A 117,927-nucleotide genomic window follows, 5' to 3' on the forward strand; every position below is an offset into this window, starting at 1 on the left:
GTCCTTACTCCGGTAAGCACCACTGGCCACCCCTCCTCCCCCGAGCGTCGTCGGCATCCCCCCTTCCCCTCAAGTGTTGACTGCCCCCAATAGATGGTGTGTGGGCCGGCACTAGCACGATGTGCTAGCCATGTCACCGTGCTGGCACGACATGATTAAAACCTTAATCATGTCGTTCCTGAGGAACCGATGAGCCGGCACATTGTGGCGGCATGGCACGACATGTCGTTCCTGAGGAACCGATGAGCCAGCACATTTTAGCGGCATGGCACGACATGGTTAACTTTTCTAGCCTAATCATATCATGCCCAATCGTGTTGTGATTAGACGGGTTAGGAATTAGGATCATGTAGTGTTGGGCCGCCCATTTGGCAATCTATAAGAAGGAATGGTACGAGGCAGCGATAGCATGGGGGAGCCGGTGATGACATGTCTGTGGACGCGTGTGGACTGAGGAACCCACACTTGCTGACGTGGTCAGTTTTGAAGTATTGGATAGTTTATTGTTGGAAATCTGATGTGAGGTGACATGATTTTGGAGAGACGATTTTTTTGGAAGACTTTTAGAGTTGCTCTTTAACGTGGACAGAAAAAACTTGGAGATGATACAGAAGCCGGTTGGTTGTGTAAGGCCGCCATCGGCTGCGGGTGCAAAGGACAATGGTCCGTGAAGGTCGAATAATGCATGTACGTACAAACATCCGTACCCAATTATAGAGCTGAAGCACTTAATTAACACCTCCTGCAAAACGCGGCGCTGTCCGTATACGCAATCATACAAATGGAGCAACACTGTTCATTATGTTACGTTTCTGCTACTTATAGTGACATGCATGCTCAATTATTGTTAGTGTGACAATGCACAGATCGAGTAGTCTATAACAAGCAGCAGTCAGCAGAAAGGCAGCTCGCCAAGCTCGGTGGATCTAGAGCAGCACAATGACCACCACCGGCGCCGGGAAGGACGACGTCGAGGGCCTGAAGCAGGCAATGGCGGCCGGCGCGGGCATCGCCGACCTCATCCCTTCGCTGCCCCTCGAGACGAGGTGCCAGCCGTTCCTCCTCCGTCAGCTCGGCGGCTTCTGGCTGCCCGAGATGTTCCTTCCCGGGGTCGCCGCCGCGCACGCGCGCTTCAAGCCCAGGCCCGACGACGTCTTCCTCGCCAGCTTCCCCAAGTCCGGCACGACCTGGCTCAAGGCACTCACCTTCGCTACGCTCAACCGGGCCCACCACCCGCCGTCCGACCCTGACCACCCACTCCGGCTCCAAAGCCCCCACGACTGCGTCAGCTTCTTCGAGCTTCCCTTGGCCCTCGCTGCGGCCAGCAGCAACGGCGGCGGCGGAGGGGACAGGGAGGAGGAGGAAGAAGCGTTCGCGGCGCTCCCTTCGCCGCGCGTGCTCGCCACCCACCTGCCCTACCACCTCCTGCCGGAGCGCATCACCGCGGAGAGCTCCGGCTGCCGCGTCGTCTACGTCTGCCGGGACTCCAAGGACGCGTTCGTATCCGCGTGGGTGTTCACCAAGAAGACAGCGGCCGCAAAGGCCGCCGCCGGCGAGGCCCCGCCGCCGCCGCCGTACCCGCTCGAGTCAGCGTTCGAGCTGTTCTGCGACGGCCGCAGCGTCGGCGGCCCGCAGTGGCTGCACGTGCTCGGGTACTGGGAGGCGAGCCTGCGGCGGCCGGACAGGGTGCTCTTCCTTCAGTACGAGGACATGCTCCGGGACCCGGCGAGCAGCGTGAGGAAGCTTGCCGAGTTCTTGCGCTGCCCGTTCTCCGGCGAGGAGGAGGCGGCGGGCGCGGTGGGCGCCGTCGTGGAGCTCTGCAGCCTGGGCAGCCTCCAGGGGTCCAAGGGGAACCGGAGCGGCAAGACGAAGGATATGAGCATCGACAACGGGCTGTTCTTCCGGAAGGGCGAGGCGGGGGACTGGCGCAACCACCTGTCGCCGGAGATGGCGGCGCGGCTGGACCAGATCGTCGGCGAGGCGCTGCAAGGGTCGGGGCTCACGTTGGGTGGCGTCGCCGGCGCCGCGCGCGACGACGACGACGACTCTGCGTGAGCCGCCGGCACGTTTGGCGACATGCAGATGCAAATGCAGGTGACGCTGGAACTGGTATTCACTCGCGTGATTCCTGAGCGTTTTGCTGAGTAAATGGGGGTGCTATGCGCACCTCCAAGGCTCAGAACCAGAATAAGTTTACTCAACATGCATGTATGTGCGAGCGACTTTGTTTTAATCTCATATGCCTATGCCTTGTTAATTCCATCATTGGCTTAAAAACTCAAGCATAAAGAAAACGTCTTCCTTTTCAGTTTTCACCTATGAAAGGATTTGCTCCTAAATCTTATTTGTACTCCATTGTGTCATGGAACACAAACTCCATTGTTAGACCTTTATAATAACAACAAAGGTGGATAATTTAGATGGAAGAGAAGGAGACAGTGAGTGAGGGTCTGAGCTGAGGAACGATAGGACTGCCCAAGGTGACAGTGAGCACAGCCAATTTGCAGAACTAGATTGTGCGGATGATAATGAGAGCCTCGCACTGCCACACTAAAACTTCAGTTTGTTATCGCAGTTTCCGTTACCGAAGCTTCAATAATCCACCCAAAAATGTGGCAGAACAGGAGCTAGAACCGTACCTGAACTTGATAGCAGTTGTCCGAAACGAACAGGAGTTTCTATATATGAAAGCGCCGACCCTCCGCGCCCTCTCAGGCAGCCACGTCGGCTAAAAAAATTTCGCCCGTCCGATCGTGATCCGATGGTTACGGATGAAAGGAAATCTTCCTATTTCAGAGTACTAAATAAAATCTATTTACAAAACTTTTTGTATGGATGGATTACAAATCACGAGACGAAACTAATGAGCATACTTACTTCGTGATTAACTCATAATTAGTGAACGGTTATTGTAGTATCCGATGGTTACGGATGAAAGGAAATCTTCCTATTTCAGAGTACTAAATAAAATCTATTTACAAAACCTTTTGTATGGATGGATTACAAATCACGAGACGAAACTAATGAGCATACTTACTTCATGATCAACTTATAATTAGTGAACGGTTATTGTAGTATCACTGTATGACTACGGATGAAAGGGAATCTTGCTATTTCGGAGTACAAAATAAAATCTATTTACAAAACTTTTTACAGGCCGGGTTGTAAATCACGAGACGAACCTAATAAGCATAGTTAAATCATGATTAAATCATAATTAGTGATCGGTTACTATAGTACCACTGTATGGCTACGGATGAAAGAGAATTTTGATATTTCGGAGTACTAAATAAAATCTATTTACAGACTTTTTGCACGGATGGGTTGTAAATCACGAGACGGGTTGTAAATCACGAGACGAATCATTAGTGAACGATTACTGTAGTACCATTGTATGGCTACGGATAAAAGGAAATCTTACTATTTCGGAGTACTAAATAAAATTTATTTACAAAACCTTTGGTATGGATGGGTTGCAAATCACGAGACGAAACTAATGAGCATACTTACTTCATGATCAACTCATAATTAGTGAACGGTTATTGTAGTATCACTGTATGGCTACGGATGAAAGGGAATCTTGCTATTTCGGAGTACAAAATAAAATCTATTTACAAAACCTTTTACAGGCCGGGTTGTAAATCACGAGACGAACCTAATAAGCATACTTAATTCATGATTAACTCATAATTAGTGATCAGTTACTTTAGTACCACTGTATGGCTACGGATGAAAGAGAATTTTGATATTTCGGAGTACTAAATAAAATCAATTTACAAACTTTTTGCACGGATGGGTTGCAAATCACGAGACGGGTTGTAAATCACGAGACGAATCTAATGAGAATACTTAATTCATGGTTAACTAATAATTAGTAAACGATTACTGTAGTACCATTGTATGGCTACGGATGAAAGGAAAACTTGCTATTTCGGAGTACTAAATAAAATCTATTTACAAAACCTTTTACACGGATGGGTTGTAAATCACGAGACAAACCTAATGAGCATACTTAATTCATGATTAACTCATAATTAGTGAGCGGTTACTGTAGTACCACTGTATGACTACGGATGAAAGGGAATCTTGCTATTTGGGAGTACTAAATAAAATCTATTTACAAAACCTTTTGCACGAATGGGTTGTAAATCACAAGACGAATCTAATGAGCATACTTAATTCATAGTTAACTCATAATTAGTGAACAGTTACTATAGTATCACTGTTGCAGATCATAGATTAAGTAGCTCGTTAGATTCGTCTCGCGATTTACAACCTATCCGTGTAAAAAGTTTTGTAAATAGATTTTATTTAGTATTCCATGCCTGTGCTCAAATATTCGATGTGACGTTTTTGGGATAAAATTTTTGAATCTAATCACGGCCCTAATTTCTATATGTGAATGCCCCGAAGGTCGGCGCAACGGCAGACTGGCCACGCCAGTAAAAAAAGATTCCTACTATTCGATCCTAAATTGGCAGGGCATGTGATTGGCCGTGCCATCGTTATCTTTGAGGCCTTGAGACACGAATGGTCCACGCGTCAGCTATCCATTCGGTCACTACAAAATATCTGAATCTAGAACTCTCGACCGGTAATTTTGGTGGCCTCCGAATGGGTGTGTGCTCTACTGCAATGACGGCAGTGAAGCTAGGCTGGAGAGCCACGCGGCGAGTTTGGGCGGGCCGCCGGGCACGCCCTCGATGGGTGCGGCGAGTTCATGCCGTCACCGGCGGGCGACCCGGCCTCGCTCCGGTACGCTGCGGTGCCGCAGGTCGGGCGTGATAGCCGCGCATTGCATGGTGAGGAGATGCCCCAGGACCGCTCCCGGCCGCCTTCGACGGCGAGATTGAGACGTCGGATTTCAGCTACTATTTTTTTGCATACTTTGCTTTAAAAATAAATATCATATTTCTATCTATGTATATCCATTTGTCTATACATCTACTACAAATCTCTATATAAACTTATATTGCCAAACGAAAACAAATAAATAAATTACGCGCGCCAAGGCGCGCGCAATGCACTAGTAGGAGGAGAACACCACTGCATCCGTAGTACTAGGATTATTGCTGATTACTCTTTCGGGCTTTCTAGTAATCGCTGATTCACATGGTTTCAGTAACTTTAGGGATCAATTGACAAATGACATAAACTCTGTTCCCTGACGAAACTATAGCAGTCACTGCCTGTATAACCAACACGCGAGAGTTCACTTCAGAGTTCAGCCTTCGCTGGTGGCTGGTGGCTGGTGCTGATTTGTGCTGAGAGAAAAATACCGCTGAGTGTGTTAGAGATAGCTTGTGACGTGTTGATGTGTCAATGTAAATCTTGGGCAAGACGGCATGACAATCCATGGTTGTAGGTTTGTTACTAAAGATAGAGTTTGTAAAAATAAAAACTGTTTTAGGATCCTAGAAACATGGGACTCTCATGCCGTGATCACCGGAGATTGTTGCCTTTTATATGTGCTGCGCCATTGGCGTTATAAATCAACATGTACGGCGCCCCTGGCTATCATCTTGCCAAGCGCTTCCATCATCTGCCCTCTGTATTTTCTATCATGGTATACAGAGCCACAAACACTCAATAGATCCAATTGCCGCCCACCATGTCTTCTTCGACCCTCTCCTCCAACCCTCTCTCGGCCGGCGCTGTGACAGAGAAGCTTACCAGGAGCAATCACTTCATCTGGGAAGCCCAGGTGCTCTCGGCCGTGCGTGGTGCTCGTCTGTACGGCCATCTCACTGGTGCCTCTACGCCGCCGGTGACGGAGATTGAGGACAAAGATGGCAAGAAGGTCTCCAACCCAGCGTTCGAAGAATGGGAGGCACGGGATCAGCAGATCCTTAGCTTCCTTCTCACTTCCGTCTCTCCAGGCATCCTCAGCCACATCGCCAAGACGAAGACGGCGGCTAATGCATGGGCTAAGCTTCAGGCCATGTTTGCCTCACAAACCCGTGCGCGCGCGGTAAATCTGCGCATCTCCCTCGCCAATACCAAGAAAGGTAACTCATCTGCTACCGATTATTTCACCAAGATGAAAGGTCTCAGCGATGAGATGGCGGCTGCGGGACAACCCATCACTGATGACGAGCTGGTTGAGTACATACTCACCGGCTTGTCCGCGGAATACGAGTCCCTAGTTACCTCTCTTGTCACGAGGGTGGAATCAGTGACCATCGACGAGCTGTATTCACAGCTCCTCAACTTCGAGACCAGGATGGATCTGGTCCAAGGCGGCGACCAGAGCTCTGCAAACATGGCCGGCTGTGGAGGAGTCCGTGGGAATAATTGTGGTCGTGGTGGTCTCTATCGTGGACGTGGGCGCGGCCCTACAAATGGTGGGGCTCGTGGTCGCGGTCAAAGGAGCAACCAGCAAGGTGGCGGCTCCAACAACAAGAAGTAGGACAAACTGATCTGTTAGGTGTGCTTCAAGGAGGGGCACACTGCAGCTCGTTGTTGGTACCGCTTCGATGAGGACTTCCTCCCTGAAGAAAAGCATGCAGCAGCGGCAACCGGTTCATACAATATCGACACCAACTGGTACACTGACAGCGGCTCCACTGACCACATCACCAGCGAGTTAGAGAAACTCTCCATGCGTGAGAAGTACAACGGTGGTGATCAGATCCACACCGCAAGCGGTGCAGGTATGGCAATTAAACATGTTGGTCAATCTATTATTGTTACCCTTAGCCGCAATCTCCTGTTAAAAAATGTTCTGCATGTCCCTAAGGCTTCCAAGAATCTTGTTTCAGTTCATTGATTTACTTCTGATAACTCTGCCTACATGGAATTTCACCCCACCTATTTTTTGGTTAAGGATCAGGCAACCAAGAAAACTCTGCTTAAAGGTCGCTGTCATCAGGGGCTATATCCTCTTCCTTCACCAGCAAAACAAGTCCTCACTGCGTCTCGCTCATCCCTGTCTGGGTGGCATAAACGACTAGGACATCCAGCTTCCCCGATTGTTCATCACATCATCCGCAATAATAGCCTTTCATTTGCTTCAGAGTCCAATAATGAGCATGTGTGCGATGCTTGTCAACAAGCAAAGGCACACCAGTTGCCCTATCCTAAGTCAGTGAGTCAATCTAGTGCCCCTTTAGAACTTGTGTTCTCTGATGTGTGGGGTCAAGCTATCAATTCTGTTGGCAGAAAACAATATTATGTTAGTTTTATCGATGATTACAGCAAGTTTACCTCATTAAATATAAGTCTGAAGTCTTTCAGAAATTTCATGATTTTCATAACCTAGTTGAAAGGTTACTTGATCGGAAAATAAAAGCCGTCCAAACTGATTGGGGTGGTGAATATCAAAGGCTTAGCTCTTTTTTTATTAAAATTGGCATCTCGCATCATGTTTCATGTCCTCATGCGCACCAACAAAATGGTGCCACCGAGTGCAAACATCGGCACATCGTTGAAGTTGGTCTAGCTCTTCTATCATGTGCCATTATGCCCCTGAAATTTTGGGACGAAGCGTTCCTCACAGCCACATATCTCATCAATCGCCTTCCTAGTGCAGTTATCAATTTTACTACACCCCTGGAACGTCTCTTTGGTCAAAAACCAGATTACTCCTCCCTACGGACTTTTGGTTGTGCCTGTTGGCCCAATCTTTGCCCATACAATGCCCATAAACTCCAGTTCCGCTCTAAGAGATGCGCCTTTTTGGGTTATAGTAACCTTCACAAGGGGTATAAATGTCTGGACATTGCATCTGGGCGTGTCTATATCTCTAGAGATGTCACATTCGATGAAACAATTTTTCCTTTTGCCGAGATGCATCCCAGGACCTAGTAACATAGCAAGGCACATTCTAGCCAAAAAAACACAGAAAGTTGCTGAGTAGAACTCCTAGAACAATTAAAGCCTATTTATTCTATTCTTTTTCTTTGATTAAAAATCAAACCAAAACTGAAGATGTGTATGTAACAAAACTTGTATATCTTGTAACATGGATTCCAAAATATTTAGATTTGTATTTTTCTGATTATTATATGAATTTCTATGCATTTTCAAAGTTCATAGCAAAATTTAGAAAAACCTAACTAGACCTTACAAACTAGTCCCTGGTTTCTTGCGCTGAGACCCCTGGGATTCTAAAACAAATTGCAACGAGGCCCTTGGCCGGAGGTAGGAGAAAGGGCGGGTGGGGCCGGCCGGTTTCCGGCGGTTTCTCTCGCCGGCGGCGAGGGGAATGGGGTGGAGGAGCAAGAGAGGACCGAGCTCTACACGATGGTGGTCTTCTTGGGGCTCAGGGTGGCCGGATTGGGGGTTCCCCGCGGAGCAGTTGCTCCGGTGGCGACGGCCAGCGGCGGAGGCGGCGATCTGGTGAGGTAGAAGCGGCGTGGAGTGGTTGGGGAGCTTCACCGCGACATGAGGGAGCTATTGGTGGGGTCGATTTAGGGCGGGAAAAGGCGGAGGAGGGGGCTCGACGGTGAGCTCAGAGGGAGGCGGCGGCGTTCTGGGGTTTCCAGGCAGGGAATTGGCGAGAGAGTGAGTGGAACAGAAAGAGAGGGTTCCTCTGGTGCCGAGGCACGCGCGAGGAAGGGAACTGGGGCTCTGTCCCGAGCTCTCGACGGTGACAGCGAGGTGGCGGCCGCGCAGATGGCCGGGGTGGCGTGGCGAAGGGAGGGGAGATCCAGCGCGAGGGAAGGAGGGCGGCGTGGAGTCTGGGTGCGACGCGTGGGAGACCACGACAAACAGGAGGTGGCCTGCGGCCCTCCACGGTGGCGGGCGGCGCCGCTCTGCGCCGGCGACAGAAAGAAACAGAGAAGCAGAGAGGTGGGAGATGAAGTCTGGACTGATTTGCAATTTCCAAAAAGTTTAGGGGTCATACTGTAAAATAAAAATAACTCATAAACTAGGGCTCAAATGAAAAAGTGCCCAACATGAAAGTTGTTCAACTTTTCAAGATCTACAACTTTGATGTTGTGCAAAAATTGATTTGACCAAAAGTTGACAAGTTATTTTGAAAACATAGGAAGGATTTTGAATTTAAAGGACTTTTTTTTCCAAAGCAAATTCAGTTTAATTTCAAACTAAAAAGCAAAATTTTCTACCATGTAATGATTACACTGAATTAAAAAAAAACACTCCACAAAGGCAATATTTGCTCTCCCTATTCAAATAAAAATATAGAAAGGACCTTACATTAAATCATAATTACACAAATGGGCCTGGTATTTTTAAAATAGGTTTTTACTCGAGCAATTTTACACATGAAGTACAAAAAATAAATATTATTCTACTATGCAGACACTTAGCGTATCACAACGGTTCAGTCCGTACCGATGGGCCGCACTTGGAGGGTTTCGCCCGCATTTTGTGGGACGCCCTTCGCTCTTCGGGCTACGCGACTCCACCGACCTACGAGGGGTCGGAGTTCCTGCAGCTCGGAGCACCCCGCTGCCGTGTTCGGGTGACCGTGCCACCTCACCCCGACCACCCGGAGTGGCAGGACCTGAGCACGGAGGTCTTGAGCGTTCGCTTGCTCGAGACGTTCGAGACCGCTGCCTTGAGCGTGCTGAACGCTTTTTGCGATCAGCACCCGTCGAGGTGTTCTTGACGCCGTTGGGACTGCTGCGGACCGTGGACCCCGAGGACCCCGAGTGGCGGGAGCGCATGGGGAACATGGCAGCGATCCTCACTGTGCGGACGCCACTGGACGCCCTCCAGGCGTTGACGCAGTATTTGGGCGCACTGTACCGTCTCCAGGCTCTTCACAGTGTAGCCGTTACCGACCTGGGCGTGCTTCTGCACCACATCTACTGGGTGTTGAGCGAGCGCACTGCTCACCTGCGCGCTATCTCCGTTGGGTACTTGGAGATGGAGGCGGACCTCGCTCAGACAAGAGGGTCACTGAGTTGAGACGGAGATGATTCGCTTCTCCGAAAGTAGGCTCGCTACCATCGAATGAGTCGGAGATGATTCGTTCCCCCGAGGATAGGCTCGCTACCCTTGAGCGAGGCGGAGGAGCGGTCGAGGGCCTCGGCGGGGAGCCCTCGAGCGAGGCGGAGATCACCCCGTGGGTCCGAAGAGGGTGCGGATGAGCCGCACTGCATACGTGGGCCGCGTGTTGGGTTTTTTTTGAGTCCTTTTCTTTCTTCCAAATTAGAAGGAGACTGTAGGTCTTCGTGGGCCCGGTTGCCCAGCATGTGTTTGTGTTTTTAGGGCGATTTTAGTCCCCTGATTAAGGTGCACCTAATCATAGTACACGACAAATATAAAAAAATACTCTTTCAAAAATTTTACGACAGACAACTAAACAGGGCCTTGATATTCCGGCAGATCTCTATCTCCGCGGCCAATGCAAAGCTGTCACCGTCGATCGATGGATACCTTCATCTTTTGTTCGATCCAATCCTTGTTGCTGGGCCGCCGGCGGTGGAGTAAAATCGATGGACGGCGCAGACGCGGTTTTTTTATTTTTATATTTTTTATTTCTGTTTTTTATAAAAATATATTTTCGATTTGGAAATATATTTCCGCCCCCAGATCAGCAGCCGGTATATTTTTGTAAATTTTCAAATTGAAAATATATTTTTGCAAAAAACGGAAATAAAAAATATAAAAATAAAAAAACCGCCGGCGCAGACAGCCGAGATGATGGGTGGCTATTATAGGCTATAGCCTAGCAGCACCACTCGCACAGTCGCGCGGGCCGGGCGGGCCCCATGTAGATGTAGCGCGCACAGGCTGCTGCTTGCCTCGCCGGAACGTCATTGGATTGGATAGGATAGGAGGCCAAGGGCAGCAGGCAGGCTCCATCATGGTCTTAATCATCATATCGCCTCTGATGAGCCTTGATGAGGCCGGCAAAGGAAAACCAACCTCTTGTGGTCAATGATTTTACGCCTCATGAATCCGCCTAGGACGTACCGCATGAATCAAATGACTGCTTCTGTCTCTCCATGGGAAAGCAACGAAATAGTCCCTCGAAGAAAATAAAGAGCGAAAATAATTTTGCCAAAGGACGGATACAGCGTCCATAGATTTTGTTTTTTTTTCCACACAGAACAAGTCAGTGGATGACGATGACGATGGACCGCTGAAAATACTCACCCTCTAAACCTTCCTTTATGGCCGCAGCCCCGTCTTGTGCGACGAACTTGCAAGATGTGGGCCATTTTGCTATGGCAAGAAACTATTAGCGGCCCGCTTGGTGTTGGATTGAATGCAGCAGCGAAAGGCTGGAAGCAGCCCAGCCCAAACCTAGCTTTCTCTCTCGACGGTTCATCCATCCATTGGAAGCCTGGCAGAATGCATGACATCTTTTTTTTCACGTTCAGCAGCTGGGATGTCGGGTACTTCCACTATATCGCCTCTTTTTTTTTCCTGGCCCCGGTGATTACATTTACATGTCTTTTTACGTGGCAACAATGTAGGACTAAAGAAAAAAAAAGAATGGAAAGACTAAAGAAAACTGCTAGGAGAGCATGCATGTGGACAAAGCGCGAGTTTGTTAACCCATGCTTATGGATCGTCATCCTCTGTAATGCACGTACGTTTGGTAGTATACACATCAGTTCGGGGGGGGACATGTGAAGAAAGGCAGCAAATCTGTGTGTCGAAACTCCAAACACGGAGGAGGCAAAAAGCAGCCACTATACCATACCATATTACCATACCATACATGCCGAGAATATTAAAAAAAAAACGGGCGCCAGCAGAGCAGTTGATGCCGAGAATCCACGCGCGGACACGAGGCGCAAAAACAAACCCGCTCGATCGGACCACCTCAGGAACCGATGATTCCTTTTGTTTATTTTCTTTTCGCTGTCTATCCCTCTGCCTTCCGCGGAGGTCAGCTGAGAGAGAGAGAGAGAGGCTGAGGCGGCGAGGTCACGAGCAAGGATGCGCCGTGGCGCCGCCGGGATGGCACGCCGCGGTGCTGCCGCTTTCCACCGGTTCCTGCCTGCCATCCCCGCGCCGCGCCCATGTGTGCCCCCGACGACGGACGATCCCGCGGTCTCCCGCGCGCCCTACACCTCTGACGACTGACCTCCTCCTCTGACGACTCCGTCAGAATCGGTATCGGTATCGGTATCCCCCGGGCAGCTTTCCCGTACCCTTTTGTTTTCCCTCCTCCCATCCACGCACGCCTGGAGGAGGGGCATCTGCGCGCGCCGCTCACCGGATGAGGGGGAAAAGAAAAGGATCGGAGCGGCCGCGCGTCGAACGCCACGCGGAAAGTGTGAGATCTTTTGCGTACGCGCCCGGCGAGGGTGATCCGCTCCACTCCACTCCACCACGCCGGCGACTCATCGCAGTACTCGGCGAATCTGGAATCATCCTGCTTCATCCACATGCGCAATAAATTAGAAAGCTCGTTTACCAATATACCATTATCCATTGAAAACATAGACGTCACTATAAAAAATCTACAAGTCTATATTGGAGTAGATCGATAACACGAGATTTTCATTGCTAGGTTCATTAGGAAAATATATATACTCCCAAAATATATCACACTGTGGTAACATATTTTTACCGTCAAAATGGTACCGTAGGACCCTCCAGCAGTAGTGTACAGTATTTTTATTTTTTTATAGGAAGGAGGAGGAATCTGCTGAGGTGTCACCTCGGTAGCACAGGCAGGCCCGGCAGCGGCAGGCATGCTTGTCCTTGATCCATCCGCGGCGGGCGAGGTACAGTGCATCCTTCTCGTTCCCATCCTCTTTACAGTCACCAACAAATCCTTATCAAATCTGCCGTACGAGATTCTGTTGGTGACCCTGATGATTTGGTCTACACTTGTGCTGTGTTTAGTTCCAAAATTTCACAATCCAAACTTCACTATTTACCTATTACATCGAATTTTTTATCTCGTACATGGAGCATTAAATATAAGTAAATAAAAAAATTAATTGCATAGTTTTGATGTACACGACGAGACGAATCTTTTAAGCTAACTCCTAGTTAGGTCATGGTAGAATAACAATTAACACAAACAAACGAAAAGTATTACAGTATGCTAAAATATCCGATGTAACTTTTTTTTACCACTATTTTACTTTACGGATCTAAACACAGCCTTAAGCGTACTAGCCTGATAATTCTGCTGCCGAATTTTGCATCCTTCCTGTGCCAGGCACCTCTCGCTGCTGCAGTGGACGCCGTGGAATTTTCAGAGTCACGGACGGAGGAGACCCTGCATGTCTGTCCTCTGCATTCTGCTGGTGATGATGGATCAGGGCCGGGGCTTTAACTTTCGGGTTGGATTTGTTTTTAATCCGATGGGATGTATCATCAAGATACTCCGATTTGTTAATAAATATACTGCAGATCACGTGCTTATGGAGTTCATATCCGTAGTACTAATCCGTGGTGGAGCAAGTTGACTCTGCTCACCATTTAACAAAAAGAAAACAAACAACTTAAATACTGTGGGAAAATCACGTCGTCCTGAGAGAGCTACAGCGATAGCTGTTTCGCTTTCCCCGGGAAAAAGAGAAGAAAAACAAAAGCCGACTGCTGATCCTGACGAGGTCCCGTTGCTTGCTTGGTCGCCGGGGAGGAAAGACGCATCGTTGTCAGGCGAGATAAGATCGACGGAGCGATGGACATCGTCGACTCGGCCGGATCGTATCGTCGCAACTCTTTTCTTCTCATCTCCCCCGTCTCGATCAGCCGAAACGAATCCGGTCTCGGTTCTTGGATGGTCACGTCGCCAGATCTTAATTTGCCAGTTTTTAAATGCTTCCCGCTACGATTCGGTGCGTGCTGTATGTATCCGTCCGTATCTTCCATCAGCGAAAGCTAAAGCATGTTTACTCCACCTCCACAGTCCGGATCAGAGCTGGTGGTGCAGGAGATACTCCTAAGCAGACAAGAAAGAAAAGCCAGTGCCACCGGTAAGATTATCCCTAGTTTCTAATTGCGCGCCCCTTTTGAAAACTAAGGGCCAGTTTCAACACGATCTCTCACATAACTAACGTCCACGGGCGGATATATGTATTATTAAAATTGAGTGGTAGTAGTACTACTGTCATTGTTGGAGGCAGTTTGACAACGTCAGCATCAAGGAACGGTTTTAGACTAGTCCAACCCTCAAAAGTCAAACCAACATGACTGCTAAAACATTTTCTTCCTCATAATTTTGTTTCATACTGTAGCTCGAGGCGCTTAGGCTTTAGGCCCTTTAGTTCAAAAAAAAATCCTACAGTATCCGTCACATTGAATCTTTAGACACATGCATGGAACATTAAATACAGTTAAAAAAACTAATTATACCATATAACTGTTTCATACGAGATGAATCTTTTAAGACTAATTAGTCCATAATTGGACATTAATTATCAAATAACAACAAAATGTACTACAATACCAAAACCTAAACTTTTTCGCGAACTAAACACAACCTTAACAGAAAACTCCATCCATCTATATGATAGCTAAAGAAACATCAAACACTCTGTTCGGTTGGTCGTGGTTGGTGGCTGGAGCTGATTTACTGTGAGAGAAAATACTGCTAGCTTGCTAGTGATAGGTGTTGATTTAGTGTAAAAAAACACTGTTGCTAGTTGCTAGCAGAACAAAGTGAAAGTCATCAGATGACGTTTACGGTTTACTCTATCTACTCTCTGACTGCACTGTGCATGCTTCAGATTTTACCTTTGTGTTTTTTTGCTCCCCCATAGACCCTCTGACACTGATGCGCGCAATTAAATAACGGGGGGAAATAAGTGCCAGTGGAGGCCGGAGAATCTTAGTCCAAAATGTGACGGGGATTAGTGGTGACCCCCGACTTTTTAAGGTTCTTGATAACACACACACACATTCCCCCGCCATCGTCTTCGAACAAAGCAAATCTTTTCATTTGCCGGGTGGAAAAAAGTCCCCTTTTAGGCTTTGACGAATAATTTTGTTTTGCGGACAGCCTCTGAAGAATATAGTAATGATAGGTAGAGTCAACGATGATATGTTAATTATTTCGTTCTCGATTGATAATCCTAGGTAGGGCTGGACAAAAAAATTCGTAACTCGCTAGCTCGCTCGACTCGCTCGTTAATGGCTCGGCTCGATCTCGACTCGTTTTATAATGAGCCAGCTCGTTTTATAACAAGCCAGCTCGATTTATATCGAGGCAGCTCGAGCTGGCTCGCGAGCTGCTCGCGAGCCATAACGAGCCAAATTAACATCTCTCGATAGCTCGTCTCAGTCCAATTCTGAAATTGTGGACTTATCATCATGTGTAAATTGTGTAATTATAGATCAATTGTTGGATGAATTTATGTTCTCTAGTATTAAAATTATAAGTACTTTGTGTTTATTGCTCACTTGCTTTTATAATCTCTATATACTGTGTTTTTATGATTTGGCTCGCGAGCCAAACGAGCTAGCTCGAACTTTTTAGCGAGCCGAGCCGAGCCAGTGTGCTAACAAGCCGAGCTGGCCCTATATCCAGCCTTAATCCGGATTAGGGCCGGCGGCTCAATGAAGCAGTCGAGGAAGACAAAACTCGTCTCCTCCAGCTCGTGCCATTAAGCATCTGCAAGAATATAGCTACATCACACTCTTCATATTCTCATTTAGCTAAAATTCACTCTTCATCTATAAACTCCAATAACTAGTCAATCACTCTTCATGTTCGTCATCCTCGAGCTCGTTGGGCCGGTGGGAAGCGCCCCCGTCCTAGAGCAGAATCGCGCTGGCAGGGGAGGAGCAGGGAGCACGGTCCTGCGCGGGAGGAGGAGGATGGCGAGTGCCGCCGCTCGGCAAAGATAGCTAGTGCGGGGAGTGGGATACTGAGCCGAGTGAGATAGAAAGATTGTTGGATCCGATTGTCACCTTATTTTTGGTATTTTTACCTATCCAACTCATTTTGCATAGGCCGTCGGAGTTGCTCGTAAGTATCAATCAACTCGAAGAGCTGAATTTATCAAAAAAAAAACACGAAGAGCTGAAAGCGATCTCGCCCATCTATTTCCGGGTACGCTGGAGAAAGCAGGTGAAGCAAGGTCAGGATCAGGACTCATGACGTCGACGTGCTTTGCTTGGCGTCGTCGGGTCAGAGTCGACGGTGGGCTGGAGCTGGGATTGGAATGGTGTGAGAGGAAAATACTGTTGGACTGGTCGGAGCTGGAGCTGGAACTGGCGGCTAGAATGGTGTGAGAGGAAAATACTGTTGGGCTGAAGTTGGAGCTGGCTGCCGAACGCAGTGATTCCCTTCCCCTCCGCTGCGCTGCGGGCCCCACCTGCAGGAGGAGAAGATACTACTCCTACGGCCCCACCGTACACTTGTATAGAGAGGGAGGGAGGGAGGGAGAGAGACGAGGGGCCAGCACATGACAGGAGAAAGTACGCTGCTCCAAGGTAGGAACAGAACGGAACGGAACGATTTTTGGAGAGAGAGAAAGAGTTGAGTTGGCGCGGGGTGACGTCAGCGGATCTCGCCCCGGGATCCTGGCGGGCCCCGCCCATGAGGTGACGGCGACCGGGCGAGAGGTGCCCGCCGCTCCCCTTTTGCTTGGAACACCACGCCTCGCTTTGCGTTTGCGTCCCCTGCGGTTAAAGAATTGACCGGGAGCAGAAACCAATTCGACGGTGGTGATCCACTCGTGTGGGCCTCGCGGCTTTGGTCGCATTATACTGTGATCCAAATTTATTGTATATAAAAAAAAGAAAAAACCGACTTCCGACATAGCGAAATGGAGGCCCGTCGCCGGGAGGCTTGGGCCAGAGCGGAGCGGAGGCCCATTGTGAAGGCCCACGCCAAGGACGCCTGGAGGGGGGTACGGGAGGGCGGAGGTACGGGGGGCTCCGCCCTCGTGGTACGGTTCATATTTTAGGGTTTACTTCTCAATTTATTATTTCTCTTATAAGCCGCCGTTAGGCATTGTAAAACACTCACCCGATATAGCGAAGATTTGCTGACTGACGTCTTGGTTTTTCCTTTCGCATTGAAATGGTTTTCCATGTTAAATCCTAATGTCTCCTATAATTTGATTTTATTGTTCTTTGCCGTTTCTTCGCCGTCATTTATAACAACAGGCAATTTAAATGTTCCCTTTGCTGCAACCTCGATACTACGAAATTCAATGCATTGCTATTTTGGCGCTGTATGTATCAGGCTTGCTCTTTTCCTTGGGTGACCACCCATCGGCCATTCGCACGGCACGAATCTCAACGATCAGCAAGCTACCGGACAGTGGCGGAGGTAGCACGGGGGACAAGGGGGGCTGAATCAATGGAGTTGTTAATTTATATGAAGATTTAATGATGATTTAATGTTTTTGCTACAGTATTTTAAGTGTGATTAGTTGTTTTAGGGGGCTGGAGCCCCCAGCCCCCCTGTGCATCCGCCGCTGGACGGCAACATCCATGACTCCATGAGCATAAATTGCAACAAGAGAATCGAAAGGGCCGGGGTGGGTAAAGACTGGAGCTAGAAAGCAACGGCGAGCAAGCAAGCAACTGTGGGAGGAGAGGAGAGGAGAGGAGAGCTGGCAGGAGGTAGCGAGGGGAGACCAGGGTTTAATTAACCAACCAGTCCGGTCAAACCGGCGGGGTCCGGTACCGGTATACTGGGCCGGTTTGGCCGGAAACCGGTAGAAACCGGTTAAATTCAAATTTGAATTCAAAAAACTCAGTTCAACCGGTTCGTATCGGTATACCGGCCGGTTTGACCGGTTTGAATTCAAATCCAAATTTAAAATCGCATGTATAATCGGTTTGGAACGGTATACCGGCCGGTTTGACCGGTTTACCAAGTGGGTCTTAATGGGTCGTCTCATTTTTTCCTTTTTTTTGGTTTAACTTTAAATGCCCGAAAAGTATGTTAAACGAACGAATTTTTCAGAAAATTTGACACCATTAGATTCGTCGCACCTTGAAGTATTTTTAGGAATTTTTTTTGACAATTTTGCATTTTTTAAATTCAAATTCAAATTTTGAATTTATGCCGGTTTAGTCAAACCGGACAGCTTACCACCGGTTTTGTAAACCCTGGCGGAGACACAGCCCATCCATCCCTTCCCTCTCTCTCTCTCCTCCCTCTTGCTTGCCATCCGCGCCAAAGCCAAGAACCAACTCATCGGAGGCAGAGACCACAGGCAGGGAAAAGGCAACGAGGGGGGGAGGAGAAATCATGGAGCCGATTTGCTGTGGAGATTCGGCCGCGTGATCCGGTCGGATCTTGCTTTCCTGGGGGGCGACGGTGCCATGGTGGCCGCCTCCTATATCCTTCTCCGCGCTGCTTCTGCTTCCCCCGAGATGCCGCATTAGCCACCACTAAGCAGCGAGCGCCCCGTTCCCAGCGGCCGCAAGGAAGAGACCCACCCGGGAAGCAGGAACAGCCGTTCCGCGGCCATGACGGTGGTCGATGCCGAGTCGCGGTTCCACGTCCTCGCGGTGGATGACAGCCTCATCGACAGGAAGCTCATCGAGATGCTTCTCAAGAACTCGTCCTACCAAGGTGAGCGATCTCCTCAACCAAGGACCGAATGCGAGGGAGGAAATGTTTCTGTTCCTTCTTCTCGCCGACTTTTTTTTTTCTCTCATCTCCTTTTCAATTGCGTCCTTGTTCAGTGACCACCGTCGATTCCGGGAGCAAGGCCTTGGAGCTGCTGGGATTGAGGGACGAGGCTGCCGAGTCATCATCGCCTTCCTCCTCCTCCTCCTCCCCTGACCACCAGGTAATCAATCTCCTGTTTGGTGGATTGGTCTCTCTCTGTTCTGGTCCTGTCTGTGACCAAGCAATCACGTGTCTGCCTGCCTCACTCTTGCTGCAGGAGATTGATGTGAACCTGATCATCACTGACTACTGCATGCCGGGCATGACAGGGTATGATCTGCTGAGGAGGGTGAAGGTGAGATTCGCTCACGGCCTTAAATTCTTTTCCCGGCCGTGTTCGGGCCTTCACAAATTAATCATGGTCCACACCCGAGTAAAATTCTCTTCTTTACTTGCCGACTTTGGAATCCAGGGGTCCTCCTCATTGAAGGACATTCCTGTGGTGATCATGTCCTCTGAGAACGTGCCTGCCCGGATCAACAGGTGACCTTCTCTCCCTTATCCCCGTCCTGTTTTCATCTACTAGTACTAGTTCATAGAATCAGTATGTACAAGTACCAGATGAAAATGATTGTCTTTATTTTTGTTTTGCTGTTCTGGCCTCCTGCCTGGTTCTGAACTGATTAGCAGTGTAGTAGTACATGGTACTCCATATCATGGTGAACCAAAGGGTGGGGGTAATCTAGGAGGCACAAGGAATATAATGCCATCATGCCAGATTACCAGTTTTGCCTAAAAGAGTAGTAGAATGCCTGAGGCTGAGGGTTATTTAATCTAGTGCTAGCAAAAAGGCTTCTTCAGGCGTTGGGATTGATTTCTTAACTAGTTGGAGCACTTAAAAGATTTGCAACTTTCACCTCTGAATTTTGTGCCTTGTGTTAGTTAAAGCTAAGCTGGCTAGTCTGTTAGTAGGTCTAAAGCTTCCAAACAAATAAATATTCCTGCAAAAGCCTGCTTTTCTTTTGCTAATACTAGTACTACAGCTCATCCCTCTGTTGGCTGTAACATTACTGCCTACCTAAAAATGCGAATTTCCGCAAAATTCCAATGAGAACGATTTAAACAAAGCTGATAGGTGGTAGATAGCAAGCCAAATGTAGAAGATTTGATCTTTTTCAGATAAGAACAAAAGAGGGGTATAGTAGTGTGATTTGATGGGACAAAGGAAGGGAAAAGTCCAGGAATTCCCCAGAACAGCTCCCACGACGTTGCTGTGCAATGGAAGGGTGGGATTGGAGGGGCAACGAGGGCGTGTTTAGTTGGTGAAATTTTTTGGATTTTGGAATTGTAGCACTTTCGTTGTTATTTGACAATTAATGTCTAATTATAGATTAATTAGGTTTAAAAAATTCGTCACATCATTTACAGCTAAACTGTGCAATTAGTTATTTTTTAAACTATATTTAATGCTCTATGCATGCGTCCAAAAATTGGATATGACAGGCAAAATTTTTGGGAACTAAACATGACCTGAATGCGCTGTGTTTTCATGCATAGATCGCATATCTTGGTGACAGCGATGTAAAGCATAGGAAAGGTTCCTCTCAGTGCCTTGCTGTGGGGGGCCAAGATCTCTCGAAATCTTTCAGACAAACACATCCTGGACGGACTTATTGCAAAAAGTTATTATATATATTTCATTATTTTTCGAGTTCTAGTATTCATATTTTTGTGGTCACTGTCCGGTGGTCAAAATTTCTGGGCAAATAGAAGCACGATCATGCTCCTAGTCAAAAGGGCTCTGAAATTCAAGAGACCGGATCTTTTCCTTGTGGTGGCAAAGATCTCTAACATGTCTGTTCTGTCCTTGGAGTGATGTGATCACTCGTCTCTGAGAGGAGAAACCAAATGGGGGCTGGGGCATGAAGAGGATTTTTGTTTCCGCCCTTCCACGCAATCTGTTTGCGCTAACGATTGGACTGCGTGGCCAAAAATTTCAGGTGCTTGGAAGATGGCGCAGAGGAGTTCTTCCTGAAACCCGTCAAGCTCGCCGACATGAAGAAGCTCAAGTCTCATCTCCTGAAGAAGAAACAGCCCAAGAAGTGTCAGCCGCAGATCCAGCCAGAGCCCGAGCAGCGGCTGGAGGCACCGCCACAGCCACAGCCACGGCCGGCGCACAAGCCGGAGGAAGCCGTGGCAGAAGTGATCGCTGATGGAACGACGACGACAGCCATCAGCGACTGCAACGCCAGCAACAAGAGGAAGGCGGCGGCCATGGAGCAGCAGGAGGGGCTGACGTCGCCGGAGAGCACCAAGCCAAGGCTGTCCAATAACAGCCTGGCAGTGGAGACCTGAAATAGCAACCGAATTGATCAGCCAGAACCCCCTACTAAGAAATTCTTCTTTTGCTGTTTTTTTTTGTGGAGGCTAATCATGGGATGGATGGGTCACTAGCTCCTTGGGAGGGGGTTTTAGCTCGAAGTGAAAAACAATTACGGCATATACTTATATAGTAGCTTCTTCGGCCTACAAATTTTGTTGTGATCAGGAACACCCTTGTGTGTTCGTTAGAAAGATGAAGGGAAAAAAAAGGGAAGTTGTAGATAAAGGCAGCTCCTTTGGGTTGCTCTTGTTTAGGCTAATTTTAGCTTGGTGACGGCTTATTATGCCACTGACTGGCTCAAAGGCTGTGTGATGTGTTTTGCAGAGGTCGATGGATCAATCGGTTAATGTGGCTCATTTCTGATAAAAACTGTTGTGGGACACCTATTGTTCTGATTGAGTACATCTTTGCTGCTGCCACTGCTTACGGCTGAGCTGATGAAGGAAGAAAAGCACTGGCCTAGGGGACCAGGGTGTGTACGAGATGACCCATCCAGCTTGACGGTGGAGACAAACAATCAACGAGTAGTGGTCCACACGGATCTGACATCTGTCCACTCAAAAACAAGGTTTCTGTGACGGACAGATCTCCGTTCAGACGCGCCAGGACGGATCTCTCTGTCCCGCTCGGTTGAATGAACTAGTAGACATGAAGACCGTTACATAGGACTGGAAGGTAACAGTAAGAAATGCTGTTGATTTACAGTAGATGATTGATTGGATTTTGATAACTAACATGAATAATGTTTCGTACGTGTGCCATACTGGCATGGCATTGGAGTATTGTCAGCATGGAAGCAACTACCGGTGGCTGGGCGGGAATAGGGCAGGATCCAGCAGGATCATCCCGGATGGAATAAGCTACTAATATCGGGAGATCTCTCTGATCGCACTGCACTGCACCGGCCGAGAGCTAATTCAATTCCAGTGGAAGCCCATGTGCGCACGCATGGTGAGGATGCGGTTGCATTTGGGGTTCAAGTTGCACTGCAAAATATAAATATTGCTGGGCATGTGGTCCGCTCCCACCCTCGCTTTGCTGCTATGGCTCGCCATGACCATGACATGACAGCTTTGAGCCTTGCTTTGCCTCCTAATTGGCCTCGCGTTGCCGCGGGAGGAGATTTTGCAGGCAGGCAGGCTGCCAACTGCTTCCGAGATTTGGCGTCTCGTTTTCGCGCTTTTTTTTTTCTGCTGCGACTACTAGCTCCTCTCAGCTCCTTTGGGCTGGCGACCGGACAACGGGGGATTCTGGGCAACGGAAATAATTTGTGCGCGTAATGCTTCTGGGCCAGTAGTATTCGGACCTTTCAAACTGTCTGGGGCTCTTTTTTTGCCGTTTTTATTTTTACAATGCACTTTTCTTTTAGTATAAGAGCTAGTATAATAACATGTTGTAAGCATGCTGAATGCTGAGATGGAGGAAGAAGAAAGAGGAGAAGCGGCATGTAAGATTACATGCTGGCTTGGACACCGGAATCAAAAAATTTTGTAACAAAGATAAGTTGACCATTGTGTTAATGTGCTAGATTTTTATTTTTGTCAACCGCACTCTTGGGCTGTACCTTGTGCACACAACAGAAGGCCCATGCTCCTTGGGCCGCGATGGTCCAGGCCCATCTCCGTCCGACCATGTAGCTGTAGCTCTCACAGAGGAACAGACACTTGTCTCACTCATCATCAGTTGTAGTCCTGATCCACATCGTCGGAGCCGGAGACGGAGAGGATTCACTCGCCGATCGCTTCCTTGCTGCTGCGCCGCCGTCTTCTCTTCTGTCGCTCCGGTACGTATCCCTTGGTCGCGGTTTCCCTCTCGCTTCCTCTCCTCGACCCCAGCCCGCACCCCGCCCCCCCCTGTGCGGCTGTGCCCGCCCCTGTCCGCCTGCTCGCTGCTCTCGGCCGCCGTCTTCCGCCCGCGCCCACACCCCGTTTCCTCAGCCGCGGACCCCGGTTACTTACTGTAGCACTCGCCGCTTGTCTTCTTCCATCGCAGCAGGTATCGAACCTCCCAGCGCTGGCTTCTACTTTTCGGTTTGCTGTTGGATTAAGGATCCATCTGTTTGTACAATCATCCTCTTCGCCTCGATCGGGGGGACAAGGACGGGAGATTGGTTTTCAAGTTGGAATCCTATTCCTTGGGGAGAGAGGGCTGCGTCAACGACGAGATTGAAGGGCACACCCGCACGGGGCTGCGGCTCTGTGGGGGCTCTAAATTGCAGCCTTCTCAAGTGCCATACCTATACAGTTCTGCAATTCTTATGAGTTGGTCGTTTCATGTTTTTTTCAGGACATGTGTCTGTAGCAGTTCATTTGAGGGAGTTGGTACCCTTGTGCGTCCATTATGGCATTAGCTTCTGCCAATGCCATCTTTCCTCCCTCAAACCTTTCATATAAAGCTTGGGAGGACCCATCATTCTTCAAGTGGAGAAAGCGGGAAGCGCATGTGCCATTGCGCTCACAGGATACGCTGGAAGGTAGAATCCAAGTCAATCAATCCTTCTGTAGCGGAGTTAATCTTGCAACGGTAATTGCTCTCATTATTCCCAACCGTTTGATTGCTTTGCTTTCTTTTCTTTCCTATTGATAGGAGCCCTCAAGTATTGGCATGAGCGAAGGAATGTGAACTATCTCAATGCTGACACTGCTGTCTGGAATGATGATGCGGTTCGCAGTGCTCTAGAAAGTGCTGCTCTTTGGTCCAAGGGCTTACCCTATACTAAATCTCTAAGTGGACACTGGAAATTTCTTCTGGCCCCTTCAGCAGAAAGTGTTCCAGAGAAATTCTATGATACTCATTTTGATGATTCGAATTGGGAAGCTTTGCCAGGCATGGTGCTACAACTTGGCTTGCCTTTTCAGCATGCTTTTTAGTAGAGAAAGTGCTTGTTGATTATCATGTTCTTGTACACATTTGAAATTTACTCTGAAGTGAAAGCTAACTTGCTTGCAGTACCCTCAAATTGGCAAATGCATGGGTTTGACCGCCCAATCTACACCAATATCACGTATCCTTTCCCAATAAATCCACCATTTGTGCCCACTGATAATCCCACTGGCTGTTACAGGACAGTTTTTCACATCCCAAAAGAGTGGAAAGGTATGTTTTTTTCACATAATATTTTGTAATATTCTTATTCTGTACTGCACACGTGATAGGTTGGTGATAGTCCCTATTTTTGTATCCTCACTTTTCCAAATTCTATATTGCATTTCAACTAACATAAATAGGCTTAACACTATGAATTTTTAGATAAGGTCAATATATCCTCAAGGAAGTTAGTTTCATTTTTTGCCAGTTATGGTTCCAATGACCTTGCTAAGATAAATATTTGTTTACTTTGAGGGGATATCTGGTCCATTAACTTGAAAAGAATTCTGACAGTGGCAGGCTTGTTGTCAAGTTCCGTGTCTAGGATTTACATGTTTCTGCGGTTCTTGAGGAGTTTATGGCTTGGCATGGTTATTGCTTAGCTTGCTATCTCCTTGGACGTGCTGTTTTGTGTTGGTTACACTGACACATATTTCTCTTTTTATTTTGTTTGCTATGTTATTTTTATTTTCCTTTCTTCGAGATGCATAACACTATTGTCTCTCATATTTACAATTCTGAGTTGATTATGAATTCTGATAGGTCGGAGGATCTTGCTGCACTTTGAAGCTGTTGATTCCGCGTTTTTTGCTTGGGTAAATGGGGTGCCAATTGGGTACAGGTATGGAAAAAATGAAATTCATCGAATTGTTTTCCTTGTACTCCATCTTAATCTGTAATCTACAGTATAAATGATTTATGAAGCTAAAAAACATAGGCAAAATGAACTCCTTGTTCACTTATTTACTGCTAATGGATCCTGTGAAGCCTGTTATTTTTATTACTGTTTGAATCTGACTCATATTTTGCATTTTGCCCTTAATCATTTCTAAATAGTAAATACAAGATAATCTGGCAGCGCAAACTGTTTATTTTGTGGGATCCAACAAATTTATGTTTCATGTTATACATATAGGTCTTGTCAGCAATCTAGTTCAAAATAACATCTTTCATATTCTATTTGTACAAGTGGAGACACTTCCCAACCTTATAATTATGTTTTTCTGTTTTGTTCTCTTAATGCTAGATGAATTAAATTCTGTTTTCTTTGCGAACATAGCATTAACAATGGTACCACAAGTTGGACATCAAATTCTTGACATGTATGTTGCACTGCCATTTTTCTATTTTGTTAATCTATTTCCCTTCTAAAAGAAATTATTCATGTTCCATCGAAATTTTGGGTTAAGCAGTGCCAAAATTTGTTATGATGAGTGTATTTTGCCTATGATTTAGGTGTATTAGGCTGCTGGCTACCAGCTGTTTGCATTTTTGACTATGGAGTGCTAGTCTAGATGATAGAAATATTTGGCTACGGATGCTTTTGAGAGCAGAAGATCATTGAAGTTTTTTTAGTTGTGCAGAATGTGTTATTATAATTCTCTTAACTGAGCTGACCTATTTTTGTTATTATAGATATTATATATCTGTAATGATTATTTTGTTTAAGTGTTGGCTTGATGTGTCATTGCAGCCAGGACAGCAGACTTCCTGCTGAGTTTGAAGTTACAGATTGCTGCCATCCTTGTGATTCAGACAAGGAAAATGTTCTTGCTGTTCAAGTTATGAGGTGGAGTGATGGCTCTTATCTTGAAGATCAGGACCACTGGTGGTTATCTGGTATTCACAGGGACGTTCTACTACTATCAAAGCCACAGGTTACTCCTTGAATCTTACTTAAATGATATTAAATTAATTTGTTGCTGTTATTTTTACAACTTTTTAAAAAATATATGGGATATTAAGCTTCAATTTGTTTCAATATGACCCTGTTTAAAGCAGGGTTAATAATCCCGACCGGTCCGGTCAAACCGCCGCCCTCCGGTAGCGGTTTACCGGACCGGTTTGACCGGAAACCGGTGGAAACCGGTTGAATTCAAATCCAAATTCAAAATCGCATGTGTAATCGGTTTGGACCGGTATACCGGCTGGTTTGACCGGTTTGAATTCAAATCCAAATTCAAAATCGCATGTGTAACCGGTTTGGAACGGTATACCGGCCGGTTTGACCGGTTTACCGGCCGGTTTGACCGGTTTACCAAGTGGGCCTTAATGGGCCGTCTCATTTTTTTCCTTTTCTTTTTTGGTTTATCTTTAAATGCCCGAAAAGTATGTTAAACGAACGAATTTTTGAGAAAATTTGACACCATTAGATTCGTTGCACCTTGAAGTATTTTTATGAATTTTTTGGGATTTTTTCATTTTTTTTGAAACCGGCCCAAACCGGAACTGGGCCAGACCGGTTTGACCGGTAACCGGTCAAACCGGACCGGTTCCCACCGGTTTTGTAAACCCTGGTTTAAACTTGAATAGGTGCCCATGTCATGAGTTTGTCAAAGTATGGCACATTAACTCATCCATTACTCCTGTAAGCCATTTCTTGCTAGCAACGCACACAATATCACCTATGTCTGTAAAACTAAGGTAGACATCATCTGAGTTTGTTGCTCATTATTCCACTGGCATCATACTGGTAGTAGGTCACACTAAGCTTGAACTTTTCTCGGAGCCAATAACTGCGAGTTAGCTATCAAACTCTTGATGTACTTTGCATTGACATTTTCTATTTGTTTTATCTATTTCGCTTAAAGATATTATTCATGTTCTACCGAAATTTGTTTAATAAGTGCTAAAATTTTCTGTGCAGATTTTTATTACAGATTACTTCTTCAAAGCAACCATGGATGAGAATTTCAGTTTAGCTGATATTGAGGTAATTCTGGTCCCCATCTTGGCAGGGTTATCAGGTTATGCAAATTGCGCAGGAATTCATTGATTTGATTCTTGATGCACCATTCTTGATGTAACCTCAAAGATTTATTGCAGTTTTAAATTATATATGTTGTGGGGATTTTTAGGGGTACCCACAGCCGGGTGGCGGAGCGCACCCGCCTATTCCCTGTGAGGGAGTACTCGGGGAAGTACTAGGCGATGGGGCTGGATCTTCGCTGAGACAAGGACTCAAGAACACTCGATTTAGAGTGGTTCGGGCCGCCGGAGCGTAATACCCTACGTCCACTGGGAGATGTATTGTCTTGGTTGTGTGAATGAACCTATCCTCTGCTGGCCTTGGCTCTTGCCCAGCCTGAGGTTTTCTAGCGGCGCTCCCTCCTTTTATAGATCAAGGGGGAGCGGATACATAGGACGTCGATGCCCCGACAGGTGGGCCCAACGTGAATGCGGCTACAGTGGTAGCGAATCTTTCCTTCGATATGCGTACTGCTGCTCTCCTGTCACAGGGGTCTTCTCTTGTTCCGTCAGCTAGGTGCCCGTTGGAGTAGCGTAGCTTGCGGCGTGGCCTGCTGAGGCTATTATGTAGCGTCATAATGGGTGAAGCCGAGCCGTCGTATCCGACTGTTACGGCAGACTGGCAGACGCGGCATGGGCGGCGCCATCGGCTCCACTGCCTTGGTAATACGCGATCAATAGTGCCCCCTGGTCAGTCAAACGCCTCGGCTTCCACTATATCAAAGTGGATGTCCACCTACTGCAATGAATGCGAAGGTAGGTGGACCTCAATATGGAGACCAAGGACTTCATACACGTGTCGGCCCCGGACCGCCCTGAGGCGGGGCGTCCAAACTTTCCCTTCGAGAGGGGTCCGGTTGCTATCCAGGACCCTATGAGGGGTCCGGGACCCCGCGGGGGTCTGGATTCCTTGGGAGGTCCGGAGCCCTGGCTGCTTGCGCTTGAGCGCCTGTTTTTCCTGGGACACGTGGCGTTCCCAGACCTTCCCCGGCCGCGGAACAGGTCCGGACCTTTGTCGGGAGGACAGGACTTCGGACTGCAGGGGTCCGGCTGTTTGGTTGTAGTCAAGGATGACTACTAAGGCTCTTGCCTAGTCACAGCAAGAGGGGGTACCCCAGTCCTGGGGTACCGACAGTGGCCCCCGGGCCCACCTCGGGAGAGGTATGAACCCGCGGGTGGGGCCACCACCGTGATGTGTTCCGACGCAACTTGATTGCGTTGGTGTGCTCTTGGAGAGAGTGGGCATCCCGGACCCCTGTGGCCGGTATGATTGTTGCCTGGTTTAGGTACTAGAGTGCTCTCCACGGGGCGACGAAGGTGTAGGCTTAGGGTACAGAACCAAGCTAAGCGGCTACACGGACTTCGGATCGCTCAGGGGGTAGCACTACTTCCCGGACCCGGCTTTTGTCGACCGTCTCCGCCGGAGCGGGCCACCGGAGTGGACTTGGAGCGACCGGGGCGAGCGGTCTCCGCCGGAGCGGGCCACCGGAGTGGACTTGGAACGACCGTGGCGAGCGGTCTCCGCCGGAGCGGGCCACCGGAGTGGACTTGGAGCGACCGTGGCGAGCGGTCTCCGCCGGAGCGGGCCACCGGAGTGGACTTGGAGCGACCGTGGCGAGCGGTCTCCGCCGGAGCGGGCCACCGGAGTGGACTTGGAGCGACCGTGGCGAGCGGTCTCCGCCGGAGCGGGCCACCGGAGTGGACTTGGAGCGACCGTGGCGAGCGGTCTCCGCCGGAGCGGGCCACCGGAGTGGACTTGGAACGACCGTGGCGAGCGGTCTCCGCCGGAGCGGGCCACCGGAGTGGACTTGGAGCGACCGTGGCGAGCGGTCTCCGCCGGAGCGGGCCACCGGAGTGGACTTGGAACGACCGTGGCGAGCGGTCTCCGCCGGAGCGGGCCACCGGAGTGGACTTGGAGCGACCGTGGCGAGCGGTCTCCGCCGGAGCGGGCCACCGGAGTGGACTTGGAACGACCGTGGCGAGCGGTCTCCGCCGGAGCGGGCCACCGGAGTGGACTTGGAGCGACCGTGGCTGACAATCCGATGAAGCATGTTACCGGACCTCATAGTAAGGTGCAAAGAAACCAAGCCTTATACTAGAAGAGAGCCCGGGACCTCTAAAGTCAGCAGTCCTGGATACTAGAGTACTTGTAACAGGGTAGTGAAGTACGTAAACTTAGGGTACATTACCAGGCTAAGCCACGCGGAGCTTCTCTACCCCAGGATACAAATACCACTTCTCCAGAGCAGGTCCTTAGGCGTCCGGACCGCCTTCCAGCTAGAAGGGGTGTCTTTACCTGACCACAAGCCAGCAACTTAACTTGGTTTGTTAGCAATAAGGGAAACTCCGGTCAAGAGAAAAGAATAGTTAAACCAAGGCGAATAAATGTAATCAGGGTGGAGCCTAGGCAAAACTGAGGAGGAAAATCTCCTTTATTATTGTGGTTGTCACGGTATACATCGGAGGTCGGGATTACGAGGACGGACCTCCACCGCTCCGGACCGCTTTTGCCTGTTTGTGTGATAGGGCCAGAGGTCGGGTTTACAAGGTCGGACCTTGACCGCTCTGGACACACACGTAGACACCACGCTATTACAAAGGAGAAAATCTCTCATTCCTTTCTTAGGAGTAACCTACGGCTGCATGCTATACAGCGTGTTCTTCTTCGGAGGTGAAGGCGCCCTGAACGTGCCTGAACCGCATCATCCAGCATCACCTCGGGAGCTCGGGGGACCCCTCCTTGCCTAAGAGCTGTCACATGCTTACATGGCATGAGACAAATTCTTTGGCTTTGAATGGAAGAGGCCCCCTCCCCCTGCCGTCGCCGTTGCCGATGGAAACCAGAGCCCTTGCGCAGCAGATGGACCGGTGCGACGCGTGGAGAAGTGCGGTCGTTCGCCGGCTTGTCCTTGGTGCTAGCGCCAGGGGCCCCCGCACGAGGAGGCGGGGTCCTGTCTGCAGCAGCACCGAGCAACGCTGAGGTGGATCTCCGGCGCTGGAGACGGCGGGACGACACGGTCAACTTCCTCCGGGATGGCCGTCGGCTCCAGGCTCCATGTTGAGAGAAAGCCTTGAGCCGACACCATGCCACCGCTGAGGAGGCGTGGCCGTTGCTTGAGAGAAAACCTTGAGTCGACGTAGGAGCAGCGGCGCGCAGCGGCGCCTCCGCTGTGCGCTGCTACGCCGGCTCTGAGGTGTCGCGGTGGCGACACACAGCAGGCGCCGCTGCCGTGCGCCGCCGCACCGAGGGCGTCGGAGTGCCGGTGCCATAGCATGCGGAGTGAGTGTGCCTTCCTTCATCTTCAAGTTCGCCGTTGCAGAGGGAGAACACAGCCTAGAGGCCTGAAGATCCAGCCAACGCCTGTCCTCCCCACGGTCGGCGCCAAAATGTTGTGGGGATTTTTAGGGGTACCCACAGCCGGGTGGCGGAGCGCACCCGCCTATTCCCTGTGAGGGAGTACTCGGGGAAGTACTAGGCGATGGGGCTGGATCTTCGCTGAGACAAGGACTCAAGAACACTCGATTTAGAGTGGTTCGGGCCGCCGGAGCGTAATACCCTACGTCCACTGGGAGATGTATTGTCTTGGTTGTGTGAATGAACCTATCCTCTGCTGGCCTTGGCTCTTGCCCAGCCTGAGGTTTTCTAGCGGCGCTCCCTCCTTTTATAGATCAAGGGGGAGCGGATACATAGGACGTCGATGCCCCGACAGGTGGGCCCAACGTGAATGCGGCTACAGTGGTAGCGAATCTTTCCTTCGATATGCGTACTGCTGCTCTCCTGTCACAGGGGTCTTCTCTTGTTCCGTCAGCTAGGTGCCCGTTGGAGTAGCGTAGCTTGCGGCGTGGCCTGCTGAGGCTATTATGTAGCGTCATAATGGGTGAAGCCGAGCCGTCGTATCCGACTGTTACGGCAGACTGGCAGACGCGGCATGGGCGGCGCCATCGGCTCCACTGCCTTGGTAATACGCGATCAATAGTGCCCCCTGGTCAGTCAAACGCCTCGGCTTCCACTATATCAAAGTGGATGTCCACCTACTGCAATGAATGCGAAGGTAGGTGGACCTCAATATGGAGACCAAGGACTTCATACACGTGTCGGCCCCGGACCGCCCTGAGGCGGGGCGTCCAAACTTTCCCTTCGAGAGGGGTCCGGTTGCTATCCAGGACCCTATGAGGGGTCCGGGACCCCGCGGGGGTCTGGATTCCTTGGGAGGTCCGGAGCCCTGGCTGCTTGCGCTTGAGCGCCTGTTTTTCCTGGGACACGTGGCGTTCCCAGACCTTCCCCGGCCGCGGAACAGGTCCGGACCTTTGTCGGGAGGACAGGACTTCGGACTGCAGGGGTCCGGCTGTTTGGTTGTAGTCAAGGATGACTACTAAGGCTCTTGCCTAGTCACAGCAAGAGGGGGTACCCCAGTCCTGGGGTACCGACAATATATATGATCATTCACTGCAACATTGTCAAATCAATTATTAAATCATCAAAGGACTTGTAAATTGACAAGTATTTAGAATCTTATGTTTCCTTCTGGTCAAACATTACTAGCAGGTACCCCCGTGCTTCGCACGGGGCAGGAAGTCCGAAATATGGCATATAGAATTTCTGAAACAATTGAACCTAAGAACCAAAAGGTTGCTAGAAATATGGAGATCTGAGTCTCTGAGGTACCTCTCATAGAAATTGCAATGAACAGTTCATGAGGAACTTTGCGCAGGCCTCTGATCAGGACAGGCACATAGAAATGTAGACCATTAGAGCAGCTGTTTATTTCCCTATTCACGCAATGAAATAAGCTAGCTGATATGAAATGTTTTAAGATTTAAGAAACTGGATATGTGTCGAAAGCTAATTTACAAATATAACTAAAATTACCAATCCTAAATTGAAATACTCTAAAAAATTTGCAGCCGAGATCTAGTTTTGTTCAGTTAAATCCTGACCTGAAAATGGGAGCCAAGAAGGGCAGTAAAATAGAGAAGTACTTAGATTGTGAGGTATAGCGAAAAGTATGCCAAAATGCATGTATTATAGAAAGGTGTAGGTAATCAATTCAGTCATGCATTTCAGCTAAACCAAGCATATAAGCCAAAATAATCATTTGGAGACAAATGGCAGGATAGACAATATAGACTGTTTAATGTAGACCATTGACCGAGGTTTAGAAGGCCATACCTAGATACATATTAGTTCAGAAGTATTTTCTCAATTACTATACCTATGCAATCAATCAAAGTCTGGAGGGCAGGAGCGAAGACCCATCCAGTGGAGTTCGCAAGCAGGTGGGACATTCCAGCGAAACTAAGCCACAACCTGTGAAACTGGGCAACAACCTGCAAAGCATTGTTAGAGTTACTCAATAAAGTACTGTATCAAGTTTGTTTCAATAAAGTGCGAAAGCATCAGCTGTCCTAGGATAGGAATGTTATCTGGTGTATGAAACATATAACTTATTCCCAAACCATGGCCAATATTCATGTGGTCCAAACTAACACCCTGTGCTCGAATTTAATCATCAAAATTCACTATATGAATTGCAACATCTGTGAATATATGAGCCTAAAAAAATGGAAGCACACTTCAGATGGATGTACGAAGAAAGGAATAGGTATTCTACAAAGTATACAATACGAACTGTATATTACATGAGGATAGCTATATGCAACTATAAATGGTAAAATGTTTGAATTTAAACTGAGCTTGCAAATTGCAACTGATGTGGTCCATGCTATTACATATCTTCAGGATGTACCTCTCCATTCAGTCAAATATGCATCTTAATTTCCAAATAGGCAAATAGCTGTACTCCAACTTACCATTCAGTCAAATATGCATCTTATTTTCGCAATAGCTGTAGTCCAACTTAAAACCTTGTGCTCGAATGTCATGAACATAATTCAGTATAAGAACTACAGCATCTCTGAATATAACCTAAAAAAATGAAAGAACACTTTAGATACATGTACTAAAATACTGGAATTTTAACTGATTTAGGAAATTGCAACTATTGTGGCCCATGCTATTACATATCTTATGGATGTACCTCTCCATTGAGTCAAATACGCATCTTAATTTTGAAATAGTTGTACTCCAGCTTACCATTCAGTCAAATATGCATGCTAATTTCGAAGTAGCTGTACTCCAACTTAAAACCATACGGTCTAATTTCATGAACATAATTAAGCATAAGGACTGCAGCATCTCTGAATACAACAACCTAGAAAATGGAAGAACACTTTAGATACATGGTCTAATTAAAAAGGTTTGTAAGCAAAAAGTAGTACTGCAGCACAGTAGCAGCGGCCATGGAATAGAGGAGGAGAAGAAGAGGGTGAGGGCTCACCAGATCCGGTCGCTGAGCTGAGCTGAGCCAGGGCAACGGAGAGGAAGAGGTGACGCGCCGTGGGCAGACCGGGGTGCCGAGCGGAGCCGCAGCAGGGGCAAAAGAAGAGGCGACCACGCAGGTCCGTGCTGGGGCGGTGGCGCCGTCGGGTGGCCTCGTGCCACCGTCCTAGCGCGGCTGCATGGCCGGGGCAGCCGGCGACCGGCGTCACCCGTGTTGGGGAGGCCACGGCGCGCGTGACTGGCGCAGGGGGGTGGAGCCGCCGACGGAGGCAGGGGAAAGAAAGGGAGGCGGCGGGATCGGGCGGAGTCGTGCACGGAGGAGAGGAAGAAGCTGGGAAGATATTTTGCGGCGCGGATCAGGAGAAGAAAGCAGGAGAAGCCAATGGAGGAGCGCAGGAAGCCGCTGCCGATGGAGTTGGAGCGAGAAGCTGTTTCTGATCGGATCCATTCGAAACGATCTGAGCCATCGGATGGTAAATCGGATGGGCGACATGGAAGAGCGACGTGGCCGGCTGAGGGGCAAGAAGTGGTATACAAAAATAAGGAATATGGTAGATATGCTTATGAAGTTTGGTGCTTGCTTAGCTTTCTTTAGATTCGTATGCCCCACCCTTTCAACATCAAACAACAAGCAACACATTTTCTAGGGCAAATCATTTTTCATTTCCTATTGTTGTTTTCTCATGTGCCAAAATCCAGTTGTTGTAGTTGCTGCTTTTGCATTTGTTAAGGAAATATTTAGTCTGATAGTACTATGCAATTTAGTTCACTTCTAAAGTTGTTTTGTATGTCAGGTTGAGGTGGAAATTGATTCGCACAAGCAAGACCGGGAGCATGTCTCAACTTTGTCTATTGAAGCAGCACTCTATGATAATTGTGGACTATCCGACAGTTTAGATGCTGATCTTTCATCTGCTAATGTGGTCAATTTGAAACCAAAGCCAAAAGCAACTCGAAGGCATTGTCTTGGTTTTCATGGTTACGTTCTTGGTGGAAAAATAGAAAATCCAAAACTCTGGTCTAGTGAACATGTAAGAAATTTAATCCAAGGAAATTCTACTGCCAAAGTACACTCTTACAATTCAACTGCATAAAGCCATGTCTTTTAACTATTGTTCCTCTTCTACCAGCCCAACTTATACACACTTGTTGTTCTCCTTAAAGATGCCAAGGGGAAGCTTATTGAGTGTGAATCATGCCAAGTGGGCATTCGTAATGTGGTCCTGGCACACAAGCAAATGCTTGTCAATGGATGTCCTGTTGTACTAAGAGGTGTCAACAGACATGAGCACCATCCACGCCTTGGGAAGACAAATATAGAAGCATGCATGATCAAGGTTGATATCCTCAGTCATATTGGAGAGCATTTTATCACATCATCTCTCTGGTTTAATTTAATCATCTGCCAAGCTTCAGGTCTTTACAATCTATCTATCTTTGACAGGATCTGATTTTGATGAGGCAAAACAATATTAATGCTGTTAGGAATAGCCATTACCCCCAGCATTCGAGGTGGTATGAGTTATGCGACATCTTTGGTCTTTACGTAATAGATGAAGCCAACATCGAGACACATGGCTTTGATGAAAATAGCAATTTCAAACATCCTACACTAGAACCTATATGGGCAAATGCAATGCTTGATCGTGTTGTTGGCATGGTGGAGAGAGATAAGAATCATGCATGCATTATTGTTTGGTCCCTGGGAAATGAATCTTCTTATGGACCTAATCATGCTTCCATGTCGGGTATAACATTCTTCCTTGCGACAAGTCATTTTTTCCCCTGTCTTCTCATCTGACGATATCATTCTTCTAGGGTGGATTCGTGAAAGGGACCCGACAAGACTCCTCCATTATGAAGGAGGTGGTTCAAGAACATCATCCACAGATATTGTATGCCCCATGTATATGCGTGTCTGGGATATTATTAAGATAGCAAAAGACCCATCTGAAACGAGGCCCCTAATTCTCTGCGAGTATGCTAACTTTGGCCTCACATATTGACTTGTTTCCCTTTGTCTTTTTTTTTTCATATTAGCTGCATGATTAAAGAAAGTTTTTCCTCTCTTTCAAGATACTCGCATGCTATGGGAAACAGTAATGGAAATATTGATGCATATTGGATGGCCATAGACAACACTTTTGGGCTCCAAGGAGGTTTTATATGGGACTGGGTCGACCAGGTTGTGGCTATTTTCCTGCTTGACCTTTGTGTGATTCTAGTGTCTAAGCCTCTCAAGCAGTCAAGCGTCCTTATGTTTCTCACTGGATGGGTTAGCTTATGGCCTATTTCTTTGATTAGTGGATAAAAATTGAGAATTTATCATTATAAACTAACTCTCTTTAACTTTCATCATTGTATAAAAAATTGTCATAAAATGGATCGTTGATGAATTTTCTTTCTCTTCTTATGCCATTGTTTGTTTCTCAGTGCTACCCTTTTCTTTTCAGGGTTTACTTAAGGAGGATTCAGACGGATCCAAATTTTGGGCATATGGTGGCGACTTTGGAGATACTCCAAATGACTCGAACTTTTGCCTCAATGGCATTGTCTGGCCTGATCGGACTATTCACCCAGCTGTTCATGGTAACTGGAAATACTAGGGAAAAATGTTTTGCTTTCTTAATTCTTATCTATCAATTTGCTAAACTAATATATTTGTCTCCAAAGCCACCAGATGCCAAACTTAGTTGACCAAATTTCTGGTTGCAGAAGTTAAATACCTTTACCAGCCTATTAAAATATCAGCAGCAGATAACATGCTTAAGGTAACCTCTGTTTGATATTTTGTAGCCATCAAATCATGTTCTTTTCTGCTTTGTGCATCTAATAGTTCCATCATTATCACACAGATTGAAAATGGACACTTTTTCGAGACAACAGATGCTTTGGACTTCAGTTGGGTTCTTCAAGGAGATGGTTGCATCTTGGGCTCTGGTTCATTGAATGTTCCGACTTTAGCACCGCAGACTAGTCACCTTATCAACATGGAATCGTCACCTTGGTTTTCTCTTTGGACTACTTATGCAGCCAAAGAAGTATTTTTGTCTGTAAATGTGAAACAGAGATACCAAACACAATGGGCTAAAGACGGTCATCTCTTGGCTTCAGCACAACTTTGTTTACCTCAGAAAAATGGCTTTGTTCCCCATGTATGTTTTCTCAGCCTGATTTACTACTCGACTACTATTTTTTTTCTGCATTATCTTACAGCTTAATACCATCTACAGGCAATAGCATTCTCCAGTAGCCCTCTGGCCTGTGAACGCACTGGTGATAGTGTAATCATCAGCAAGAATAATGCATGGGAAATCAAAGTGAACAGTCGACTGGGAACAATAGACAGTTGGAAGGTACGTAGAATGTTCATCGAGACTACAAAATGTGTTGTCCACTTGTATAGTAGGCAATTAACAATAATTCTCCCTCCACTAGTGTATGAAGTTTATGACAAGGTAATTAGTTTAAAACTAAACATTATATACTTAAAAATTGAGGGAGTATATGCCAAAATCTCATCTAGGCAAGGGCTGAAAGCCTTGAAACGAGGTCTTATTGGGTTCTTCTAAACAAAGAGCAGGTGTAAACTGTAAGTCAAGTGGACAGCTAAATCTGTGTCATAGCATGCACTGTAGATATGTAAATAAATTTTTGGTTCATCTCCGTAGTGTCTGATGCGCAAGTGTGTTCACCACTGTGTTGGTTTAGAAAATTTTAAGGGCTTGAATGACAACTAGCTTTACATAAAACAAATCACAACTTATGGTTAAGTTCAAGATTTTATAGGGATACAGAAAACTAGCTAGTCTGAGATTTTGTGAATTGTGATTTAACTCTTGGCAAGATGATTTATGCTTTCATGATTTGTGTTTGTCATATAAACGGCTGCCATGTCCTGCTGCATTCTTTCCTTTTTTTTAATAAAAACATAAATCTGCAATGGGATATCCTCCACACCAGTTTTTTTTCTCTATGCACAGTTCTGAACTTTTTCTAATATCATTGAACTATTTTCACTGCATTCCTTGCCACATCCAACCAACCTTGGATTTTGATCTTCGCTTTCCTGTCTGTCTCCACTTTTATGCCGTTTAAGAAAACTTGGAAGATTCTCGAAAAGGAAAAGGGGTCAAAGTCTGAAACTCATGCTGCTACTGTTAATAACAGGTCAACGGTGTTGAGCTTATGAGCAAGGGGATATTCCCATGCTTTTGGCGCGCACCAACTGACAACGACAAAGGAGGTTTCTACACCAAGCCCTATGTTTCGCGATGGAGAGAAGCCTCCCTGGATAACGTCTCGTTCTACAGCAGCCATTTCTCTGTGAAGGAATTGCTGGACAACACTGTGGAGCTCTCCACCGTCTACTATGGTCTTCCTGGGAACCTACCCAAGCCCGACGATGCTGCTCTTTCACAAGCTCCCGAGTCCACTCTTTTCCAGGTGAACATGCTCTGCCGGATATACGAGTCAGGCGATGTGGTTCTTGAGTACGAGGTAAACCCCAAAGCCGATCTCCCTCCCCTTCCCCGGGTGGGCGTCGTGTTCAACACCGAGAAATCCCTAAGCCATGTGACGTGGTATGGGAGGGGGCCGTTCGAGTGCTACCCCGACCGCAAAGCCGCTGCGCATGTCGGCGTGTACGAGAGCAGCGTGGATGACCTGCACGTGCCGTACATCGCCCCCGTCGAGTGCGGCGGCCGGGCGGACGTCCGGTGGATGGCGCTCCGGAACGCCGATGGCTTGGGCCTCTACGCGTCGGTTCACGGCGAGTCGCCGCCGATGCAGATGAGCGCGAGCTACTACGGCACCGCAGAGCTCGACCAAGCCACCCATGTCCACAAGCTGGTGAAGGGGGATGACATCGAGGTTTGTTTGCTCTTGAGCTCCTGGCACTGATCGTGCTGCGAACCGATCGGAGAGTGATGGTGAAACTGAAATGGCTTGTGTTGTGCAGGTGCATCTTGACCACAAGCACATGGGGCTGGGCGGGGACGACAGCTGGTCGCCGTGCGTGCACGAGCAGTACCTGCTGCCGCCGACCCGCTACGCCTTCTCCATGAGGCTCTGCCCTCTGCTGCCGTCGTCGTCGTGCCATGACATCTACAAGTCTCAGCTCCCCAAGTGAAGTGACCGTGTGATGTGTGGTGGAGCCCGGGGAGGTTCGTGAGAGCGGTTGAATGGAACCAAGTGAAGTAACGAGGAAATAATGCAGAGACGCTTTCGCTCCTGCGGTGGCCACTGGCCAGGATGTTGGGGCTGTTGGCCGTTTGGAAATAAGCAAGGGAGCTAGCTTTCTGACTTGTACATCTTGGATCTGTTACTGGACAATTGATGTGGTACATTATAGTACAACTGCATTGAATCTTTGATTCTGACCGAGTGACCGCTGACGGGATGCCCGAACTTCGGGAGCACCTGCTGTTCGTAACTCTGAAACGAAGACGGCATTCTCAGAACGAGGCACTCACCCACATCCACATATTAGCAAAGTGAGCCGCAAATTTTATTTTAACAAAGTGGTAACATGACAACTACCACAACACGACAAAATGCTTCCATCTGCATAGAGGTTTGCCTTGTGCCTCTCTGCAAGTAGGCAAGGGCAGTTGATACCAAACATCACTAGATTTTTTAGGAGCGTTCTGCTCGAAGGACTACACGATTCACTGGACGTCGTATTCAGATCTGGAAAAACATTTCTTTTCTTTTGAGTTGGATTCCGACATCCCATTTTTTTTCGTTCGATTTCGTTTGATAGCACTGTTGTGTTGTGCTCGTGCTAGTCTTCAGAAAGAACTCGAGGGAAAGAAGATGGTATTGCCCGCGCAGAGCGCCGCTGTCCTCGCTGCGGCCGTTGCCATAGCCGCCGCCGCCGCCGCCGCCTTCCTCCTCCCACCGTCTTCCCGCCTCTCATGTACGCCAGCTTCCTTTGGCGCTTATTATCAGTGGAGCTCGAGATTAACTATCGTCTCTCTCCCCGCGTCGCGTTGCAGGGGCGCAGCGGGGCCGCTTCGCCGACATGATCCTGGCCAACGCCACCATCTACACCGCCGATCCCGCCCGCCCCTTCGCCGGCGCCATGGCCATCCGTGCCGGCCGCGTGCTCCGCGTCGGGGCCTACGAATCCGTCAAGGAGCTCAAGGGTCGCCACACGCACGAGTTGAATCTCAGCGGGAACGTCGTGCTGCCGGGGTTCATCGACTCCCATGTGCACTTCATCGATGGCGGCCTGCAGGTCGTACCACTACCCAATTACCAATTGCCATGGCCTCAAGTTACACTTGGGCATTTGCCAATCCCCAATTGCCATGGCCTACCAGCGAGATTACAGTGTGTTATCACTGCAAATTGTTTCTCAGCGTGTACTGTACTAGCTTGCTGATACTGCTATCTGAATATGCTTCAGTTAGCGAGGGTGCCACTTCGAGGGGTCACAAGCAAAGATGACTTCATAAGCAGAGTCAAGGAAGCTACCAGAGGTGCTTCTCATATTCTTTTTGCTGCTTACAAGCCTGTTATCACAAATTCAGAGCCCACCAGCTGTCTCTGAATCCTGCTACGCCGTGTCTGAATTCCATTAAGCCGCCTGAACAGCCTCTATTGCATGAGTAAAAATCGGTGTAATGATAGTAAATCATGCAATAAGTATGTTGCAGTAGTGCAGATGTGTGTTGGATTAAGACAGGTATGATTGAAGTCAATTAAGAAATGATCACAGTCACTGTAGCAGTAAACTAAATAAGTGAAGATTCTTTGTCAGAGATACACTCTGCTTGTGTTTCTATTTCTTTTTCTATGTTTGAATACATTTCTAAGTGTCAATAGGATGTTCCAACATATTAAATAATTTCCTTCTTTTAACATGTCTAACTGCTTCTGTTTCATGAAATTAATTTGTCAATGTTTCATTTTAGCACTGTCAGAGTTTTGTACCGACTATAAAATACCAACATTTCTAATACTTGTATATTTCTGAACAGATAAGCATCCTGGACAGTGGATTTTAGGAGGAGGTTGGAACAATGATTTTTGGGGAGGTGATTTTCCGGATGCTTCTTGGCTAGACGATATATCACCAGATAATCCAGTGTGTTTTCAAACTCGTGAGTCGAACCTCTTCTGAGAAGCCACAGGGCTACCAGCTGACTTATTTCAATTGCAGGTCTGGCTCTCACGCATGGATGGTCATATGGGCATAGCCAACTCATTAGCTATGAAGATTGCTGGGATTAACAGGAGCACAAATGATCCAATCGGTGGAACTATCATGAGAACAGCAGAAGGAGGTAACACGACTAATTAGCATGGGCCTTCCTTCAGCCCTATACTATTACTACCCCAGTGTTGCTTTGTAAAGTAAATATGGCTCCTTATCGAGCACACAGAAACTATTTTGTTATTGTTACTTCACTTGCTAGTTTTATATAAATTTAATGGGTAGGAATAACCAGACTATCTGACATCTATTGTTATTTGTAGAGCCTACTGGTCTTCTAGTGGATACTGCTATGGTGCTTATGTTTGATGTTATTGAAAAAGTTTCTCCCCATGAAAGAAGGGAGGCGCTTCTTAGAGCAAGTAGGCATGCCCTAATGAGGGGGGTGACTACTGTTGTTGATGTTGGAAGTTACTTCCCTGGAGTCTCAGCTGAGAAAACATGGCAAGATTTTTCAGGTATTCTGTAACACTTTTGCTAGTAACCCTGGGCAACATTTAGAAGGATCCACTTTTGTACTTATTTCATCTACGATCTTCTTTGTACTCCTGAGTCCTGACTTAAGTACTGCTACGACTACAGATGTCTATGAGTGGGCTCACACTATGCAAAAAATGCTGATCAGAGTATGCTTATTCTTCCCAATGCCCACATGGGATCGTGTTTCTGTAAGCTTACATCTTGAATTATGCCAAGCTCTTCTGTGATAATCCTTACTTTACGTGAATATACCTTTGAACATACATATCTTGTCTTTTAGAATCTTATCGGTGAAAATGGTCGATCGCTTAGTCAATGGATCTATCTAGGTGGTGTTAAAGCTTTTCTTGATGGTTCTCTGGGTTCTTCAAGTGCATTGTTCCATGAGGTAAATAGTTTGTCCCTCTTCTACATACCAAGCCACTTAGGTTTTCCACTTTCCTTTTTAAGTTCTTTTGGTAAACTTTGCAGCCTTATGAGGGTGATCCTGGCAATTATGGTCTTCAAGTGACAGATATGGATAGTCTTCTAAATAGAACTTTAGAATCTGACAAATCTGGACTTCAGGTAGACACATTTTCTGTTTGACTTATCCTTCAGTTTAGCTACCATGATTCTAGAAAGTTATAATGTTTTTGTTTTCTTCAGGTTGCAATACATGCAATTGGGGATAAGGCTAACGACATGCTGCTGGATATGGTCGACAAGGTTGTTGATTTGAATGGAGTGAAGGACCGTAGATTTCGGGTGTGTTCTGATAACATACCACAGTGATGTTTTCTTTTCTCTCACTCTGCTTGATAGAGCTTGAACTGAATCTTTTTGCATATGAAATCAGATTGAGCATGCTCAACATCTTGCTCCAGGTGCAGCAAACCGCTTTGGCAAGCAAGGTATCATTGCATCAGTGCAGGTAAACTATTCCATTCCATTGCTATTTTACTTAGAATTCTCTTAAACTGTGCATATATTGGTATCATGCTTTGCGAAGCTGATTGCAATTGCAATCTCCATCTTCTGAAATATATGCCTTACTGTTGACAGCCAGACCATCTATTAGATGATGCCGACTCTGCCGCAAAGAAGATTGGGTTTGACCGCGCCGAGCGAAGTTCCTATACATTTCGGTCACTGTTAACTGGTGGCGCGCAGCTAGCTTTTGGTTCTGACTGGCCTGTACGTAATTCTGCAGACATCTCAGTAACTGAAATATGTTTTTTCAATTACCAGATATATTCATTTACCAGGTACATTGTTCCTGTTTTGCAGGTTTCAGATATCAACCCCATGCAAGCGATTCAAACCGCAATCTCCCGTAAGCCTCCTGGATGGGAGGTCCCCTGGATCCCTGCAGAGCGTTTGTCGCTCGATGAATCGCTGAAAGCGTAAGTCCTTAACTCCTTATGCAGTTTAACGTTCTTTGACGTATACATCTTGCTGCAAATCGCCATTGGATGTCTCTAACTCTGACGAATGAGAACAGGCATACGATATCTGCTGCCTACGCCTGCTTCCTGGACCACGCCGTGGGCAGCCTCTCTCAAGGGAAATACGCCGATTTTGTGGTCCTGCCTTCCACTTCGTGGGACGACTTCGCCGGCGATCTGCCGGCGCACGTCCTGGCCACGTATGTGAGCGGCAAGCTGGCCTACCCGTGAAGCATGCCCAGATCGAGTGGCGCTCGAAAGAATCTTATGAGAAGTTCTTCAGATGCACCTATGCGTTGCGTAATCACCACCATTCTTAATAGAATTTGTAGAATCACCATTGTTTGACAATGCAGTATATGGAGTGTTTTCTGTTCTTTGCCCAATCTTGTCCCTGTTTTTTTTTTCTTCTTTTTTGAAATGTTGTTGGTAGGCTCAACTTGAACCAGCAACTTTTGTTGCGACCTGGCCTAAATAGAAGAGCTAGTGGCAAGAGTAACTTTGAAACGTCTCCAGTGGTAAACACAGGTTGACTGGTGGTTGGAGCGGCACGTGCAACAATATATGAGGACCAAAGAGTTGAAGCAGAAGAGGGTGGTAGAGCTACCAGGTGACCCCACAAACGGACCGCCGGCTTCTGGAAACGCCGGCGGCTGATTGCAACAGCACTCCTTTCTTTTCAAAAATAATAAAAATAAGACGGAATGCGTGTACCTAGACGCTTATAGCTAGCTTAGAAACTTCCATTGACATTGCGGATATAGGAGCAGCGGGAATCGAAATACAAGACTGCAAGCCCACAGTTTAATTAATTAGTGGCATTGAGACGTACTAGAAAATATGGATATGTTCAGTGCACGGAGGGCGGGAGGAGAACAGTCAGCTGGTTCTATTTCCAAGAAGAGGAACAGTCAACAGCAGGAGCAGTAGCCAAGTCTTAGATAAACAACAACGCTGACATGGAGTGCTTGTATTTCGGCTGGAAACAGTGTTCCGATGAAGATTAGTCATCAAATGACATGTGCAACAAGACTGATGAACTTGGGTGTCGACCTTACCTGCGCATTTCAATTTTCAAAGATCGAAATACAAGTTCTTTGTGAGTAGTGTGCCCATAGTGCCAGCTAGGGCAGATGCCATCACTTGGATTTTGATTCCTACTCCCTCCTTCCCCGTTTATAAGGCATGGTGGAACATGATACGGTCTTCTAAACAACACTTTGACCATTTATTTATCATATATTATATCACTTTTGATTATAAACTTATAATCATTGTAAAATATATTTGATTATGAATCCAATCATATGAAATTTGCATTATAAAAATAAAAATTTAATAGTCAAATTATTGGTCAAAGATGACAAAGTTTGAATCTTGATATACGTGTATGCCTTATAAACAGGGAAGGAGGGAGTAAATCCTAAGGGCAATCCCAACCTACGGTCATATCATTACACATATATATACACACCCTGCATCCCCTCTCTCGGAGCCATCGTCTTCCGTCACAACCTGCCGGCTCCTCCGGTTTTCCAAGCTCCTCGATCCTTTCCTCTCTCAGCCTCAGCAGACCATCCATCCATCCATTTGCAAGCAAGCAAGCTCAGTACATGGGCAATGGACTCTCCCTGCCCCCCTGCCTGCACCTGCCGGCGGCGGTGAGGCTGGTGTACTGGGGCGGCCGGGCGAGGCTGCTCGCCGCCGACGCCCGCATCACGGCCGGGGACGTCACGGCCGGGGACGTCGCGGCCGAGCTCCCGCCCCCGGCCTCGGACCACGCCGTCTGCCCCGCCGACGCCTTCTTCGTCAACCTCCCGATCCCCGTCATGTCCCCCGACGAGGAGCTCCTGCCGGGCCGGACCTACTTCGTGCTCCCCGCCTCGCGCTTCCCGTCCGTCAAGGTGCTCACCGCCGCCACGCTCGCCGCGCTGTCGGCCGCGCCCGCGCCCGCGAGCAGGGGGAGGAGCAGGCCGGCGCCGGTGCTGCCCTTGGCGGGGCAGTGCCCGTTCGAGTACGTCAAGGCGGGCGACGGCGGCGCGCCGCTCATCAGGGTCCTGCCGGAGTTCATCGAGAAGGTCATCACCTGCGACGGCGGCGCCCCGGCGCCCAAGACGGCGGCGGAGCTGTGCACCACGCCGGAGCTGAAGCGGCATTACGCGCAGCTGGTGGGGCCGAGGAGACGCCCGTGGGCGCCGAGGCTGGACACCATAGAGGAGGGCAATAGGAGCAGGTGGCTCAGGGCCACCGCCAGAATGCTCCCGATCGATAGCCGCCCACAACTGACGACCAAGATTTCTTTTCGATTCTTTTAGGATATAAAAAATGTGTACATACAGATTAATTCAATGTTAATTGGACGCACATTTTTTGCTTCAACGATCGAGAGCACATTCGGCCTCTCGAGATTGGCATGCAACTCTTTCTGATGGTGATGGAGGCTGACCAAAGGCCATATGATGAGCACCTTTTGATCTCCGTGAATGGATCATGGTGCCTCAACACATCCGCTTTGACCGGGGGCTGCTCGGGGTTGCAGAGCGAGCCCGTCGCAGAAGGCCTACTTGCGATCCACGAGCAGCTCGGCCCCTCTGCCTTCGTCTCGGGCGGCTCTCGCCTCGGATAGCTTCTTGCGCTCCCGTCTCAAGTCTAATCCTCTGGTTGTCTTTCCGACCACCAACGACCGGTGGCTCCCACCACACCGTCCTCTCAATCCGCCACCGCCGTCAGGCCTTCTTACCACTCCCTCCCCTTTCTAAGTTTGGAGGCCACAGGAACCTTGACAATTCCCCTCCCCGAACTCTAGCGGTAAGCTCGCGGAGAAGAAGAACAGGACCACCAAACGGGCGCGTGAACGCATGGGTGAATCATTATTGGGCCTTGAACGCCGCATGAAAAGGCCAGAATTGTCAGAGAATTATTATTGGGCCGTGAACGCGTGGGTGAATTATTATTGTCAAAAATTTGTGCAAAATATCACTTCTTTTGTTGTGGGTTGCTTTATCAATACAAGATTTTCAAGAATGACTTAAATTTGACAATGTTTGTACACATTTTCTGAATAAGACGAGCGGTCAAACTTAGAGTCAAAAAAAATCAAACGAACTATAATTTGAAACGGAGATAGTATATATGATGGACAATATGTACCAGAATGGCTGATGAATTCCGTATATTGAACTCCATGTCATATATGTACTATCCTTTGGTACCTGTAGTGGTGATCTGATGACCTTACTTCAACATGGACATTGTTCCCTGTGTGTCGACAGAAAACACACTTGGACACACACTATATCACGGATGAGTGCATTGGTGCTAGTACTATATATCTCTCTCTCTTAATTAGTATCCAGCAATACTATGGCCCTATTTAGTTGGCAAAAAAAAGTTCCTATAGTATCCATCAAATCGAATCTTCGGACACACGCATGAAGCATTAAATACAATTGAAAAATAACTAATTACACAGTATAACTGATTCATACGAGATGAATCTTTTAAGCCTAATTAATCTATAATTGGACATTAATTGTCAAATAACAATGAAATGTGCTACAATACTAAAATGCAAACTTTTTTGCGAACTACACACACACACACACACACACACACACATATATATATATATATATAGGAGTATATGCTTAATATAATTTAGTCCATTCGTCTAATAACGTATGCATTGTCGACTCCACACGATCCACTACATAACCCACCATTTACAGTCACTCTTAATTAATCAGCGTATACTCATATATAGGATCCAATAATAATACACGCGGTGCAATATATATGTACTAGCTAGCGCGCACTTGAGCTACGCCCCTGCTTTCTTCTTGATAATCCTCTCCAGTTCATCGCAGAATGCTGGGCACTCCTCCTTCATCGTTCTTTGACTTCTCTGTCAGTGAAATTCATTCATCATGGGATGAATATTAATTAATGTTAGTCATGCATCTCCAAGTACAGTCCATGTTAACTTATTATTACCAGATTTATTATACATATATTCGATCTGCCATAGAAAAGTACACTGATAGTAGGTTCGACTTTAGTTTTATTCAAGGTAATTATTTGTGAAATGAACGGTGGACGACTTCCAGCCATTGGTCTAGTACATCATAGCTATTCATATTCAAGACAAATACTTAATATTGTACTCCTGATTTCATATTTTGTTTGAGGAACTACATCACTATCTTGTTTCTCATAATCACATGCTTAATTAGTTCTAAACTTCCACAAGAACCGGCATTTGGTAACTACCATAGTTAATTCACTTTTCTTGGTGATGCGTAATGGACTATCTAATATTCAAATTTTTAGAGTTTCTTCAAGATCTTTCAAGCTTCCATCGGTCCTAGTGAGATCTTCTGGATTGGCTGGGAGGACCAGCTCATAAATCAACTGGTTTAAGTATTGGATTATATCACAAATTAAGTACTGGTTTAGTATATATAAATCTCCAAATCTAAATTCTCTTTGATCCTAGTTGAATCTTTCTGGTGGAGGTGAACTGTTTGCGGCTTGTGAGCTTGTCACTCTTTATCGAACATGTGCTATTTTGAGCCCTATACACCTTTAGCCACATACACTAGATTGGATGGCATGAATGCGCTCTAAAATTTATTTATTTACCGTAACTATGTCATTATACCAAATACAATGGATCTTGTTTCCTCAATCTATATCTGTGAATTTTTATCCACCAATTGTTGGTTCTTCATGTAAAACATTTAATCTGCCTTTCATTGTGATTTTTTTTGTTTGATGCGCATTTATTAACAGTCTTGTTATTGGTATTTGATATTTGCATACCTTTGTGGATAAGTTTCGTTGGACTATAATTTGATTCAATAACTAGTAAGCTAAGTACCATGTTTTCCCCTAACATGTTATATATAAACATCTAAAGGGAAAATAATGGTTTCTCAGCTAATTAACAGATACATTAATATTAATGTGACACACTTAGTTTATAGCTTATCATTTTATTTCAAATAGCTCCAATACAACTGAAACTATATGCTAGTCTCGTGTAATTAAGAGTTTTAGACAGTTAAATTTTGTTGTAACTTATTGATCACTATATAGACTAGCTAGAGCTATACACATTATTATTGACTTATTATTGAGTATATGTCCACTTCTATTGCACGACTAATAATCAAGTTACTCTGAAATCTGGACCCACAATAATCTTTTGGCATATGATATTTAAAACTTCCTTTGTGGATCCAAATTTTGCTCTATACAAGTTTAAAGATAAACTAAAATGTTTTTGAAGCTCCTGTGATCCTGGTTTTCACTATAGATTAAAGGGTTGCACCTTTCTAAGGATTTAAGAGAATCAACATCTTATTAGTTTAGGGTATACACGAAAATGAATAATTCTAGTAAAATTTAGATTTATATGAGGCCTAGATAAAAGCAATGGAACTAAATAGTAAGTACACGTATGCGACTGATGAAATAAATTAAGCTAATTAATTATGAGTTGATCGAAGTGTTAGATTGTAGCATCTAGCAAGCGAAGAATATATATTAATAATCAACTAATTAGAGAATCAAGATCAAATCAACATCGATGAAAGATCAGGTAGCAGCTAGCACCATCTTGAGAAGTAGCCAATGTACCTGAAGATGGAGGCTATAGAATGTCCTGTTGTCGAAGGTGGAGTAAGTTGATGAACTAATCAGGTGAAGGCCTTCGTTCTCCAGCACTTTTATGCACTTGGACAGAGGAAGACTTGTGGCGGCCACATTGCTCTGCAGGCTGACCTGAACCATGATCTCCGTATCGTTGAGGCAGGTAGCAGAAACAATGGGAGTTACAATCTGGCTCGTCTTCAGAACTCCTGGTTTGCAGTTGGCGTTCGTCAGCTCCTTCTTCCTCCTCTCCAGGTTGTCCACCTGCTTCTGCAGCTCGGGGATGTACTTGAGAACTCGGGAGACCGTGGTGGGGATGCTCAGCTTCTTCTGCAGCACGACCGAGAACAACGGAGCACATCATCACCGTCAAAATCTCAGGTCCCTTGGTTACCTTCCATGCGGGAGAGAGCGAGGACTTGTGCAGGGGTTATTACAGTGTGGTCAGCGTCGGGGAGGAGGGAGCGGAGCGAGGAGTAGAGCTCGTTGAGCTGCTTCCGGCGGTCGCGCTCGTACGCGTTGTGGCTGAGCTTCCTGTGGGAGCCGCCGGAGCCTCCGCCCGAGCCATAGCCTCCTGAGGAGGTGGCGTTGGCCGCCGGCGCGGAGAGGTCGTGGATGTCGTCGTCGTCGAGGTCGAGGTCGAGTTCGAGGTCCGGCCACAGCGGCGACGGCAGCTGGCCGCCGGCGGAGAAGATGTCCGCCTCCAGCGACGAGATGCTGCTCGAGAAGGGGTCATCGAACAGCTGGTGCTCCATGCCGCGTGTTGCCAGCCTGCTGATGCCGCTGATGCTCGTGGAGATCTCAGGAGGGATGAAACAGGAAGCCTACGAGATTATTCTTTGGGCACCATGAGATGAGAAGCAGAAGACAGAGGGGGGGAGGGGACCTATAGCTAGCCTAGCTAGTCGAATTTTAGTTGAGAGCTGATTAGCGAGCAATATTAACTCTTGTTGATTGAGTAGCTTGCTTAGCTTAGGCAGTTTCAGAGAGATGACTTGTATTTATATAGGCGCGCAGGCGAGATGGTGGTTGTCAGTGTCACACACGTATTGTACTTATATGACTTGGCTTCATCATAAAGATTACGAATTTAGTGAAACGGTCCATACCGAATCCGGTGAGCCATATTATCGCATGCATGCAGTAAATTTTTTTATCTTTTGCGAAAAATTAAAAGAAGCTATTTTCTAATAATAAGCAAAAGATTTACATATATTATGCTTGCTTGAACGTGGAATAATGGTAAAGAAAAACTCGTTTCCCAATACGGCCCTATTGGAATAGTGTGTAATATAAGGAGGCGGTTATGTTATGTCCAAACTATTTAAGAACTCTTTTTACAGATTAGATTTTTTTGGTACATTTTCTATGAAAAAAATAGGGACAAATTTCCATACAATTGAAAAAAACCCCTCCAAAATCAAGGTGCGGAAAGAGAGGAATTTGAATAATCCATGGTGAACAAGAATTTTACAATAAGTTAGAAAAATCCACCGCGCTTTAATATATATACACTTAGCCGCCCCCTCCTCATTCCAAAAATAAATGCTTTTGTGCTGCATATAATAGAAGCAAGAAATATATATAATGACGTTAGCAAAAAACCGTTTATGTTTCCATTCAGAATTAAGCGCATATAATTAAGTTATATTGCCAATTTTGTCATTATAGTTTTGTATTTTTTTAGAGCATATATGCTAGGACTATATTTGTTTATAATGACATTCCCTTCTATACGTACTCTTGGGCATTCCCCTTCGATTGTACTCTGTGCGTTTGCTCATTGTACTAGCTATGTGCAGTGGTTGTACTATGCACTTGCAGGCTGTGCATTGCAGTACACTTACTCACTGCACATGCAAATTTAATTTAGTATATTATTCCATGTGTTTGCCTAAATGGTGGTCGCGTGTAAGTTATACATGTGATAAATGGATATAACTGAAATTAAATAAGTGTCACACGAATAATGAAGCAAAATGCATCAAGAAAAGTAGATACAACAACAGAGAGAGATTACGTACTCACTTAATTCATTATTACCAGTGTAATGTTAGCGGCGTGCCATGCTGTATATATATGTACTACAGCAATGATGAGTGAATACGGGGCCTCTCTGGCTGTTATAAAAAGAAACAGAGGGTGACCCTTAATAACCTAATTAATGAACAAAGTGCAATTGCTATTAGTGAGGGGGTTTTTCTCGTAAAATATACTAAATGCTTAGAGCAACTCCAAGTCTCTATATCTTTTCTTATTGTTAGGAATATAGATTTTGATAGAAAAATGTCCTCCAACAACTTTTCTAAATGGTTATCTAAATATAGCCATCCTTCATTCCTCATTTCTAGCTAGCCAAAGATAGATAACGGAAATAGCTTTCTAGAGTGTATTTAAGATATAGAAAAATTATTGGACAGTAGAAATATATAGAGAGCAATTTTTATGCAAAAGGCTCTCCAAATGATAATTTAGAGAGTGAAATTTAGAAAGACTCTTGGAGATGCTCTAGAGCATCTCCAAGAGCCTTTCTAAAATCTATTCTCTAAATCATCATTTAGAGAGTCATTTGAATAAAAATCATTTTCTATATCTTTGTACTTTCCAACAGCTCTTCTATGTCTTGTGTCTAGTCTAAAGAGTCATTTTCGCTCTCCATTTTTGGCTAGAGAGAAATCCGAAATATAGCATGTCTATATTTAGATATCCAATTGAAGAGACTATTGGAAGGCATTTTTTCACCAAAAATCTCTATTCTTGTAAACTAGGAAATATATAGAGAGTCTCTTGGAGATGCTCTTATATTATTTTCTTTTACGAACCTATATATGATCTGTAGAAGCGTGTTTCTAGAAGGTGCACGTCTAGGGGTCGGATTTTCCCTTTATTCCCCTCCATGAAGAGAGATGCTGTCACATGTTTATTAGGTGGGTGTGGACAAAAAGAAAGAGCCATATATATACATATCTATGGCACCCCAATATAAATAGTATTTGTTGATGTACTGGTCAATTGAATAAAAGAAATATAGACTCTGCCTTCTGGTCGTATTAATTAGATAGCTCTCGCTCGGTATAGCAATTAGCAAGTGTGTATATATAGCAGTTGGTCGGAGCAAAAGCAAACCTATATGCCAGGTGATCATCTATCTGAAACCAGAAACAGCTTATTAATCTCATGCATCCTCATCAGTTTATGCGTACAGGGTGACAAATTAAACAAGATGGATGCGAGCTTTCATGCCTGCATGTCCTATTACATACTTAAAGTTAATTTGTCTCAAGTCATGCATGGTCACTAATACTAAATAAATAATGAAATGAAATGGACCCAATCAATATACTATATAATGCCGCAATTATTAGTCAATTATATCAGAGCACTGATCAAGCAAAAAGTATGTAGTTTTGTAGGCTGAAGCTACCTCAATCATCATCATCTCTATCCGATCCCAGCCCTATTAGCTGCTTGTACACATGCATACGGTAGATCGAGAGGGAGAGCTAGATACCCTGCACTGCAGGGGGGGTCTAGGCTCAGCCTATGGCTTTTATCTTAATGGTCCGGCGTGATTAGTCTAATCCTCGGTGACGGGGAATGTGAACCACGTAGCGTGTGGGTGTCGACATCCAGGTGACACGCGCGGTGAGCGTGAAGGAACGGGGACGGCGCGTGCCGGCGCGTGCCCGGGAGCCCCGTTTCTCGTGCGAGGAGCGTCTCCCCGAAACACACCTGGCGCCAAGGCGCGCGGCACTTGTGTTTGTGTACTATCTATCACTGCAGAGTGCCACTCCCATTTGCTTCTACTCCTCGAGCTGATGAGCAAGCCCCACCATAACATAGGTACGTTGAAGAACTGAATTGCAGTTGTTTCATTATCATTGTTCTATATGTAGGGGTGATAAAGGACCCAAAATTTTGAACTAGAAAATTTAAGTGCGGGGCCCTAAAAGGGCTGGACTCTAATTTTATACAATTTTAAGCTAAAAAATTTAAGGATTTTTATGGGCTGTAAAGAGACCACCAGGGACATGGCCCATTGCCACCCCTATCTATAGGACGTCTAATCTAATAATTAATCAAAACAAGCAATACATAACTGTACCGAAATAGTAGAAAAAAATATTGTTATGTTCTTTTAATATGTGTTGTGTTATGATGTCGGGTATTGCCCTACAAAATTATTAAAAGAGCATATTATTATACCAGCTCATATGGTTAGGGAGTAAATCGAATAAAATATAGCTTAAAGGTTCTTCATCAGACTTTGGTAATACTTGACTACTTGAGGGAGTAATTCAGAATTTTTTGGAAATTTATTTTTGCAGACATTTAACTAGGTATTTAATAAATAACTTTCCTGTGGTAACCTGTCAACAAAACACAGTACAAACCCGATAATATTCTCATGCTTTATCTAACGAATAAATTTTTTTCTACCTACCCTGATGGGGACGCCTGATGGTCTTCGAATTAGCTCCGGGCCTGAAAGGTGGGTTTAAACCTGCGTCTTCGTATGTGTTGTTGGGTCAGAACCTGGGCCTTGCAGCTTGATGCTAAGCGGGCCTGGCCTGTACGTAGTCGTTGCGACGAGGCGTTTGCAGCCTTGCAGGCCCGTCGGCCTTGGACCTTTTTCATTTTGCGATTCTGGCATTTCTGGTGCGAAACAAAATGCAGATGTTGTCAGTCGCGTTCAAGTTGACCAAAGGAAAGAGAAAAAAATAACAGCTATGGTTCTACTTATTTTCAATTTGATTCGTGTTATAAATCGCAGTTCCCGTACGTACCAAGTGTTTATACTCGATCGAATCCATTGGTTGGCGTGATTGCCTTTGTATTATCATTATTCAGGAAAGAGGCTAATTTTATCATCAACCATTCAACCGGTTGCTTGCTTCTAAAACAAAACCAGACCTGAAGAGAATGATATGATGCAGCGTCACTTTGTTTGAAAACCGGAAGTGCTGTAAGCTGAAGAGAAATGCCAGGTGTGTTCAGGATCACCATTTTCAGATATCTCAAAACTTTTGTTCATTTTGTAATTTGTACAGACGAACAGTTGGGGTTAGAACTCTAGGAAGTAGCTTTCACTTAAACTCTTGCCATCTTACACTCCAATGCCAATGCACAAACTTCACACTCTTATCTGGCTTCACAGAGTTATGTTGTGTTTCTGAAGATTGAACAGAGCGTACTACACTGGTGACTGGCCACGCAAAATTATGTTCCACTTTTACTCTCAAACTTCTCAAGTCTCAACTATATTACAGTATGTGAATCCGTACTTTAGATGATCGAATGAACTAAGTTAACAACATCAATCAATTGACAGGAAAAACCCTAATAATTGTGAAACGGCAGATTATTGCTGTCCCGAATTTACTTTGCAAGTTTTGTTCAGAAGAAAGCTCTGCTTCCGTAGAACACCCTCGCCCCCTCCTTCTTCACCTGCTGCTGCGGCTGGATGTGGATCACCTTGTTGCTGCCAGGCTTCTCCTCCTTCTGGACGACGACACCGTCAAGCTCCAACGGCAGCTGCACCTTGGCCAGCGACTCGCTGAACTGCTGCATGCTCTTCACGTACATCTCCATGATCTGCCGCTGCATAGCGCTCTGCTCGGCCTCCATGTCGATGTCGATGTCCCCCAGCGGCGACTTGAACACGTCGCTGGCCTTGTGCCCGCTGCAGGACGTCGGTGTGTCCGGCGAGCGGCAGGACATGGGCACCGTGGTGGCCTTGTCGGCGTCGGCGACCGGCTTCTCTACCGCCCCGGCGGAAGCAGAGATCACCCTGTCGTCGCTGACCGTGCTGGTCGTCGTCGAGGCGTTCTTGCTGCCGTCTTCCGATGACGCTGCCTTCTCCCCGCGCGGGCTCGTGCTCATCTCGGCGTCCTCCATGGTCTCCGGCGGCCGCGGCGTCTCCCCGAGGCGCAAGAACGGGAGGTACTGCACGGCCATGGCTTGGTTTTCTTGGTCCACCTTAAGGTCATCGAACTGGATCCTTGAGTAGTCAACGGGTGGCACGGGCTCGAGGATGACCACCTCCGATGCGATGGACGACTCGGCGCCGCGCTCCGGTGGCGGGCAGGCGTCGCCGGGGATCCCGGAGTGGAGGGCGAGGGAGAGGCGTATGGTCCCCGCGGGCGAGTGGAAGAGGTCGGTGGACGAGAGCTCGAAGTCCCGGTCGAGGCGCGCGCCGTCGGCGGCCGCGACGGCGGCGAGCGGGACGAGCGCGAAGCCGAGGAGCTGGTCGTCGAGCATCCGCTTAGCGCAGCTGCGCATCCAGACCTCGCACTTGAGCACGTCTACGGCGACCCTCCCGGGCCGGACGCGCAGCGGCGGGAGGCGCTCGTCGAAGCGCGGGCTGGCGCCGCCCGCCGCCGCGACGCGCGTGGAGAGCGCCGGGGCGTGGTCGGGCGCCGAGGTGAGCGCGAACCTGGCGTACACGTCCTGGTCGGCGTAGATGCAGATGTTGTGGATGCCGCGCGCGTGGTGCACGTAGATGTCTAGCAGGCAGGGGACCTCCAGCTCCAGCTCCTGCTCCTGCTCGGCCTGGCTGCTGCTGCTGCTCTCGGCCTCTGCTCCTCCGCCTTCGTCCGGCCGGCGGTACCGCAACCTCGCCGCCGACTCCATCATACACAGGATGCCGTTTCGGATGATCCTGGCCTGGTAATTGAATTGGAGACAGACAGAATGGATCACATGAAAGCTCAACTCAAAGGATTGCAACAGTAGCAGACATGAAGCGTATGAACAGGGCAGCAAGAATGTTCTACTACTCACAGTTAGAGAGATATCTGTTCTGAGGTTGGAAGAAGAAGAAGAAGAAGAAGAGCCAAATGTTGGGTTGGTGCCTTGACGAGAGAGATGCAAGCTAGGCACACACAAAGGTTGTTAGCTTGCAAGAGTAGTGGTAGATGCAGAGGCGGGGTGTGTGGTTTGCACGCGAGGGCATGGCATGGTGGTGGAGTGGCCGGTAGTGGTTGAGCGCAAGAGGAAACCCTTGTGCGTCTGGTTTAGGGCGATGCCTTGCTTCCACACCACCAGGACAGGAGCAGGTCCAGTCCGATGTGTATGGACGTGTCTGTACAAGCATGTCTTTATCTACAGAGACAGATCGGCAGGCAACGCGGGCTCCAGAAGCCTGGGTCGTAACTTGTAGCAGCAAGAAGCACAGGGACATTGTTCCCTTGTTGCTAGGGCCGTGTTTAGTTGACTTCTGTAAAATTTTTGAAATGACGTTATTCTATATTTGAAGTACTAAACATAGACTAATTATAAAAATAATTACAGAATTCATCATTAGATGTTTTTTACTGTAGCATTATTGTAGCAATTTAGTGTCTAATTACAGCTTAATTAGGTTCATTAGATTCGTCTCGCGATTTACAGGCAGCAATTGTAATGTGTTTTTTATTTCGTCTAGATTTAAGTCTCCATGCAATGCATGTGCCGGATTTTTTTTTGAAATTTTGATTTTTGGAACTAAACACGGCTTAGGTTTGCTTGTTGTTGTGTTCTTGCAATTGCAACAGCTGCTGCTGCGCCCTTCCAAAAGTTAGGGGAGGAGTAGGTGACGAAGAAAACTGGGGATGCTCTCTCTGTCTCTGCTCTCTCTCACACACAGAGAGAGACCATCTATCAGAATCAGACCACATGAGAAGATGTTTGGCCTAGGTACGGGAGATTGTGAGAGGAGAGGCCCCCAAGTCCCCAACCACCCACCCCTACCCCTAGTAGCAGGTAGTAGTGCACGCTGCATCTGGGCTACAGCACACACCACCATCAGCTTGAAGGAGCTCTTGTTTTCCTGGCTCCTTGTCCACACGCTCACATCGGCTTCACTATCATCGCCAAGCTAGCTAGCTGCATATATGTGTGTGTGTTTATTTACAAGAGATGCTTCATGGCTGCATGCATTTTTTTTAGAAAAGAGAAATTTTATTGATTTCAAGCACAATACATCAAGACAATGCATCGTCTTGAAATTTTTCCGACCTCTTACTAAAACAACACACAGCCTAAAAAGAGTTTGATATAGATCATGGCTGCATGCATGATAAACAATAATTGAATTCTTATATGATTATATAGCGTCTCTGTTGATGCGAGCGTGGATCGACAGCAGTGTTTATTAAAACGACGACTCGATCAAGATCTTGGAGAATTCAGCAATTAATCATTCATCAGCAGCATATATAATATAGCTGAAAAATAAGGTTGCTGCTGCTGCTGCAAGTAACATCATCCTAGCTATATGATATGATATCAACTTCAGCCTCACACAAAGTTGTTGAGACCCAAAAGTTAGCTTCCTAGGAAAGTATATAGCTAGCTCATATATTCTTTCAGTTGCAGCTAGTAGCATACACGAGAGACTTTTCTAAAATGAGCAACGAACTGGGTCCAAACCATAACCAACCATGCGTGGCAATGGCATGTGGATTTCCACACTGGCCTTCTAGAAGGAAGCTAGTATCACACTAGCACCAGGTCTCTCGTCTTGGTGTGGCAACTTGCTGCCTGGGATCAGCGACCACCAACCATGTCCGGCGGCAGAGCGGCGACGACTCCGGCACAAGGGCCGCACGTAGGCTAGCTGCTGGTCGGTATTGCGATTGAAATTACCACTAAGCTAGCTAGTGCGTGCGTTGAAAGGAAGGGAGGGAGACAGGAACACAAGGACGGACATGCAACTAGGGGCCAGGATTTTCTTGAGGCAAGAATGAAGAAGGGCGAGGCGAGTGGCGTAGAGACCGAGCGGTCGCGTGCTTTTTGTCAACCCGATTGGCTAGCTGGAGCACACTTGGTGATTAAACATGGAAAGGGAAGGGCACCCAACCCACCACCAACCGCCGACGAGAGTCTCAGGAGGAGCATCATCTATATATCGTCCACACCACACACGAACACGATGGAGGTGACAGATTTTTTTTTAAAAAGATCTTATTTATTTAGTGAGTGCGTGGTTGCACATAAAGAAAAAATCAGATAGATGTGGCACATGCATCCACGCTGCCGTCACCGAATTCGTGGTGCTAAACTCTGATGACGCTACAATGCTTTTGCTCTACTCCTTTTCCAGAGAACGACTTTGTGCTTCTTGATTGAACTACCACCAGTCGCTTCTGCCCTCCACCACCATCCCCTGTGATTTCATCAGGTAAAGGTGGCAAGATCGCCTGTGACGCCAACTCGTCACGAGTAAATAAAAGATCTTGTTATTAGAGGACACCATGTGTGTATAAGTACCTGAAAGTTGTGCATACGACACGCTCAAAACAAGGGAGTAAAGCCAAAAAAAATTAGGCCTCCCTTAAACTCATTGGAATCCACCTTTTTGAGATTAATATTTGAACCGCACCGATTCTTTTAGCATGCATCACTGTTTCAGTGTTTTTTTGGGGGACTCACTGTTGCAGTGGTTGGGGGTGGTTCGTTCGCTATAGTCCTTTAGAGCAAACTCCAGTAGGGATACTATATGGGTTGTCATCTCCATATTTGCTCGGTGGGTGTAAAAAATTGATCTCCAGCAGGCCTTCAAATAGGCTATCATTTTGGTAGACCTTTCAAATTACTCCCCCACCCCACCAATTTGGTGGCTCTCTATTTGGGCTGCCAACTATATGCCCTCTATAGAAGCCCAATTTACTCGGTCTGTTGGAGTGGAGGCCCATATTTGGGTGAGTAAAATTTAGAAGTGAGCTTCTAAATAAATATTTGCTCACTCAAATTTAGAAGCTCTTGCTTAGGCCCTGTTTAGTTTTTTTTTTAAAAAAATTCTACAGTATCCGTCATATCGAATAATGTTCGGACACATGCATAAAGCATTAAATGCAGTTGAAAAAATAACTAATTACACAGTCTAACTGATTAGCACGAGATGAATCTTTTAAGTCTAATTAATCCATAATTAAACATTATTTGTCAAATAACAACGAAATGTGCTGCAGTTCCAAAACCAACAACTTTTCACCAATTAAACACACCCTTATTATTATGGGTCCAGTGATGATGAGCTTAGTCACTAGTCGAGCAACTATCATCAACAGGCAAACCTTACAAAGGAGAGCAAGCTAACTATGGACAGAGAGTTTCACAAAAAACAAATATGGGCAGTTAGAGAGGAGCAGTGGCAAAGTGGCAGGTGGTGCCTCCATATAGGCCTTGTTTGGTTCACATAGCACACGATTCCGAAAAGAGAATCTTACATGCATGGAGTACTTAATAAAGTTTATTTGCAAAACCTTTTCAAGGATGGATGTAGCTTTTCGTGACTAATTTAATGACGGTATTTGATCGATGATTGGCTACAGTGATGCTACAATAACCATTCTTTAATCAAGCGGTCCAATATCTTATTAGATTCTTCAGGGTTTTTGGCGCAGGGATTCTGAAGTTAGTTTTTGAAAACTGACTTAATTTAATACCTCTAATTAGCGATCAAAGTTGATACAATTCCTAGCATAACACAAACCAAACAGGACCAGGCTTTGTTTGGTTGGTTCTTGTGTTAGGAATAATAATATTTTAACCGCTACTTATGGTATCAAACAAAGTTAGTTTACAAAATCAACTTCAGAATCCATGTGCTAGGAACTCTAAAGAATCTAATGAAACCTTTGACCGTGTGATTAGAGAATGATTATTATAGCACCACTGTAGTCAATCATCGATTAATTACTGTCATTAGATTCGTCACGAAGAGTTACATCCATCTCTAGAAAGATTTCACAAATAAACTTCATTTAGTACTCTATACATGCGAGATTTTTTTCTCGAGAAATGTGCATGCTAGGTTCGTAGCAGTAACCAAACACGACCTGTGCCGCAGCAATGAGCGACGGTTGATCCTCGGTCGGTACGTACCTGTCACGCTTGTTCACACCACGCCGTGTCCTGCAAGTCCAGCAGAGTTGAAAAGTGATGGGCCGGGTCGCCTTCACAAAGAATCGGGGGTTCGGTTGGATTAGGTCCCAAGCCACTTTGGTCTCCCATGATTTGAGAGCTCAAGGGGGTCCCGTGTCGGTCATTTCTTTTGCAGCGACGAGTGCTTCCAGAAGTCCACACTGACGCTTGCTTAATGATGATGGACTATCACCTTTTGCCAAGTGCCATATGCCCATATCAGAAGCTCCAATGGAGATAGCTCGATCTTCTCGTCGGCACTTTTGCAGCTGTGGAATTCAGGGACTCTTGCATCGAACCCTGCATAAGAATCAACATGCCATTCAGCAAGCGATTCATTGGCAATTGAGCTTCCGAAAGGCTGGCCTTTTGCACCAAGCCTGAAGAAAAGGTACAGCATCCAGGCCTAACTATTCTCACCAAATTAACTCTTGCCGCATGACGACAGTATAAACTAAGACAACTTTCTGCAGACAGTCTTTCACAAAAGGCACAATCAGCAAGCTCCCTATGGTGAATTCAAATCACAGCTTGCAGAGAAGATGCCCTTCCTGGAATATTGTAGCCTCTTGACATCACACTGTCAAAAAAAAAACTTGACCTGCGGGGTGAGACCGCCCCCACGGCATTATTTGAGAGGTAGAATGACTTTCTCACAGCAGGCCAAGAAAACCCCCGAACCCCTGCCCCACCCGTACACGGGGGCCCGTCGCCTTGTGAGTTAGGCCGGGCTCCACAGTGCTTTGGACGTGGGACAAGCGAGGGAGTTTTTTTAACCCCAGAGCTGAAATTCGCCCCCGAGGGGATCGAACCCAGGACCTCTGGGGAGTGCCTCCAGTGATGCTACCACTACGATAGCAGGCCTTTGGCACACTGTCAAATCTTATTGGCAGTTTCTTCTGTCCGATCTTCCATGTATTTTACTTCTGCAAAACCCATACAAATTCTTCCTTTTCTTCTTGTTTTGGAGCAAGAAATTTCCATATATCAACACCGCCACGGGAGTTGCCTTGTATGTCATATTCATGCTGCAGTATGCACCTGCACAAGCAATATAAACAGTTTAATCGAAACCAAAAGGTACATGTCTGGCTTTTGCCCAAAATACTACTTGCCACTTCACGGTAGTATGGCAGGCCACCACACAACAGGAATATAACCAGCTTATGCATAGTGAAAGTTTAATGAGATGGAATTTAATACCTAATGGAGAAAACTAAAGAATTCTGTTATGTCCCCTGCCCATTAACATGAAATTTCACATAACTGTAGTGAATTTTGGGCCATTGAAAAGTACATGTTTCTAAAAATACTACTGAAAACGAACAAATTTGCATGATGCAGAGCCAGCCCAAAAGGCCCAGTCACCCCAACCGATTGCCCATAACACAGAAGTATTATAGAAGGGTGCATCTGATGAACGATATGATGGTAGGCAAAGTCTCATAACTGGGAAAGGTAAAATACAATACTTAGAATGCATAGATGTGATCAAATCTTAAATAATCTGCAAACAGGAGAATATTTCTACAGGGATTTATTACAACTTTCAGGCTGTCCACGATGAATTACAGGTGCCAATCCCAATCATGGTATGTAATAAACAGGAATTATAAACACTTCTTCAGGCAAGCATGGACTGCAATGGTCCTGAGTTGATTCAGTCCTTCTGGAGCCTGAGTGTGAAGGCCTGAAGAGATAAGAGCACTTGCTTCAGCCTCTCTCTGATTTGATCGTCAATCAGATTTCCATCACTATCAAACTTCGGCGGCTGCTGAAATGCTTGGACGAATAGTTCCGGCTTGTTGATGAAATGAAGATCCAAGAACACTCCAACCTGGCGGAGATGGTATTGTGATCTCCCTCCTCCAAAGCCACCTCCTGCACTGACAATCGCAGCAGGTTTGTCTGCCCAACAGTTCTTTCCTCTAGATGCCCAGTCAAGTGCGTTCTTCAGGGGGGCTGCAATTGTAACAAAAACCATGTAAAGCAAGCATACAGCATGTATAGAGATAAATCAGTTTGAGAAGTTTTGCACCATGATATTATGCAATAAAATTGTCTTATACACTATATTACCTAGGCATGATTTCTGCAATGGTCTACTTGTATAATTTTTAGACCAGTTCACCAATGCAATTTATGAAAAATGTCAAAACATTTTAACTCATCATCAGACAATGACGAGGCTCATATCCAAAGACATGACAATGTGGAACCGATATCAATCTACTGCATGGTCAACAGTGCGCACATTGCATACTATCTAGCAAGTGAAATTATAAGAACAGTTATAAAAACTAACTTTTGTTATGTCACAGGCACAAATACAATAATACAGAAGACATTACTACAGAATTCTGCAAACATGCTTTATGTGTCTGATTTATAGGGAAGGACATTGGTGCACAAAATCCTGTATACATCGTGTGTCACAGTCCAAATGAAGACTGCCAAATCGATATATATCCAAGAGGACAATTACATAAGGTGAACAACCAAACAAGCATATAATACTACAGTGTCCTAGATTCACTCATGACTAAGTGATGTTTCAATTGAAATATAGAGTTATTATATCAGTGAAGTTGGACAATGTAGGGATTATTATTCGGCGTCACATAATGGGGAGACAGTGGAATTATTCATTCCAGAACAGTAAAGATAAGCATTACTTTAGATGCTGCTGTAATGAGCATCTTGAACGCTAAACAACTGGAAATGGCTGTATTCACAAGAAGAAGTGAAATGGAAGGGCCATGGTTTGGGGAATGAGTTTCTCTTCTGCTCAGGGGCATAGAGGATGCCAATATAGATACTGAGAGGATTAGAAAGGAGAGTTTCTTGGTAGTATTACAGTAATCTGTGAACTAAACTAAACTGGCATTAAATTCAGCAGAGAGTCTGAAGGAAAGAATATTGAAGTGCTCCTTTTTCTAGACAAGATTTTGTAAGGAAGGAATAAAAGAAAAAAGGCAACACATAATGGAGACATGCTTTTGCTAAAGGGTACCATATAATTGTGTCGTGGGGTTTCTAGGGGTACCCACAGCCGGGTGGCGGAGCGCACCCGCCTATTCCCAGAGAGGGAGTATTCGGGGAAGTACTAGGCGATGGGGCTGAATCTACGCTGAGACAAGGACTCAAGAACACACGGTTTTAGAGTGGTTCGGGCCGCCGGAGCGTAATACCCTACGTCCACTGTGAGATGTATTGTTCTTGGTGGTGTGTATGAACCTATCCTCCGCTGGCCTTGGCTCTTGCTCAGCCTGAGGTTTTCTAGCGGCGTCCCCTCCTTTTATAGATCAAGGGGGAGCGGATACATAGGGCGTTGATGCCCCGACAGGTGGGCCCAACGTGACTGTGGCTACAGTGGTAGCGAATCTTTACTGCTGCTCTCCTGACTCAGGGGGGTCTTTTCTTGTCCCGTCAACTAGGCGCCCGTTTGAGTAGCGTAGCTTGCGGCGTGGCCTGCTGAGGCTATTATGTAGCGTCATAATGGGCGAAGCTGAGCCGTCGTATCCATCTGGTAGACGCAGTATGGGCGGCGCCGGCGGCTCCACTGCCTTGATAATATGCGATCAATAGTATCCCCTGGTCAATGAAACGCCTCAGCTTCTGTCATATCAATGCAGACGTTCACCTACTGCAATAAATGCAATGGTGGGTGAACGTTGGTATGGAAACCCAAACGGCCATGTCTGGCAGACACGTGGCGGCCCCGGACCACCCCGACGCGGGGCGTCGATCTCTTCCCTTAGCGAGGGGCCCGGTTATTATACAGGGGGTCCGGGACCCTGCGGGGGTCCGGTCTCCTCGGGGAGGTCCGGAGCCCCGACTGCTTGCGCACGAGTTCCTGCCTTTTCCGGGACACGTGGTGTCTCCGGACCTTTCCCTACTGAAGATCGGACCAGGCCGCTGCTGGGAGAACAGGACTCCGGACCGCAGGGGTCCGGCTGTTTGGATGTAGTTAAGGATAACTACAAGATCCTTGCCTAGACACAGCAAGAGGGGGTACCCCAGTCCTGGGGTACCGACAGTGGCCCCCGGGCCCACCTCGGGTGAGGTACGAACCCGCAGGTGGGGCCACCATCGTGATGAGCTCCTACGTAAGTTGATTGCGTTGGCATGCTTACGGAGAGAGCGGGCATCCCGGACCCCTGAGGCCGGTATGCCTGTTGCTAGGTTTAGGTACTAGAGTGCTCTCCATGGGGCGACGAAGGTGTAGGCTTTAGGGTACGGAGCCAAGCTAAGCGGCTACACAGACTTCGGATCGCCCAGGGAGCAAGCACTGCTTCCCGGACCTGGCTTTTGTCGACCGTGGCGAGCGGTCTCCGCCGGAGCGGGCCACCGGAGTGGACTTGGAGCGACCGTGGCGAGCGGTCTCCGCCGGAGCGGGCCACCGGAGTGGACTTGGAGCGACCGTGGCGAGCGGTCTCCGCCGGAGCGGGCCACCGGAGTGGACTTAGAGCGACCGTGGCGAGCGGTCTCCGCCGGAGCGGGCCACCGGAGTGGACTTGGAGCGACCGTGGCGAGCGGTCTCCGCCGGAGCGGGCCACCGGAGTGGACTTGGAGCGACCGTGGCGAGCGGTCTCCGCCGGAGCGGGCCACCGGAGTGGACTTGGAGCGACCGTGGCGAGCGGTCTCCGCCGGAGCGGGCCACCGGAGTGGACTTGGGGCGACCGTGGCGAGCGGTCTCCGCCGGAGCGGGCCACCGGAGTGGACTTGGAGCGACCGTTTGCTGACAATCCGATGAAGCATGTTACCGGACCTCATAGTAAGGTGCAAAGAAACCAAGCCTTATACTGGAAGAGAGCCCGGGACCTCTAAAGACAGCAGTCTTGGATACTAGAGTACTTGTAACAGGGTAGTGAAGTACGTAAACTTTAGGGTATATTACCAGGCTAAGCCACGCGGAGCTTCTCTACCCCAGGATACAAATACCACTTCCCCAGAGCAGGTCCCTAGGGGTCCGGACCGCCTTCCAGCTAGAAGGGGTGTCTTCACCTGACCACAAGCCAGCAACTTAACTTGGATTGTTAGCAATAAGGGAAACTCCGGTCAAGAGGAAAGAATAGTTAAACCAAGGCGAATAGATGTAATCAGGGTGGAGCCTAGGTAAAACTTGAAAAAGAAAGTCTCCTTTATTATTGTGGTTGTCACGGTATACATCGGAGGTCGGGATTACGAGGTCGGACCTCCACCACTCCGGACCGCTTTTGCCTGTTTGTGTGATAGGGCCAGTGGTCGGGTTTACAAGGTCGGACCTTGACCGCTCTGGACACACACGTAGACGCCACGCTATTGCAAAGGAGGGACTCTCTTAGTTTTTTCTTAGGAGTAACCTACGGCTGCATGCTATACAGCGTGTTCTTCGGAGGTGAAGGTGCCCTGGACGTGCCTGAACCGCATCATCCAGCATCACTTCGGGAGCTCGGGGGACCCCTTCTTGCCTAAGAGCTGTCACATGCTTACATGGCATGAGACAAATTCTTTGGCTTTGAATGGAAGAGGCCCCCTCCCCCTGCCGTCGCCGTTGCCGATGGAAACCAGAGCGCTTGCGCAGCAGATGGACCGGCGCGACGCGTGGAGAAGTGCGGTCGTTCGCCGGCTTGTCCTTGGTGCTAGCGCCAGGGGCCCCCGCACGAGGAGGCGGGGTCCTGTCTGCAGCAGCGCCGAGCAACGCTGAGGTGGATCTCCGGCGCTGGAGACGGCAGGACGACACGGTCAACTTCCTCCGGGATGGCCGTCGGCTCCAGGCTCCATGTTGAGAGAAAGCCTTGAGTCGACGCCATGCCACCGCAGAGAAGGCGTGGCCGTTGCTTGAGAGAAAACCTTGAGTCGACGTAGGGGCGGCAGCGCGCAGCGGCGCCTCCGCTGCGCGCTGCCACGCCGGCTCAGTGGTGTCGCAGTGGCGACGCACAGCAGGCGTCGCTGCCGTGCGCCGCCGCACCGAGGGCGTTGGAGCGCCGGTGCTATGGCATGTGAAGTGAGTGTGGCGCTGCCTTCCTTCATCTTCTCGCTCGCCATTGCAGAGGATAAACACGGCCCAGAAGCCCGAAAATCCAGCCAACGCCTGTCGTCCCCACGGACGGCGCCAAAATGTCGTGGGGTTTCTAGGGGCACCCACAGCCGGGTGGCGGAGCGCACCCGCCTATTCCCAGAGAGGGAGTATTCGGGGAAGTACTAGGCGATGTGGCTGAATCTACGCTGAGACAAGGACTCAAGAACACACGGTTTTAGAGTGGTTCGGGCCGCCGGAGCGTAATACCCTACGTCCACTGGGAGATGTATTGTTCTTGGTGGTGTGTATGAACCTATCCTCCGCTGGCCTTGGCTCTTGCTCAGCCTGAGGTTTTCTAGCGGCGTCCCCCCCTTTTATAGATCAAGGGGGAGCGGATACATAGGGCGTTGATGCCCCGACAGGTGGGCCCAACGTGACTGTGGCTACAGTGGTAGCGAATCTTTACTGCTGCTCTCCTGACTCAGGGGGGTCTTTTCTTGTCCCGTCAACTAGGCGCCCGTTTGAGTAGCGTAGCTTGCGGCGTGGCCTGCTGAGGCTATTATGTAGCGTCATAATGGGCGAAGCTGAGCCGTCGTATCCATTTGGTAGACGCAGTATGGGCGGCGCCGGCGGCTCCACTGCCTTGGTAATATGCGATCAATAGTATCCCCTGGTCAATGAAACGCCTCAGCTTCTGTCATATCAATGCAGACGTTCACCTACTGCAATAAATGCAATGGTGGGTGAACGTTGGTATGGAAACCCAAACGGCCATGTCTGGCAGACACGTGGCGGCCCCGGACCACCCCGACGCGGGGCGTCGATCTCTTCCCTTAGCGAGGGGCCCGGTTATTATACAGGGGTCCGGGACCCTGCGGGGGTCCGGTCTCCTCGGGGAGGTCCGGAGCCCCGACTGCTTGCGCACGAGTTCCTGCCTTTTCCGGGACACGTGGTGTCTCCGGACCTTTCCCTACTGAAGATCGGACCAGGCCGCTGCTGGGAGAACAGGACTCCGGACCGCAGGGGTCCGGCTGTTTGGATGTAGTTAAGGATAACTACAAGATCCTTGCCTAGACACAGCAAGAGGGGGTACCCCAGTCCTGGGGTACCGACAAATTGTGTCTGTTATTTTTGCCAAATTAGTGCAGGAAATTCCATTACCACTGACTCAGGGTATCTACAACGTGGTCTAATGTCGTGAACCAACCAACCCATTCCAATAATTGAGCACAATGAGAACTGGGAATCAAACCATTCCCGCCCACGCCCATTGTGCACCATGATAACGGCAGATGGAGATGGGAATCTAATTTAGCACCAACGTGATGCACATGAGACATGACGAACTGAACCTCTGAGGTATAGCTGAGTAGTACGTAACCTCTGACATGGTTGCTCAATGAAATGAAATGAAACCAAACCAAAATCCCCCAACTGGAATGAAGTGGAACATCGTCTATGGAATCGCAGTTTTCATGGGGAGAAAAAGAAGAAGAAAAAAAAATACGTCCTGGACGAAATTCGATCGGAGCGGTGGAAGCGGCCGCGAGATCTGAAACTGCAACGAGGACGGGGCTAGAAACGTACTTGAGATGGAGTAGTTGTACTCGGGCGCGGCGAAGAGGAAGCAGTCGGCCTGGGAGACGTTGGCGCGGAAGGCCTCGACGGCGGGCGGGAAGCCGGCGTCGGTCTCGAGGTCGGTGTTGATGATGGGCAGGTCGGAGATGTCGAGGTGGTGGACGCGCAGGCCGGGGATGGAGTCCTCGCACACCTCCGCGGCTGCCGGGTTGGTTGATCCGAAGAAGATGTGGGTGAATGATTGGGATGGGACGAGGAAGACGGTGGGAAGGGAGGCGTACCGGCGCGGAGGAGGCCGCGGTTGAAGGAGGCCTTGCGGAGGGAGCCGCAGATGGCGGCGACGCGGAGGACGGGCTTGACCGCCGCGGCTTCCATGCTCGGAGTAGGAGTCGTCCGTCGAGTCGAGTGTGCTCGCCTGCTCGGGCTCGGGCGGGTGGCTGTGCCTGTGCCTTAGTGCCTGTCTGTGGCTGTGCCCGCCCGCCGAATAAATAGATACGGGGTCACCCAGCCACTCGGCTCGGCTGGAAAGCTCATCAGCCTAGCCGCCGACGGCTGCCAGCTCTCCCCGGTCATGGAATTGGACGATCATTTGACGATCTTGATTGATTCCACATGTTTTTGTGCAAATCATTGTACGATTTCCCTTTTGTATTCATCAGATGGAAATTGCTAGTCAGTCTGTTTATTCTTTTTTTCTTATATAATAAAAGTAGAAGAAGAAAAAAAAGGAGGGACAGGGTCACGCCCACTCGATGATTAAAAGCGCAGAGGGGGCAGCCGGCGGCTCGTCGCCAAAAGCCGTCCCGACGGGGGGGGGACTCCTCCGATGATGAGAGAGAGCGGAATACTTACGAGAGCGTGACGGATGACTTTTGATTTGCTGACCAGTTTTGAAAGCCGCCGGGGACGCTATATGGGCCGGCGGCTGGGCGGCCCAGCCTCCAGCCCATGGATGGCCTTCTCTACCTACGTGGGCCAGCAGCCCTGCACGTCCGCCACAACAGCAGAGAAGGGAGGGAGGTTTGCTAGGTGCTGCGGCCCATTCCATACGGCCTGTCTGCGTTTGGTCTATGGACTCCCGAAACAGATAAACACTCCGTTCGGATGGGCTGCACTGGGTGGGCTCAGCTATTCAGTGGCACAAGTCGAACCGAATATAGGTTGTAGTTGATGAGTAAGCCGCTGGCTTAGCCCTACCGCACTCCCACAGTGGCGGAGGAGGGCCTCGCGGCGGCGGAGGGCATGGTGCGCCGGCGGCGGAAGGCATGGCGGGCCGACGGCGGAGGGCATGGGGCCGAAGCCAACCGCGCTCGCCGACCTCCTACAGCGGCGCCCCCTCCCCTGCCTCCTTGCCGCCGCACCTGGAGCTCACGGTCACCGCAGCGGCGCGGCGGAGCTGGGGCCCCGCGCCTCGCGGCGGCAGGACAAGCGGAGGTGCGTGGCGGTCGGATCCGACTGGAGCGGAGCTCAAGCGCGGCGGCCGGGCGGAGCCGGTGGCGGAGCGACGCGCGCGGCTGCTGGAGGGAGGAGCAGCTACAGGCGTCGCCGGTGTCCGCCCCGAGCTCCCCAAGTGTGCCTTCCTTGACACCTCTTCTCCCTCCCCACCGGCTGCGGCTCGATGAGCTTCGGTGCCCGCGGCCAGATCCGGCAAGAGCAGAGCTCGAGCGCGGCGCAGACGGCGTCCGTGGCCAGCGCGGCTCTCCTCCGCCCCCCTGCCCCTCCATGGCCGGCGCGGCCCATGGCCTCCCTCGTTTGTCTACCTCCCTCGCCGGCTCGCCCTCCTCCGGCTATGCACAGCCACCAGCTCGCCACGGCGGCGGCAGAAGCTCGCACGCGCCGAGCTGAGCTCTGGCGCCGGCGTCCATGGCCGGCTCAGGCTGGCGCGGCTCCGTGCTACCTCCGGGGACGTTTGGCCGGCAGTGGTCCCCCGCACCACATCGTGCGGAAGCGCACATCCGCTTCCTCCCCTGAATTCCCAGTACTTGCGCCCGGACAGTACCATCCAGTAGCGTTTACCGTCCCCCGTTGTGGGGGAAAAATTTTACCTGTTTGTTTGGTTGCGGGATCACTGGGTTGGGTTGTGTTGGGTTGATCCAATCCGAATTTTGGGGACGGAACCAATCCATTCATTATTTGGTTGCACTTTTGATTTTGAGTACGGAGGGAACTCATTCCATATTTAGTTGAAGAAATTGAGAATACAAGTTGGATGGCATGATAACACCATTAGTGAGGGTCCCACTTACAACCAATGGATTCCACCTGTAAAGCTCTCATCTTTTTCTTTTTCTTCTTATTTTTTTCCTCTCACCCTTTTCTTTTTCTTTTTTTTCTCTCCCTTCCCTTTCCTTCTTCCTCAGCCCGAGGGGGGGCGGCCTGCTCGTGCGGCGAGGGAGCGCGTGCGTGCCGTGGCCACTCTGCCGTTGCAGCTCGCGGCGCACGGCAAGGGAGCGCGGCGCTCGCCCATGGTCGCGGCCGCTCGAGCAGGGGTCGTGGGACCCGGCGCGGAGGGAGGAGAGAGGTGCGGCAGAGGAGCCGAGGAGGACGAGCGCTGTCCCGCCGTCCCGCGGGCTCGCCGCCGCTCCGCGAGCCCGAGGCCACCGTCCCGCGGCTGTGAGCTCCGCCCCGCCGAGTCGTGGCTGCTCGCGCGCTGGGGCCGCTCGGCCCGCCCGTGGCAGCAACTCGCGTGCTTGGCCCGCTACTCGCCGCCGCCGTGGCCGCTCCGCTCGCCCGCCGTGGCCCCTTCGCTGGTGGCGCCTGGATCCTGTCGCCGGCGAGGGATGGGGAGGAGCGCCGGCAAGGGTGTGGGAGCGACGGGGAGAGAAAGAGGAATGGGAGGGAGGGGGAGTCACCGAGGGTGAAAAGGGGGAGATGCTGACGTGAGCCAACCTGGTTGGAGCGGCTCCGTTCGTCAGATTTTGAGGGAGGAGTCGAGCCCGCATCTGAGAAGAATATTTTCGTCTGGATCCAACCCTACTCTCCTCATCTCCATCCAAATAGTTATGGGAGCGGGTTCGCTCCATCCCAACCCGCCCCAACCCCAACCAAACACACGGTTATACTAGAGTACCGGGTAGCGAATGGCACCGAGTACCCGGTGCGGACAGACTCACCACGCCTGAGGAATACCGGCGGCAGGTGCTAGTTAACGTACGTATCCTCTTCCTGTGCCGTGCAGAAAACGGAGCACGCGAGACTCATGCTGCAGGCCAGCCTTTTGTCAGTTTCAGCATCTCTGCTCGGTGCCATGCCATGATTCCCGCGGCGACGGATTTTTCCCCGCACCAAGCACAACAGCAGGGACGTTTGACCGGACCAAATTCAGGAGGCCCTGCTGCATGCCTCTGCCTGCATACCATGGCCCCGTTTGTTTTTTATCCCGCTAGTAAATACCATGGCTCCGTTTGTTTTTTATCCCGCTAGTAAATAGTGACATTTTGACCGATTATTACCGAAAACACAATTTTGTACCCGAGTAGAGGTTATCCTAACCGCAAGTCATTTACCGAGATGTGTGTGTTTTTGTCTCATCTTCATGTATAACTCTGTATTCCTTTTTTTATTTGCACGTATCTATCCAGCTGCAGAATAGGCATGCATAAAGGTGCTTTGGTCTATGTGCATGTCAGATGTTGTCAATGCTCTTTAGTCTTATCCCAACGGCAATGTTGCAGGGTGTAACATGATTACTTTACAGCCACATTCAAATTTCAAATGTTTTGATATTTAACCTTTTTTTCTTCATTCGACTGTACGAGACATACCAGACATGAGTGAGTTATTTAACGTATTGATATTTCAAATGGCTACCATATATATTTCCCAGCCGTTGAGTCTGAACACCTAATAAGTATTGTGTTACATATTCTCACATGTATTATGAAGAGAATCCTCTACAGAACCAATTCTTTTTTAAAATGTTTTAATTAATATTTAAATTATACTACTTTGTACAAGCATAAAATTCGTTACATATTCTCATTTGTGATATATATACATCCTTGTATAGACAAACTCTTTAAGAATCAAGTTTATAATACTTCAATTAATATCTAAATTATTTATTATATGCATTCCTCTTATACAACCTCCTACCCAGTACACCCCAGTACCCATTCATACAACCTTGCTAATACTCCATACAACCTTCATACAACCTTGCCACCTAGTACACCCTAGTACCCTCTTCATACAACCTTGCTAATACATTCCTCTCACATTCCTCCTCCACTCCTCCAGGACCTCCACATGCTGAGAGAAGCACAATACACAAATCGGCATATGGCATACGGGTACATATTAGCATATAAACACCGAGAAAGAGTGAAGACATAAAAGGAGAGGAGGTTGCTCGTGGAAGTACCTATCGACTGCTGCTTGCGGAGGAAGTTGTGGATGTGGTACCGATGACCACTGCGGCACGCGCATACCGCCCAACGCTACCCCCAATTGCCGATTGCCCCAGTGTACCTACTATAATTCAGAAATGTTTTTAAAACTCAAGTGTAAAGATAAATATAGAAGAAAGTCAGTACATGTGCACCACTTTATTTAAACATAAAGATTAGCTTGTACTAACACATGAATGCACAAATGAGATTGTATAAGAAGACAGCAATAATGCAATCATTGTCAAAATAAGCTTGTTTCAGGTATTTTCTCTTGAATGATTAAGCAAAAACAAACAATGTGCATGTACCAATATGCACAAATATTGTGAGAATTAAAAATGGGATCTTCAGATCAAAACTCAACTACATTCTGACCAACCTAAGGACCAAAATATTGGTACAGTTGACGAACCTGAGCATGAAGATTGTAGCTGGCTTCGATGGTGAGCGTAGCTAGCACCAAGACGTTGCGTAGGCTCAGCTTCAAGGGAAAGAAAGCGATAGTGTGGTATCTGGCAAGGTGTCACAGCAGCAGGCTGCTGGTTGTTATTCGGATAGCAAACCCTGGTAGTACTACCTCATCCCTCATAGCACACCTGAGCAGCGATATAAACATTGAATTACTAAAAACAACAATAAAAATTCATCTCAAATGAGCAGATTAACTAGTTAAATAACAACATGCCTTAATCATGGTACCACGTGAAGCAGATTAATCATGCCTCAAATGAGCAGATTAACTAGTTAAACAACAGCAATGAAAATTGGAGGCAGAAGAAATTTCTGGAATCAAGTCAAGAATTATGAACAAATATAGATGGCATACCACAGTTTGTCAGTACAATAAAAACTGGATGGATACCATTGGCATCCTTTACAGCCTGGTTATTCTCCAGCAAAGCCTATAGGTAGTTTCAGGTGTTAAATACCATAAGAAAACCTTTAATCATATTGAGCAAATACCATAGGATTGAAAGGAAAAAATAATATATGCAGCTAACTGAACCTCCTGCAGTTCCATCATGCTAGCCAGAGTCTGCTTTGACGAATTCAGCAAGTCCTCATAGGCTTGCTCCATCTGCTTATCATGATTGCAAAACATTGCTTTGGTGGGTTCCTGCAATCATAATCAGAATAAATTTGAGTTTAGAATCCAACCTAGTGACGATCCTGCATCAGAGAGGGAACAGGTACGAAAATCCCAAGAAGATGCCGCAACAAACTGAGAGCGAGACCTGGGGCTGCTAGTTAGAAGTGGAAAACGCCATCTGCAGCAAGAATCTCATCTCCAGGGTCATGTTGCCTGCAGGGAACATAACGCAAAGATAGAAGGAGGAATCTCACCTCCTGCAGGTTTTATTTTAACCCCCTTTACTGCTCGTTTAGTCTGTAGCAAAGATTGCACATGATTTTAACCAGTTGCTAATATTGTGTTGTGTGCATAGATGTAGTTAAGTAGTTTAGAGCAAGGGATCAAACTAATTTGGTGCACCGCTGTATCGACGGCCGGTCCTTTTTCGCCGTCGCGACGCACTGCGCCGCCAATGCCAACATCCTCTCCACGGCCGCCATCCTGAGGTCCACAGCCACCACGGCTTCCTCTCTGCACTTCTGTAGCGCCTGTATCGCATGGCATGGAATGACTGTGAGCATCGCACCTGTGCATCCGGCGGCCGCGCATGGATCTTGCTCGCGCGGCGGGGATGGTGGAGCTTGCACTCACGTGCACGTGGAGGCGGCGGAGCTCGCACTCGCGCGCCTCTCGGGTTGCGTCGGCAGCGGTGAGGCCGCGGGACGGACGCCAGGGCCCGGTGTGCACGACCGCGCGGCCGGCGTCGTCGAGGGCGCGCGCCGCATCCACATCCTTGACCTCGACGCCGCGCACGGCAGCCGCCTCAGCATCTTCGGCCGTTCCACTTCACGCCGCTCCTGCTCGCCTCCGCCGCCACCCACCAGCACGTCCCCAGCGGGAGCACCTCGACCGCTGCTCCGAGCGAGGCCGGGTCTGGAGCTTCACCAGGACGAGGCTGCCGGTGCACCACTTGTTTCGCAGGGGGCGCCGCCGCTGGCTGCTGCTGTGCCTCCCGCCCTCCCCACATCCTGGTCGACGGCCGTGGCTGTGCAGGATGAACGACCCTCGACGGCAAAGCCACCATGGGTCCCTGTCCAGCACCGCCACCGCCGAGAGGCTGCGGACGCCGCGCCAGATCTGGTGCCAACCCATCGAGATCCGCACGCGTCACGCCCAGATCCGCATGGAACTGGCGCCGGCGTGTCGAAGGTCCGCGGGGTTGGAGACTGGCGCCGTCGGTGGCACGCGCAGGCCCCAGTTGAGCCCCGCGTGGACGGCGTGCGCGAAGGGGAGGGCTGGGTCGTTGGGGCGGTACGAGAGGCGGAGCGCCGGGCCCGACACGAAGGCGGTTGAGAGGTCGAAGCGAAGGTCTCGCGGGTCCCTGCTCGCCGCGAGGCCCGACTGGAACGGCAGCCCGAGCACGCCGCCTTGGCCCGCCGGCAGCTTCTGCTCCGCCGGCGCCGGGGCCGGCCTCCGCGCCTTCTTGGGCGCCGGCGGCCTGCGCGGGGGCGGCGAGCACCGGAACCACGTGTCGCTGCAGGCGTCCGCCTCCGCCGCCGCCGCGTACCACTAGGCGGAGTCCCCCGCCGCTGTGGCCCCGGAGTGCGGCAGCTGCGGCTCCTCCGGGGAGGACGAGGACGAGTAGTAGCTCCACTCCCCGAACACCGGCACGTGCCGCCGCCGCCGGATCCGGACTCACCGGCCCTGGATCTGGGCCTCGCCGGTGCGGCCGGTGGGGAGGATGGAGTCCCCACCGACGAAGCTGTACCGTGAGGGAGAGGAGGGGAGGGGATGGGCGACACGAGAGAGTTCAAATGATTTTGAACCACAGTAGAAGTAGAAGGTACCCGATAAAGGGGAGCGTCTGCTACAGAATCAGAACCACAGTAGAAGTAGAAGGTATACGAGAGAGTTCAAATGATTAAATACGTATCTGTTCTCGGCCTGTTCTCGGCCAGACGCTCGTGCAGACGAAGGACAGAAAAAGCTGGTTACCCCTTGATGGTGGCACAAATCTCAAAGGTTCTTTCAACGGTACAGATAACCCCTATCCTGGTACTGCGGTTCTAGAAATCTTCATTCGATTATTACGGTGTCAAACAAAGTCGGTTTATAAAACCAACTCCAGAACCCCCGCGCTAGTGACCTTGAAGAATCTAATGAGGCTTTTGACCGCGCGATTAGAGAATGGTACTGTAGCATCAATGTAGCAAATCATCAATTAATTATCGTCATTAGAAGGTTTTATAAATAGACTTCATTCAGTCCTTCATGCGGAAAAAATTATCTTCCTAGCGCGCATCCAAACAAGGCCCATAGCTGCACGGCACGGGGCCACCGCGGAGCAAGAGCAGGCGGCCGTTGCCTAGCCCAATGCGTCGTCCCCGATTGGACGTCTCGGCACGCATCGATCGTGGCCACCGATGATGGAGTCGTGAGCCGACGTTGCCGATCGCCGCTCCCCCCGAGCGGCCGTACTTGTACAGGGCCGCGTCGTCTTCTTCGTTCCCGGCCGCTTCCCTCTACAAATAGCACACCTTGCTACTGGCGGCGGCGCCTGCTGCTGCTACTGGAGCCAGCCAAGAGTTTGGAACTATTCACACCACTGCACCATCTAAAACTAGGCTCGTGCGCGCGGTTCTTATTGATCCATTCCACGCTATGGCTGACGAGGGTGCGCGGGCGTCCCGCGCGGAGCTGATCGAGCCGGCCGCGGCGCCGGCGGAGCCCGTCTTCGCGAGGAAGCCTCGGGGACGTCCTTCGGGGTCCAAGAACAAGCCCAAGCCGCCGGTGGTGGTGGTGACGGAGAGGGAGAGCGAGGGCACGATGCGGCCCGTGGTGCTGGAGCTCGCGGCGGGCTGCGACGTGGTCGCTGCGGTGGCCGCGTTCGCGCGCCGCCGCCGCGTGGGCGTGTCCGTGCTCTGCGGCCGCGGGGCCGTCGCCGCCGTCCGGCTCCGCCTCGCGACCTCCCCGACCACGGCCACCGCGGTGACGCTGCACGGCCGGTTCGAGGTGATGTCCCTGTCCGGGACCGTGCTGCCGTCCGAGGGGCCGGCCTCGGCGCCGCCGCCGTTCTCGGTGTCGCTGGCGGGGGCGGCCGGGCAGGTCATCGGTGGGACGCTGGCCGGGGAGATGACGGCCGCGGACGGCATCAACAAAGGAATCTGATATTTGAAATTGATAGGAGTCTTTATAAAGTAAATTCATAATAAGTGACAGCATTCAGCATGCACACATGTGGCATCGTGTTTAAAAAGCAAAATTACTTAAAAATAATTGGATTACATCAAATGAACTACTAAAATTATCATAAATAAATTTGGTATGTGCTGCTTCTTAGGGAATTCATTAATTCAAATATCTCCACACGGACACGGGCATGAATCACCGTGACAGCTGCAAGGAAGGAAGATATTGTTGCTGCAAAAGAAAATACTTAAAAGATTGTAAAAAAAAAAAGTTGCTTATGGAGGAGTAAGGGCCCTCATCGGGCTCAACACGTGAGGAACCTAGAAATGGACCCGATCTGCAAGGATGATTTATCAAGTGTGTGTGTGTTTCAAAATTTCAAAATAATAGCGACAACTCACGCTTATAAGCTGATCGCTCATGCCTTGTGTTGGCGATGTGGAACAAAAACCCCACCTTCTGCACGCAACTCGCTAGCATGCACCTAACCAATGCATCCTGCTGCATATATCTTGGGGTCAATCAAAATTCAACCTGCACGGCATGGAATTCTCGAATCCCCTGGATCACTTCGAAAACATCTTATGCAAATATGGCTAGAATACTCAACCTACAAACCTAGAAACTGCTGCACTGTAAAGAAAGGCCTTATAATTCTAATGCTAACTAATAAACTTAGCTTTAAGAGACCAATAGATGAAAAAATAACTTTATTTAGGAGTAGAAGAATACATGAAAATGAAGCAAAAATTTTGAAAATAGAAGAACAAAAGATATTATCCAGCTTGAGCCTCATCTTGGAACCTACCACCAACTAACATTCCATACGAGAGGCTCAGTCAAAGCCTGCCAACGTTTGAATCCAAATGTATGTGCAAAGTAAGTGACCTGCAACTAACGTAGTAAAGCAACATTATCTGTGAGCAGCCTGCTGGTGAAGAATACCCTTCCGAATGAAGTATTACAACAGCCCAAAGAGACGATTCAATGCGATTACGAAGAGACAACAATATTGATTCTTTCATTTAACTTTGGACAAGCCATCCCATCAAACACAATTACAGGATTGTCTAGGCTACCCTTTACACCTTTACAGCTCAGTTTGTTTGTTCAGACGCCTAGCCTGCGGTCATGAACTAAAGGGGATTGCTTGACCACGCACCTCCATCTGGTTGCTCCTCCCCTCCGGCCCTCGTGTCCTTGCTGCCGCCGATCCCGTTTCTCGAGCGTCTTGTTCTGGGATCTTGCAGTGCCTTCTGCTGTTAGAGATGTCAAAATTTTGTAACCAAATTTTGTATCAATAAAGGCAGAAAACAGGAATGTCAAAAATTACAAAGGAGAATGAAACACTGCTAGTGATGTATATCGCATCTGCAATACTTTGATCTTGCTTTAAGTGGATTGTAAAGTCCATGCTTTAGGCATTTAGATAAACTCTCCACAAATGGCCGCAGAAGAAAAAAAAATCACATGTTGCATAAGAGCATACTTGACAGAATCAGATTGCATAAGGACTGCATTGTAGCCATATTGCCTGAACTCGTCAGCTCTACCATGCAAGCATTCTAACTGTGTCCTTGACTGTACCAAAAATAACTTGATATTGGCATATAGTATTATCAGGTAAATCTCTTAGAACAGACATATTGGAGCTCATGTATGGCATTCAGCTTGGTACATACAGCAATAAAAAAGCTGAACTTAATGAATGAAAAAACACCCAAAGGAAAAAACCTCCATTTATATAGAGATAACTTAGCTAAGGTCTTAGTATTTAAACCCATCACTAATACTCTTCCTGGATCAATCACAACCCATCTTTAATTAGTGGAAAATATCAAAGCATTCATTAAATCGAGAAGAGAATAGAATAACCAAATCAAACCTGAAATTAGTCAATCATGTTGTATCAGTGTGGAAACCTGAAATTAGTCCAAAAAAGAACCATGAGCTCCCAATAATTTATGCTAACTTGATTCTGTGATTTACATTGCCCCAAAGTAGAAATATTTTCTTCTCGAGCACCTCAGCCTTCCTTTCCAGATCTTCTTGGAATGGCAGGAAGAACAAACAACCTTCCTCTCCAAATCTTCTTGGAATAGCAGGAAGAGTAAACAGGAGATGAACTTAATGCTGACAATGGCATGCTTGTTAACCCATTATTTATTAGCACAACTCACAGAACCTGCAATGCTCCATACGGTTGTTGCTCTTATCAGCTTGTACTCGTGATGACCACGGCTGAACCTGAAAGCCTCTGAAGGACTGATCAATTAGTTTGTAAATATATTGAAACCTGGAATAGTAGTAGATAATTCTATATCAGCACAATCTTTTGTAAACAATGAGAAGACCTAAATGCATTGGTTCCCACGAGAATCAGTATATCCAAGCAACTTGCCGATGAACATGGTTTCCTTTCAACATTAAGAATGACCATTGCAATTTGTGAATAAAGAAAAGAATCCATTTGTTCATACCTTCTTCTCATAGTAAGCAAAAATATGTATTAGAACATCCCCTGTTTGATGTTAGGCATCGTTATGCCACATATCTGAAAAATACAAATTTCTGTAGGAAAATTTAGGGAAATTGTGAATTTACCAACATTAAGATAGTTTTATTTACCTCAAACTATTTCTCTACTTTAGCCTGCTATTTTTCAATCTTCCTACGGTACTGTGATGGAGGGATCGTTGTCGGCTGGTGTGGCGGCCGCTGCGCGATCCTCCTCGGTGTCAGTGGTGGCCGGCGGCGGCAGAGCAGCAATCTCAGCCGCTGGGTGGTTCTGCCAATGTTACTTTAACAATCACCAAAATAATTCCAATGATTCTGCAACGGGACATTGAAAGTGATAATAATATCATGCCCATGCTAAGCAAATATTTGCTCTTGTTCCTCGTTCCTTATGATAATATGTTAATAATTATCACAGGAAAAAATAGCAGCAGAGTGCCTTTTCAAACAGGCTTATCATGATATGTGGTACAAATTACTTACTGTGGCTTCAGGCTTTTGAATTATAACAGAAAGTGCATCAACAAGCTCCCCCAGATTGTGAGGAGGAATGTTTGTTGCCATTCCAACCTGAAACAGTTTAAACAACCTAAATATCTGACTTAGTAGCAATTGTATAAACTGAATACAAACTCATACCGCAATCCCAGAAGAACCATTCAACAATAGAGATGGAACACGAGCCAGCAGCAGAGATGGCTCCCTCTGTGAGTTATCAAAGTTTGGTATGAAGTCAACCTGTAAAATAACAAAAAGCAGAATGAAACAGATGAGAAAAAAGGAATGCCATGCAACAACAACTCACAAAGAAAGACAATAAGATTTCGAAGTAGCTACCTTTAATACAGAGCACAAGAGATTCGTAGCTGAGGAGGCTGCATGGCATGGTTAAGTTGGTCATCACACGTGCGTAGACGAAGCAAGAGCAAAGCTTCAAGTGATAACCGTGTAATAATACAGTAGGGCACACGTAGTGGTACGCACCTTCAAGTGCTGCAATAGAGGGGTATGTACCAGGTTCTATTAAAGTGATCACCGTGTTTTTGTCAAGTAGTGATTATGCTTAGCGGTGAGCTCACTCTATGCACGACTGATTCACAAGAACATGTGCAGAACAAAAGAAAAGGTAGAAAAATAATATTTGCTTACTTCCTAGCATGCCTCTCCACAATCTATATCAACATATATAGGCACAATCATTTAGTATGATTAGTGAGGCTCCGAACTTCAAGTCGATTGGCACAAGGCTTGTGAATTTGGTAATCTGGACATCGACATCCCCTTTAGCAAAATCAATAGAATCCGAAACAATGTTGGGCTGTGGCTTTTAGGACCTACAGTAATAAAAGCAAAATGAGACTCCATAGTTTGTGATGCGACAGCGTCCAGCGAGGGCCCGGTCAATTACGGGGAAGGTTAATAAGAGCTGCAGCTGTGAGCTAATTTTACATGTACTACTGACTGCCTAGTCTTGACTTTATTTATCCATACAACAAGCAGGCTGCAAGACAACTCTTCTGTTTGTTATTACTCATATAAACAGCTCAACTATAGCAAGACAAAAAAAAATTGGGGGGGAGGGGGGGGATAGCAAGACAAATATTAGGCACATGCAAACTACATGAAATCAGATAATTAGATGTACACGTAAAATTAGCTTACAACTAATTTAAATTCTAGGTTTTCTAATGCAGCTACTTTTAGCTATCAGTCCATCACATTCTGAGTGATCAATAGAAAAAAAAGGAGATCCATATATTTGGCAAGGCACAACATACATTCAGTGAAGAAAGTACAGTACTTAACCAGGGTCATCGATCTTTGCTATCTAACCAAGATCTTCTTCAGAATCTCAAGCACAGAGCAAGATTATATGACCATGAACTTTGGCCCGTTTGGCACAGTGCAAAGAAAATTCCTGCCCATTAGAGGATGGGTGATGACATCAACTACTCTGGTCTAGAGCACGAACCAATGGCCAGCTCACCAGCACATGTCCGCTCCACAATAATCAACAAGAAAACCAAATCAACTACTATGCGACACGTGTGATGACATCAACTGCTCTGATCTAGAGCACGAACCAATGGAAAGCTCACCAGCACATGTCCGCTCCACAATAATCAACAAGAAAACCAAATTGAAATATCCAGCCATTCTAGTCACGAATCAAGAACCGGATTCGGCCCGCTAGGCATGAAAATCATGAGTCATGAACCGGATCCGGCCATCCAGGCATATACGAATAAAAAAACAATCGAACCCTAACCCGTGAGAGAAGGTCAAGGAAGAGGATGGAGACGAGATTACCGGAGAGAAGGCCGTCGCCGTCGCTAACGCCCCCGGCCGACGTCATCTCTGCGCGTTGCACACGTCCATCTGCGCGATCCCGTCCCCGATCCGCCTCCATCTCCACGCTCCCTTGCTCAGCGTGCGCGTCCCCGGTCGCGGCACTGCCATCCCCGAAGGAGAACCTCCTCCCTGCGGAGGCAAAGCGCATGGGGGCGGTCGGGCGGAGGAGGAGAGAGCATGGGAAGGGCAGCACGATGCGGATTAGCGGATGGTGCGGATGGGGAAGGGAGGAGCGACGGGGATGGAGAGGGCGTGATTAGCGGGGTGGGTATCGCGGCGGGTAAGCGGAGAGGCGCGGTGAGAAAAAAAAAACTAACGGGGAAGGCAGAAACATCGCGGAAACATTCTTTTTGCCGCTGGAGAGTTTCGTCGAGACAAGGTTCAACCAAAAAATTTCTGATTTGTGGGCCCTCTGTGAGAGGGCGAGGGTAAATTTTTTGGTGGGATGCCATTTCAATTTATTTATTTGGATTCTTATAATATAGATAGATATTAAGAAATATGATACTACTACGAGACAATAAAAAATACAGCTTATTATAAAGGTCCTCTGTCCAATATAATCGTCTCAAGATGACGTATTATATATTGCATGAGAAAACAATGCTCCTTTCGGCTTCGCATATATGCAGCCCAAAGGCATAGATTTGATGATATGAGTCGAACGTACATCTTTTGTATCAATCTAGAATTTAAGTTTTAAAAAATTTATATGCAGCGGTTTGCCGTTGAGCCTTCACCCCCACTGCGGCCTCCAGGCTAAGAAAGGGCTTAGGGCGAGTCAGCACCTTCATAGCAATTAGCAAATAATTGATGAAGACGACGCTTGATCAGCGATACATATGTTCATGGAGTAATCACCAGTCAGTCTGATAAAATGATAACCACTGCTGGCGGCCCTTGTATGTCCCTGTCTGCTTTTCCGGTTCCAAGTGTTGGAAGTAGGATGCTTCGTGCTCGTTGCCGCTAGCTCTGCTGGTGTCCTGTTTCTTTCTCCGACCTAAGCTGGTGTCCTTTTCGTTGTACCTACTACATGTCGAGTTTTATTCTTGATTTGTTTCTTGCTGTGCTGGGTCTTGCTCTGCTTCTTTAGATTTGTTTCTTTACGTATTATAGTTTATCTTTGAGATTGCTATTTTATTTTCCTTTCAGTTTCAGAATTCTTTTGGCCCCTTTCTTTTGTTGTTTTTTTATGCGTGCTGTCGACTCGCGCGCCCACTAGTGTAGTGTATGCGAAGATAAGAAGGGATCGAGAGAGAGAGAGAGAGAGAGAGAGAGAGAGAGAGAGAGAGAGTTTGTACGACTGTACGAGTATGGCATCGCCCTCGCCGGTGCGCATGGTGTCTCGACGCACGGTGAAGCCGCCCCCACGGCCGCGCGAGCGCATCCCACTAACCTCCTGGGACTTGTCCATGCTCGACGGCGACTACATCAAAAAGGGCCTCCTCTTCGCGCCGCCGCCCTTCTCCACAGCCCACCTCCACGCCTCCCTTGCCGACGCGCTTGCCGCTTACTATCCCGTCGCCGGCCGCTTCTCTACCGACCAGAAACGCGACGACAAGGGCAACGTCATCGGCTGCTCTGTCTACATCGACTCTGCCGGGCAGGGCGCCGAGATCCTCCATGCCGTCGCGGACGGCGTCGCCATCGCCGACGTCGTCCCTCCCGACGCCGACGTCCCGCGTGTCGTCCACTCCTTCTTCCCGCTCGACGGTGCAGCTAACTACGACGGACACGAGATCCCCCTCCTCGCCGTCCAGCTCACCGAGCTCGTGGACGGCGTCTTCATCGGGTTCGCCTACAACCACGCGCTCTCCGACAGCACGGCCTGCTGGAACTTCCTCAACGCGTGGGCCGAGATTGCTCGTCTCAGGCTCGCCCCTCCGGGAGCCCCGCGCGCGCTCAAGCTCAAGCCTCCACTGCTCGAGCGCTGATCTTGCGGTGCTCGTCCGGAGGCAGCCGGCACCTGATCTGCGCGAGAGGATGCTCCATTTCTCCTCCGAGTCCCTCATGGCGCTCAAGGAGCGGGCGCGACGGGAGCTCCTGGAGGCCGGGGACGAGGGCGGCGCGGCGACGGTGACCAGGTTCCAGGCGCTGGCCTCGCTTTTGTGGCGGTGCGTCGCCCGCGCCCGGCGGCAGCAGGTGACGGTATGCGGCTTTCCCATCAACAACCGCCACCGTCTCCGGCCGCCGCTGCCGGCGGAGTACTTGGGCAACAGCGTGGACGCCCTCTCGACGGAGGCGGTGGACGCGGCGGCGCTGCTGGCTCGCGGCCACGGGTGGGCGGCGGCCGCGGTGGGGCGCGCGGTGGCCGCGCACACGGACGCGGCCATCCGGGCGCGCGTGGCGGCGTGGGAAGCGAAGCCGGCGGTGTCGCTGCTGAGGCTGGGCGACAGCACCAACGTCATGGTGATGGCATCCTCACCGCGGTTCGACGTGTACGGCTGCGACTTTGGATGGGGGGAGCCGCTGGCGGTGCGGAGCTGCAATACGAACAAGTTCGACGGTAATGTGTGGCTGTATCCCGGGCGGGAGGGCGGCGGCAGCATAGAGGTGGAGGTGGCGCTGGCGCCGGAGCACATGACGGCGCTGGAGCAGGACAACGAGCTGTGGTACGCCGTGTCGCCGGGGCGCGAGGCCATCACATGCCTAGACTTGCACCCATCATAGATGATCATACAAGTACTTGCACTTCTCCTGTCAGGAAACAACAAAATTTCCATTGAATTGGCAAACAACTGTTGCCCATCAGTGGAATCCTTAAACGAAAACGAAGTAGCCTTGCCATTTTCACTTCCTCGAGTTAAACAAATGCTAGTACCAGTACATTGTCATTCAAACGCTGGATCAATCAAAGTAAAACATTATGTTCATCTTACTATTATTAATTTGAGGCTCTTTTTGAAACCTCCATGTAAACCCAACTAGGATCTTAGATAGATACTCTAGAAATAGAAAAATCCTTAAAAAAATCTCATAGAAAATAGAAATATCCGGTACTCATCCGACAACTCTAATCATAATAGCCATTGTTATATGTTATTTTTTCTAACAAATTACCCACATATGCTATTATAAAATAGGCTAAAATAACCGTCTAAAAATACATTTGAATTACCCATCTCTGCCATTATAAAAAATAATCTAAAGTAACTCCGAATCTTCATGCAAATTATCCATGTGTGTCATTATAAAAATAATGTCAAATAACCCACTAAGTTTGTATATAAATTATCTGATTATATTATTTTAAAAATTAAAATAACTTCTAAATCTGAATCTATGTTATATAATTATAATAAAATTTTAAACTGCACCAATATAAAATTCTAAATTACTATGTCTACCATATATTATTTCTGTTATTTCTTATATAAAAACAATACCAATGGTGTGTGTCATATATGAGGGAAGATATAAGAATACAAATTTTATGTTGTTTACATAGCTTAAATAGATGGTCAATTAAATATATATCAATGCATATGAAGGTGTGATACAAAGTGAAAAATATTGTTACTAACTAAACATATTACAACTAGGTAATGATGAGTGTGTATATTTAGAGTAGTGTACATTAGAATATTTAATAGACGATATAGAGCATGCGATAGATAATTATAATTATTAGCTATAATTCTTATTTTTATATTAATTCTAATTAGCCTGTACGAGAGTATGGGTTGATAGAGTAGTTCAACTAATTGTTTCTTGATGATTCTCGACTTACATAAAGGTACTATGAGATATCATATGGAAATTGAACATTATGTCAGTTGCAAAATTAAAACACACCGACCAACGACCTCAATCTGGCGCTACAAACTCTTAACGACTTTGTAAGGCAATTGCTTATGAGATTGAACATAACAATCAGAAAAGCTCCTTTCTGGGGAAGATCTTGCAGAAACGTTTATCAAATGGTTATTTCTGTAATACATATACCGAGAAGGTATTACAGAAAATAAAGAAAAACCCAACGATCGGCAGTCCTATAATAATATAATAGTTGAATACCCCGCGCGTTGCTGCGGGATTTCAGGGCAAAAATGTTGAAGTTGAGTGTGTTGAAAAGGTAGAGTTATGAAGTTGCAGTCAATTTTAGCATTGCAGATATATGGCATGTTTGTATATAAGAAATGCTTAAATATGGAAGTCGATGTACATATAAGAAGTTCTAGCTGCATAAACCGATAAAAAGAGGAACCATAATAGTTATGATAAGGATACATAAATTTTATTCCGGGAGGAAATAGAAATATCCGCATCATTTTGTGAAGCAAGAGATTGAACTTTGTATTGACTCTCTTGGATAATTGAAGTTTCTGGAATTTTTTTAAAAAAATTAAGTGTGAGCAACACAATTGTATGAAATATTGATAATCGGAAAGAATATATTTTGTTTAATAGTTTTATTAGTACCTATGTTTCATTGGACTAATGTAGATATTTTGAATTGGTTATGGATTCTCCACCATCGTGATCTGTATTACTGTAGTATAATAGGATGTTAGGAATAGGTGTGACAAAAATGCATGAGGGATGTCAGCACTTACATTATTTTTTTAACATTTTGTTGCTAATTATGTCATAAAAATTGTTCATATGGCAATATAAAATCAAGTTAAAAGGTAAGAAATCTTAGTGGGTTGCGGAAGGCCAAGATATGAGCTTTCATTCAGATCCAATGGTTGAAATAAAATGATGATGTGGCTTCACCATAAGTAAGTGAGATAAATAATTATTAATGACTCTTAGTGGGTTACATATTTATATAAGATATATAGATTCGTCGAAAGCGATGCGGAGCACCATGCCCACGCAAAGCATGGTGGGATGCGGAGCACCGTGGCTTGCGCGTCTCTTGCATCTTTATTCAGCAACCGCCAAGAAGATGGCAAACGGAGGGCCACGCCATGGCTTTCGTAAGCACCAGGTGGCAAACTAGTGCTTCACTTCCACTTGATGCGGTCAAAGAGATTCCACATCGCTTTGCTAGTGCTACATCTACATACACACACCATTGCAGATCCACAAACTGCAAGGTTGCTACCCAACCCGACTCCGACACGTCAGTCATGGAAGCCTCAACGGCACAGGCGCCGGCGAAGACCGTTCTGAGGGTGGCGGCGATCTCCGGCTCGCTCCGCAGGGCGTCGGCCAACACCGGCCTCATCCGCGCCGGTAACCCTGGCTCGCTCTCTTCTTATCTGAATGAATTTAGCCTCAGCGCTGTGTGGCTGCTGACCGCTGAGCCCGTGTATAGCCGCGGAGATCTGCAAGGACTCCATCCCGGGGTTGCAGCTCGACCACGTCGACATCTCCGAGCTGCCGCTGCTCAACACCGACCTCGAGGTCGACGGCGGCTTCCCTCCGGCCGTCGAGGCGTTCCGCGCCAAGGTCCGCGCGGCCGACTGCTTCCTCTTCGCCTCGCCCGAGTACAACTACTCCATTTCAGGTACCCGACTCTCAAGTCTCTCTCAACTCAGAGCACCAGTATTTCCTTCTGAATTCCGCGTCTCCAACTGCAAGCTCTTCCCCTGCAGGCCCTCTGAAGAACGCGCTAGATTGGGGATCACGGCCGCCGAACTGCTTTGCAGACAGAGCCGCGGCGATCCTGAGCGCGTCGGGCGGCTCCGGCGGCAGCCGGTCGCAGTACCACATCCGGCAGGTCGGGGTGTTTCTTGACATCCATTTCATCAACAAGCCAGAGATCTTCACCAAAGCACACATGCCCCCCAAAAAGTTCGATGATGATGGCAACCTGATCGATCCAGAGACCAAGGAGCAGCTCAGGAAGATGCTCCTGTCGCTACAAGCTTTCGCGCTCAGGCTCCAGGGGAAGACTGCAAGCTCTGAACAGGGGAGTTGATGGCTCCATTTGTTTCTTGTATTGGGGTGAATAGTACTTACTAGTTTTCATTGGATTGTCCGAGCAGATCATTGCACTCCAAATGCCGGAGTGATCTGTGCTAGCGTACACTCGAATTGATGTCTTGAATAATTCTGTGCGACTGAACATTTCGGTGGCAATAATGCAAAACCACATTTATCATCCTGCCGTTAGCGATTCTGATTATGAGAATGCAACAGTAATCAAACGTCCTAGTGATTACAGGGTACATCTGGTAAATTTTTTACCTTGAGCTCCATTTCTTCTTCTTTCCACTGTTCCTTACTGTCTCTGCAGATTAGTCAGAATCCTGGTTTTTGAGGATGCTTGCTCCCATCCTAATGAGCTTCTTCTCGGAAAATGCTGCAGCATTTTTTTTTTGTAGATTCGGTTACACTATTTATTCTTGATTAGTTTTGTGAAGAAGAATAAAACTTCCACTTAGCTGTTTTAACCCCCTGGAATCCGAGGGACCGAGGCCATGGAAGAGACCTCTGTCCAACTTTTCAATTAGCTCAAGCTCAAGGAACTCCTTTGTGCTTTGCCTGCCTAGTGCCTATCCATGTAGACCTCAACCCGAAGACGCTAATGGACACGATTTGGTCAAGCAAATAATTCTAAAACTCGCAGAATCCATGCTGAACCTGAACAGACACCTAGCATGGCAAACATCCGGACGCAGGTAGGTACTTCCCAGGCGCGGCACGGAGACCTGACCCGCTGACGGTGGAGCGGGGGCGAGGAATTTCCCCGACCCATCCCCCGTCGCTCCGTCCATCGCCGGGCCGTCTTCGCCGGCAATGGGAATCCCCTCTGCTTCTCCTGAGCCAGCGGACCACCACGGCTGGAGGAGGAAGACGACCCCTTATGCGCTGAATCCAGGCCGTACAAGTCCGATCGGACGGACGGTGTGTGCCCAGGGGGTGGACGGTATTTCAAATACCGTCCACCCGGTTGGTATATTTGAAACGCCGTCCACCCCCTGCGTCGCGAAGAACGCCGCCTCCGCTTCAGGCCGTGCGTCGCCGGAGCTCCGGAGCACCCAGGGGGCTCCATCTTCCCCTCTCCCTCGTACAGTAGTTGTCAGCCCTCCCGCCCCTCCGCCGCCCCATATTGCCTGGACCATAGGTGAGTAGATCTCCAAGGGGTTGTTCGGTATCTGGACAACGCTTGGGCGCACAAGGGGAGGGGAGGCCCCTCTCCGCCTCGCTTCCGAACTCGCCGCCGGAATCCGGTCTGCCTTTCCGCGCCGCGTGTCCTTGTCATTTCTCGTGGAGCTCTCGCAGCCGCCCGACCGTCCAGCGTCGACCAAGGTCCATGCGATCTCGGCACGCGGGTGTAGGTAGCTCTTCTGCAGGACTGCAGCTCGGCAAGCTCCAGTGTGGCAATGCATATTGGAACTGTGACGTCGATCGCTTGATATTGTTCTGCGAGTTCTTCCCCTGGCATAGTGCATGGACTCCACATCTGATTTTTTTTCACGAGTGCTTCTCTTGCGTATATAGATCACATCAGGAATTTGAGATGAAAACGTTGAATTATTGAACTGATGAACAACAGAGTTCTCAGGCTGGACTGAGGCAGTGATCAGCTCTCCTGAGAGTTTCATTATGTACAAGTGCCAACAAGCCAAACACAGAAAGGCACAAAGCCTGAACCTGAAGGCCGATTCATTCTAAAATGAATCTGAACCTTGTGTAGGCAAACATTACTACAGGGGAACAACAAGTGAAGATGCAAATGGCAATGTTTAGAAGTGCAGCTCATAGTCATACGCGAACCGGATATACAGCAACACGACGACCAGACGTGACTGACAACATTTCAAGACCTGCTGCTGGTCTGTCACTGCTGCCGTGGTCGCCCGGCGGCGAGCCTTCCCTGCCGCGTTGAGTTGCAGACGTGCTTTGCTTGCTTGATGGGTTGCGTGCAGCGGTGCAGGCGGGCGAGCACAACCTGCAGTGGGCCTAATTATGCTGCTACCGGCGAAGTGTTTAGGCCGGCCTCTGCCTTGAGAGGCATAGATAGATCAAAGGCGCCTGTTGCGGTCCAGCCGACCCAGGCCGCAAAACAAGATCATGTATCCGTCTTGTGCAATTCTTAGGCCAACCGAATGAACAAGGTCTGCAATACAACATTTGAGTTGTTCTTTTTTTAAAAAAAAAACATTAGAGTTGAAATAAAAAAATTGAGGATGATAGCTTGGTCTTTTTTCCAGAGTGTGCTAGCTCTGTTTATAGCTTTAACACTTGTTGAACTGAATAGCTGATACAGAGGTCACGTCAGGCAAGCTCTGCGCCAGAGGTTAAGGGGAAATTGAGTATGATAATTCACGATCGATTTGATGCCATTGTGTGCTAGTGCTAACTAAGAAAAACAGTATTGGTATGGTGGTGGTGTTGTGAGTTTATGAGTCATTACTCCATCCAGCAAGTTTCAGATCATATCGCCCACCTCTTCAACTACGAAACTTTCTGCTCTCAACTGTGAAACAATGTGGCGGTCTATATGTCATTATGTGAGCTGTAGACACTAGTCAAAAAAACAATATGTTCTGACACATTGTTTTTTGGGTACTGGCGGTCGTCGTGAAAGTATCATAGCCCTCTAGAGGTTTCGAGGCGCTTCATCCTCCGTTTGTGCTCCCTCCGTCACACAATTAGTTATGTTTTTTTAAAAAAAAGTTAAATATTTTTAATTTTAACTAGAAATAGCAAAATAATCGTAGAGGCTAAAAATATAAAAAATTTAATAGTAGATTTATCGTGAAACCAACTTATTATGATATGTAGTAACCTTTTCTATTTGAAATAACTTGTTTTAGAGATATTGTTGATCAAAGTTGAAAAAGTTTGACTTTGAAAAAAAAATCTAAACGTCACTACATTCTGGGACTGAGAAAAAGTACTCCAAGATAAAGACTGAATGAGTAGATGAAGGGGCTGCAAAATAATACCGTCGTAAAAGACAACACAAAATGTCTATCTGAACAGAAGTCGCCACGCGGCAGATACCACCGATCAAGACAGCATAGCTGATTTTCCTACTGTTATAGCAGGATTCCATATTCCATATATGTAAAAAGAACTTTGAGATTCTAGTTCAGGGGATACCATGGATAGACATTGCATCCACTTGGACACTGATCGAGCTGAATGCTATGGGCAGATCATGCCCGCTTGGCCACTAGCCAAGTACATGTCTTGGAAGGTTGCTTATTACAAAACGGACTATACAGGAACACACATGCCGAACGATGAGCATAATTAAATTACAACCGGATGGATCATGGATGTATGTTACATAGCCAGGAATAAATGCATGGATGAAAGCGTAGAACCGTGCAGAACGCTGCTGCCGCGCGTCGGTCTTGGACTCTAACGGCCACCGGCGCCGGTAGGAGCATCGGCTTGCGACTTGTGCTGGGCGGCTCCCTCCGCCGAAGACCTGCTGCCAGTGGGCGGCGGCGGCTTCTTACTAGTGTGCCCTTCCGGCCCTTTGGCAGCATGATCTCCTCGGACGCCACCACTGCCAGCACCGGCGGGTTTCTGGCTCCCGTCGCCCTTGGCCGCTCCTGCTGACCCCTCGTCGTCGTCGACGTTGAAGTCGAGAGGGAGCGCGCGAGACGGCTGCCGGCGATGGCGAGACATGGTGGCCGGCCGCCGCCTGACGACGCACGCCGTCGTTACAAGAAGTTATAGCTTGTTTGTACTTGGGAGGTAGATTTGGCAAGTATTTGTAATGTAGGTGGTACTGGGGCGGTGCTGGGGAGTGAAGAAGGGAGCTTGGTCTCTCTTTATAGCTAGCTAGCTGCTCTGCTCAGCGCTGGGGACGCCAAGACCAGTTATTGACTGTTGATATACATCTCGTCGAAACAAATAGCCCTTCAATCAGTGTAGGGCTGGCTACCTGAACACCTTGCAGTGTACTGTACTGCAGTGCTCCCTGACGGTAGTACGTACGTATGGTCATTATTGTCGGGCGAACAGGGAGAGGTTCGCTCAATCATTGAGGCCGCATGCAGTTATAATTGAGGAGCTACTCTACTACTAAACCGAGACAGACAGGTAGGAGGAGTAGGGGCAGAAATAATTGAAACAGAATGATCCCGCCCCGCGCGTGTAAAACGTTCACCAAACAAGTAGATGGCGTGCGTGCAAGCTAAGAAGGCTCCAAGAGATGGCATGCCGGACCAAGACCGTCGGCAAGAGAAGAGAGCCACGACGAATATAATGCAATGCAGCCAACCATGGGCATGCCGGCGCGAGACGCCAACAAGGCGCAGGGAACGGAACCTGGCCATCGGCGGCATCATCAGCAACAAGCAGGCAGAGCGAGAGCAGCTAGCTATAGCTAGCGGACAGAGGGCATCGCCGCCGCCTGCCGCCTGATCGTGACGAGCACATGCACTGCAGCCTTCTCCTCGACCTCTCGTCTCCATCCATCATCGCTGCCTGCCGCGTGCCTGTTGGGAATTCATTCCTGAGCGGTGGGGGAATGGATGAGCAGGAGCCATGGATGATGATGGATGGGTCGGCAGCAGAGCAGGCATGCAAGCCGTAAACATTTCAGATTATTTGATCGGTCCAGTAAATTAATAAAATGACAGCAATACATAGTCGGCAAGGATGCATGATGGATCGATCGATCATGGAAGCCTCTTCAATTATTGGAGTGGAGGTGGGAGATGTCCTTGCTCCTGCGGTCCTCACAAACAAGTGCTCTGCCTCTGTCTGCAAGGCTGCTCTGCTACAACTGAAACGAACGAATCTCAGCTCACCTCAGCTCTGACTAGTCCGCCGAGCTCCAGTAGAATGGCTGGTGTCCTTGCTCGTGGCTGTGCCTCTCCCGCCTCTTTTCTTTGTGCTGCTGGACAAGTCATTGAACACATGGAATCTTTGCGCATGGAGCATTAAATGTATTTGAAAAAATAATTAATTATATAGTTTAACTGAGTAGCATGAGACGAATATTTTATGTTTAATGAGTTCATAATTAGACATTAATTACTAAATAATAATGAAAGTGCTACATTGTCGAAATTTAAAAAAATTACGAACTAAACTTGAGAGCCAAGTAGCTTACTGCACGTACTCGCTTGAATGAACATTAATAATAATGAGAAGTAAACATTTATTTATAATCCTCGCACCAAGCGAGCGGCCAACAAAACCAACACGGCCCAAAGGGTTGATCCGAGCCGTTGGGCCAGGCCCCGCGCCACATCCCCCCGTCCGTCCAGCTCCAGCCCGCCGCGGGCGGCGGATAGGGCACGCCTGGGGCGCAGCACAGCCCACAGACGACGCCGAATAAACGGGCGGCATCTCATTCTCACGTGAAGATCCGCTGCGGCCTCTCCTCTTTTCTCCGGACGCGCTGCTTGGTCGACCGACCCCCTTCCCCAACCGACATGGCCGCCGCCGCCTCCTCCTCCTCCGAGGGATTCGTCGGCGCGCCAGCCGCCCTCCCCCTCGACAAGGTGGGTGCGGATCGGTCCTATCTGTTCGCTCGGTGCCCTGATTTGATTTTTCGTCCTGCTAGGCGGCGGCTTCGGGCTCCGGGAGCGGTGGCGGCGACCGGGTGGTGGATTGCGGGGTGTGCGCGATTTGCCTCGATAAGATCGCGCTCCAGGAGACCGCCCTTGTCAAGGGATGCGACCACGCCTACTGGTATCTCGTTGGAAATTCCCCATTCTCCCCCCTTTCCCCCCCAACACCCCCAGGGAAAAAAAAATTACTAGCACTTCGTTTCGCTTTGGGCTTGCGATTCCTTTCTAGGTTGTTTCGTGTGTTCCTTGCCTCGGCAGATTATGTCTAGCTCTAGCAATCGAATTCCTAGATTTGGGACATTTCGACCAGACCCTTCTACTAATTTGGAACATTGGTGGTGGTTGGCTTGTCTATTAGCATGCGATTCATTTAGAAGCTGCTTACTAATTCAACTGTTTGCACAATTTGCTTTGATTCTAACATATTAGGACTACAGATAGAATAATAGTATACGCGGTATCAATCCCCACTATTATATTGACGTAGATAGAATGGGACTATGCTTCGTTATTTAAGTCTATATGCTTTTGTAGTTGCCATGTGCATTTGCTCGCTCCTTGCCAACCAACCATATTTTGCATTCCATGGTTGTTTCAACAACCCTTATGGTTTCAGCCACTAGATTAATTATAGTATTCATCCTGTGAGGTAGCCACTCGCTCAGATGTATCCATTTCAATGCTAAACAAATAACTTCCACTATTAATTCTTCTGCTTGCACTTACTTTCTGTTTTCTGCTACAAAACCTCTCTTTTATCCCAAGACAATGATTCTTTTCCTAAGTACTTCATAATTTTTTCTTTCTCTATACTATATGCAGCGTAACATGCATTTTGAGGTGGGCATCCTACAAGCAGACCCCTCAATGCCCACAGTGCAAGCACCCATTTGAATTCCTCAGCGTGCACCGTTCTCTTGATGGCTGGTAACCCCTTGTTCATCAGTAATGTGGGGGGCTTAGTTATTTCAGGTAGACTGTGGACTTGATGCCTGTTTCTCTTCTTCAGCCTGCATGACTACCTGTTTGAGGAGAGCGTTTGCCTTCTCCTGAGGGCCGCTTGGTTTGAACCTCTTATCGTAGAGGCTCATGAAGAGGCTCTGGAAGAAGACGAGATTTACCTCCAGTACCAATATGATGATGATGAAGATGATCTTGACGAGGAAACTTATTACATGAGCAGGTCCCCAAGCATTCGTATTGGTAACAGGAGGTGGGGTGACAATGGGTACATCAGAGGAGGCAGGAGAGAGGCCAGGCCAGTAAATGCTGATGCTGCTGGTCCATCCAGGACCCCAAAGAAGAAAGAGAGGGCTGCATCGACGTCGGGTTCAGGATCAGGATCGGGATCAGTATCCAAGGATATCTCTGGAAGGCGGGCGAAAAGGGCTCAGAAGCGGGAAGCTGCAGACAAGGCAGCTGCAGAGAAGCACCTGAAGCACCTGCAGAGGTTGGGACTCGTGAAAGCACCTGCACCTGAAGCGCCCGCGGAGGTCGGCCCTCAGGTGAACGAGTGATCCACCACCAGCAGCTGCTGTATATAATGGTGCTGCTAGGCAAACCGCAGCCCTTGGGCCACTAAATAATCTTCCTTTGCGAAGAACTGGAGCGGTGGCCTTGTATCATGGCTACTTGGCCGCGTTGTACAGTTGTTTTAGTTTCTCAACACTCTTTTAGATGCAGCACACAGAAAGTGGATTGCTGTCTGCACCACAGTTGCAGCTATGCGGTTTTATCACACTCAGAATCTTTTTTAGATTCAGTTATAGTAGGGGATTAAATTCCTAGCTGTGCTAATTTAATGTGGGCACCTAGATAGGATGTTGCAAATCAGGTGATGAACCATTTGCCACTGCAAACTGTGTAAACACTCTGTCTGGTGACATGTTATTGATGTAGTCGATTTCTCACAAGTCTGTTTACTTTGCACTACATTTTCTGTTCTGGTGCCTCGTTTAGATACTCATAAAGAATGATGCTTTGCGGCTTATATAATGTGGTGACATGGCTGGATGGTATTGTCTCATAACAAGAATGATCTCATTCCCTTGTAAATGAACTATACTGTGGCTGTTAGCAGTTGATGCCTTTCTTTGATTGACTCAATGACTCTGCATGCATGCTCTGAATCAAGGATGAAGGTGCCTGCCAACGCGAATCTGGTTTGTTTGCAGACTCGAGCATTTTCTCTCCCGGGCCTCAGGTGGGCCGGCTTTGCAATATTCAACGGGCGGGGCTAAAGAAAGTTATTTTGATAATAACCCGGTCCATTACATTTTTGTATGTTTGACGGCCCATTTGGCCATTTCATTTCATTCGATTGCCTTGATCCCTTCAAATTACTTTGAGCTGACAAATTTTCGAAACGGCTGAATTGCGTTGCCCGTCGCGCGCGACGGGTGTGAGAGAGATGCTGCTGGTCCGGAGGAGTACAACGCCGGGCCATCACGCAGCTCCGACCACGGTGGACCAACACATGTAACGTCAGCAACACAAGCCGCAACCCAACCGTCCACTCCATCCTCGACAACACTGCTGCACGTCTTGGCATGCATGCCCTGCCGACGACGAATGCTGGGCCCAAAATCAATTTGATTACAGGAAGCTACTAGCTACTACCCTGATCGATCTCGACGACGGCGAGCCCCGCCGGCCGGGTCACGACTCACGAGAGCCCGCGCTTGCATTTTGCACAAGACGACGACGACGACACACGAGTGCTAGCTAGCTACGGCGCGCCTGTCTGTGTGCGACGACCGAACATGGGGTGACAGACGTGCGTGTCGGGACCTGTGCACTGGGCTGTGTTTAGATCCGAAAAAATGGTAAAAAGAGTCACATCAAATATTATAGCACGCTGTAATATTTTTAATTTATTTGTGATAATTATTGTCCTACCATGACCTAATTAGGCTCAAAAGATTCGTCTCGTCGTGTACATCAAAACTATGTAATTAGTTTTTTTATTTATCTACATTTAATGCTCCATACATGAGACAAAAAATTTGATGTGATAGATAAATAGTGAAATTTGGAGAGGGAAATTTTGGAACTAAAGACAGCAAGCTAGCTATGTCCCTACGCCCTAGGGTTTCCATGACCCCTAGCTAGCTAGCTAGCTAGGCCTCCCTACTACTCTCCCCCCAGCAAGGACGACACTCGCTACCTTTCCATGCACCACACCTCACCTTTGCTAGCTGTGCTACTGCTGCGCAGAAATAAATATCTCCTTTCCCCTTCTACTACTGTAGTACATTTGGTTCTCTGTTGATTCACGGGTCAAGCTGATGAAATAGTAGTAATCGCAAGTTGATGATGACCCGTTGCATGCATGTTTGAATGCTCCTGAGGCCAGCCAACATTTCGCGAACGTGCATGTCGTCTGCACAGGAAGTCTCCTTCACTCTCGAGCGGTTAAAATTCTAACCTCGATCTTTACCTTTTTCATCATGCTATGATCGTTTGATCATCTCCACTGCTTTTAGTTCTCGACATTATGGCGTCCAACACTCGTCAGAACCGGACAATTCTCGCAGCAACTGCAAAAGCTAGCCAACAACAAACAAAAGGGAAACCCAAAGGCGGAGGCATGTCCCATAACTGCCGAATTCATATTCACAGCAAAGTGCAGTAAACTGCAAGCAAATTAAAGCGGACACAATGATAGTGCCAAAACTTTTAAAACAAAATGCGCGGCAGACAAATCCCGTACGCATTCCACCCAGAGGAGAGGACTGCTTATTACTCCCTCCTTCCTCGTTTATAAGTCACGGTGGAACATGGCACGGTCTTCCAAACAATACTTTGACCATTTATTTATCATATATTATATCACTTATGATTATAAATTTATAATCATTGTAAACTATATTTGATGACGAATCCAATCATATAAAATTTACATTATAAAAATTAATAGTTAAATTATTGGTCAAAGATATAAATGTTTGAATCTTGATATGCGTGTGTGCCTTATAAACGGGGAAGGATTGAGTAATTAGTAACCCAACCTATGAAATCTCAGTCAAGGCTTAATGACCTTATATTTTATGAATATCAGCAGAACTATATACTATATTCAGTTCGTGCATTGCAAGATTAGCAACTCACCTGCATTATTTCGAACTGATGCTAGATAGAGCAAATAATACCAAGAAACACTTGCCAATTTTTTTTCTGGCAGATTCTAGAAGGCACAAAAAAAAAAACACGCGAACGCAAAAGCGTGTGATACATTGCGAACAAGCTGTAACTCAGAAACACATAATCCCCTGTAGAGCTGTTGCACTCGAACTGAAATCGTATTTTTACCCAAACTTTAGTTTCCAGAAAAAGTAGCTCCTTTACAAACAGCCCGAATCAACAGGCTGAACTGATGAAGTGAACAAAACCAGGCTCAGATGCAATTGTCTCTACTCTGTATGACCCCACTGAACAAACAACTCGTCATACTTGTAATGGATAGACATATATATTGTGAGCAGTAAACTACACGGGACTGTGTGCCTTCCAAGAGATACATTGACTGGTGCCAGAGTATGAAACTAGTAGAAGCTAAGTTAGTGCACTGGCTATGTCGTTCATAACAATGGTACGGCATTTCAAACCAGCAATATTTTCTCCTATAATATCCTAAACGAACCAAACAGGCAAAATGATAACAGTAACAAATAAATCCATACAGGACAAATAATAAATCCTAAAGTTCACAAGAAAACCATTCAAGCAGACACTAATAATTATTTTCATCTCAACAAATAAAACCAATCACCCACCATGCAGCAACACACGTAAATAATTAAATTAATTATCTTTAACAACTCTAGCACAACAGGTAAAACGTTACAAGAATTTATCCAGTAATCTTTAATTCCTTCTTCAGATATGCATGTGCAACAAATTCCTGCAACCTAAACTCCCCTCATTAGCTCCACATTTCCATCAACCATCAAACATTGAAAAGTGTACATGATCCAATAGAGACAGCCAAGTAGGCAGCATCGTTTTAATTCAATCTTGCTCTCAGTTCAACAGAATTGAAGACAAGGCTTATTCTGGCATCATTACAAACATGATACATTTTTAGGTCACATTTTCAGCAATAGCAGTTGGAGCTTGAAACAGTTTAGCAAAAAAATGAAGCTATATGAGATAGTCAATATGAAACAACTCATGCGCCACAGGCCCCACAATATATAACTCTATGATCATGGTCATGGAAACCACAAGATCCCTAGTTCATGCACAGGATGGGGCTAAATATTCACCTTGGTTTGTGGTCAAAAGGATAAACAGAGTAGTCACCATTATGTTAGGAGAGCCATTATATCTCAATGCAACTAGGAAAATTATTACGTATAAGCAGGAGAAAGTAAATTAAATATAAGGATTGGAACACGTCCATTGAACCCGGAAAAAAAATCAATATTACGGTCCTCTATTATTAAGCCTCAACAAGTATGAAACAAGAAACTATTGGCCCTTATCACTATGCCTCAGGCTGTATAAAAATTGAATCCATTGTCCTCTATTATTAAGTCTCAACCAGTATAGAAATTGAAACTAACCTGTATAGGAAAAAAAATTCAATGCTAAAGAATAATTATCTTCGATTGTGTAATGAACTGGAACATGAGAAACATCTAACAAAAGAAACATGACTTGAATTCGTCCATATACACATGTAAGTATATCGGAATAGTAATAGCTGGTTAAATAAAATAGTCATACATGTAACAGCAACTGCTGTAACTAACTAACACAGCCAACTTTTTTGGAAGCAATTTAAATTTTATTTAAAGCATCTAATGTAGCCAACTCACAGTTGGACCGGTCAATTTGATAGGCAAATACCAAGAGACAGCTTGGATTAGCATGATAACAAAAGACAGCAAACATACATCCACATTTCTAGAAGCATCGTATTTATTGTTCAGAAAAGAGACGTATCAAAATTCACAAGTTGCTAACAGGCAGATTTATGCATGTGACAAATGTGCACATTGCAGATGCATCCAGACAGCATGCAAAACGATTGGTACCAATCATATGACCCAGCAGAACCGTACCAGTCATTGCAGTCAGTTTGTCAAGGGCCACACGTTTCATCAGTAAACCCAAATAACCTCTCTTGCCTAGTTGCGTTTCTGTATACAGCTAAAACAAAGGACGAAGTGCAACCAATTGCAATCACAGATTCTGATTATTGTAGTACTATACTGTTAGGCGAAATACTTCAATTGGTAAACTCAGGAACAGCCATTCAAGTAAGTCTTTTGAGTTGCAAAAGTAGCCTATGACAAAGCGAGCATGACCTGGAACAGTAAGAGCTAGCCACTATGGAAATATTCAGTTTGCAAGACAGTAGTACCACAATTCACGGTGCCCGAGCTGTACGCGTTCGCCACACGGCTATCTACAGCACCGAATAAAGAAGCAAAGTGAACAGTGACCGTGCCTCCCGGCGTTGACAACAGTCGACAAGACGATATGGACCAATGCCATCATCACACGTACATGAGATAATAGCAGCTTTGATGATGACAAGATTGCGCAACAACAGCAATCTCCAATTTTAAAAAGTTCTCCACAGCTCATGACTGCCCGTAGCACCCATGTGCTTGGAGCTTGTGTTGTTACAGAGTTACTCCAAACTTGTTCCAGAGGCCTTGCCTGCGCAAAAATGCTCACTACTCATTGGAAACGAAAAGCAAAGCAAAACTCTCCCAATAGTTAAAATGGAGTACTGCACTCAAATACAGCGAACCAAATCAAACACCCGACCCCCAAAAGGTGCAGGCAGGGCATGACATTGCTTTTACCATCACCACCTTTCTTTCGTTTCACATCTTGTCAACCACGACGGGATCCGGCACAAGGAATAAATTTGGGGGCTTGCACAAGAAATAATTAAGGAGAGAAGGGGAGCAGGAAGCCACCATGATCCAGCGTCCCCCTCTGAACGTGTCAAAAGAAGGAAGAAGCGGCAGCGGCATCACCGGTGGCAAGGCAGGCTGTAACATAGGACGGGGAGTAACATGCCTGGTCGAGATGGTTTACAATATCCTAAGCCCAAGGATTATCTCATCACATGCATTACACATTGGCCTCCAGGATACAAGTCCCAATGCAAAGTAGTACTAGAAGATGCTCCACACGGCACAGCAAAGGCGAGGGAAAGAATCCATGCCTTCCACACCTACCCATAGAAAAAAAGAGAAGAAACCAAAGGAAGAGTGCCAGCGAAAACAAGAAGCTCACGGTGGCCAAATTAGGCCCGCAAAGAGCAGAGGTGACGGCCAATCAAATGAGGGAGGAGTCAAACATTGCAGCTGAGGATGCTCCTTATCAATCACGAGGCACAACAGCGCACGGCTCAAGGTGCTCGAGGTCGAGGCGACACCCACGGGAAGAACACTGAACACATCCCCAAATATGGAAATAATGGAGCGACAGGCATTGGGAACATGAGAGAGCATGAACCAGAGGCCAAAAACCAGCAGGCAATATCATATCGAGACTTATGCCTACTAGTAAAGATTTAATCTTGCACTATCTTGTTTCCAGTTCCTAACAATTATTCTCCTCTCTACTACCCAACTAGAAAAAGGAAGTTGTTAATTAACTGGTGCTAGAGCGGTATTATTGTACGACTAAAAACAATTCTTCATCGATGTTATTGTAGTACACCAACGAATCACTAATAACACCACACCACGATGGGATGAAGTTGGACAGGCATCATGCATTGATCGATGGCGCCTCTAGTCTAATGGCGGCACGGGCAGGAAACAAGGGAAAATTAATCTCCACCAGCAACGAAGAGCAAAAGAATGGCAATACGCAGCTCGATGTATTGTAACCATACTTTCCCGGTGTAGAACGAACAACGTACTCAGTTGATGGTGTTGCCGTAGCTTGACCCGCCGAGAATGTGATGCTGTCCGGCGCCGCCGCCGTATAGCTCCGTGGGCGCCACCATCGAGGAGCCGCCTTCCCTGACGCCGCTGCCACCGGCTCCACCGGAAGCGGACGCCGCTCCGAGGTGGAGCTCCGAGATGTTGGGCACCCCCGCGGCGGAGTCCTCGTTGCTGGCGGCCGCGTGACGGCCGTCGTCGGGGCCCTGGTCGTAGAGGAACCCCTTGAAGAGGTGGCCGTTGATGGTGACCATGGCCTGGTACGCGTACTCGTCCTCGCCGTCTTCGATGGACGTCACGCGCACGCACTTGAACACCGCCGGCGCGCGCACCTGCCGCGGAAGGCTGTCCCTGAACAACGCGTCTGCAGCAGGCAGGCACTTGTTCGATCGGTGAGCACGCACATGATGGGTCCGTGCGACCATGTATACTATTTAGCGTCTGCAGTTAGCAGCTAGTACCTTGGTGGCTGGAGGTGGTGTCGAAGCTTCGCGGCGTGGTGGCGTTGGAGGTGGATGTGTGCGATGTAGTGGTCTGCGACGAGAGGAGGCGGGGCTTCTTGGACGCGGAGGCCGCCGCCGCGGAGGCGGAGGCGGTGGCGGGGGAGGACGATGCGGAGCCCGAGGCGGCGAGCTGCTGGCGCTCCCGTCGGCGGGCGGCGGGCACCCAGGTGCTCTTGACGTGGGTGGAGCAGTCGAAGCCGCGGCTCTTGCAGCAGGTGCGGCACCGGTTGTGGCCGCAGTCCTTCTTGGCTTGGTTGCCGCAGTCCTGGCACGTGGTGGCACCGGAGCCGGAGGAGCCGGCGGCGGCGTCCAGCATCGGGAGGGGCTTCTTGATGTAGGCGAAGGGGGTGGCGCTAGGGTTAGGGTTAGCGCCCGCTGCCGACGACGGCGACTGCGGCTGCCAGAATTGGATGGCGCTGCTGGCGGGCGGCGCCCCGGAGGCCGACTTGGCGGCGTCTGGATCAAGCACGCAGGGCCCCCCGGAGAGCAGCGGGAAGATGGGGTCCGCGGCGGCGTCGTGGTGGTGGTGGTGGTGGTGCGTGTGGTGGAAGGAGGCGGCGGGCGCGACGACGAACATGCCCACGTCGGGCATCCCGTAGTTCAGCGCGGCCGCCTGGCGCATGGAGGCCGCGGTGGAGGCCGGGCCCCAGAGGCCGGCGGCCAGCGAGGCGCCGGAGGCGGCCGCGGCCGCGGCGGCCGCGCCGGCATTGAAGCCGAGGGAGAGGTCGTCCCCGCGGGCGGCGGCGGCGGAGGAGGCGACCCAGTCCGCGAAGGCGCCGGTGTCGGATGGGAAGCGCCGTCCCGAAGCCACACTTATAGGCCCGGAATGGAATGGATTTCGCAGAGCTCAGCAGCTGGTAGCTGCGGGGCGGAGAGGAGAGGCCCGAGATAGAGCCTAGATTTCGTTACGGCCGCCGCCGCAGCAGCAGCAGTCGCCGCCGCCCACCACCCGCACCAGGCAGCAGCAGATAAAAAGGAAAGGCAGGAGAGGAGACGCCGCGCTCGCGGTCCCTCTTGTGTGCTGGGGAACGAACCCTCCCCTCCCCTCTTGCTGCTATCTTCTCCGCTCGGCGGCGATGCTGCTGCTAGCGGTAGTGCACTGGAGCGCCCTGTCTCTATCTATCTCCTCCCCCCTTAATTACTGGCTATGATCTCCTCCTCCCTTTCGCCCGCATGTGATTTTTTATTTCTTGTGCCATACTATTAGCTAGGAGAGGGACATGGATGATGGATGGCTAGGCTACACAGGAGAGAGAAAAGAAGCGATGCAGCAAAGTGGTAGAGAGAGAGAGAGGGGGGAAGGAAGCTCCTCCGAAGCAGTGCAGTGCAGCGCAGGGCAGCAACGGGGGTAGAAGAGGAAGAAACAAAGAAAGCAGCAAGCAAGAAAGAAAAGCGGGGGCGATTTATTGGAAGTGGGTGTGTGGGGACACTGAAATTCCTCTGTGAGATCTTCTCGATCACTCCCTATCTATCTTTGGCGCGCCGGCCCTTTTTATTGGCTTCCTCTTGGCCCCCGCTTGTCTTGTTGGCTGTTGCTCTGCTCGCCCCCCCAGCCTGCTCAGCCCTGCCCTGCCGCTGCTGCCTTTGCCTGCGGCCTGCGCTGCGCACTACTGAAGAGCACCCTTCTTCTGCCGCTGTGCTTCTGCGCCTGCCGATCCTGCAGCTGCGTTAAAAGCTAAGCGCTCAGCAGAGGGATCTACCGGCAGCGGCCTTGCCATCCCACACATCCACACAACCAGAGTCAGAAAACCACTGTAGCACCATTTCCGTCGCCACTCCTTCCAATTGGCTCAACCAAAACACTCCTACGATTGTTCTTCTGTTCTCATAAAAATTAAACAAACTCCTAGGAACCAAAATTAATATTTTTATTTTGAATATAGTGGGCAAGAGCACGTGTCCTTTTATGTTTTATTTTGCGTTAGAATATCATTTTTCTAATTTTTATTGTATTTTTTTTTGGTAATGATAGTGAAGAGTAATTTATAAGTTGCCCTCATTTTTCTCTAGTTAATATCATAGTTCTATGCTTAAAAAATAGCATTTGGAGCCTCCTTTAGTGCTCGGAGTATAGCTTATTAATCCTTTTCTTGGCAACTATAAATTTATTATCTCATTATTTGGCCAACAAACGAAGCCTCCACGTTCGCTCACAAGGCCTAGAAATACCCACATTAATCGGAGAAAATAAAAGAAACTAAAATTACCCACCACTGCCATTATAATAAAAATCGGCCCAAAATACCTTTGTATCTGAGTAAATATAGCCCACCACGCCATTATAAAGAAATTAATCCAATATTTAACATAGTAATGAGACTCCAAACAACTAGCATTGGGTAAGCTAGGAGATTTTTAAAAATTACTACCATAATTTTTAATTTATTTTTTCTATAGCCGTAAACATTGATAAAAAATTCCGGACAAGCTTCAAAAACATATTTGTACACCACAGCACCACGCTGGAAAAAGTACAAAAGTTGTAGCCTCACAGTTTACTGAGAAATACTACCATTTTAGTTGAATAATTGTAATTTTATTTTTAGCATACAATCGAAATATCTACACACAAAGTTAATATGTGTTCTATTTACTAACATTTCAGTCAAAAGTCATGTTGAAACTAATAAATGGCGTTGAAAAAACCAAAAACAACCTTATGTCAACCATTGTTTATCCCTCTAAGTTAATATGTGTTCTATTTACTAACATCTCAGTCAAAAGTCATGTTGAAACTAATAAATGACACTGAAAAAATAGAAACAACCTTATGTCAACCATTATTTATCTCTCTATCTTAGTCAAATCAGTTGCAGCATATTTGAATTGATTAAATGAGTACCCAAGGCTAAGAGAGAAACAAAATAGGTGCACTATATCCATATTCCATTGGAAACGATAAGGGGGTGAGAAAAAAAAGGAAAAGAAAAAATGAGAAAAAGAAAAGGCCATAAGCCAGTGCGGATACGGAGTGGACGACACGGAGGAGTGGAGTATGGAGTGTGGAGGAACTATTATTAGATTAGGGGCAACAACAAAGAAATAAATGGTTGAGGTGAATAGGATTCACACGCTCTATCGATTCTACGAATTAAGCTGGGAATGAGAGAGTAAACCTCTCCTTTTTGTCTCTCCACTTGAGCAACCAAGATAACAGCAAACAAGAAGCAACTAGGGATGGCAACATGTTGGATTCAGGTCGGGTGGAGTGTCTGGTCACCCAAAACCGAAACCCGAACTTCAAACCCGAACCCGACCCGAACACCGATTCGGGTCAAAATCCATCCCCAAAACCGAAATCCGCGAATACCCGAAACCCGATTGGATACCCGAAACCCACTTTTGTATGGCAACATATTAAGAGCAATAAGTACTTTTTATAAACGTATACATGATATATATAACATTTACATGTATAAAAAAGGTGCAATAAATAGTAAATAATTTTCTAAGTCAACATAGAATAAATTTAACAGTCTAAATAAACAAAGTAATAAATATACTATAAAATATGAGGTTTTACTCCAAACGGTTATCTATTGGGTATCGGCGGGTGAAAAACCAAACCCGAAAAATTTCGGGGTCCCGAATACGAAAACCGTGGGTGAAAAATCATATGCGAACCCGAACCCGCAAAACCTGAAACCCGCGGATATCCAACCCGAAATCTAACCATTGCCATCCTTAGAAGCAGCAGCATCAGCTGGTGAGTACCAAGAAGACGCCAAGAAGCTGCCGCAAATCATTAACTTAGAATCCAAATTAAATAAATAAAAATGTTACGCTACAACATTAACTGTAACACATAAATCTAAAAAAAGCTCAAAAAATTTCTTATGTAAAAAATAATACTAATGTTTGCCATTGACGCAATCCTCAAAACATAACTTTGAGTACTATTAAAAAATTTACACTTTAGTGAAACTAAATATTTTTGAATCAACGTATACAACAACAAACTTAGAACTATCTCAAAATATTGTCCAATTCAAACCTAGAAGGCGTATGAAAATAAAATTAAATTATTGATCCTCAAAATAGCTTTAATAGATCTTGATTTTCGTCAACGGAAAAATTGTTTTATGAAAGCCGATTACAAAAGTGTAACCTTAAATATACTTACACCTAGCCACATAAATAATAAATATAAATAATTTAATAATTTAAAATATAATATTAGAGATGGTAACATCTAGCTGCGCGGGTGGCCTTCCTAGTTTTTCTAGTAAAAGGATTGCTGTGAAAAATAAAATTGATAACTGCCCCCATTTTTTTTATAAAAATGCATGAAGACAACACAAGCTAATTAGTTCATCAACGGATGTTGTGAATAGTAAGAAACTAGGTGCTGTTTGGTTCCGTGCTAGGTGCGGGAACGGCAATGTAATCAGCTGCCAGCGGTAGCTGTTGCAGGGAATTCAAAAACGTGTATTTTGTTTAGTAACAAGGAGTGACGTTGTGCTGCCCTTATGGGGTCGGATGACGTCGGTTGGGAGTGGTAACGAGATTCGTCCTTCTGTTCGGCTGTTCTGATATCGGCCGATTCAAAAATGTTTGGGGAAGGAGTATAAGCCGGCTTAGTATCCAATTGCGTTCTGATCTCAACTGAGTGTCGATCATACAAACAGGAAACAACGGGAACGAACTGATGTCGCTGTAAACCGATGCCAGGCCAGAAATGTGAGAACCGTCCAATTTACACTCGGTTTAGGTGAAAATTATTGATTAATCCACCAAGACGAGAGTTAACACGTATCCGTCTCTCAACACGCCACGTGTTAACCCACAACTTAGAGGCATTTAATCAACACAATTCACCTAAAACGACCGCAAATCCGGTAGTCCTGGTACGTGTCTGTTACATGCCCAAGATTAAGCACACGTACTGTTATAGTGCACGTACATTGCCGATGATCCACAAAGAGCAATTTTACATATTTAATATTACAAATTCGATTATCGTAGGCTTTTGGGGGTACCCACAGCCGGGTGGCGGAACGCACCCGCTTAATCCCCGAGGAGGAGTACTCGGGGAAGTGCCAGGCTATTATGCCGATCTAGCTTGGGGGCAAGAACGCAAGAACATACGGATTTAGAGTGGTTTGGGCCGCCAGAGCGTAGTACCATACATCCACTGTGTGGTGTACTTAGTATGAATGAGTCTATCCTCTGCCCAGCCGGGCTTCCCTCTTTTACTTGAGCCCTTCTCTAACGGGCGTCTCCCTTTTATAGAGCAAGGAGGACGCGTACACAGGCGTTGGACCCCGACAGGTGGGCCCAACAAGGATGTATACTATACTAAATAGACACCAATGGTGCTACAGTGATGGAGAATCTCTTGCCGGATACTATACGCTTCATCGTCCTGTAGACTCTCTGACCGAGGGGGTTCTTCTCCTGTCCCATCGGTGAGACGCCCGTTGAGATAGTGTAGGTTGCGGCGTAGACTGTTGGGTCTACAGCGTAGGCGTTATGATACTCCGTCGCCGAGTTGTCGTGTCTAACTGGCGTAGCAGACTGACGCGTGTGGCGTGAGTGGCGCCGGCGGCTGGACTGTGCACCTTGGTAACGCGCGACCAGCAGTACAGCCTGTCAAAAGTCTCCTCGGGCTCTGCTGTGGTAGAGCGCACTTAACGTCTCCCGCATTGAATGCGGTAGGTGGGCAAGTCTTCCCGAGGAAGCTTGGCAGCCGCGCACGTACCTGCGCCTGCGGACACGTGGTGGTTCCGGACCCCCCAGGGTGTTTGTTCCCTCCCTGCTGAGGGGGTCCGGATAGTATATGGAGGTCCGGGACCCCGTGGGAGGTCCGGGGCCCCCGGCTGTTTGGCTGAGTGCTCCCTTCTCTTCTATAGGACACGTGGTGATACCAGACCCGTCCCCGAGCGGGATGCGGGTGCGGGACCGTTGGTCCGGTGAGATGGAGTCGGACCCCAGGGGTCCGGCTGCTCAGCTCTTTTGGGCGTAGTTACGGATAATTACACGAGTCTTGACACAGCAAAAGGGGTACCCTAATCCAGAGGTACCGACAGTGGCCCCCGGGCCCACCTCGGGAGAGGTACGAACCCGCAGGTGGGGCCATTATCGTGACGCAATGCTGATTGCGTTGGCGTGCTCATGTCGAGAGCGGGTGCTCCGGACCCCTTCAAGGCCGTAGCACTTGTTGCCAGGTTCAGGTACTAGAGCGCTCTCCGCAGGGCGGTGAAGGTACAGATTTAGGGTACGGAACTGAGCTAAGCGGTCTTGACACAGCAAGAGGGGGTACGTGTTTGCTACATGCCCAAGATTAAGCACACGTATTGTTATACAAGCACGTACATTGCCGATGATCCACAAAGAGAAATTTTACATATTTAATATTACAAATTCGATATAGGAGGGTTCAAACTAACTTCCATTACAAGTCTTGGGCTCCCGAAAACCATATTAATATTAAACAGAAACTTAAAGTTTATTGCATTTACATGCTCTCATGGAGCTCGACTACGATAAAGACATATTATGGTAATGATGCCTTGCTCAAGGACATCATCACAGCCACAATGTCCTACTCCTCCCCTGCATTTGGATCGGCGGGGTAGAAGTGGCCGAACACCACTTCCGGCTCACCTGCAACTAGGTTTAGAAAGCAACCTGAGTACAAAGGTACTCGCAAGACTTACGCAAATAGTTAAACAAGGATCATGCACAGGCTCAATAAATGAGGCTTTAAGGTCAAATAATTATTGCATAAGCATAAGCTCTCTAACTTAACATCTAGCAGGATTAATTATTGTTGCCCAACCCCAGGTAAATTTTAGTTGGTTTCAGCATAATATGAAATATAAACGATCATAGATGTGACATGAACCAAAGCTAACAAAATCGAACTCTCTACGAGGAATTCGACAAACCAAGAGCTTGCTCATATCTGAGAGCGCAGCAATTCGAATTGATTAAAACCTTATAAGGGTGTACTACTTTACCCACACGACGCGAGGACCATGCGGCTCACCCAACCGATCATGTCGGGCAAGGGGGTACTCACGTCAATCGTCTCCAACCAGGCTCGACCATTGAACTTCACACCTAGCTTACGCAGAGAGTTTCTTAGGTCCACCAGGGACACTTCTAAGCCTCTCTACATAGCCCCTTGGCCACGTATATAGGACTGTGCATCAAAAGTCAAGTCAAGAAGATAATTGGCTCATCCATACCATTATATTGGATATGTGGTACCACGGAAAGTTCCTCAAAGCCGATGGCATCCACGGACGGTCCTTAAACGATTCAAGCGGACTATGCCCAAGTGACTTCTTCTCTAGGCCCTACCATTCCGCTCGAATCTCGATACTACCACTCCAATATTACCCCAACGAACCAGTGCAATCAAGGATTATCGGTAAGTGCGATACTCCATGACATTCCTTCCTAGCAAGCGATATAAGTATTCTAAGCAGGGCTAAGCATCTAGTCAAGTTAAGTAATTAACTGACTAACAAGTGGCAAGGACATGAATAACAATTCAAGAAAGGATAATGTATGAAAGTAGTTACAAAAATGCAATACATACATACTATATATATAGCCCAACAATACCCAAGTGAGATAGCTATACTAAATCGGATTAGATAGGTGCAAGGAACATGCTTAGCTGCTTGCCTTGGTTAACTTCGGGCTCGACCACGAACTAGGCTCCGGATTCAGGCTCAACGGACTCGGTGGGCTCCACGGGTTCGACCTCTGATGGTTTGGTCACTATAATGCACGAATGAGATGCTTGCATTTGAAGAATGCCATGAACTATGCAGGAGTGATATGACATGAAGGTTGAATGGCACAACATGCAAGATGCACCAAAGTAACACCAATGAACATGCGAGCAACGAACTCGAGCGAGAATTAAGAAAAGAACTATCACAGTAAGTATAAATCACAAAATCAATTGAGCATGCAGAGGACATTACAAGGAACTCAAGAAAATTAGCTTTGTAGCAAAAGTATTTTTCTATAATTAATCATAAATATATTATATTTCAGCTATTCTAAACAAGATAAATTAGAAAAGGCATGCAAAATTAACTAAACAAATCCAAAAAAATTATCATAGATACTACGCATGAATACAAAGCTAACAAACTATTTTTGCTATTTTCCCACTTTCCAGCAAAAAATTCTACCTTAATCCATTTCCAGATAGAGCATATGAAAACACACTAAAACCTTAACAAACAGCAGGGAAACATATGACAAAGTTACACTACTATAAAATACACTTCACAAGGAGTCTAGAAAAATTTGATTCGGCATTTTTGAAGCAATATACAAATAACTAAGAATTTTATTCACTTTTGTAAGATAAAAATATAGATAAATCTACAACAAAGTAACATGCAAAACAATATTTTTCTATGACTAGATCTAAGATAGAGGAAACCAACAAAATAAGTTTCATATTTTTCGGAGCTATACATGAATTTCTACGCATTTTGCAATATTGCTGCTCAAAGAAACACGCTTGAAAACGCTAGATGCACCCCGCAGAGCCGGCCCATAGGCCGACAGGGGGGGCCCACAGGGCAGCGACCCACTCGGGCTGGGTCAAGGCAAAGCAGAGCCTTGACCGTGGCGTGGGCGCGGCACGACGCGGCGGTTCCGATGGACGGCGGCGCGGCTGAGGCAGGGCCGGAGCGGGCCAGGGCGAGGGCGCATGGCGATGAGGTGGAGGTGGCGAACCACACCGGCGACCAGGACGGCAGGGAATGACTGTGGGCGGGGCGGCGCGATGAAGCGTCCCCTCATATGAGAAGACCTAAAAGTGATACATTATCAGTCCCAGGAGGCTGATAATACTTTTTATCACATCAGATGGTACATCACCGTACACCTCTACGCGGAAGTGGGCAGTGAAGCGCCACTATCGCGAGGATAACAACTAACACCCACACGATGATATTAACTAGGAAGAGGGGGTCGTCAGAGTCTTGCGCCATGCGGAACCTCATGCGGGTGACCCTAATCCATAGGCAAGGTTGGGTGCAGGACGGAACCTCTACTCGACGTCTTCGGGAACGATGTCTGGATCTTCCTCTATAAAAATTAAGAATGTGGTGAGTACAAACGTACTCAGCAAGTCCAACCACACCCACGGTGTGGGTATAAACAGAATATAATGCATCAGTTACATCAAGGATAAGGCTGGGGTTTAACTTGCGGAAAGCAAACTTTTATGCATGGGTTCATTTGAAAGAAAGGATTTTCAAAGCAAGTTTTCTTTGTGACGAATAACACATAATGTTGGCCCACACAGGACCCAAATTTAAGTTGCTACCGGACTCCTCATCCGCCGTAGCACACGGCACAACTGCCGGACACATTCCCAAAACAACTCACGCCAACCCATCCCAAAATAAACACTAGTTGTGTGACCACACCGTAACTCGCCTAGTACCGTGGGCACGGCTATTTGAATAGATTTTTAACTCTGCAGAGATGTGCAACTTTATCCACAAGCGGGGTACCACAGCTCGATCATCATAGTGTCGGTGCAGATCCCAACAAAGTCATTACCCACCTTAGCTAGACCTGACTAGCCATCATGGGATGCACCAAGGGGTCATTGACCTATAACAGAGGTTTTAACCGGGGCATAAGTCACATAGAGCTAATCCCTTCTCCTTGATCACCCGTTGCTCATAGCTCTCCTGATGGCTATCAGACTAACTAGTGGGGTTTATGATAAGCCGTTGCCCATTCAACGGTCGAGTGGTTTGCACGATGGTGGAGTTAGGTGAGACGACACACCAACTCGGTCCTTAGTGGTGACAAGATGGATATCTCCCTTCCTTGCTCTACCACGCAGGCACGAGCTCACCATCGGCAAATCACATAGAAATGCCATCCATCCCGTCTAAACTCATCTTTCGAAAATTCCACATTTACCCTACCCACACATACTCACACGATTTCTTTTTATAAAACAAGTTGTACCGAGTTTAAGGTCCTAATCGTTCTAGCAGCAATTAACGTCCAACACGTTCAGACATTAATCTAGGTGGTCAAAGAATGATTATAACAAATCAAGAGGTGGCTATCCAATCATGTTTTCAGCAGGCAAAACATATGCAATTTTATAAAAATAGGCCAATAGGTTGTGTTTGTAAAAACTAGGACAAAACATTCATCAAAGGGTAGGATTGAACTTGCCATCTTCAAAGCCTTCCGGGAAGTCCTGCTCGAGGTACTGTCCTTCGGGTTCGGGGTCGCGGAACTGGTCCTCGTTCGCTTGCTCGCAGTACTATTCGTCGACAGGTTCTCTCTCGTTCACACTGTGATCTACGATGCGTGCAAACAAACACACAATCTTGAAAAAGGAACAAAAGTTTTATCGTTGAGCTCGAATCAGAAACAATTAAGATATGGAGATAGGAGTAATGTTTTTAGGCGATTTCCTAATGGCATAGCCAGAACTATGTTAGGAATGGCGTGGTAAAGGTTCGGGTCGATCAGAGATCGTTTGGCGCATGAAATGATAAGTTAACGAGGTGTTTAGGGTCTAAACAAGGGTCCAGAGACTTGTTTGTAATTAGTGAAAGGACCTGGTTAGAATTCTAGGGAATGTTTGGGTCATTCTGGAAAAGGTTAGGGTTTCATTTATAAATAAGTTTATATAGTGGAGGGTTTATTTGTAAATATAATAAAGGATAGGGCTTAATTTGCAAAAGGCCAAAGGGTGGAAGGGTTCTTAAACAAATAGAATAGAGGGGAGGGAGTTTTGCGCAAATGTGCCCCCCTTCTTCCTCCTCACGCGTAGAGCAGAGGAGGGAGGCGCAGAGCGCCAGCGGCCTTGGGGCCGGCGGCCCTGGGAGCTCGCGACGGTCGGGACGGAGGGGAAAAGGAGGAGGGGCCGGCCCTGGCTGGTGGGGTGGCGGCGCCGCAAGGCCTGGCGGCGGCCGGAAGCAGGGGCATAAGAGAGGGGGACGAGGGGGTTCCAACCCTGTCCTCACCTTGGGGCGAGGTGCCTTGTGGCGGCAGCTCCACGGGCGCAGGCGGAGGCCGGCGGTGTAGCTCGACGCGGCGGCGTTGGGGAAGCAGGGGAGGAGCTAGGGCGGCGGCGGTGGTTTGTGGTGCTTGCGGGCTGTGCGAGGAGGCCTTTTATAGGCGGGATGAGGTGGTGGAGGAGGGGCGTGGCGGTGGCGGCGGCCGGCGAGCGTCGCGGCCGGTTTTAATGGCAGTAGGGGCCCGGTGCGGTGTCGTGACGCGGTGGCGGCGCGATTCTCGGCGGTTCCAGCCGACGCGACGGTTTGGGCAGGCGCGCAGGCACGTGGAGCGGGCCGGCGTCGAGCAGAGAGGCACGAGCCGCGAGGCCGCAACGCTGCCGGCGAACGCGTGCACTGGCGCTGCAGCGGAGCAGTGCAGCGACGAGTGGCGCGGCGGGCGGTGCGACCACGCGGAGCGCGTGGACGCGCGCGCGTGGAGCGCGTGGGGCGGCCGGGTTCTGCGCGGCGAACGGCTCGGGCGGCGCGAGCAGAGGGCGGCAGCGGCGGCGCGCGCGCGTGTGGGCACGGCCCAGGGGGAGGCGCGCGTACGTGGCGCACGGCAGGGGAGAGGGAGGAAGGAGAGAATGGGAGAGGGGGAAAAAGAAAAGAGGAAAAAGGAAAAAGAAAACAAAGAAAAAGAAAAAGATAGGGCGTTGATCAATAGGCTGGGAAAGCCAGGTGCAGCTTGGCAGTCGCCCTGGGTCCTTCCTTCCTCAGCCATCTGAAAACAAAGATAGGGTAAAGATCTTGCACCAATATTTGGGGTACATCAAGGGAGTAGACGATATTTATTACAACACGGTGGGGTACAAACTTCATGGTACACGATTATTAGGACACGGTCCAAGCTAGGGTGCTACTCGTATCATGGGGATTCTTCCTTACTCCGGATGGGGCGCTTCTTCAGTGGAAGGCACTGTTCTATGGTGTCATCGGTCTGAGTACCCTTATCCCAATGGGTTTCCTCGGGCTCTTCTTCTTCGGTCTGAGTGCCTACATCCCAGTGAGTCTCTACGGGTTCTTCTTCTTCGTCTTCCTCTATCCATCCACCTATTCCCCAGCGAGCCTCGTACCTCTGCATCCGAGCTTGGAGAGCGGCTAGCGAATCCTCGGCGCGTGTGGCTCTTGCCTTTTGCTCTTCCAGTTCTGCCTCTTTTTCATCCATTTGGACTTGGAGGGCAGCTAGGGAATACTCGGCGTGTACGGTTCTTGTCCGTTGTTCATCCAGCTCCTGTGTTGCCTTTTCCGCTCTGTGGACTTGTTGCTTCAGTTGTGCTGCTTGCTCGCGGTAGAGCTCATCCAGGCCGGTGAGATAGATGGATAGGTGGGATACTGTATCTTCCAGGTCTTCTTCTTCCTTTCCGAGTCCTCTCATCCGGGCGATCCAGGTGCGTCCTCTTCCTTCAGTTGGCGGAAAGAATCCCATAGGAGTCCGCTGAAGGTGATGTTTGTAGATCATTCGGAGCCGTCGCAGGGCTTTACGGGCGGCTTTCCGATAGGTATCCGGGAAACGGAATCCAGTGGTGGAGATAAACCAAGGGTCCACATCAGGGTAGCGGGTGCTTCTTGCTATGAAGATCATCAGGTCACACCGAAGAGTGCCCTTGGAGTCGTACTCTCGATAAAGAAACTCTGGCGGATCCACAACTCCAATGCGTTCCAGGCTGAGTATCAACAACTTTGGAAGGCCGGGCTCTGCGTGACAGATTCCGCCAATCCATCCATTGTCAGCCATCTGGAACAGGGCAAAGAACCAAAGGTAAGTGTTTGCGTCAAGAAAGGTTTATGGATAGAAAAGTCCTAAGGTAAAGGGTCTGAAAACGGGTTCCGCTCCTAGGGTCACGTCCTACGGCCAACCTACGGCTCTGATACCACCTGAAGCGTCCCCTCATAAGAAAAGACTTAAATGTGATACAAAACACCAGTCCAAGGAGGCTGGTGCCACATTTATTACATCAGATGGTTCAAAACCGTACAAACCTTGGAGGACACTCGATACAGATAATGATAATAATTAACCAAGCTACAACATAACACCAGACCGCAAACCACATGGGGTCTAGCACGGGCTCAGAGTATTGCGACAGCGGAGGCATCTCGACGGGGCCGGTACCACAGGCAAGGTTGGGTGTAGAGCGATAACCTTACTCAGCGTCGTCTGGCACGAAGTCTGGGTCTTCTTCTGTAAAAAGTAAGAGTGGGGTGAGTACAAACGTACTCAGCAAGTCCAACCACACCCACGGAGGGGGGTTATATCAGAATAATATGCATAGGTAAATCAAGGATAAGGGTACGGTTTAATTCACAGAAAAACTATACTTTAAGCGGGGGTTCATTTAACAGAAAACCTTTTTAGAAAATCAGTTTTTGTAGTAATACGGAGTTCAAGTTTTTAACTGCTACCGGACTCCCCGTCCGTTGTAGCACACGGCACAACTGCCGGACACAATTCCAAAACAACTCACACCAGCCCATCCCGATTAAGCACTAGTTATGTGACCACACCGTAACTCGCCCAATACCGTGGGCACGGACTATTCGAATAGATTCTTAACTCTGCAGAGGTGTGCAACTTTCCCCACAAGTAGGATACCACAACTCGAACACCGTCGTGTCGGTGTAGATCCCAACATAGCCATTACCCACCTTAGCTAAGCCTAACTAGCCATCACGGGATTCACCAAGGGGTCATCGACCCAACTCTGAGGTGTAACCGGGGTACAAGTCACACTGTACATATCCCTTCTCCTTAGTCGCCCGTTGCTCTCAGCCCTCCTGATGGCTATCATACCAACTAGTGGGATTTATGCTACGCCGTTGCCCATTCAACGGTCGAGTGGCTTGCACGATAGTAGAGTTAGGTGAGATGACACACCAACTCGGTCCTTAGACACGACAAGATGGATATCTCCCTTCTCTGCCCTGCCTCAATGGCACGAGCACACCAAATAGCAAATCCGTAGAAATGCCATCCATCCCGTCTAAACTCTCTTTTCAAAAACACCACATTTATCCCATCCCATACGCACACATTTTCAATATAAATAGTATTCTGAGTAAAGTCCTAAGCGTTCTAGTATCGATTAACATCCACGCAAAATCAGACATTAATCTAGGTGGTCAAGGAAAGGTTATCACAAATCAAGGGGGGTGGCTATCCAACCGTGTTTTCATGCAAGCAAAACATATGCAATTTTATAAAGCAGGCCATTGGGTTTTATTTATAAAAACTAGGACAGAAACATACATCAAAGGATGGGATTGAACTTGCCGTCTTCGTAGCCTTCGGGGAAGTCCTGTCCTTCGGGCTCGGGGTCGTGGAACTGATCCTCATTCCCTGGCTCGCAGCACTGCTCGTTAGCGGGCTCTCCTTCGTTCACACCGCGATCTACGACGCAAACAGACAAGCACACAATCAAGGCATAGAAATAAAAGTTTTATCGTTGAGCTCGAATCGGGAACACATAAAATATGGAGTACGGAGTAATGTTGCCATGTGGTCTCTTAACATCATGACCAGAACTAGGTTAAGAAAGGCGTGGTAAAATTTCGGGCCTATCAGAGTTCATTTGGTACATGAGATGATAGGTTTTATAAAGGTTCGTGGGTTGGTTAAGGGGCCAGGGACCTGGTTGTGAATAATCTTGAGTAGGCAGGGGTCTGCTTGTAATTTTTGGAAGCTTTTGGGTTAATCTGGAGAGATCAGGGGTCTATTTGAAATTAAGTTTATACTGGAAGAGGGTTTATTTGCAAATATATCAGGGGTGGGGGTGTTTCTGCAAAAAGGCTAAAAGGGCGGGGGGTTTCTTTAAGAAATAAAGGAAAGGGGAGGGGCTTTTGGGCTAAATGCCCTTTCCTTCCCCTTCCTCCATCCCGCAGAACAGGGGAGGTGGCCTAGGGCGCCGATTCCGGCGGCCCTGGGCCTCGGGGAGGGCGGAGAGGAGGGGAAAAGAGGCTCGGGTGCGTGGGGGAGTGATTCCCCAGCTCACCTCGGCTCGGGGCGCGGCGAGGGAGCGGGGCGACGTGAACCGGCGGCGGCGGGCAGAAATGGCGGCGGCGGCGGCGCTGTGGGTCAAGAGGGGAGGCTAGGGTCGGTGGTGAGGTGGTGTGGGTGGCCGTGGAGCTCGGGGGGGCCTTTTATAGCTGAGCTAAGGCGGTGCGGGGGTCGTGGCGGTGAGGTCGGCCGGCGAGCAGTGCGGAACGCCTTAATGGCGTCGCGACACGGCGGCGCGGGCGGCAATTCGGCACAGCGGCGACATGACACCTCGGGCCAGCGGCGGGCGACCCAGGCGGCGCTGTGCGCGCACAGGGAGGTGGCAGTGATGGTGGCGGGGCGCCGCACGTGGAGCAGTAGCGGAGCAGGGCGCCAGTGGCGGTTCAAGCGGCGGCGGTGGGCGAGCGTGCGCGTGAGCGGCGCCGAGCGGAGCGGGGCAGTGGCGGGGCAAGCGCGGGGCCCGTGGGGGCGCAGGTGAGCGGGACCCGACGGCGCGAGCAGCGAGGGCCTGCGGCGCGTGTGCGGGCCGGCGAGCGTCGCGGCGTGGCTCTGCACGCGGAGCGTCGGGCGGCGCGGCGGTGATGGCGGGGCGCAGCGAGCGCGCGGGGCGAGCACGTGGGCCACAGGCCCGTGGAGTCGGCCGGGCGCGGGCAGGCAGCTTGGTGCGGCGAGGCCGTCGTGGCTCGGCGCGCCGGGCTCCGCGTGCGCGTGCCCGGGCTCACGGGCAAGCCTGGGCGACGCGCGGGTGAGCGCGAGCCGTAGGCCGGGCGGAGCAGGAGGCGGCCGGTGTCGCGCGCGCGGGGAGGATGGGCGCGCGCGGGCAGGCGGGCCGGGGCTTGGGAGGCGGGCGGCGCGGCTGGGCGCGCGACAGGGGAGGGAGGAAGGAGAGAAAGAAGGGAGGAAAAGAAAGAAAAGAGGAAAAAGGGAAAAGGGGAAAAAGAAAAGGGAAAAGAAATAAAGGAAAAGAAAATGGGAGGGAAAGGGAAAAAGGAGAGGGGGGCGGTGCGCGCCAGCGGCGACTGCGGCCGCGGTCGGCCACGCGTGGTGTCGCCACGCGAGTGCGCGCCACGGGGGATGGCACGCGGCCAGGGAGGAAAAAGGAGAGAGGGAAAAAGAGGGGGCGGGATTCGCGGCGGCCGGTCACGACGCGTCGCGTTGGATGGAAAGAGATGGGACGTGAATTGAATTCAGGTGTCGGGTTGTTCGGGTGAAAATCTAGGGCTAGGGTTCAGGGTTTAAGGGGGAGTCGAGCTCAACGACTAAGCAAAATAGTTTTAGTGCACGATTTAAATTAGTGAGTTTTCGGGATGTTACAGGTGGCGACGTGCGGCGCGCCACGATTCGTGCGCGGCTCGCCGAGGTAGAGCAGGGAGGAGACGGTGAGGATGATAGGTGGGCCCGGACGAGGAAAAGAAACAAATCAAATTTGAAATTCGAAACAAAGGTGTTCCCGAGCTTGAAAATTCACCAAATTTTTACTAGAGATAGATAAAATCACCAAGAACATAATGCCACAAGAATCACTCGAAAAACTTTTGTAACTTGGTCACGGCAAAAAGAACAAAGAGACTGTATTTGAAATTTCCTAGAATTTTGTAGCTCTGTTCAAAGATCATAAAATCCTGAAAAAATATTTTTAAATCAACATTTGAAATCTAGTATTTAAATAAAAATTTTTTGAGCCAAGTTGCATATCAAAATTTAAACTTTCTTAACAAGCACATATTCATACATACACCAAATTAAATTCAAAACAAAGCACACATTCACATGAAGCTTCTTTATGCCTTAATGATGCTCATGATGATATCGTTAACATGTTTAAATTTTTCGAGTCGTGACTAGAAAGGCCGAACCAAACGCCATGTAAGATTAGGAGGGGGGAGAGGGGGTATTCTGATCGATTCGCTTGGTACGTAGTGCTGCATGCACCTAGTTTTGTACGTATCTGGTGGTAGCTAGAGTGGTCTTGTCCGTCTCCTTCCGATCACCCCGGGCCGCATGCATGTGCCTATCGAGAGGGCTGGTGCTTTGCTTGCTTGCTTGTCGGTCAGGTACTCAGGTCACGTGGCGCAGCGGCGGATCGGAAGGAGTCCACGCACACCAAAATCAGAGAGAGATAGAGGCTGACGAGAAATTACTCCTTGTCGCTGTCAGTGGGGCCGGCCTTACCTGGTCCACTCGATCGCCATCACGCGTCCCAGAAAATTCACGCGCAGCTAGCTGTTAGTTTGTACCACACGGCCGGCCGGTTCGTATACGCTGTTGATTGTAACAACTAACAATCTTTAGCACGCAATGCGTATAGTACTACAATTGTGCACGTTTCACTTGGCAGCTGAGCTGCACACCCAATAAATGAACGGGATAGCAACACTTGCTTGATGCATGCATCGGTATGATGAGGGCCCCCCTCCTCCGATCCGGGGCCAAACCCAAAATCAAAGCCAAAAGAGAATACTAGCTAGCTAGAAACGTGCGTGTGGCCCGTCTGAATCCAACTTGCGGCGGCTGGAACAGATATGAAGAAGGCGACCTATCTGTATCTAACCGGCGGCCAAACGACGACGACAGGCAGACGATCTGGAGTCCACCATGCAGGTGCAGCAGCCTCCTTTTCTTCTCACTCGAAGCAGCAGCAGCTAAGCTCATGCTCCTCACAAGAACCAACCAACAATGAGCATGCATGCGTGCATGTGAATGCATGCGAGCCGCAAAGCGACGCGTCGGGGCGCCCACATTGTACAGCTCGTACTAATAGTACAAGTTAAATTAAAGCAGGGCAGGGCAGCGAAAAAGAGCAGCAAAGCTAGCTAGCTTGAATGCCATCGAACGAAAATGGCGGCCGGCCTTTGAGAGGTCCAAGCAGAAGCAGCAAGTAGATCTGGTCCCCGGCATCCGGTGGAAAAGGTCAAGCGGCGGCTGGGCATTGCTGCTGTGCCACGCTATGCAGTGTTTCACACGCTCAAGCCACTAGGAAAGGAATGAGCAAGGAAGCCGACTAGAGTCGCCAAATTAAAGTAGGCAGGCAGCGGATCGCGATCTATCGATCGTTCAGAGACGGGAGAGAGACCTCGGCAGCCTTCGAATCGAATGCGACAAAATGGCGAGCCCCATTCCAAGCGTGACACAATAATTAAATACTCCCTCCATTCCACAAAGACCGTTCATTACCCTTCAAATTTTGTCTCACAAATACTGTTTGTCTAGATTGTAGTAACATCCATCTAATTAAAGCAGTA

At 48.1% G+C, this 117,927-nt stretch overlaps 14 protein-coding genes, 1 long non-coding RNA gene and 1 pseudogene across 54 annotated transcripts; 9 read left to right on the forward strand and 7 right to left on the reverse strand.

Moving 5' to 3' along the window:
• Positions 1 to 837: 837 nt before the first annotated feature.
• Positions 838 to 2,350, forward strand: LOC120709268 (cytosolic sulfotransferase 5-like). The gene has a single exon (XM_039994822.1). It carries the CDS (start codon positions 940 to 942, stop codon positions 2,053 to 2,055), a length of 1,116 nt encoding a protein of 371 aa, XP_039850756.1. The 5' UTR covers positions 838 to 939; the 3' UTR covers positions 2,056 to 2,350.
• A 15,606-nt stretch (positions 2,351 to 17,956) lies between these two features.
• On the forward strand, positions 17,957 to 21,231 carry LOC120709272 (two-component response regulator ORR4-like). Of its 3 annotated transcripts, none has more exons than XM_039994830.1 (5): positions 17,957 to 18,427; positions 18,541 to 18,821; positions 18,939 to 19,009; positions 20,467 to 20,591; positions 20,622 to 21,231. In XM_039994830.1, exons 1-5 carry the CDS (start codon positions 18,322 to 18,324, stop codon positions 20,819 to 20,821), a joined length of 783 nt encoding a protein of 260 aa, XP_039850764.1. In that variant the 5' UTR covers positions 17,957 to 18,321; the 3' UTR covers positions 20,822 to 21,231. The 3 variants fall into 3 exon arrangements, with proteins under 3 accessions (XP_039850764.1, XP_039850763.1, XP_039850765.1); XM_039994831.1 differs by having other exon boundaries at positions 17,981 to 18,427; positions 18,541 to 18,647; positions 18,744 to 18,821; positions 20,467 to 21,218; XM_039994829.1 differs by having other exon boundaries at positions 17,959 to 18,427; positions 20,467 to 21,231.
• A 1,239-nt stretch (positions 21,232 to 22,470) lies between these two features.
• LOC120709269 (beta-galactosidase-like) lies at positions 22,471 to 38,411 on the forward strand. 4 transcript variants are annotated; one of them, XM_039994825.1, is made up of 19 exons: positions 22,486 to 22,632; positions 22,845 to 23,047; positions 23,136 to 23,322; positions 23,436 to 23,675; positions 23,799 to 23,945; positions 24,480 to 24,558; positions 25,411 to 25,594; positions 26,584 to 26,649; positions 33,819 to 34,055; positions 34,155 to 34,361; positions 34,469 to 34,772; positions 34,843 to 35,002; positions 35,101 to 35,209; positions 35,478 to 35,613; positions 35,740 to 35,795; positions 35,880 to 36,179; positions 36,258 to 36,380; positions 37,195 to 37,896; positions 37,985 to 38,411. In XM_039994825.1, exons 3-19 carry the CDS (start codon positions 23,190 to 23,192, stop codon positions 38,153 to 38,155), a joined length of 3,354 nt encoding a protein of 1,117 aa, XP_039850759.1. In that variant the 5' UTR covers positions 22,486 to 22,632; positions 22,845 to 23,047; positions 23,136 to 23,189; the 3' UTR covers positions 38,156 to 38,411. The 4 variants fall into 4 exon arrangements, with proteins under 4 accessions (XP_039850758.1, XP_039850759.1, XP_039850757.1 ...); XM_039994824.1 differs by lacking the exon at positions 22,845 to 23,047 and having other exon boundaries at positions 22,471 to 22,632; XM_039994823.1 differs by having other exon boundaries at positions 22,845 to 23,322.
• On the reverse strand, positions 31,425 to 33,248 carry LOC120709273. 4 transcript variants are annotated; one of them, XR_005689626.1, is made up of 5 exons: positions 33,023 to 33,045; positions 32,894 to 32,896; positions 32,496 to 32,610; positions 31,898 to 32,000; positions 31,425 to 31,622 (listed from the first exon to the last, which is right to left on the reverse strand). It is a non-coding gene; the product is annotated as an uncharacterized LOC120709273 (long non-coding RNA). The 4 variants fall into 4 exon arrangements; XR_005689623.1 differs by lacking the exon at positions 31,425 to 31,622 and having other exon boundaries at positions 31,764 to 32,000; XR_005689625.1 differs by lacking the exon at positions 31,425 to 31,622 and having other exon boundaries at positions 31,764 to 32,000; positions 32,779 to 32,896.
• A 387-nt stretch (positions 38,412 to 38,798) lies between the features above and the next one.
• Positions 38,799 to 42,652, forward strand: LOC120709270 (protein LONG AFTER FAR-RED 3-like). Of its 2 annotated transcripts, XM_039994828.1 has the most exons (14): positions 38,799 to 38,944; positions 39,024 to 39,265; positions 39,437 to 39,509; positions 40,011 to 40,117; positions 40,193 to 40,316; positions 40,510 to 40,704; positions 40,829 to 40,914; positions 41,007 to 41,114; positions 41,198 to 41,293; positions 41,375 to 41,473; positions 41,565 to 41,639; positions 41,771 to 41,902; positions 41,996 to 42,111; positions 42,210 to 42,652. In XM_039994828.1, exons 1-14 carry the CDS (start codon positions 38,842 to 38,844, stop codon positions 42,382 to 42,384), a joined length of 1,731 nt encoding a protein of 576 aa, XP_039850762.1. In that variant the 5' UTR covers positions 38,799 to 38,841; the 3' UTR covers positions 42,385 to 42,652. The 2 variants fall into 2 exon arrangements, with proteins under 2 accessions (XP_039850762.1, XP_039850761.1); XM_039994827.1 differs by having other exon boundaries at positions 41,771 to 42,111.
• A 1,009-nt stretch (positions 42,653 to 43,661) lies between these two features.
• LOC120710838 lies at positions 43,662 to 44,532 on the forward strand. The gene has a single exon (XM_039996406.1). The coding sequence runs from the start codon at positions 43,767 to 43,769 to the stop codon at positions 44,466 to 44,468; it is 702 nt and encodes a 233-aa protein (XP_039852340.1). The 5' UTR covers positions 43,662 to 43,766; the 3' UTR covers positions 44,469 to 44,532.
• Positions 44,533 to 45,651: 1,119 nt separating this feature from the next.
• Positions 45,652 to 48,787, reverse strand: LOC120709274 (protein IRON-RELATED TRANSCRIPTION FACTOR 2-like). The gene is made up of 3 exons (XM_039994832.1): positions 48,243 to 48,787; positions 47,794 to 48,135; positions 45,652 to 46,057 (listed from the first exon to the last, which is right to left on the reverse strand). The coding sequence occupies exons 1-3, from the start codon at positions 48,558 to 48,560 to the stop codon at positions 45,974 to 45,976; spliced, it is 744 nt and encodes a 247-aa protein (XP_039850766.1). The 5' UTR covers positions 48,561 to 48,787; the 3' UTR covers positions 45,652 to 45,973.
• Positions 48,788 to 52,929: 4,142 nt separating this feature from the next.
• Positions 52,930 to 54,886, reverse strand: LOC120709275. Its single transcript, XM_039994833.1, has 2 exons — positions 54,589 to 54,886; positions 52,930 to 54,471 (listed from the first exon to the last, which is right to left on the reverse strand). The coding sequence occupies exon 2, from the start codon at positions 54,439 to 54,441 to the stop codon at positions 53,203 to 53,205; it is 1,239 nt and encodes a 412-aa protein (XP_039850767.1). The 5' UTR covers positions 54,442 to 54,471; positions 54,589 to 54,886; the 3' UTR covers positions 52,930 to 53,202.
• A 5,253-nt stretch (positions 54,887 to 60,139) lies between these two features.
• Positions 60,140 to 66,759, reverse strand: LOC120709276 (probable NADPH:quinone oxidoreductase 1). The gene is made up of 3 exons (XM_039994834.1): positions 66,577 to 66,759; positions 66,305 to 66,496; positions 60,140 to 60,675 (listed from the first exon to the last, which is right to left on the reverse strand). Exons 1-3 carry the CDS (start codon positions 66,668 to 66,670, stop codon positions 60,374 to 60,376), a joined length of 588 nt encoding a protein of 195 aa, XP_039850768.1. The 5' UTR covers positions 66,671 to 66,759; the 3' UTR covers positions 60,140 to 60,373.
• A 7,660-nt stretch (positions 66,760 to 74,419) lies between these two features.
• On the forward strand, positions 74,420 to 74,926 carry LOC120710330 (AT-hook motif nuclear-localized protein 21-like). Its single transcript, XM_039995956.1, has one exon. The coding sequence runs from the start codon at positions 74,420 to 74,422 to the stop codon at positions 74,924 to 74,926; it is 507 nt and encodes a 168-aa protein (XP_039851890.1).
• Positions 74,927 to 75,881: 955 nt separating this feature from the next.
• LOC120709278 (probable DNA gyrase subunit A, chloroplastic/mitochondrial) lies at positions 75,882 to 80,141 on the reverse strand. Of its 31 annotated transcripts, none has more exons than XM_039994851.1 (10): positions 79,775 to 80,138; positions 78,449 to 78,457; positions 78,302 to 78,339; positions 78,104 to 78,202; positions 77,948 to 78,034; positions 77,576 to 77,735; positions 77,428 to 77,501; positions 77,133 to 77,194; positions 76,833 to 77,036; positions 75,882 to 76,206 (listed from the first exon to the last, which is right to left on the reverse strand). In XM_039994851.1, the coding sequence occupies exons 1-6, from the start codon at positions 79,962 to 79,964 to the stop codon at positions 77,619 to 77,621; spliced, it is 540 nt and encodes a 179-aa protein (XP_039850785.1). In that variant the 5' UTR covers positions 79,965 to 80,138; the 3' UTR covers positions 75,882 to 76,206; positions 76,833 to 77,036; positions 77,133 to 77,194; positions 77,428 to 77,501; positions 77,576 to 77,618. The 31 variants fall into 31 exon arrangements, 26 of the variants coding, with proteins under 26 accessions (XP_039850785.1, XP_039850786.1, XP_039850789.1 ...); XM_039994852.1 differs by having other exon boundaries at positions 77,133 to 77,204; XM_039994855.1 differs by having other exon boundaries at positions 76,833 to 76,869; positions 76,973 to 77,204.
• Positions 80,142 to 81,083: 942 nt separating this feature from the next.
• LOC120709280 lies at positions 81,084 to 82,689 on the forward strand (annotated as a pseudogene).
• Positions 82,690 to 84,715: 2,026 nt separating this feature from the next.
• LOC120709281 (probable NADPH:quinone oxidoreductase 2) lies at positions 84,716 to 85,874 on the forward strand. Its single transcript, XM_039994863.1, has 3 exons — positions 84,716 to 85,000; positions 85,083 to 85,274; positions 85,363 to 85,874. Exons 1-3 carry the CDS (start codon positions 84,733 to 84,735, stop codon positions 85,686 to 85,688), a joined length of 786 nt encoding a protein of 261 aa, XP_039850797.1. The 5' UTR covers positions 84,716 to 84,732; the 3' UTR covers positions 85,689 to 85,874.
• A 5,154-nt stretch (positions 85,875 to 91,028) lies between these two features.
• Positions 91,029 to 93,283, forward strand: LOC120709282. The gene is made up of 4 exons (XM_039994864.1): positions 91,029 to 91,188; positions 91,251 to 91,378; positions 92,080 to 92,184; positions 92,267 to 93,283. The coding sequence occupies exons 1-4, from the start codon at positions 91,120 to 91,122 to the stop codon at positions 92,772 to 92,774; spliced, it is 810 nt and encodes a 269-aa protein (XP_039850798.1). The 5' UTR covers positions 91,029 to 91,119; the 3' UTR covers positions 92,775 to 93,283.
• A 2,256-nt stretch (positions 93,284 to 95,539) lies between these two features.
• On the reverse strand, positions 95,540 to 101,158 carry LOC120709283 (protein LATERAL ROOT PRIMORDIUM 1-like). Its single transcript, XM_039994865.1, has 3 exons — positions 99,635 to 101,158; positions 99,152 to 99,537; positions 95,540 to 97,929 (listed from the first exon to the last, which is right to left on the reverse strand). Exons 1-2 carry the CDS (start codon positions 100,296 to 100,298, stop codon positions 99,152 to 99,154), a joined length of 1,050 nt encoding a protein of 349 aa, XP_039850799.1. The 5' UTR covers positions 100,299 to 101,158; the 3' UTR covers positions 95,540 to 97,929.
• Positions 101,159 to 114,763: 13,605 nt separating this feature from the next.
• LOC120710331 (serine/arginine repetitive matrix protein 1-like) lies at positions 114,764 to 116,877 on the reverse strand. The gene is made up of 2 exons (XM_039995957.1): positions 116,858 to 116,877; positions 114,764 to 115,541 (listed from the first exon to the last, which is right to left on the reverse strand). The coding sequence occupies exons 1-2, from the start codon at positions 116,875 to 116,877 to the stop codon at positions 114,764 to 114,766; spliced, it is 798 nt and encodes a 265-aa protein (XP_039851891.1).
• Positions 116,878 to 117,927: the final 1,050 nt, after the last annotated feature.

Source organism: Panicum virgatum, chromosome 5K (assembly GCF_016808335.1).
Source record: "Panicum virgatum strain AP13 chromosome 5K, P.virgatum_v5, whole genome shotgun sequence".
Classification (NCBI taxonomy): Eukaryota; Viridiplantae; Streptophyta; class Magnoliopsida; order Poales; family Poaceae; genus Panicum; species Panicum virgatum.

What these genes read in the sequence shown, in the direction of transcription:
- LOC120710331 (XM_039995957.1), bottom strand. Translation starts at nt 116,877, where the DNA reads ATGGCGATCGAGTGGACCAG. An exon ending in ATGGCGATCGAGTGGACCAG is followed by an intron (nt 115,542 to 116,857) that starts GTAAGGCCGGCC and finishes TCGCGCGCCCAG; the next exon opens with CCGCGCCGCCCGCCTCCCAA.
- LOC120709278 (XM_039994851.1), bottom strand. Translation starts at nt 79,964, where the DNA reads ATGCGCTTTGCCTCCGCAGGGAGGAGGTTCTCCTTCGGGGATGGCAGT. An exon ending in ATGGTTCTTCTGGGATTGCG is followed by an intron (nt 78,035 to 78,103) that starts GTATGAGTTTGT and finishes AAACTGTTTCAG; the next exon opens with GTTGGAATGGCAACAAACAT. An exon ending in TTCAAAAGCCTGAAGCCACA is followed by an intron (nt 77,736 to 77,947) that starts GTAAGTAATTTG and finishes TAACATTGGCAG; the next exon opens with AACCACCCAGCGGCTGAGAT.
- LOC120710330 (XM_039995956.1), top strand. Translation starts at nt 74,420, where the DNA reads ATGGCTGACGAGGGTGCGCGGGCGTCCCGCGCGGAGCTGATCGAGCCG.
- LOC120709281 (XM_039994863.1), top strand. Translation starts at nt 84,733, where the DNA reads ATGGCTTTCGTAAGCACCAGGTGGCAAACTAGTGCTTCACTTCCACTT. An exon ending in CACCGGCCTCATCCGCGCCG is followed by an intron (nt 85,001 to 85,082) that starts GTAACCCTGGCT and finishes GCCCGTGTATAG; the next exon opens with CCGCGGAGATCTGCAAGGAC. An exon ending in GTACAACTACTCCATTTCAG is followed by an intron (nt 85,275 to 85,362) that starts GTACCCGACTCT and finishes CTTCCCCTGCAG; the next exon opens with GCCCTCTGAAGAACGCGCTA.
- LOC120709283 (XM_039994865.1), bottom strand. Translation starts at nt 100,298, where the DNA reads ATGCGCCAGGCGGCCGCGCTGAACTACGGGATGCCCGACGTGGGCATG. An exon ending in CACCACCTCCAGCCACCAAG is followed by an intron (nt 99,538 to 99,634) that starts GTACTAGCTGCT and finishes TGCCTGCTGCAG; the next exon opens with ACGCGTTGTTCAGGGACAGC.
- LOC120709269 (XM_039994824.1), top strand. Translation starts at nt 23,190, where the DNA reads ATGGCATTAGCTTCTGCCAATGCCATCTTTCCTCCCTCAAACCTTTCA. An exon ending in CTCACAGGATACGCTGGAAG is followed by an intron (nt 23,323 to 23,435) that starts GTAGAATCCAAG and finishes TCCTATTGATAG; the next exon opens with GAGCCCTCAAGTATTGGCAT. An exon ending in TAGAAGCATGCATGATCAAG is followed by an intron (nt 34,362 to 34,468) that starts GTTGATATCCTC and finishes TATCTTTGACAG; the next exon opens with GATCTGATTTTGATGAGGCA.
- LOC120710838 (XM_039996406.1), top strand. Translation starts at nt 43,767, where the DNA reads ATGGGCAATGGACTCTCCCTGCCCCCCTGCCTGCACCTGCCGGCGGCG.
- LOC120709276 (XM_039994834.1), bottom strand. Translation starts at nt 66,670, where the DNA reads ATGGAAGCCGCGGCGGTCAAGCCCGTCCTCCGCGTCGCCGCCATCTGC. An exon ending in CCGCGGCCTCCTCCGCGCCG is followed by an intron (nt 66,497 to 66,576) that starts GTACGCCTCCCT and finishes CCAACCCGGCAG; the next exon opens with CCGCGGAGGTGTGCGAGGAC. An exon ending in GTACAACTACTCCATCTCAA is followed by an intron (nt 60,676 to 66,304) that starts GTACGTTTCTAG and finishes TTACAATTGCAG; the next exon opens with CCCCCCTGAAGAACGCACTT.
- LOC120709270 (XM_039994827.1), top strand. Translation starts at nt 38,842, where the DNA reads ATGGTATTGCCCGCGCAGAGCGCCGCTGTCCTCGCTGCGGCCGTTGCC. An exon ending in ACCGTCTTCCCGCCTCTCAT is followed by an intron (nt 38,945 to 39,023) that starts GTACGCCAGCTT and finishes GTCGCGTTGCAG; the next exon opens with GGGCGCAGCGGGGCCGCTTC. An exon ending in CTCGATGAATCGCTGAAAGC is followed by an intron (nt 42,112 to 42,209) that starts GTAAGTCCTTAA and finishes GAATGAGAACAG; the next exon opens with GCATACGATATCTGCTGCCT.
- LOC120709274 (XM_039994832.1), bottom strand. Translation starts at nt 48,560, where the DNA reads ATGGAGCACCAGCTGTTCGATGACCCCTTCTCGAGCAGCATCTCGTCG. An exon ending in TCCCCGACGCTGACCACACT is followed by an intron (nt 48,136 to 48,242) that starts GTAATAACCCCT and finishes GTCGTGCTGCAG; the next exon opens with AAGAAGCTGAGCATCCCCAC. An exon ending in TCTATAGCCTCCATCTTCAG is followed by an intron (nt 46,058 to 47,793) that starts GTACATTGGCTA and finishes TTTCACTGACAG; the next exon opens with AGAAGTCAAAGAACGATGAA.
- LOC120709268 (XM_039994822.1), top strand. Translation starts at nt 940, where the DNA reads ATGACCACCACCGGCGCCGGGAAGGACGACGTCGAGGGCCTGAAGCAG.
- LOC120709272 (XM_039994829.1), top strand. Translation starts at nt 18,322, where the DNA reads ATGACGGTGGTCGATGCCGAGTCGCGGTTCCACGTCCTCGCGGTGGAT. An exon ending in CAAGAACTCGTCCTACCAAG is followed by an intron (nt 18,428 to 18,540) that starts GTGAGCGATCTC and finishes GTCCTTGTTCAG; the next exon opens with TGACCACCGTCGATTCCGGG. An exon ending in GTGCCTGCCCGGATCAACAG is followed by an intron (nt 19,010 to 20,466) that starts GTGACCTTCTCT and finishes CAAAAATTTCAG; the next exon opens with GTGCTTGGAAGATGGCGCAG.
- LOC120709275 (XM_039994833.1), bottom strand. Translation starts at nt 54,441, where the DNA reads ATGATGGAGTCGGCGGCGAGGTTGCGGTACCGCCGGCCGGACGAAGGC.
- LOC120709282 (XM_039994864.1), top strand. Translation starts at nt 91,120, where the DNA reads ATGGCCGCCGCCGCCTCCTCCTCCTCCGAGGGATTCGTCGGCGCGCCA. An exon ending in CCGCCCTCCCCCTCGACAAG is followed by an intron (nt 91,189 to 91,250) that starts GTGGGTGCGGAT and finishes TCGTCCTGCTAG; the next exon opens with GCGGCGGCTTCGGGCTCCGG. An exon ending in GGATGCGACCACGCCTACTG is followed by an intron (nt 91,379 to 92,079) that starts GTATCTCGTTGG and finishes TACTATATGCAG; the next exon opens with CGTAACATGCATTTTGAGGT.